Source organism: Pseudophryne corroboree, chromosome 4, assembly GCF_028390025.1.
Source record: "Pseudophryne corroboree isolate aPseCor3 chromosome 4, aPseCor3.hap2, whole genome shotgun sequence".
Classification (NCBI taxonomy): domain Eukaryota; kingdom Metazoa; phylum Chordata; class Amphibia; order Anura; family Myobatrachidae; genus Pseudophryne; species Pseudophryne corroboree.
The window spans coordinates 139267528-139411706 of NC_086447.1; the positions used below are offsets into that span (position 1 = coordinate 139267528).

The window sequence follows — 144179 nt, forward strand, 5'->3', positions numbered from 1 at the left end:
TCCTGTCACAACATAAAATGTTCTTCTCCAGGGAATGTAATAAGAATGCAGGAGTTGCAAAAATCCGTTTTCAAAATGTTGGTGTTGACGGTATAAGGGGCTAATTCAGACCTGAACGCTGCTGTGCGTTTTCGCACAGCGGGCGATCAGGTCTGAACTGCGCAGGTGCCGCAGTGCGCCGGCGCATGCCAGAGATGCGATCGGCATCTCAGCCCAGCGATCACCTCTGCCTGATTGACAGGCAGAGGCATTCGCTGGATGGGAGGGGGTGGACCGGCGGCGTCGTGCCTGGATTGTGCGGTGGGCGGGCCGCAGCAGCTGCGTGACGTCACATACAGCAGCTGCGACCCGGAGAGCACCTGGTAGCTCCCTGCCAGCGCGCAGGAGCTGCGCTGGTAGGGAGCTACTCTTCAGGTGCAAAAGCATTGCCGCCATGCAATGCTTTTGTACCTATGCGGGGGGGGGGGGGCAGAGCCAGACATACGGGCGGACTAGCCCTGTGCTGGGCATCCCCCCGCATATCTGTGAAAGTGATTGTAGACGTGCTAAACTTAGCACTTCAACGATCAAGTCTGAATTATCTCCAAAGACTGCTTTCTGCTACCATCGCGAGTAGCGACCGATGGGTCCGATGGTGATCCGATGCTGCGTACTGCCTTGTGATTTGTAAGGCATTGCACAGCCGTAGAGAAGCAGCTGTACAATTCCGTACAAATAAGCCCCTAGATGTTTTGTAGCACTAATCTTACTGAATGAAAATAAGGACCATGAAACGTGGAGTCTGACTCACAGCGGCCTCTGTGTTTGCATCTGTGACTTTGGGGTCTATTCACGAAGCTGTGAAAAGAGTGGATAAGTGAGCCAGTGGAGAAGTTGCCCATGGCAACCAATCAGCATTGAAGTAACATTTATAATTTGCATATTATAAAATTATACAGAGCAGCTGATGGGTTGCCATGGGCATCTTCTCCACTGGCTCATTCCTCCACACTTTTCACTGTTTCATGAATACCCCCCTTATTGTTAATACTAGTATGAGCCCTTCTCTGGTGTACATCAGTGCGTATGAATGTGCAAGGACTAGGGAACCCACTTTGTAAATCTTTAAACGCAGCAATCCAGCTTGGGATGTCTTTAGCAGCTGATTGTTTTGCCCCAGTCGCATCTTATGCTAAACTGGACGAATTTCTAAAAATTGAGACACTCACTTGCAGCAACTTGAGACGTTGCATTTTCATCTTGCAGCGTCATTAGATTCAGTCGCACCATCAAAACTTGCACTATGGCATGTTCAGTTTGTGTGTGTGTGTGTGTGTGTGTGTGTGTGTGTGTGTGTGTGTGTCCTTCCGTGGGAGCAGTTCAGCGTCTTTGGACACATCTGCTTTCAGTGACATGTCCGAGTCGGCTTAGCTACCACACTGTTACCTCCCAGGAACTCCCACTAAAATTCATAGACCCTGCGTCTCATTCTGTACTGCGTCTCTGAGCGCTGTGTGACTGGGATGCTTGCTCAGACTTAATACATTAGATAACTGTGTGCGGCATCGATGGCTCAGCACAGATGGTTAAATCAAATTGACTGCAGTACTAACTAAGGACCTAATTCTGACCTGATCGTAAAAAAACACATATCTACAATCAAAATCTTTGACATGCTGGGTCCTGCCCCCCCCCCCGCAGACTTGCAAAAGCATCACACGGCGTTGATTCTTTTGGTCCTGCCGAGTAGCTCTCTGCCTATTCCGCCTAGATGCGAAGTCAGGCGGTTACCCGCCATGTTTTTGTCCGCAGAGGCTACATGTGACATCACGCAGCCGCCGCAACCCGCCCCAGCAACGGCCCGGACACACCTCCGTTGTTCGGACTGCACCCCCCAACGTCGCCGCAACGCCGTCCCATCTCCCCTGACCGCCCCTCGACTGCCTCTGCCTGTCAATCAGGCAGAGGCGATAGCACAAGCAGGAACGTCGGAATGGGGGGACAAGGGGGCAGCTCGCTCCCCCCAAACATGAGAGAGGCGCAGATACTGGTGCACAGGAGCGGCAGGCAGCTAGGTGTTACGCACCTGTGTACTAGCGCCTCTTAATGGGCGCACCGTTTAATGTCAAATTGCAGGTTGGGCCTGCAGTCTCAGCAGATACGCAGCAGTAGCGTAGCAGCCCAGCATAGATGCAGTCATCATTCCCGGCCCCTCACAGTCTCCTCAGCGTACTGTGATAGTACTTCCTCCTCCTCCACTGTTGCCATGCAGCTTCCTCCCCTCCTCTGCTCCGCCCCCGATCCATCCCACACTTTGCCTCCATGCCTGAGTTTGTTTCTGCAGCAGGTTGCAGGGCGGCTGTCTGTCTCTCCCCATCTAACCTAGCCTTTTGTCCGTCCTGCGGCTCCTCCTCCCCTCCTGATCCATGCTGCCAGTGTCTTTAATTTACTATTACGGCAGGCTGATCTGGGGCCACACAGACTACAGCACAATGACAGTGATGAGGTGCCCGCCTACCCGCACCTCTAAACGTCGGCGACGCTGCAGCGCTGGCCAGATAACAGAGTTTAGGTGCTGGGAGGGCACACCTGGAGCAGAGAGGAGCAGAAAACTGAGGAGCCAAAGAGTACACAGGAGGTTAGTTACAGTTTAACAGGTGTTTATGCAGAAATGGTGAAGAGAGGGATGGGAGGCAACTGGGGAGATAGTGGTGAGATAGTGACAGTGACGTATGGGAAGATTATTAACAAGAGGGGTCAGTGTAGGTCAGTAGTGTAAGGTATAGAGGATGATGTAGTGTAAGGTTCCATGATGCAGTGTTGGGTATAGAGGGGTCAGTTATATAGTGACAGGTATAGAAGGGTCCATGAAGTATTGGCAGGTATAGAGGGGTCCGTAATGTAGTGTAGGTTATGGAGGGGTTTGTTATGTAGTGGCGGGTAAAGATGGGTCAGTAATTTAGTGTATGGTATAGAGGGGTCCGTAATGTAGTGTATAGCATAGTGTATAGTGTATGTAGGTATAGCAGAATCGGTGATGTAGTGTAGGTTATAGAGGGGTCAGTGATGCTGTGTCAGGTATAGAGAGGTCAGTAATGAAGTGTAGGGAATGGAGGGGTTAGTAAAATACTGATCCCATATACATAGTACACTATTATTGAATTAAGCTGCAAATTACAGGAAAAAGTACACAAAAAAAAGGGTAAAGGTCAGAGGTCTGATATGCCCAGAGCCATGTCTTACACCACGTATTAATTAATGTGCATAAATAGATATATGTTAATTTTTTTGTGTTGGGCTAGGGCACCAAATGAAATTTTCGCCATGGATCTGCTTGGTCTAGAACCGGCCCTGGATACACCTCCCGGATTTCTGCTAGGTGGGTGGATTTCTGCAAGACGCGTCTGCATTGTGTGTCATCATGTCACCTTATAGCCTCATACACATTGGCACAAGGAGTAGAGTATATGTGGCATGCAGGCGTTATTATAGCTCTCCCAGCATTTTCCAGGCTGAAGGAATAGTCGGGAGGAGTCTATGCCAGAACCCATATGCTGACGCCGAAGTGGGCCTGTGTGCTTTAAATGCTAGGGCCTATTTTTAGTCCCAGTCCGGTCATGTCAGCCATATTGGCTTTCTGAGCCCTCCCTGAGTTGCTCTGCCTTGTGCAAAGCTTGCTGCCCATGTTTGCAGGTACTTGTGCCCCCCCCCCCCCCTCCCTTCCCTACCCAGGCCATGCCACGCTGTTATTCTCAGTGCTCTTGTCAGCAGAGTGTCCTGGGAAAAACGACATGTGGCCCCGCCCCCAGCAGCGCATCACTCAACATTCTGACAGGCACTGACAGCCTACTGGTGCCTGTCAGGCCTGCGGCTTGGAGTCACCAGTTCCTGGAACCCACCCAGACAGAACAGCGCAGCACCTCACAGAGCGACACATGTATGGTGAGTCAGTGCCTTATTTCTGTGTGCTGGTGGCCCCTCTTCTTCCTTATACTCCTGCTTTCTTCCCTCCATACAACAGCTCCAAACTCTCCTCCACTGTCCTGACCGCTCCCTCCCCTATTCAGACAGGTACCCACTCCCATCCGTGGCTCCCGAGCCCTCAAACAGTTTTCCCTCACAGCTTCAAACCCCACATCCGTGGTACATGCTACCCTCCTTCCCCCATCCTCAAACAGGTTTCCCTCACAGCTCCAAACCCCCCCATCCGCAGCACCCCAACCTTCCTCCTCCGCCACACATGTTCTCCTCTCCTCTCTTCCCCCAGCTTCAAACCCCCCCCCCCCCTATATCCGCAAACCCCCTTCCGCCACTCAGGTTCCCCTCACAGTTACAAACCCCACTCCCATATCTGCGGCACCCCATCCCCCCACCCTCAGATACACACAAGTCCCCCTCTCTTCCTGTGTTTGTCTGGCACTACTGGGGGCATTATGTGTATCTAGCACTATATTGGGGGAGTAATTTATAATTGGCACTACTGCAGGCATTATGTGTAATTGACGCTACAGGGGCATTATGTGTATCTGGCACTATACTGCGGCAAAATGTGTAAGGCTGCTAATTGTGTGTGTGTGTGTCTGTGTAGAGGGGGGTGTTAATATATATTTGTATACTTCACGAAAAATATATTTGTGAGGCCACTCCCACTTTCCCAGGAGTGCATGCATGGGAGGTGTGTGTGTGGGGGGGGGGGGGGGCGCTTCAAAAATTCTCATTCAGGGTGTTAGAAGACCTGGAGCCAGCTCTGCCCTTGCGCACGTGTGGACATCTCCGTATCCTTCTCCTACCCCTTCTCTTCTCTGGCCCCGCCACACAGGATGCTCCCCCTTTTGGCCTGATTGACTTGAGACACCCGGGCCACGCAAGGAGGCAGCGGAGCAGAGGTGTGCTGCAGACCAATGGATGGCTGTATGGAGGGGTGAACGTGAACCTGGCCAGCAATGGGGGACCAGAGTTTGAGGGACCGGAGTGAGCTTCCTTCTTGCCCGCAGGGTGTCTCTGTGAAAAATTGCAAAGGAGAAGCCGGAGGACGGGGAACTGGCAGCAGATTCTGCCTGACCAGATATCATGCGCAAGAACCTGCTGCTGGTGGTGCTCTGCCTGATGTTTGGCGTGGAGGTCAGCTTTAAATTTTACACAAGAGATGTAATTTACCTGCTGAACCTCTGTCATCTAGTCACCATGTTGCTGGTAATACTAATAATAGTAATGCCCTCACACACCTTCTGTCATATACCTGTTGAACCCCTGTCCTATGTTTACGGGTTGGGGCTGATATGCCGGTAGTCAGAATACCGACCGTGGCATTCCGATGGTTAAAATCCTGACGGGAAGGTAAGTATGTTTACCCTAACCCCCAACCCTCCCTTTTAGCAGCCTAATACTAAACCTCCACCCCCCCCCCCACCCCCCCAACCCACTGCAGCCTAACTCTGACCCTCCCCGGTGGTGCCTAAACCTAACCTCAAAAACCCCCCCACACACACACAAACTTCCACCCTCTGTGGCTTACCTCTCTGGTGGCCCATCACACAGACATCCAGGATCCCGGCGGTCGGTATTCCGGCGCCGGGATTGTGATCCTATTCGGAATACCAACACCAGCATTCCGAGTAGTGTCGGGATTCTGGCGTAGGTATTTCGACCGCCGGGATCCTCACTGGATACCGTGCTTACCATGTTGCTGATAATGCTAATAATCATAATGATGCACCGACACGTATGCCTATTATGTCACCCACTGTCACAGTGTGCTGGGAAGCTAGGGGCGCCAAACTCAGATTATATAGGGGCGCCAAACTCAGATTATATCTTGCCCCCCCAAACTAAAAACGTTCTGACGCCCCTGAGCACAAGTGAGATGCCGTCTCATCTGACTGTGTGTACACGCACAGTGCGGCTTCTGCGCGTGCGCACACTGCACTGGCCTTCAGCCTGCGTACTCTGCCGCTGCAGTAACCAGGTCTGAATTAGGCCCTAAGTCACCTGTGGCCAAACATGGATCTACTTAAAACCTGGACCGTTAGGGTGTTTTGAGGGCAGCGTTTGGGAACCACTGCCTTAGACACAATCATCAGACGCACCATCAGAATTTACAGCAGAATCTCGACACGACTGCAACAGTTCCATAACACTCCCATAAGATGTTACCTCTCCATGCAGTACGTCTGAATAGCCACCTCCCGATCACCGCCCAAGAGGCCAGCACATTTCCATTACTCAGTGACTACGTGAGCCACTGTGATACTTTCAAATTATACAAACATACTAACTGTAATTCTAATGAGTAGGAAACTCGATTGAAAATAACACATATAATAAAAGCAATAGTGTTATAGCTCAATTAAAGTACACAATTTAAATTCCATTCATTTACTTTTAATATCTTATGACTATTGGGCCTCATGTTTGTGCACAAATGCAATTGCGATTTTCTAGGCTACAGAGCTGCTAATGTTAGCAAGTGAAGCAGTGGTAGGGGCCCATGTTTAGGGGTGTGGCCAGTCTGCAGAGGGTGTGTGGCCTGCCACCACATTGGTTTGAGTAACCAGGGCCGAAACTAGGGGGGGGGCTAGGGGGGCAGGTGACCTGGGCGCCGGATTGGAGGGGGCGCCGAGACCCCCAAACACCGCCGCGGCACTTTTAAACCCCCTTCTCCCGAGTGCCCAGCTCGGGGGGCGGGGTTTCGCGGAATGACGCGATTGCGTCGTGACGTCACGGCGCAAACGCGTCATTCAACGAAACCCCGCCGGAGGAGGGAGAACTGAAGGGGGAGCCCGGAGCCGCGCAAACGAGGAGGGAGAGGCGGCTGAAGAGCGGCGAGAACTTCAAATGTAAGTCAGCCCCTCTCCCTTCCTCTCTCTCTCTCTCTCTCTCCCTCCCTCTCCCCACCACCTGCCGTAATGTTTAAAATGGGGACCTGTGCCTGCGTACTGTGTAAAATGGGGACCTGTGCCAGCGTACTGTGTAAAATGGGGACCTGTGCCAGCGTACTGTGTAAAATGGGGACCTGTGCCAGCGTACTGTGTAAAATGGGGACCTGTGCCTGCGTACTGTGTAAAATGGGGACCTGTGCCAGCGTACTGTGTAAAATGGGGACCTGTGCCAGCGTACTGTGTAAAATGGGGACACTTGCCAGCGTACTGTGTAAAATGGGGACCTGTGCCAGCGTACTGTGTAAAATGGGGACCTGTGCCAGCGTACTGTGTAAAATGGGGACCTGTGCCTGCGTACTGTGTAAAATGGGGACCTGTGCCTGCGTACTGTGTAAAATGGGGACCTGTGCCAGCGTACTGTGTAAAATGGGGACCTGTGCCAGCGTACTGTGTAAAATGGGGACCTGTGCCTGCGTACTGTGTAAAATGGGGACCTGTGCCAGCGTAATGTGTAAAATGGGGACCTGTGCCAGCGTACTGTGTAAAATGGGGACCTGTGCCAGCGTACTGTGTAAAATGGGGACCTGTGCCAGCGTACTGTGTAAAATGGGGACACTTGCCAGCGTACTGTGTAAAATGGGGACCTGTGCCTGCGTACTGTGTAAAATGGGGACCTGTGCCTGCCGCAATGTGTAAAATGGGGACACTTGCCAGCGTACTGTGTAAAATGGGGACACTTGCCAGCTTACTGTGTAAAATGGGGACACGTGCCTGCCGCAATGTGTAAAATGGGGACACTTTTTCCTGCCGCAATGTGTAAAATGGGGACACTTTTTCCTGCCGCAATGTGTAAAATGGGGACACTTTTTCCTGGATATGAAATTTATGTTAGAAAAGGCAGTTTTTCAGGTTAAAAAGTTCTGAAAGAGATATATATATATATATATATATATATATATAATATTATTTTTATTCATTTATTTATTTATTTATTTTTTATTTTATTATTTTTATCCATTTATTGTTAAAATAATTTTTTTTTTTTTGCGGGGGGGAGGGTGTCAAATGACTACCTTGCCCCGGGTGACAGAAATCCTAGTTTCGGCCCTGGAGTAACCATTAGAGAGTGCAACATCTGGCTTTTCATTAAATTCACTAAATTCAGCTGCTGCGTGCATGATAATGTACCAGATTAATAACAGCAATGCACTGTAGAAAATAACCATAGTCCAGTATGAGGTAACATATGTATATAATGTATAATTCAAGTGCACAGTCTGGAACCTGATCCTTAGAGCAGGAGGTGGGCCCCCAGGCAGTGGGGCCCACCAGTGGTTTCTCCTGTACTCCTGTGGGCCAGTCCAAGCCTGATTGCGAGCTACATTGTAGTGGCCCCTTCATGCATGCACATTGCGATCGCATCACATGTGCAGTCTGCTGGTAATCGCTCCATTGCATGATTATCGCCTATTGCGCACAAACATGAATTAGACCCATTGCGTTTAAGTCTTTAACAGAACACTGTCTTGTTTCAAAAGTGCTTTTTATTTTATAGACACTTTTAAAATGACCTACTGGATGAGTTTTCATGAGTTAAAAAATATGTAAGTGGGACTGAAGCTATTCGCTGCTTTTTAAGCACTCAAGTAAGTGAGAAGGATGTGTCATGTCACACATCTACACTGCCAGACATCTGTACTTAAGTGGGGAAGTAAGTTACACATCTAAATATCACATTTTGATTTTTCTCCTTGGAAAGATACAAGCACTGCCAACTATCAAGTTCAGTATTTATAGGTATGTAGGAAAACAAATAATATTAATTGCACTACAATAAATAAGATAATGCACAAAATGCACATTAATACATAAATTATTATAACTGGGTTAATTACTAGATCACAGCACTTGGGATGCCGGCTGTCAAAATACCGACCGCGACATCCCGAACTATAAAAATCCCAACATGTAATAATTAGGTAAGCTAGCCCTAACCCAGATTTACTGCAGCCCCCACCCCTCCCGCAGCCTAACCCTCCCCGGTGATGCCTAACACTATCTTCCTCTTCCCACAGCCTAAACCTAACCCTCCGAGGGGTGCCTGACCCTATCCCACCCAATCAGCCTAACCCTAACCGTCTCCTAGCAGCCTATACCCTCCCTCCCACCACACACAACTTATCTCTCCTGAGTGGTGGCAGTTCCTCATTCAGGATACCGGCGTTGGCATTGTAATCGGGATCCCATTCCGAGTCGGTCGCTCGCTGCCGTTTTTCGCTGCGCAGCGATCAGCTCAAAACTGCGCATGCGTATGAACAGCAATGCACAAGCGCGTCGTACGGGTACAAAGCGGATCATTGCTGAGCGATAGATTTAACGAAGAATCCATTCACACAGCAGAACGCAAAGAGATGGACAGAAAGAGGGTGTTTATGGGTGTCAACTGACCGTTTTCTGGGAGTGTTTGGAAAAACACAGTTGTGTCCAAGCGTTTGCAGGGCGGGTGTCTGACGTCAATTTTCGGGAGCAAAAAGACTGAAGTGATCGCAAGTGCTGAGTAAGTCCAGACCTACTCAGAAACTGCACAAACTGTTTTTGCAGAGCTCGGCTGCAGAGCCGTGCACACGCTTGCAAAGCAAAAATACACTCCCCCGTGGGCGGCGACTATGCGTTTGCACGGCTGCTAAAAGTAGCTAGCGGGCGATTAACTCGGAATGAGGGCCACAAAATGATGCAACTATCAGAGAAAAGTACAAATATATGAAAAACCAACAGACATTTTCTCCATAATTATAATTATGGTTATTATAATTAATGATTGAATCTGGTATAATAATAATGAATAAGTTATTAGACATAAAAGTGCTACCTACGATGACTGCTTAAGGTTTCCATGGTATGATTGTGTGTTAGGGATCCACCCAGGGTCAGATTATTAATTTAAAGAGACCATGGGAAAGTTATGAAAGGGCTGCATGTAGATGGGACTAAATCAGCTGTAATTGAGACCAACACAAAAAAAGCAGTTAAAAATAAATGACATTTCCTCAACTTCCTTTCCCCAAAACTTAGAGCATCCTAGTACTGGTATGCAATACACAGAGCATATCATGTTCGAGAGGAGTGTAGTGAAGCCGGCCAGGCACCCTTTACCAATATGGCCACCGGGAGAGTTATTGCACATGTGCTGCACATATGTATGACACCTAGCTCCTCATACGTGTGAGTACCTGTTACATCTGTTCCCAGTATTACTCAATTTTACCTTCGCTGTATCTATTACCACTGTTACTACTGTTACTGATGTTGCTGCTTTCCCACAATAACCTGCAAGTCTAGTTAAGGATCACTATGTGGCCTAAACTCCATTTCACAATTCCGCTGGTTCCTATTGTTAACCTCCTAGATTTAACACCAATAGGATCAAAATATCAGAGTTGCAGGGATTAGAATAAGCTGTGGATTGGCCTTCCTCCCTAGCCCCAGCTACGCCCAACCACAACACAAACTCTGCTTCCACATGTTGTATTTGTGTATGTGCTCACACAACTTCTAAAAACATAGGCTTACCATACTATCCCTTTAAACTGGGACACTCATGAATTACACAGGTTCAATGGCTGGCTGACTTCAAGCCTGCATTTTACCTGGTTTTAATCAGCTAGAGAACCTGTGTTCGGCAACTATGTGCCTTCAGAAGACTTGTTATGGTGGAACAGCATGGCCGTACGTTGCTCATTTTGCCTCACATCCGATAGAGGTGCTCAGGAAAATATCCATCTTTAGTCACAGCTATGGTGGCCAATCCCGAGATCGGCGGGATCCCGGGAATTAGGGCCAAAAACGGCCGGGATTCAATCCCGGGATTGGAAGGTCCAATCCCGGGGATTGAGGGATCAGCGTTGAGCATCCACAGGACGCTCAGACGCTGCCCCGCTTCCGGCTTCCCCAGGCGCAGGATGAGGTCACACTGCGCCGTCAGCAGGAAGAGATCCCCTTCCGCCCACCCTCTGTATACGGTTAGTAATGTGTGTGGGGCGGGCACGGCGGAGTGGGGCGAGGGAGCGGCCACACACATAAAAGCCAATTACAGGAATCCCGGGATTGGCCATTTTTCAATCCCGTTACCCTGGATTGAAAAAATGGCCCGGGATTGGCTTCCCTAGTCACAGCCACTAACTAATTACTATTTCTCTATCGTCCTAGTGGATGCTGGGGTTCCTGAAAGGACCATGGGGAATAGCGGCTCCGCAGGAGACAGGGCACAAAAAGTAAAGCTTTAGGATCAGGTGGTGTGCACTGGCTCCTCCCCCTATGACCCTCCTCCAAGCCAGTTAGATTTTGTGCCCGGCCGAGAAGGGTGCAATCTAGGTGGCTCTCCTAAAGAGCTGCTTAGGAAAGTTTAGCTTAGGTTTTTTATTTTACAGTGAGTCCTGCTGGCAACAGGATCACTGCAACGAGGGACTTAGGGGAGAAGAAGTGAACTCACCTGCGTGCAGGATGGATTGGCTTCTTGGCTACTGGACATCAGCTCCAGAGGGACGATCACAGGTACAGCCTGGATGGTCACCGGAGCCTTGCCGCCGGCCCCCTTGCAGATGCTGAAGTAAGAAGAGGTCCAGAATCGGCGGCAGAAGACTCCTCAGTCTTCTAAAGGTAGCGCACAGCACTGCAGCTGTGCGCCATTTTCCTCTCAGCACACTTCACACGGCAGTCACTGAGGGTGCAGGGCGCTGGGAGGGGGGCGCCCTGGGAGGCAAATGAATACCTATTTTGGCTAAAAATACCTCACATATAGCCTCCGGAGGCTATATGGAGATATTTAACCCCTGCCAGAATCCGTTAAGAGCGGGAGACGAGGCCGCCGAAAAAGGGGCGGGGCCTATCTCCTCAGCACACAGCGCCATTTTCCCTCACAGAAAGGCTGGAGGGAAGGCTCCCAGGCTCTCCCCTGCACTGCACTACAGAAACAGGGTTAAAACAGAGAGGGGGGGCACTAATTTGGCGATATGCTTATATATATATTAAGATGCTATAAGGGAAAACACTTATATAAGGTTGTCCCTATATAATTATAGCGTTTTTGGTGTGTGCTGGCAAACTCTCCCTCTGTCTCTCCAAAGGGCTAGTGGGTCCTGTCCTCTATCAGAGCATTCCCTGTGTGTGTGCTGTGTGTCGGTACGTGTGTGTCGACAGGTAGGAGGACGATGTTGGTGAGGAGGCGGAGCAATTGCCTGTAATGGCGATGTCACTCTCTAGGGAGTCGACACCGGAATGGATGGCTTATTTAGGAAATTACGTGATAATGTCAACACGCTGCAAGGTCGGTTGACGACATGAGACGGCCGACAAACAATTAGTACGGTCCAGACGTCTCAAAAACACCGTCAAGGGTTTTAAAACGCCCGTTTACTTTAGTCGGTCGACACAGACACAGACAGGGACACTGAATCCAGTGTCGACGGTGAATAAACAAACGTATTCCTTATTAGGGCCACACGTTAAAGGCAATGAAGGAGGTGTTACGTATTTCTGATACTACAAGTACCACAAAAGAGGGTATTATGTGGGATGTGAAAAAACTACCATAGTTTTTCCTGAATCAGATAAATTAAATAAAGTGTGTGATGATGCGTGGGTTCCCCCCGATAGAAAATTATGGGCGGTATACCCTTTCCCGCCAGAAGTTAGGGCGCGTTGGGAAACACCCCTTAAGGTGGATAAGGCGCTCACACGCTTATCAAAACAAGTGGCGGTACCGTCTATAGATAGGGCCGTCCTCAAGGACCAGCTGACAAGGCTGGAAAATATAATAAAAAGTATATACACACATACTGGTGTTATACTGCGGCCAGCGATCGCCTCAGCCTGGATGTGCAGAGCTAGGGTGGCTTGGTCGGATTCCCTGACTAAAAATATTGATACCCTTGACAGGGACAGTATTTTATTGACTATAGAGCATTTCTATATATGCGAGATGCACAGAGGGATATTTGCACTCTGGCATCATGAATAAACGCGATGTCCATAACTGCCAGAAGATGTTATGGACACGACAGTGGTCAGGTGATGCAGATTCCAAACGGCACAGTATGGCCGTATAAAGGAAGAGGACTTGTTTGGGGTCGGTCCATCGGACCTGGTGGTCACGGCAACTGCTGGAAAATCCACCGTTTTTTACCCTAAGTCACATCTCTGCAGAAAAAGACACCGTCTTTTCAGCCTCAGTCCTCTCGTCCCTATAAGATCATATCTGCCCAGGGATAGAGGAAAGGGAAGAAGACTGCAACAGGCAGCCTATTCCCAGGAACAGAAGCGTTCCACCGCGTCTGACAAGTTCTCAGCATGGCGCTGAGACCGTACAGGACCCCTGGATCCTACAAGTAGTATCCCGGGGGTACAGATGGGAATGTCGAGACGTTTCCCCTTCGCAGGCTCCTGAAGTCTGCTTTACCAAGTCTCCCTCCGACAAGGAGGTAGTATGGGAAAAAATTCACAAGCTGTGTTCCCAGCAGGTGACAATTAAATTACCCCTCCTAATACAGAAAAGGGGTATTATTCCACACTATATTGTGGTACTGAAGCCAGAAGGCTAGGTGAGACTTATTCTAAAAAATTTTTTTTGAACACTTACAAAGGTTCAAATTAAGATGAAGTCACTCAGAGCAGTGATAACGAACCAGGAAGAAGGGGACTATATAGTGTCCCGGGACATCAGGGATGCTTACCTCTATGTCCCTAATTTGCCCTTCTCACTAAGGGTACCTCAGGTTCGTGGTGCAGAACTGTCACTATCAGTTTCAGACGCTGCCGTTTGTATTGTCCACGGCACCCCGGGGTCTTTACCAAGGTAATGGCCGAATTGATGATTCTTCTTCGAAGAAAAGGCGTCTTAATTATCCCTTACTTGGACGATCTCCTGATAGGGGCATAGTCCAGGGAACAGTTGGAGGTCGGAGTAGCACTATCTCGGATACTGCTACAATCAGCACGGGTGGATTCTAAATATTCCAAAATCGCAGCTGATCCCGACGACACGTCTGCTGTGCCTAGGGATGATTCTGGACACAGTCCAGAAAAAGGTGTTTCTCCCGGAAGAGAAAGCCAGGGAGTTATCCGAGCAAGTCAGGAACCTCCTAAAAACAGTGCATCATTGCACAAGGGTCCTGGTAAAAATGGTGGCTTCCTACGAAGCAATTCCATTCGGCAGATTTCACGTAAGAACTTTTCAGTGGGATCTGCTGGACAAATGGTCCGGATCGCATCTTCAGATGCATCAGCGGATAACCCAATATCCAAGGACAAGGGTGTCTCTCCTGTGGTGGTTATAGAGTGCTCATCTTCTAGAGGGCCGCAGATTCGGCATTCAGGATTGGATGCTGGTAACCTCGGAGCCCAGCCTGAGAGGCTGGGGAGCAGTCACACAAGGGAAAAATTTCCAGGGAGTGTGATCAAGTATGGAGACTTTTCTCCACATAAATATACTGGAGCTAAGGGTAAATTTATAATGCTCTAAGCTTAGCAAGACCTCTGCTTCAAGGTCAGCCGGTATTGATCCAGTGGGAAAAACATCACGGCAGTCGCCCACGTAAACAGACAGGGCGACACAAGAAGCAGGAGGGCAATGGCAGAAACTGCAAGGACTTTTCGCTGGGCGGAAAATCATGTGATAACACTGTCAGCAGTTTTTCATTCCGGTAATGGAAACTGGGAAGCAGACTTCCTCAGCACGACCTCCACCCGGGAGAGTGGAAACTTCATTGAGAAGTTTTTTCCACATGATTGTAAACCGTTGGGAAATACCAAAGGTGGACATGATGGCGTCCCGTCTGAACAAAAAACGGGACAGGTATTGCGCCAGGTCAAGGGACCCTCAGGCAATAGATGTGGACGTTCTGGTAACACCGTGGGTGTACCAGTCGGTGTATGTGTTCCCTCCTCTGCTTCTCATACCTAAGGTGCTGAGAATTATAAGACGTAGAGGAGTAAGAACTATACTCATGGCTCCGGATTGGCCAAGAAGGACTTGGTACCCGGAACTTCAAGAGATGCTTACAGAGGTCTTATGGCCTCTGCCGCTAAGAAGGGACTTGCTTCAGCAAGTACCATGTCTGTTCCAAGACTTACCGCAGCTGCGTTTGTCGGCATGGCGATGGAAAGCCGGATCCTAAGGGAAAAAAGGCATTCCGGAAGAGGTCATTCCTACCCTGGTCAAAGCCAGAAAGGAGGTGACCGCACAACATTATCACCACGTGTGGCGAAAATTTGTTGCGTGGTGTGAGGCCAGGAAGGCCCCACAAAGAAATTTCAACTCGGTCGTTTCCTGCATTTCCTGCAAACAGGAGTGTCTATGGGCCTCAAATTGGGGTCCATTAAGGTTCAAATTCGGCCCTGTAAATTTTCTTCCAGAAAGAATTGGCTTCAGTTCCTGAAGTCCAGAAGTTTGTCAAGGGAGTATTGCATATACAAACCCCTTTTTTGTGCCTCCAGTGGCACTGTGGGATCTCAACGTAGTTCTGGGATTTCTCAAATCACATTGGTTTAAAACCAGTCAAATATGTGGATTTGCAGCATCTCACATAAAAAGTGACCATGCTCTTGGCCCTGGCCTGGACCAGGCGAGTGTCAAATTGGTGGTTTTTTCTCAAAAAAGCCCATATCTGTTTGTCCATTCGGACAGGGCAGAGCTGCGGACTCGTCCCCAGTTCTCTCCCTAAGGTGGTGTCAGTGTTTCACCTGAACCAGCTTATTGTGGTGCCTTGCACCTACTAGGGACTTGGAGGACTCCAAGTTGCTAGAAGTTGTCAGGGCCCTGAAAATATATTCCAGGACAGCTGGAGTCAGAAAATCTGACTCGCTGTTTATACTGTATGCACCCAACAAGTTGGGTGCGCCTGCTTCTAAGCAGTCGATTGCTCGTTGGATTTGTAACACAATTCAACTTGCACATTCTGAGGCAGGCCTGCCACAGTCTAAATCGGTTAAGGCCCATTCCACAAGGACGGTGGGCTCATCTTGGGCGGCTGCCCGAGAGGTCTCGGCATTACAACTCTGCCGAGCAGCTACGTGGTCAGGGGAGAACACGTTTGTAAAATTCTACAAATTTGATATCCTGGCAAAAGAGGACCTGGAGTTCTCTCATTCGGTGCTGCAGAGTCATCCGCACTCTCCCGCCCGTTTGGGAGCTTTGGTATAATCCCCATGGTCCTTTCAGGAACCCCAGCATCCACTAGGACGATAGAGAAAATAAGAATTTACTTACCGATAATTCTATTTCTCGGAGTCCGTAGTGGATGCTGGGCGCCCATCCCAAGTGCGGATTATCTGCAATACTTGTACATAGTTACAAAAATCGGGTTATTATTGTTGTGAGCCATCTTTTCAGAGGCTCCGCTGTTATCATACTGTTAACTGGGTTTAGATCACAAGTTGTACGGTGTGATTGGTGTGGCTGGTATGAGTCTTACCCGGGATTCAAAATTCCTCCCTTATTGTGTACGCTCGTCCGGGCACAGTACCTAACTGGCTTGGAGGAGGGTCATAGGGGGAGGAGCCAGTGCACACCACCTGATCCTAAAGCTTTACTTTTTGTGCCCTGTCTCCTGCGGAGCCGCTATTCCCCATGGTCCTTTCAGGAACCCCAGCATCCACTACGGACTCCGAGAAATAGAATTATCGGTAAGTAAATTCTTATTTTTTCCTCATTTCATAGCCCAAAAAAATGTTTGCTGGAAACACACTAACTATTACAAAAAAAATAATAGTTAAGTATAACCAGTTCTAGTGCTTCTGTCTAATTTGGTATTGGAAAAATTGTGGGGACGAAGAGTATGGGGTCACCCCACACTTCCCAAGCTCTAGGCGTGAGCAACCAGGGCTATTGCAACCATACAGGGGAAGACCCACAATGTGGTGGTACCCTCCACTATGAGTCCACGAATAGCCAGCAGGTACCCAGGCTATGTTCTCCAGGGGATTTAGATAAGAAAGTAAAGTGTAATAGATAGTATAAATAATTAAAAAAAAAAAAAATTCAGGTAGACTACTGTTCCCAGCAAGGTGCACCTGGCTCCTTCTCTGCCGGGCACACCGCTACACAATACTAATATACATTGCAGGGGGCAGTGACTGTAACTCAGACTACCCTGGCTCCTGGGCTTCTACTATGTGGCATAATGTATATAAGGGGCACTACTGAGTGACATGTATACAAGGAGTACTACTGTGTGGTGTAATATATATAAGGGGTACAACTGTGTTGCATAATGTGCATAAAGGGCTCTACTGTGTGGCATAACACGATTAAGGGGCAATATTATGTGGTGTAATTTAAAATAGGATTTTGCTAACCTACCGGTAAATCCTTTTCTCCTAGTCCGTAGAGGATGCTGGGGCCGACATCAAGACCATGAGGTATAGACGGGATCCGCAGGAGACGTGGGCACTCTAAAGACTTTTCATTGGGTGTGAACTGGCTCCTCCCTCTATGCCCCTCCTCCAGACCTCAGTTGTAGGAACTGTGCCCAGGGAGACTGACATTTCGAGGAAAGGAATTACTTAACTAGTGGTGAGATATCTACCAACTCACACCCTCAACCATGCCGCACACATGGCATTCAACATAACACACGCCAACAGGCATGAACTAATTGCAGCAACATGCTGAAACCAAGAAAACACAACTTGTGTAACTCTAATAACTAAACTGCAGGTAAAGAACGCACTGGGACGGGCGCCCAGCATCCTCTACGGACTAGAAGAAAAGGATTTACCGGTATGTTATCAAAATCCTATTTTCTCTGACGTCCTAGTGGATGCTGGGGACTCCGTAAGGACCATGGGGGAATAGACGGGCTCCGCAGGAGACTGGGCACTCTAAAAGAAAGATTAGGTACTATCTGGTGTGCACTGGCTCCTCCCTCTATGCCCCCCCTCCAGACCCCAGTTAGAATCTGTGCCCGGCCAGAGCTGGATGCACCTAGTGGGCTCTCCTGAGCCTGCTAGTAAAGAAAGTAATGTTAGGTTTTTTATTTTCAGTGAGATCTGCTGGCAACAGACTCACTGCTACGTGGGACCGAGGGGAGAGAAGCAAACGTACCTGTTCACAGCTAGGTTGCGCTTCTTAGGCTACTGGACACCATTAGCTCCAGAGGGTTCGAACACAGGCAAAGGTCCTCGGTCGTCCGTTCCCGGAGCCGCGCCGCCGTCCCCCTCGCAGAGCCAGAAGATCAGAAGTTGGTGATGAAATCGGCGGCTGAAGACTCCTGTCTTCATTAAGGTAGCGCACAGCACCGCAGCTGTGCGCCATTGCTCCCACTGCACACCACACGCTCCGGACACTGTAGGGTGCAGGGCGCTGGGGGGGGGGGGCGCCCTGGGCAGCAATAAGAATACCTTTGGCATAAAAAAGACACATAATACAGTCTGTGACTGTATATGTGTAAAACCCCCGCCATTTTTTAGTCAGAAACAGCGGGACAGAAGCCCGCCGCTGAGGGGGCGGGGCCTTCTTCCTCAGCACACCAGCGCCATTTCTCTTCACAGCTCCGCTGGAAGGACGCTCCCCAGGCTCTCCCCTGCAGTCTCCTGGCACTAAGAGGGTAAAAAGAGAGGGGGGGCACATAAATTTAGGCAAAAGGTGTATTGATACAGCAGCTATTGGGAAAAATTCACTTCTGGTAGTGTGTATCCCTGTGTATATAGCGCTGTGGTGTGTGCTGGCATACTCTTTCTCTGTCTCCCCATAGACCTTGTGGGGTCCTGTCCTCAGTCAGAGCATTCCCTGTGTGTGTGCTGTGTGTCGGTACGGCTGTGTCGACATGTTTGATGAGGAGGGTTACGTGGAGGCGGAGCAAGTGCAGATAAATGTGGTGTCGCCCCCGTCGGTGCCGACACCTGATTGGATGGATATGTGGAAGGTCTTAAATGACAATGTAAACTCATTACATAAGAGATTTGATTATGTTGCTGCCGGGGGACAGCCGGGCTCTCAACCCGGGCCTGCCCAGGCGCCTCAGAGGCCGTCAGCATCTCAAAAACGCCCACTATCTCAGTTGGTTGACACAGATGTCGACACGGAGTCCGACTCCAGCGTCGACGAGGATGAGGCACTATTACAGCCCAAAATGACTAAGGCCATCCGATACATGATTATTGCAATGAAAAATGTATTACACATTTCAGAGGCTGACCCTGTCCCTGACAAGAGGGTAAATATGTTTGGGGAGAAAAAGCAGCCAGTGACTTTTCCCCCGTCACATGAATTAAATGAGTTATGTGAAGAAGCGTGGTCTTCCCCTGATAAGAAAGTGGTGATTCCCAAGAGAATACTAATGGCGTACCCTTTCCCGCCAACGGATAGGTTACGCTGGGAATCCCCCCCTAGGGTTGACAAGGCCCTGACGCGCTTATCTAATAGAGTGGCCCTGCCGTCTCAGGATACGGCCGCCCTAAAGGAACCTGCGGATAGGAAGCAGGAAGGTATCTTGAAGTCTGTGTATACACACTCTGGTACTCTACTGAGACCGGCTATTGCTTCAGCTTGGATGTGCAGTGCTGTTGCAGCATGGACAGATACTCTGTCAGAGGGGTTGGATACCCTGGACAGGGATACCGTATTGCTAACACTTAGCCATATTAAAGACGTCGTCTTATATATGCGGGATGCCCAGAGGGACATTTGCCTGCTGGGCTCTCGAATAAATGCAATGTCCATTTCTGCCAGGAGGGTCTTATGGACTCGGCAATGGACAGGGGATGCCGACTCTAAAAAACACATGGAGGTTTTGCCTTATAAGGGTGAGGAATTGTTTGGGGACGGTCTCTCGGACCTCGTATCCACAGCGACAGCTGGAAAGTCGACTTTCTTGCCACAGGTTTCCTCACAGCCTAAGAAAGCACCGTATTACCAAATGCAGTCCTTTCGTTCTCAAAAAAGCAAGAGAGTCAGAGGTGCATCCTTTCTTGCCAGAGGCAGGGGTAGAGGAAAGAAGCTGCACCATGCAGCCAGTTCTCAGGAACAAAAGTCCTCCCCTGCTTCCACTAAGTCCACCGCATGACGATGGGGCTCCACAGGCGGAGCCAGGAGCGGTGGGGGCGCGTCTCCGAAATTTCTGCAACCAGTGGGTTCGCTCACAAGTGGATCCTTGGGCTATACAAATTGTATCTCAGGGATACAAGCTGGAATCCGAAGTGACGCCCCCTCACCGTTACCTAAAATCCGCCTTGCCAGCTTCTCCCACGGGGAGGGAGATAATCCTGACGGCTATTCACAAGCTGTACCTCCAGCAAGTGATAATAATGGTACCCCCCCTTCAGCAGGGAAGGGGTTACTATTCCACACTGTTTGTGGTACCGAAACCGGACGGTTCGGTAAGACCCATTCTAAATTTAAAATCCTTGAACATTTACATGAAAAAGTTCAGGTTCAAAATGGAATCACTCAGAGCGGTCATTGCCAGCCTGGAAGAGGGGGATTTTATGGTATCTCTGGACATCAAGGATGCGTACTTGCATGTCCCCATTTATCCGCCTCACCAGAAGTACCTCAGGTTTGTGGTACAGGACTGTCATTACCAATTCCAGACGTTGCCGTTTGGTCTATCCACGGCACCGAGAGTCTTTACCAAGGTAATGGCGGAGATGATGGTACTTCTCCGGAAGCAAGGAGTTACAGTTATCCCGTACTTGGACGATCTCCTCATAAAGGCGAGGTCCAGAGAGCAGTTGTTGGTCAGCATAGCGCACTCTCAGGAAGTGTTGCTACGGCACGGCTGGATTCTGAATATTTCAAAGTCGCAGCTGATTCCTACGACGCGTCTGCCCTTCCTGGGCATGATTCTGGACACAGAACAGAAGAAGGTATTTCTCCCAGAGGAGAAGGCTCAGGAGTTAGTGACCATGGTCAGGGATCTCCTGAAACCAAAGCAGGTGTCGGTGCATCACTGCACGCGAGTCCAGGGAAAGATGGTAGCGTCATACGAAGCCATTCCTTTCGTCAGGTTCCATGCCAGGATCTTTCAGTGGGATCTGTTGGACAAGTGGTCCGGATCGCATCTTCAGATGCATCGGCTGATCGCCCTGTCCCCGAGGGCCAGGGTGTCTCTTCTGTGGTGGCTGCAGAGTGCTCATCTTCTCGAGGGCCGCAGGTTCGGCATACAGGACTGGGTCCTGGTGACCACGGATGCAAGCCTCCGCGGATGGGGGGCAGTCACTCAGGGAAGAAACTTCCAGGGGCTGTGGTCAAGTCAGGAGACTCGTCTGCACATAAACATACTGGAATTAAGGGCCATATACAATGCCCTGAGTCAAGCGGAGCCCCTGCTTCGAGACCAACCAGTGCTGATTCAGTCAGACAACATCACGGCAGTCGCCCATGTAAACCGACAGGGCGGCACAAGAAGCAGGGTGGCGATGGCGGAAGCCACAAGGATTCTTCGTTGGGCGGAGAATCACGTACAAGCACTGTCAGCAGTGTTCATTCCGGGAGTGGACAACTGGGAAGCAGACTTCCTCAGCAGGCACGACCTCCACCCGGGAGAGTGGGGACTTCATCAAGAAGTCTTCGAGCAGATTGCAAATCGGTGGGAACGGCCACAGGTGGACATGATGGCGTCCCGCCTAAACAAAAAGCTAAAAAAATATTGCGCCAGGTCAAGGGACCCTCATGCGATAGCTGTGGACGCACTGGTAACTCCGTGGGTGTTCCAGTCGGTATATGTGTTTCCTTCTCTTCCTCTCATACACAAGGTACTGAGAATATTAAGAAAAAGAGGAGTGAGAACAATACTCATTGTTCCGGATTGGCCAAGAAGGACTTGGTACCCAGAACTTCAAGAGATGGTCACAGAGGACCCATGGCCTCTGCCTCTCAGACAGGACCTATTGCAGCAGGGGCCCTGTCTGTTCCAATACTTACAGCGGCTGCGTTTGACGGCATGGCGGTTGAACGCCGGATCCTAGCGGAAAAGGGTATACCGGATGAAGTAATTCCTATGCTGATAAGAGCTAGGAAGGATGTGACAGCAAAGCATTATCACCGCATATGGCAGAAATATGTTGCTTGGTGTGAGGCCAGGAAGGCCCCTACAGAGGACTTCCAGTTGGGTCGTTTTCTGCATTTCCTACAGTCAGGTGTGACTATGGGCCTCAAATTAGGGTCCATAAAGGTTCAGATCTCGGCCCTATCCATTTTCTTTCAAAAAGAACTGGCTTCACTGCCTGAGGTTCAGACGTTTGTAAAGGGAATGCTGCATATTCAGCCTCCTTTTGTGCCACCAGTGGCACCTTGGGTCTTAACGTTGTGTTGGATTTCCTGAAATCCCACTGGTTTGAGCCACTTAAGACCGTGGAGCTAAAATATCTCACGTGGAAAGTGGTCATGCTATTGGCCTTAGCTTCGGCTAGGTGTGTGTCAGAATTGGCGGCTTTGTCATGTAAAAGCCCCTATCTGATTTTCCATATGGACAGGGCAGAATTGAGGACTTGTCCCCAATTTCTCCCTAAGGTGGTATCATCGTTTCATTTGAACCAACCTATTGTGGTGCCTGCGGCTACTAGGGACTTGGAGGATTCCAAGTTGCTGGACGTAGTCCGGGCTTTGAAAATTTATGTTTCCAGAACGGCGGGAGTCAGAAAGTCTGACTCGCTGTTTATTCTGTATGCAGCCAACAAGGTTGGCGCTCCTGCTTCGAAGCAGACTATTGCTCGCTGGATCTGTAGCACGATTCAGCTGGCTCACTCTGGGGCTGGATTGCCGCATCCAAAATCGGTAAAAGCCCATTCCACAAGGAAGGTGGTCTCTTCTTGGGCGGCTGCCCGAGGGGTCTCGGCTTTACAGCTTTGCCGAGCTGCTACTTGGTCGGGTTCAAACACATTTGCTAAGTTCTACAAGTTTGATACCCTGGCAGAGGAGGACCTTGAGTTTGCTCATTCGGTGCTGCAGAGTCGTCCGCACTCTCCCGCCCGTTTGGGAGCTTTGGTATAATTCCCATGGTCCTTACGGAGTCCCCAGCATCCACTAGGACGTCAGAGAAAATAAGAATTTACTCACCGGTAATTCTATTTCTCGTAGTCCGTAGTGGATGCTGGGTGCCCGTCCCAAGTGCGGACTTCTTCTGCAATACGTGTATATAGTTATTGCTTACTAAAGGGTTATGGTTATGAGCCATCCGTTGATTGAGGCTCAGTTGTTGTTCATACTGTTAACTGGGTATGGTTATCACAAGTTATACGGTGTGATTGGTGTGGCTGGTATGAGTCTTACCCTGGATTCCAAATCCTTTCCTTGTAGTGTCAGCTCTTCCGGGCACAGTTTCCCTAACTGAGGTCTGGAGGACGGGCATAGAGGGAGGAGCCAGTGCACACCAGATAGTACCTAATCTTTCTTTTAGAGTGCCCAGTCTCCTGCGGAGCCCGTCTATTCCCCCATGGTCCTTACGGACTCCCCAGCATCCACTACAGACTACGAGAAATAGAATTACCGGTGAGTAAATTCTTATTTTCTCATACGTCCTAGAGGATGCTGGGGGCAACATCAAGACCACTGGGTCTATACCAAAGCTCCAGTACGGGCGGGAAAGTGCGGATGACCCTGCAGCACCGATTGACCAAACTTTAGGTCCTCATCGGCCAGGGTGTCAAACTTGTAGAACTTAGCAAATGTGTTTGACCCTGACCAAGTAGCTGCTCGGCAAAGTTGTAATGCCGAGACCCCCTGGGCAGCCGCCCAGGATGTGCCCACCTTCCTAGTGGAGTGGGCCTTTACCGACGTCGGTAACGGCAATTCAGCCATAGTATGAGCTTGCTGAATCGTATTTCTAATCCAACGTGCAATAGTCTGCTTGGAAGCAGAAAAGCCAATCTTGTTGTGATCATACAGAACAAACAGAACCTCTGTTTTCCGTATACGAGCTGTTCTAGCAACATAGATTTTCAAAGCTGTAACCACATCTAGAGACTTTGAATCAGTAACTACTGGCACCACAATAGGTTGGTTTATGTGAAAAGCAGAAACCACCTTTGGAAGAAAATGTTGGCGAGTTCGCAACTCTGCCCTATCTTCATGGAAAATCAGGTAAGGGCTCTTGTGAGACAAGGCCCCCAATTCAGACACCTGCCTTGCAGATGCCAATGCCAAAAGCATCACCACTTTCCAAGTGAGAAACTTCAACTCTATCTTTTGTAGAGGCTAAAACCATTCCGATTGAAGGAACTGCAATACCATGTTAAGGTCCCATGGTGCCACTGGAGGCACGAATGGAGGCTGGATGTGCAGAACCCCTTTCACGAAGGTCTGAACCTCTGGAAGAGAGGCCAATTGTTTTTAGAAGAACACTGACATGGCTGAAATTTGGACCTTGATTTATCCCAATTGTAGGCCCATCTCCACACCATCCTGCAAAAAATGGAGAAACGTCCTAAGTGAAACTCTTCTGTAGGAGCTTTCTTGGATTCACACCAAGACACATATTTTCTCCAAATACGGTGGTAATGTTTTGACGTTACTCCCTTTCTGGCCTGAATAAGGGTGGGGATGACCTCCTTAGGAATACCCTTCCTGGCTAGGATACGGCACTCAACAGCCATGCCGTCAAACGTAGCCGCGGTAAGTCTTGGTACACACACGGCCCCTGCTGCAGCAGGTCCTCCCGAGGAGGAAGAGGCCGAGGATCTCCTATGAGTACCTGCTGAAGCTCTGGGTACCAAGCCCTTCTTGGCCAGTCTGGGACAATGAAGATTGCTCGAACCCTTGTCTTTCTTATGATCCTGAGTACTTTTGGGATCAGCGGAAGTGGAGGGAAAACATACACTGACGGAAACACCCACTGGGTCACCAGTGCATCCACTGCTACTGCTTGAGGGTCTCTCGACCTGGAACAGCATCTCTGAAGCTTCTTGTTGAGACGAGATGCCATCATGTCTATTTGAGGAACTCCCCAAAGACTTGTCACCTCTGCGAAGACTTCTTGGTGGCGGCCCCACTCTCCTGGATGGAGATCGTGTCTGCTGAGGAAGTCTGCTTCCCAGTTGTTTACTCCCGGAATGAATATTGCCGACAGAACTTGTAGATATTTTTCTGCCCAGCGGAGGATTTTTGTCGCCTCTGCCATTGCCGCTATGCTTTTCATTCCGCCCTGCCTGTTTATGTATGCGACTGCTGTTACATTGTCCGCCTGGATCTGCACGGGACGGTCTTGAAGAAGATGTACCACTTGTTGAAGGCCGTTGTAAATGGCTCTTAGCTCCAGCACGTTTATGTGAAGGCAGGCTTCCTGATGTGAACAACGTCCCTGGAAGTTTTCTCCCTGAGAGACTGCTCCCCAGCCTCGGAGACTTGCATCCGTGGTTACTAGGACCCAGTCCTGAATGCCCGACCTGCGTCCCTCTAGCAGGTGAGAGCTGTGCAACCACCACAGGAGCAAAATCCTGGTTTTTGATGACAGGATTATCTTTCTGTGCATGTGCATTTTCTGGATTTCCAGAGCCTTTTCAAGCGGAAGAAATACTCCATGAACTTCTGTGTCCAGAATCATCCCGAGGAAAGACAACCTTGTCGTCGGTTCCAACTGTGACTTTGGGTAATTTATGATCCACCCGTGTTGTTGGAGTATTGACAGGGAGAGGGATATGTTTTGTAATAACAGCTCCCTGGATCTCGCCTTTATCAGGAGGTCATCCATATAAGGGATTATATTGACTCATTTCTGACGAAGGAGGACCATCATCTCCGCCATCACCTTGGTGAATACCCTCGGCGCCGTGGAGAGACGAAAGGTAACGTCTGGAATTGGTAATGGCAATCCTGAATCGCGAATCTCAGATAAGCCTGGTGAGGAGGATAATTGGGAACATGCAGGTAAGCATCCTTTATGCCCACCGACACCAAGTAGTCACCCTCCTCCAGACTGGCAATCACCGCCCGAAGTGATTCCATCTTGAACTTGAACCTTTTCAGGAAGAAATTTAGATTTTTTAGATTTAGGATCGGTCTGACTGAGCCGTCCGGCTTCGGAACAACAAAAAGGCTTGAATAAAAACCCCGCCCTTGTTGTGACAACGATACCAGGACTATGACCTGGTCTTGACATAATTTTTTGGATTGCCGCTGTTACTGCTTCTCTCTCTGGCGGAGAAGCTGGCAAGGTCAATTTGAAACTCTAGTTTGTATCCCTGGGATACTATTTGCAACACCCAGGGGTCCAGGCCAGACAGAATCCAATCCTGGCTGAAGAGTTTGAGACGTGCCCCCACCCGAGCGGCCTCCCGCAAGGGAGTTCCAGCGTCATGCTGGGGATTTGGCAGAAATAGGGGTAGACTTTTGCTCTTGGGAACCTGGAGCCGGTGTGGGCTTCTTTCCCCTTCCCCTTCCTGCAAAGAAGGGGGAACCTCTTGTCTTTTTGTATTTATTGGGCCGAAAGGACTGCATTTGCGGATGATAGGTCTTTTTTGCCGGTGCAGGCACAAGGGCAAAAATGTTGACTTACCTGCGGTAGCCGCCGAGACTAAAGCATCCAGGCCATCGCCAAATAAGGCCTCACCTCTATATGGGAGAGCCTCCATGTTTCTTTTGGAATTTGCATCCGCGTTCCACTGGCGAATCCATAACGCCCACCTAGCCGATACTGCCATGGTAGCGGCTTGTGAACTCAAGAGTCCAATATCCTTCATTGCTTCCAGCATGTAGGCGGCAGCGTCCTTGATATTCCCTAACTTAAAGAATATCTCATCTTTATCATTCGTGTCAATTTCTGATGACATGCTTTCTGACCATTTTTCAATAGCGCGACTCACCCATGCTCAGGCAATAGTGGGCCTGAGCAGTGTACCATTGGTAACATAAATAGATTTCAATGTCGTTTCCATTTTGCGGTGTGCCATCTCTTTAAGAGAAGCCGTGCCAGGAGCAGGGAGAATTACCTTCTTTGTCAACCTGGAAAGTGCACTGTCTACACAGGGGGTGACTCCCATTTTTCCTGTCTTCAACCGGGAAAGGATAAGCTATGTGAATCCTTTTGGGAATACAATTTTTTTTATCAGGATTCACCCACATCCCTTCAAACAGAGCATTTAGTTCGGGTGAAGGAGGGAACGTGACTTTGGATTTCTTTTCCTTACATAAATAAGCTTTCTCCTGAGGTACAGGAGTGTTTTCTGTAACCTCCAACACGTCCCTTATAGCCACAATCATATATTGTATACTTTTTGGCAATTTATGATCTATCTCTCTGGATTTGGTCTCTTATGTGACCCAGAGGGGCCGCCCGCATAAGGAATAACAGCATCCTGAAAAATCACATCTTCCACAGATTTTCTCCAGCATGCAGCCTTAGATTCAGACTTATCCAATCTACTGTTAATCAGATGCATACTGTCACGTAGCTCTTTCACCCATGCAGGCTCTTGGTGTGCTGGTAGCGCCACCACATTACAACTCTGTGTCCCTAAAATGACTTCCTCCGGGGAGGAACTCCCTGCCTCAGACATGCCTCACATGTGTAAACCACACTCACAGACACACTGGGACTTATTATGGGGACAGACCCACAGTAAAATCTTTCAGAGGGACACAGGATAGGAGCAGCCAGTTCACAAACCCAGCGCCAGTATTGCCTGTGAACACAGTATGTCCACAGCCCAAAAGCGCTTTTAAATAGTAATATACACTATCAAATGCACCACAATCGCTTTGTGCCCCCCCTTTATAGCACCCTGTACTTGTCAGAAGTGGAGGAGAGGACCAGTGTGTTCTCTGCAGCCTGAGGAGAGAGAGAAAATGGCGCTGAGTAGTGTGCTGGCTGCCTGAGGAAAAAGCTCCGCCCTTTTTACCTCAGAAACTTTTCATAATATTTATATACTGGCAGGGGTAGGGCTGTGCCTGGGCATCTTGTGCCCCCTTTTAGCCAGTTTAAGGTATTTTTCTTGCTGCCAAGGGCGCCCCCCCCCCGCACCCTGCACCTTGCAGTGCCTGTGTGTGTGGGCAGCAATGGCGTGCTGCGCTCCCGCCATCCGTGCCACACCTCAGCCGTCACTTACTTGATTGAAAATCATTCTTCTCATACTCACCTGTCTACTGACTTCTGGCTCTGTGAGGGGAGTGACGGCGTGCTGTGGGAGTGAGCATCTAGACACGGCTAGCGTTCAGTTCCCTTCAGGAGCTAATGGTGTGCTGTCAGCCAGAAGCAGAGCCATGAAACTCTGAGGAAGTTGGTTCGGCTTCTGCCCCCTCAGTCCCACGAAGCAGGGAGTCTGATGCCAGCAGAGCTCCCTGAAAATAAAAAACCTAACATAAGTCTTTTCAGAGAAACTCAGTAGAGCTCCTCAGAGTGCATCCAGTCGACCTGGGCACATTTCTAAAACTGAGGTCTGGAGGAGGGGCATAGAGGGAGGAGCCAGTTCACACCCAATGAAAAGTCTTTAGAGTGCCCATGTCTCCTGCGGATCCCGTCTATACCCCATGGTCTTGATGTTGTCCCCAGCATCCTCTAGGACGTATGAGAAATAAAGGGTACTATATGTAGTGTAACTTGAATAAGGGTCACTATTGAGTGGTGTAACATGAATAATGACCATTACTGGGGTATATTTACTAAGGTCCCGATTTTGACCGAGATGCCGTTTTTTCTTCAAAGTGTCATCTCGGTAATTTACTAAGCATAAATCACGGCAGTGATGAGGGCATTCGTAATATTTTGGAAGTCCTAGGAAAAAATCACGAATCAATACACCATCGGTCAAATACGCATGCAATTTGGTAGAAATCGGGAATTTACTAAAAAGTGCAAAACACAAACACTGCCGACAATTGCCAAACACTGCCGTGATGAAATACAAATCGTGAAAAAGTGCTAAAAAAAACAGACCTGCTTTTTTATCCCGTGTTTGTATAGGCATGCACGGATCCATGAGATCCGTGCATGTTTTTCAGTGGGAAGGGGTGGGAAATGTTTTAATTTTTCAAAAAAAAAATGCGTGGGGTCCCCCCTCCTAAACCAAACCAGCCTCGGGCTCTTTGAGCCGGCCCTGGTTGCAAAAATATGGGAAAAAAATTGACAGGGGTTCCCCCATATTTAAACAACCAGCACCGGGCTCTGCGCCTGGTCCTGGTTCCAAAAATATGGGGGACAAAAAGCGTAGGGGTCCCCCGTATTTTTGAAACCAGCACCGGGCTCCACTAGCTGGACAGATAATGCCACAGCCGGGGGTCACTTTTATACAGTGCCTTGCGGCCGTGGCATCAAATATCCAACTAGTCACCCCTGGCCGGGGTACCCTGGGGGAGTGGGGACCCCTTCAATCAAGGGGTCCCCCCCCCAGCCACCCAAGGGCCAGGGGTGAAGCCCGAGGCTGTCCCCCCCATCCAATGGGCTGCGGATGGGGGGCTGATAGCCTTTGTTGAAAGTTATGAATATTGTTTTTAGTAGCAGTACTACAAGTCCCAGCAAGCCTCCCCCGCAAGCTGGTACTTGGAGAACCACAAGTACCAGCATGCGGCGGAAAACCGGGCCCGCTGGTACCTGTAGTACTACTACTAAAAAAATACCCCAATAAAGACATTACACACACACCATGAAAGTATAACTTTAATGCATACATACACACCACCATATACACATACTTACCTTATGTTCACACGAGGGTCGGTCCTCTTCTCCATGTAGAATCCAAGGTGTACCTGTTGAAAAAATCCTACTCACCAAATCAAGTGTAGAGGGCTCCTTGGGTAATCCATTTGTAATCCACGTACTTGTAAAAATAAAAAAACGGGACACCCGACCACGAACTGAAAGGGGCCCCATGTTTTCACATGGGACCCCTTTCCCCGAATGCCAGAAACCCCCTCTGACTGATGTCTAAGTGGGTTTCTTCAGCCAATCAGGGAGCGCCACGTTGTGGCACCCTCCTGATCGGCTGTGTGCTCCTGTACTGTATGACAGGCGGCACACGGCAGTGTTACAATGTAGCGCCTATGCGCTCCATTGTAACCAATGGTGGGAACTTTGTGGTCAGTGGTTGACCGAAAGTGACCTCACCCTGACCACAAAGTTCCCACCATTGGTTACAATGGAGCGCATAGGCGCTACATTGTAACACTGCCGTGTGCCGCCTGTCATACAGTACAGGAGCACACAGCCGATCAGGAGGGTGCCACAACGTGGCACTCCCTGATTGGCTGAAGAAACCCACTTAGACATCAGTCAGAGGGGGTTTCTGGCATTCGGGGAAAGGGGTCCCATGTGAAAACATGGGGCCCCTTTCAGTTCGTGGTCGGGTGTCCCGTTTTTTTATTTTTACAAGTACGTGGATTACAAATGGATTACCCGAGGAGCCCTCTACACTGGATTTGGTGAGTAGGATTTTTTCAACAGGTACACCTTGGATTCTACATGGAGAAGAGGACCGACCCTTGTGTGAACATAAGGTAAGTATGTGTATATGGTGGTGTGTATGTATGCATTAAAGTTATACTTTCAAGGTGTGTGTGTAATGTCTTTATTGGGGTATTTTACTTGTGGTTCTCCAAGTACCAGCTTGCGGGGGAGGCTTGCTGGGACTTGTAGTACTGCTACTAAAAACAATACTCATAACTTTCAACAAAGGCTATCAGCCCCCCCATCCGCAGCCCATTGGATGGGGGGGACAGCCTCGGGCTTCACCCCTGGCCCTTGGGTGGCTGGGGGGGGGACCCCTTGATTGAAGGGGTCCCCACTCCCCCAGGGTACCCCGGCCAGGGGTGACTAGTTGGATATTTGATGCCACGGCCGCAAGGCACTGTATAAAAGTGACCCCCGGCTGTGGCATTATCTGTCCAGCTAGTGGAGCCCGGTGCTGGTTTCAAAAATACGGGGGACCCCTACGCTTTTTGTCCCCCGTATTTTTGGAACCAGGACCAGGCGCAGAGCCCGGTGCTGGTTGTTTAAATATGGGGGAACCCCTGTCAATTTTTTCCCCATATTTTTGCAACCAGGACCGGCTCAAAGAGCCCGAGGCTGGTTTGGCTTAGGAGGGGGGACCCCACGCAATTTTTTTTTTAAGTTTAAACATTTTTATTTTTTTTAACAAGGTGCACAATGAAGCCCAGCACGGATCTCTCAGATCCGGCCGAGATTCATTGTATTAAAGTCGGCAGTGTTTTACAAGTCACTCACGTAAAACACTGCCTAAAAAAACGAATGACATCGACATCGGAAAAACCGAAAATGCAGAATACGGCAGCTTAGTAAATTAGTCGTAATCAATTCAAAAAGTTGCATATTTACACTTTCGATGTCATTCGTGATTGAACTTTGACCTCAAACAGGAAAATACGATTCTTAGTAAATTTACCCCACTGTGTGGTGTAATGTGAATAAGGGGTACTGCTGTCTGGCATTATGTGAATAAGAGACACTACTGTATTGCGTAATGTGAATAAGGGGCTCTACTGTGTTGCATAATATGAATAAGGTACACTATTGTGTGGTGTAATGTGAATAAGGATAACTACTGTGTGGCGTAACATGTATAAGGGGCACTATTGTGTGATGCAATGTTTATAAGGGACACTGCTGTCTGATGTAATGTGAATAAGGTTGCCTTACTGTGTAATTTGAATATTGGGTACTATTGTGAGACCACACCTATTCATTTCTGGGGCACACGCTGTCCCTATTCAGTATAAGAGGCTGGGGGGCCAGTACTCTTTCTAGCACAGGGCACTAAAATGTTAAGTTATGGCTCTGTAGAGGGCACATGGCATAAAAATAAACCCATGTGTCAGCACTACTTGGCCTTTTTGGGATCCCACCACTAATGAACGATCACTCTCCGTAGGAATCAACCACAATGCCCTGATTGGTCAAGGTGCGGCAGTTACTACCTGGAAGGGATAAAGGTGATAAACCTCGCAGTTAGGGTCATGTAACCTTTTTCTGAGTTCTTCACCAGACTCTCTTTCTCTCTTCAGGTTGCAGATTCTTGCATTGTCTACTAAGAAATGACTTCAGTAGCCACTACCTGACTCTATATAACTTGTAGGAACACACATACACTTACCAGTACCAGGGATAAGCCATTTGGCTTATTTATTGTAGGGCTTTGTAACCTTATGGCCTGAAACCTAATTAACTGTGAGCAGTGTATAACAAGTACTTTAATCACTGAAATTATGGAAATGGTGCAGAATAATTCAACCACAAGATGATAGATTATAACAATTATATACAAAATATCTAAGACTAATGTTAACTGAACACTGATATACAATAACAATGTTTAAAGGCATAGACCTTGTGGTGATGATGTAATATATGAATGCAATTACAATAGCACTTCAATACATTAGAAGACAAATAACAATAGTGAGACTCTTTAAATTTAGGTGAATAAATGTTTAATGTAGTGCTTTTAAGACACAGTATTTAACCCTTAAACAAGTAGCTACTCAGCTGATTAAAAGAAGGACGAGGCTATGCATTAGTAGCATATCACTGTAATACTCTTGAAGGATTACAGACTAATGTAGCATGGGAAAGCACACCCTAAAATCAGCAAATTGAAGTCAGGAGGCGTGGGCAAAATGGAGAAGCTTCATTTGGCATCATTATAAAGCAGCTATAACAATGTTATAGCCTAAATAACCTTAGGATTTAGTACTGCAGAAGGGCTTTGCAAATCAAGGAGATAATGCTAATGCATTTCATAAAGCTAACAGTTAGTATGAGGAAAGTAGTTTGGTAAGTAGTGCAGTCAACTGGGGTCAATTTGAACAACTGCAGATCCATCTCACACCAAAAAGTACTTTCACTTCAACAGGTGCAAATATATTCAGTAAAGAGAGGTACTATTAATACCCCTTTCACACCACACAAATAACCCGGTGCCGACCCAGTATATTGCTGGGTTGATGCGGGTCGCTGTGTGGTTTGAAAGGGGTCAGTGATGAATTCCCAAGTTGCCTTACCCGGTAATTCAACCCGGGAATAAAGAAGGGTTATTCCCAGGTTGAAAATTGGGTCAGGTGCGGTATGAACGGGTTGCCGGGTCGATGCGACCCAGGACCCATTCACAGCATAGGGAGATGCGGCGCGGAGATGATGTCACCTTCCAGCACCACCTCCGCCCCCACCCCCTTTGCCAGTTCCGCTCCCCACCCATGATGGCAAGCCGACCCAGCATATTGCCAGGTCAGGGAAGCATTGTGAAACGGTCCAATAGCAAGTTCCACCTGGTAAAGACCCATTTCCAATTCCCGGGTGGGACCCGGCATTGCGATGTAAAAGCGATATAAATGTGTAGACCATACCTCCCAACATGACCCTCTCCAGGAGGGACAGAATGCTCTGTTCCTGGACTTCCCTCTTAATGTATGATTGCCATCACCTGTGCTGAAACACCTTTCTTATCCATTAAACTGTTCAACACAGGTGCAGACAATCATACATTAAGAGAAAAGTCCAGAAGTAGAGCATTGTGTCCCTCCTGGAGAGGGTCATGTTGGGAGGTATGGTGTAGACCAGAGCTGGCCAAACCAGTCCTCGAGATCTACCAACAGTTCACATTTTCCAGACCACCTAGCTGGTGCACAGGTGTAGTCATTACTAATTAAGATGTGCTGCATTCATTCCTAACTGACAATTCTACAGATCTCGAGGAGGCCTGGAAAACATAAACTGTTGGTAGATCTCGAGGACCGGTTTGGCCAGCTCTGGTGTAGACTGTAGAATAAGGATGCAGGAAGCAATAGACATAGCAGTGTAAGGAAATGCAAGGTTGTGCTTCTGTCTAAAGCTGAGTACACAGTAGGCGATTTACCGAGCATCTGATCCAGGTAAGTATACGCTCTAACTGGTCGATGTGCAGGTCCTCTCATGCAACTGTGACATCAGCCCCCACAGCACGTGTATGGGCAGTCGGCATTTCACCAGCTGTCGGGATTCCGGCGTCGGTCTTCTGATCACCGGGATCCCAACAGCCAGTATTTTAACTGCATCCCCTTTGTAGCCCTCATCCACACATGGGGGTAAATGTAATTGGGTCTGAGTTGCCAGAGTGGCAATCTTTTAAAGGGTAAGACCAGGTTGATTTTGCCTTGTAAATGGTTGCTGCTTTAAAAATACAGCCATTCTCAGACGAAATCCTGGACCTCTGGCAACTCGGACCCTATTACAATTACCCCATGGTATTAATATCCAGCTGTTCTGACCAAATGCCAAGTGCAGACCTCCCAACATAACACTTTGCTATTGGAAGAGATAAACAGTAACGAGGGAGAAGAAATGTGGGTATAGACATTCGCTGTGTAGGAGAAAGCTGTAATTGAAGTGTGAGAGAAGAGGGTTGTGAGATCAGGAGGGATGAGGCCCCTGCTCCAAGGAGCTCACAATCTAAAAGTCAATGTCTTCCAACATCAATGGAGACTGCAAGTGTGCTTGGAAGGTGACCACACAAACACAAGACAATGTTATCAACCTGTCTGACATTGATCTAGAGACAATCTTAATTGGACTATATTTATGTTAGAGCACAGGTTCACAAACTTGGTCCTCAGGACCCCACACAGTGCATGTTTTGCAGGTCTCCTCACAGAATCACAAGTGAAATAATTAGCTCCACCTATTGACCTTTTAAAATGTGTCAGTGAGTAATTAATACACCTGTGCACCTGCTGGTTGACATGCAAAACATGCACTGTGTGGGGTCCTGGGGACCGAGTTTGAGAACCTGTGTGCTAGAGCATTGATCCCCAAACGCAGTCCTCAAGGCAGCCCAACAGTTAAGGTTTTAGAGGCTTCCATGATAAAACACATGTGGCTTAATTAGTACCTCAGTCAGTTTGATAATACAATCCATGCACAAGAATGGATATAGGGGGTAATTCCAAGTTGATCGCAGCAGGAAATTTTTTAGCAGTTGGGCAAAACCATGTGCACTGCAGGGGAGGCAGATTTAACATGTGCAGAGAGAGTTAGATTTGAGTGGGTTATTTTGTTTCTGTGCAGGGTAAATACTGGCTGCTTTATTTTTACACTGCAATTTAGATTGCAGATTGAACTCACCACACCCAAATCTAACTCTCTCTGCAAATGTTATATCTGCCTCCCCTGCAGTACACATGGTTTTGCCCAACTGCTAAAAAATGTCCTGCTGCGATCAACTTGGAATTACCCCCATAAATCCTGGACTGTTACGGTGCCTTGATGACTGCATTTGGGAACCACTGGTCTAGAGAGGTTAGGTCACTCGCAGTGGGCAAAATTAGACATTACACAGAAAATTACGTAATTTTGGATTTGTAATGTACATACATTAAGTACATGCTTAATCTGCATGTGTTTTCTTATATTACCGTATATGTTGTTCAAAGGAAAATTAAAACAAATGATCAGCCAGATTTAATTTACTAGGAAGTTACAACAAAAAAAAAATAAAAAATAAATAAAACTTGACTGTACAGTATGTTAATATATTATTTAAATTATTTATTAGTTTTTTTAAAATACTTTTTCTACCGAGTAATGGTTTAAATGACATGAATTAACAGCAGTGACAATTGCCAGTTAGCAATGACAACTGATTACAGCTATTTACCAGAAACTGTGAGCTGTGCATGTCTGTGTGTGTAACTAGCAGGGCTATGACATGCATTTCAGCTGCAGGGATGTTCTGACAGAGAAATTACTTAAGAGGGCGTTGCGAACGAACATATAATGCAGACAATTGAATCAGCAGTAAACTGCCAGTGATTCTCCCTCCCCCCCCCACCCTCAAACACATGGGAGGTTTTCCTAGACTAGACACAGACTTAACCATTTCATTGACAGTGTGCTTTTGATGTCCTGTGACAAATCCTTTGAAATGTTCCTTTAAATAAACATTCCATGGTTTTAAACTGTATTAGTGATTGCAGAACAAGTATAGAAACCGATGTGAGTGCCTGGTTATGTATGATACACAAGTATGATCATTTAAGTAGTGGCTTCAATTAACATCACAAGATGCAGTATGTATATATATATATATATATATATATATATATATATATATATAGAGAGAGAGAGAGAGAAATATGTATGTATCCAGCATTTTTTAAGTCTAATGCTGCTCCTCACCTCTATGGAGGGAATTCAAGTGTTTTCTGCTGACATTAATGTTATGCTGCTCTGTCATTTTGATGGGCCTGTAATTAGTGTGTGTATATATATATATTTCCCCCCCCCCCCATATATATATATATATATATATATAGAGGATGCGTTTAATTTGTCGGCTGTCAGGATACTGACGCCGGAATCCCAACAGCTGACAATGCCGCCAGCCAGAATCCCGGCGCAACAGGGCTATGGGTGTCCACCACACCCATAGAGTGGGAATAGATCCTGTGGCGAGAGTAGCGAGCCACCGAGCCTGCAGCATTGTGAGAGCAGTGAGCCATATAGGTCTCAGGGCCAATTTCATAGGTGCGGTAGACTCTGTCAGTGTGCCAGAGACTACTACGCATGTGCTGGTCTTCAGAAACATGGTGCCCGCCATTTTCCACTGACTAATCTTTACTGCGCATGCGCGGCTGCCATTTTCCAGTAGAATTCTTTTGCAATGCCAATAAAGAACTTAGGAGAGGTAAGTAATTAAACATGGGTGCGGTATGGGCCCCCGTAGACCCAGGGGCCCGTGTACACTGCAAACATTCCACGTATTATTGATACACCAATGTATACTCTGAGTAGTGAGTCTAGAATAGTGATTTAGGGGCCCATGTATTAATAATTGTGATTATTAACAGTTTGTGTGGCGGCAGACATTTTAAATTTGAATCAAAATATCCCTGCTATATATTATTAAAGTTAACTCGCTGGAACTGCGCAAGTTACTTCCCAGACATATGGGAGGAGTCTTTTACATTTGTAAAATGCAAAGGTACATGTGTGTAACCCTGCTCACAGTATAGCCGCCGTTAGCGCTATTACTCACAAACTCCGCCACCGAGCACCAAGGAATTGCTCGGGAGCCACATCCTCCATTTTCTGGCCAGCCGCGCCAGCCACGGGAGTGTGATTACGTCACCGTGTTGCTCCCGCAGCTGGTTCACAGAGGACCCTGGGGGCTGGGTGGCATTGGGGCATGGTGTGTGGCGCACTGGCGTCTGATCCTCAGTTTCCCGTGGCGTCTCTCCTCTCCTTACTGGCATGTAGAAACAGTGAGGTAAGTGACTTAAATTAATTAATTTATGCAACTTACTTTTCACCCACTCCCTGTCACCCTATACCAGTCACCCACTGTCTCTCAGTCAGTCTATTCCTGTCACCCACTGATTATGACTGTCACCCACTTCCTGTCACACTATCACAGCCTATTCCTGTCACCTGTTGCTTTTTACTGTCTCCCACTCCCTGTCACCCTATCCCAGCCTATTCCTGTCACCCCCTGATTATAACTGTCACCCACTCCCTGCCACCCTATCCCAGCCTATTCCTGTTATCCGCTGATTATAACTGTCACCCTATCCCAGCTTATTCCTGTCACCCCCTGATTATAACTGTCACCCGTCTCCAGCCTATTCTTGTCTCCCACTGATTATAACTGTCACCCTATCCCAGCCTATTCCTGTCTCCCTATCCCAGTCACCCACTGCCTCTCAGTCAGCCTATTCCTGTCATCTGCTGATTTGTCTGCCACCCACTCCCTGTCACCCTATCCCAGCATATTCCTGTCACCCCCTGATTATAACTGTCACCCACTCGCTGTCACCCTATCCCAGCCTATTCCTGTCACCCCGTGATTACAACTGTCACCCACTCCCTATCACCCTATCTCAGCTTTTTCCTGTCACCCCCTGATTATAACTGTCACCCACTCCCTGTCACCCTATCCCAGCCTATTCCTGTCATCCGCTGATTATTTCTGTCAGCCACTCCCTGTCACCCTCTCCCAGCCTATTCCTGTAACCTGCTGATTATAACTGTCACCTACTCCCTGTCACCCTATCTCAGACTATTCCTATCACCTACTTCCTGTCACCCTATCCCAGTCACCCACTGCCTCTCAGTCAGCCTATTCCTGTCAGCCGCTGATTATGACTGTCACCCACTCCCTGTCACCATTTGGAATCTAAAGTAATATTCGCAGAGTGATGAGAAATGAGCAGCGTATCATGTTGACACCACCCTGTTTTCATTGGCCATGCCCCTTGTGGCACATGGCCATGCTTCGTCGCGCGTACACAGTACTGCTAAGAATTTTTTTCTCCTTTCACCACTGAATAGTGATGTGATCTCAGCCATGATTTGTGTATGATGCACTGTAAGACTGTCATCTAGGTTTAGTCATCAAAGTGCAAAATCACAGCAGGAATAATGTTTTCAGTTATAACTTGTATATTTTTTGCTGATTGTAGGTTAGATGTATCAATACACCCACCTGCAACAGATTTAGTTTTATAGGTTAAGATTATATAAATGAATTTGATGGGTTTCAAATGGGATTGTAGTGTTACATAGCTTTTTTTACAGAATTATCTGCACTGCAAGTGGTCTTATGGGTTAAATAGAAACATAGAATTTGACAGCAGATAAAAACCCCTTGGCCCATCTAGTCTGCCCCTTCTTTTACCATATTTTTTATCTTAAACCTTATTTGATCCTTATTTCTTTGTAAGGACATCCTTATGTCTATCCCATGCATGTTTAAATTGCTCTACTGTATTAGCCTCTACCACCTCTGATGGGAGGCTATTCCACTTGTCCACTACCCTTTCTGTGAAGTAATTTTTACTCAAATTTCCCCTGAACCTCCCCCCCTCCAGTCTCAGTGCATGTCCTCGTGTCCTATTACTTCTCTTCATTTGGAGAATGTTTCCCTCCTGGACTTTGTTAAGACCCTTGATATATTTGAAAGGTTCTATCATGTCCCCCCTTTCCCTTCTCTGCTCCAAACTATACGTATTGAGATTTTTTAGTCTTTCTGGGTAAGTTTTGTGATGTAGGCCATGCACCATTTTAGTTGCCCTTCTTTGTACAGTCTCTAATGTATTAATATCCTTCTGAAGATATGGTCTCCAGAACTGGACACAGTATTCCAGATGAGGCCCGTACCAATGACCTATACAGTGGCATTATTACTTCTTTCTTTCTGCTGCTGATTCCTCTCCCAATGCAGTCAATCATCAGGAGGGCAGTAGAGAGCTATACTGGGCCCCGGTACTGGCATGGCCTAAAGGTGGCATGCCCAAGTCCTCTAAAAAAATAAACATTAAAATAATATAGAATGCGGCAAATCATGGTGGGTGGGTGCAGGGAAGGGCAACCGCTTCCTACTTTTCTTGTTCAGGAAAGTGGATCCCCCCTAGTTAGCCTTCCTCATTGCTTTGTTACATTGCTTACCTGCCTTTAAGTCACCTGAAATAATGACTCCTAGATCCCTTTCCTCCTCAGTAGTTTCCAGTGTAGTGCCATTAATACTATATTTAGCCTTTGGATTTTTGAGACCCAAGTGCATGATTTTGCATTTTTTGGCATTAAACCGTAATTGCCACACTCTTGATCATGTAATCTCTTATGCTTCTTTTATTGGTAAACCTTTCTTCTGCAACACCATGAGTTGTACCAGAGCCATAACTAGGAGTGTGTGAGTGCAGAGTCCTGTGGGTGGTACCGCTCCTGCCCCACTGTCTAAGCATCTGCTTAGCAGGGTGTCTGGACTGACACCCTGCAGCCACTGTCGCCAAGAGGGGGGTGTTGAGACGGGTACTAATTACCCAGGACGGTGCTTGGAGGAGGGGCCCTGCGGAGGCCCAGGTCCGCTGCTCTCCTAGAGTTTATTTACTGTCATCCGGGAAGCAGGTCCCTCCACTATGGCTGGCATCATCTTCCCAGTGACATCTTCATGAAGATGGCGCCGCACATTGGGAGCAAAGACTCTGAAGAGTCTTTGCTCTCTAGTGCACATGCACCATCTTTCCATATATCACTGGGAAGATGGTGCCAGCCGAGGAGAGGGGTCCTGCTTCCCTGAGCAAGCAAAGCAGGAAGCAGTTGCCCTCAGCTATGTCCCCGCCCCCTCCCCACCAGGATTTGCCACAATTAATATTTTTTAATGTTGTTTATTTTAGAGATTGTGGGCATGCCCCCTTTAGGCCATGCTAGTACCGGTGCCCAGTATGATTCTCTACTGGGGACCATGCCAGTACCTGGGTCCAGTATGGCTCTCTACTGCCCTGCTTGCAGCCAGAATCTCTGTTGCAGTGCCATCTGGAGCATCCTTAGGATGCTTCAGACGTGCACACTGCAGCCCTTATCCCTAATGGTGCATACACACGGTGAGATATTGACTATCTTTACTTGCCATTTTGATTAAGTGCCAATTTTGACTATACTATGTACTAGATTGTACACAATATTGTCAAAATTTATTTTTTCTTACGATACCGACCCCACTGGAGCGCGTATCGGTATCGCAAGCTGTATACACATGTGCGATTTGCACTAACTTTCCTTACGATTTTGACTATATAGTCAAAATCGTATGGTTACATCGCACCGTCTGTATGCATCCCCTGGATGTTCCATGCATTGCTGTGATTCTGGACAATTGTGGCCCCACCTCCCCAGATGATATAATTTGCTATGGGGGCGTGGCTGACATTGCATCAGGGCACCCAGTTTTGGAGCTGATTAGTGCCAATAAGGGGACGGAGGTAGGTCTACAATGACACAATTTGCCTTAAATTATGCCATATAGCTCCTGCCTCATCACTTTATTCGAGAAGTGGGTGGGATCTGGGAGGGGCACTGCCCTCCCAGGAGTGGAGAAGAACTTCCTAAATATTTCGGAAGCTCATGGGCATTCTAGGAGATAAGACATCAGAAGTATTATGTAGACCCAAAAAGAGACACATGATAATGATAGCCCCAATATCCTTTCATTCTCTTGATTAGTTTTAGGGATAAATGTGACTAAACTGAACAGTTTAAGACAAAAAAGGTTGAAATCAATGTTAATTAGAGGTATATTTACTAATGGTCATTTCTCATAGATTTCAATTGATTTTAAATCAATGAAAATAAATCTAAATCGATGTTGTGTTTCAGGGGCTAAAACACATATTTACTAACAAACTTTTTTTATATTAATGTTTAAATATTAGTAAATTTGTGTTGTAGCCCCTGAAACACAACATTGATTAATACCCACTAGGATGTAATGTGTCTGTGCTAATGCCCAGAAACATGTGAAATATTATAATACCAAGCAAGGTAAAGTATAACCTACCAGTTGCAATGCCTTACGTGCAATATGCCAGAGTCAATGATCATTTTGATAAAAATCACCAGGAAAATGGCTGCTACACCATTTTCCCGGAGACCTGCACACCAACTAGTGCTCACAGTCATTTGCACTGCCGCTGCCTGCTAGGGGGGCGGGAGGGGGCAGACGGAGACTGCACATGGGCCCCCTCCAGTCTTAATATGCCCCTTCCCTCATGACCTTGCACCCTGGGCAATGGCACTGCTTGCATAGCAATAGCAATGGTGCCAAGATGTCCACTAGATGTGACGCAATTGTTTACAACTGTTCAGTATTCTGAATCTGACTGGCAAATTTTAAATATTATGCCACTAGATTTGGATAAGAATTCCAAGCCCCTCAAGTATGATAAAAAAAAGTAGCTACTGTTAATGATACATTCCAGCGACCCTTACGGGGGAGAGAGAGAGAGAGAGAGAGAGAGAGAGAGAGAGAGAGGGATTTCTTTGTCTGGCTGCTGCACTATAAACACACATCCTATTGAATTGTATAAAATGAAGGCACCGAGACTGATCAGCAGCTAATGTATGTACCAGCAATATCAATATGCCCAATTTCATAAATCAACTTTGGAATTTCAGCTTCAGTTTTAGTTACGTTTACATAGTCTTGATTATTTGAAAAATGACCCCCTAGGGCAAATAATCAATATAAACCCTGTGAGTGTACTGAGACATGGATTCTGATTAATTGCCAATCGTGACAGATAAAAATATCTATATCACATAAAAAGAATTTCAGAAGTTTAATTCTTAGCATTTTTAGCGTACTCTGTGTTGCTTCATTCCTAGAAATATACCCAGTTGTATAAGTAGCAGACTGTTTTTCTCAATAGAGAGAGAAATAAATAAACCAACACAAATAACCATGAGTTCTTACACTAGGTTTAATAACTATATAAAATACATTGCCAGTCTAGTTGATTTATCTTTTCTTATAGTACTGTATATTTCTGCAGTAAAAGATATGGCAATATTGCCCGATCTTATGTAATATTGGCCCTCATTCCGAGTTGTTCGCTCGGTATTTTTCATCGCATCGCAGTGAAAATCCGCCTAGTACGCATGCGCAATGTTCGCACTGCGACTGCGCCAAGTAACTTTACTATGAAGAAAGTATTTTTACTCACGGCTTTTTCTTCGCTCCGGCGATCGTAATGTGATTGACAGGAAATGGGTGTTACTGGGCGGAAACACGGCGTTTCAGGGGCGTGTGGCTGAAAACGCTACCGTTTCCGGAAAAAACGCAGGAGTGGCCGGAGAAACGGTGGGAGTGCCTGGGCGAACGCTGGGTGTGTTTGTGACGTCAACCAGGAACGACAAGCACTGAAATGATCGCACAGGCAGAGTAAGTCTGGAGCTACTCTGAAACTGCTAAGTAGTTAGTAATCGCAATATTGCGAATACATCGGTCGCAATTTTAAGAAGCTAAGATTCACTCCCAGTAGGCGTAGGCTTAGCGTGTGTAACTCTGCTAAATTCGCCTTGCGACCGATCAACTCGGAATGAGGGCCATAGTTTTGAAGACAGTTCTCTATATTGTTATTATGGTTTATTTCTATAGCGCAAGCATACTCCAGAATGCTTTACAATTGGGGATATACACAGCAATACAACCAAACTCACTATATTAACTAACAATAAAAAACAGTGGAGTTTTAGATCATGTATTGATCAATCATTTTATTATTTATTTATTAACAGTTTCTTATATAGCACAGCAAATTCCGTTGTGCTTTACAATTGGAAACAATGCTAAAATGATTAAAAAAAGGGCCCGATTCAGACCTGATCGCTGCTGTGCGATTTCGCAAAACTGCCGATTATCGATCGACTGTGCATGTGTATGGATTGTAATGCGCACGCGTGAGGCCAAACTGCAAAAAAATCCAGCATCTTTTTTGATCGCTAGGCATACGCAAGTTGATTGACAAAAAGCGGGCGTTTGGGGGTGGTTACTGCCCGTTTTCTGAGAGTGTCAGGAAAAACGCAGGCATGCCCAAGTGTTTTCAGGGAGGGTTTGTGACGTCAGAGCCGAACAGCCTGACTCTATCGTAGTGTATTAGTAGGTCCTGGGCTACGCACAGACTGCACAGACTGGAAAAATCATTCGATGGTGAGTGAGTTGCGAACTGATTTGCAGCTGACCGGCGTTCACAGAGATTTTCGCAAGGCATATGCAGACTTGCACAGGGGCGGATTTTCACTTTGTCTCGGCGGCTACTATTTGCAGAGGTGCGATCAGGTCTGAATTACCCCCAAAGCCCAACACCCTTTCAGCCCAGGGCTACACCTTGCACGCCTGGTGTCTGGTTCTGGGTTTAAATAAGATTTTACTTACCGATAAATCTATTTCTCGGAGTCCGTAGTGGATGCTGGGGTTCCTGAAAGGACCATGGGGAATAGCGGCTCCGCAGGAGACAGGGCACAAAAAGTAAAGCTTTTCCGATCAGGTGGTGTGCACTGGCTCCTCCCCCTATGACCCTCCTCCAGACTCCAGTTAGGTACTGTGCCCGGACGAGCGTACACAATAAGGGAGGATTTTGAATCCCGGGTAAGACTCATACCAGCCACACCAATCACACCGTACAACTTGTGATCTAAACCCAGTTAACAGTATGATAACAGCGGAGCCTCTGAAAGATGGCTTCCTTTAACAATAACCCGAATTAGTTAACAATAACTATGTACAACTTATGCAGATAATCCGCACTTGGGATGGGCGCCCAGCATCCACTACGGACTCCGAGAAATAGATTTATCGGTAAGTAAAATCTTATTTTCTCTATCGTCCTAGTGGATGCTGGGGTTCCTGAAAGGACCATGGGGATTATACCAAAGCTCCCAAACGGGCGGGAGAGTGCGGATGACTCTGCAGCACCGAATGAGAGAACTCCAGGTCCTCCTTAGCCAGAGTATCAAATTAGTAAAATTTTACAAACGTGTTCTCCCCTGACCACGTAGCTGCTCGGCAAAGTTGTAATGCCGAGACCCCTCGGGCAGCCGCCCAAGATGAGCCCACCTTCCTTGTGGAGTGGGCCTTTACAGATTTAGGCTGTGGCAAGCCTGCCACAGAATGTGCAAGTTGGATTGTGCTACAGATCCAACGAGCAATCGTCTGCTTAGACGCAGGAGCACCCATCTTGTTGGGTGCATACAATATAAACAACGAGTCAGATTTTCTGACTCCAGCTGTCCTTGCAATATATATTTTTAATGCTCTGACAACGTCCAGTAACTTGGAGTCCTCCAAGTCACTTGTAGCCGCAGGCACTACAATAGGCTGGTTCAGATGAAATGCTGACACCACCTTAGGGAGAAAATGCGGACGAGTTCGCAGTTCTGCCCTGTCCGAATGGAAAATCAGATATGGGCTTTTGTAAGATAAAGCTGCCAATTCTGACACTCTCCTGGCAGAAGCCAGGGCTAGAAGCATGGTCACTTTCCATGTGAGATATTTCAAATCCACCTTTTTTAGTGGTTCAAACCAATGAGATTTTAGGAAGTCCAAAACCACATTTAGATCCCACGGTGCCACTGGAGGCACCACAGGAGGCTGTATATGCAGCACTCCCTTAACAAAGGTCTGGACTTCAGGGACTGAAGCCAATTCTTTTTGAAAGAAAATCGACAGGGCCGAAATTTGAACCTTAATAGATCCCAATTTGAGACCCATTGACAATCCTGATTGCAGGAAATGTAGGAATCGACCCAGTTGAAATTCCTCCGTCGGAGCACTCCGATCTTCGCACCACGCAACATATTTTCGCCAAATTCGGTGATAATGTTGCACGGTTACTTCCTTCCTTGCTTTAATCAAAGTAGGAATGACTTCTTCCGGCATGCCTCTTTCCTTCAGGATCCGGCGTTCAACCGCCATGCCGTCAAACGCAGCCGCGGTAAGTCTTGAAACAGACAGGGACCCTGCTGAAGCAAGTCCCTCCTTAGAGGTAGAGGCCACGGATCTTCCGTGATCATCTCTTGAAGTTCCGGGTACCAAGTCCTCCTTGGCCAATCCGGAACCACTAGTATCGTTCTTACGCCTCTTTGCCGTATAATTCTCAATACTTTTGGTATGAGAGGCAGAGGAGGAAACACATACACCGACTGGTACACCCAAGGCGTTACCAGCGCGTCCACAGCTATTGCCTGCGGATCTCTTGACCTGGCGCAATACCTGTCCAGTTTTTTGTTGAGGCGAGACGCCATCATGTCCACCATTGGTCTTTCCCAACGGGTTACCAGCATGTGGAAGACTTCTGGATGAAGTCCCCACTCTCCCGGGTGAAGATCGTGTCTGCTGAGGAAGTCTGCTTCCCAGTTGTCCACTCCCGGGAAGAACACTGCTGACAGTGCTATCACATGATTCTCTGCCCAGCGAAGAATCCTTGCAGCTTCTGCCATTGCCCTCCTGCTTCTTGTGCCGCCCTGTCTGTTCACATGGGCGACTGCCGTGATGTTGTCCGACTGGATCAATACCGGTTTTCCCTGAAGCAGAGGTTCTGCCTGGTTTAGAGCATTGTATATTGCTCTTAGTTCCAGAATGTTTATGTGAAGAGACGTTTCCAGGCTCGTCCATACTCCCTGGAAGTTTCTTCCTTGTGTGACTGCTCCCCAGCCTCTCAGGCTGGCGTCCGTGGTCACCAGGATCCAATCCTGTATGCCGAATCTGCGGCCCTCCAATAGATGAGCACTCTGCAACCACCACAGAAGAGACACCCTTGTCCTTGGAGACAGGGTTATCCGTAGGTGCATCTGAAGATGCGACCCTGACCATTTGTCCAACAGATCCCTTTGGAAAATTCTTGCGTGGAATCTGCCGAATGGAATCGCTTCGTAAGAAGCCACCATTTTTCCCAGGACTCTTGTGCATTGATGTACAGACACCTTTCCTGGTTTTAGGAGGTTCCTGACAAGCTCGGATAACTCCTTGGCTTTTTCCTCCGGGAGAAAAACCTTTTTCTGAACCGTGTCCAGAATCATCCCTAGGAACAGCAGACGAGTTGTCGGCATTAACTGGGATTTTGGAATATTCAGAATCCACCCGTGCTGTTTTAGCACTTCTTGAGACAGTGCTAATCCCATCTCTAGCTGTTCTCTGGACCTCGCCCTTATTAGGAGATCGTCCAAGTATGGGATAATTAATACGCCTTTTCTTCGAAGAAGAATCATCATCTCGGCCATTACCTTTGTAAAGATCCGAGGTGCCGTGGACAATCCGAACGGCAGCGTCTGAAACTGATAGTGACAGTTTTGTACAACGAACCTGAGGTACCCCTGGTGTGAGGGGTAAATTGGAACGTGGAGATACGCATCCTTGATGTCCAAGGATACCATAAAGTTCCCCTCTTCCAGGTTCGCTATCACTGCTCTGAGTGACTCCATTTTGAACTTGAACTTCTTTATGTACAGGTTCAAGGACTTCAGATTTAGAATAGGCCTTACCGAGCCATCCGGCTTCGGTACCACAAAAAGAGTGGAATAATACCCCTTCCCTTGTTGCAGAAGAGGTACCTTGACTATCACCTGCTGAGAGTACAGCTTGTGAATGGCTTCCAACACCGTCTCCCTTTCGGAGGGGGACGTTGGTAAAGCAGACCTCAGGAAACGGCGAGGTGGATCTGTCTCTAATTCCAACCTGTATCCCTGAGATATTATCTGCAGGATCCAGGGATCTACTTGCGAGTGAGCCCACTGCGCGCTGTAATTTTTGAGACGACCGCCCACCGTCCCCGAGTCCGCTTGAGAAGCCCCAGCGTCATGCTGAGGCTTTTGTAGAAGCCGGGGAGGGCTTCTGATCCTGGGAAGGAGCTGCGTGTTGCTGTCTCTTCCCTCGACCTTTGCCTCGTGGCAAATATGAATAGCCCTTTGCTCTCTTATTTTTAAAGGAACGAAAGGGCTGCGGTTGAAAAGTCGGTGCCTTTTTCTGTTGGGGAGTGACTTGAGGTAGAAAGGTGGATTTCCCGGCTGTAGCCGTGGCCACCAAATCTGATAGACCGACTCCAAATAACTCCTCCCCCTTATACGGCAAAACTTCCATATGCCGTTTTGAATCCGCATCGCCTGTCCACTGTCGCGTCCATAAAGCTCTTCTGGCCGAAATGGACATAGCACTTACCCGTGATGCCAGTGTGCATATATCCCTCTGTGCATCACGCATATAAAGAAATGCATCCTTTATTTGTTCTAACGACAGTAGAATATTGTCCCTGTCCAGGGTATCAATATTTTCAATCAGGGATTCTGACCAAACTACCCCCGCACTGCCCATCCAGGCAGTTGCTACAGCTGGTCGTAGTATAACACCTGCATGTGTGTATATACTTTTTTGGATATTTTCCATCCTCCTATCTGATGGATCTTTAAGTGCGGCCGTCTCAGGAGAGGGTAACGCCACTTGTTTAGATAAGCGTGTTAGCGCCTTGTCCACCCTAGGAGGTGTTTCCCAGCGCTCCCTAACCTCTGGCGGGAAAGGGTATAATGCCAATAATTTCTTTGAAATTATCAGCTTTTTATCAGGGGCAACCCACGCTTCATTACACACGTCATTTAGTTCTTCTGATTCAGGAAAAACTATAGGTAGTTTTTTCATACCCCACATAATACCCTGTTTAGTGGTACCTGTAGTATCAGCTAAATGTAACGCCTCCTTCATTGCCAAAATCATATAACGTGTGGCCCTACTGGAAAATACGGTTGATTCGTCACCGTCACCACTGGAGTCATCGCCTGTGTCTGGGTCTGTGTCGACCGACTGAGGCAAAGGGCGTTTCACAGCCCCTGACGGTGTTTGAGTCGCCTGGACAGGCACTAATTGATTGTCCGGCCGTCTCATGTCGTCAAACGACTGCTTTAGCGTGTTGACACTATCCCGTAGTTCCATAAATAAAGGCATCCATTCTGGTGTCGACCCCCTAGGAGGTGACATCCCCATATTTGGCAATTGCTCCGCCTCCACACCAATATCGTCCTCATACATGTCGACACACACGTACCGACACACAGCAGACACACAGGGAATGCTCCTAATGAAGACAGGACCCACTAGCCCTTTGGGGAGACAGAGGGAGAGTTTGCCAGCACACACCAAAAGCGCTATATATATATCAGGGATAGCCTTATAATAAGTGCTCCCCTATAGCTGCTTTGTTATATAAAAATATCGCCATAAATTTGCCCCCCCTCTCTGTTTTACCCTGTTTCTGTAGTGCAGTGCAGGGGAGAGACCTGGGAGCCGTCCTGACCAGCGGAGCTGTGAGAGGAAATGGCGCCGTGTGCTGAGGAGATAGGCCCCGCCCCTTTTCCGGCGGGCTCGTCTCCCGCTATTTTGAGAAATCAGGCAGGGGTTAAATATCTCCATATAGCCTCTAGGGCTATATGTGAGGTATTTTTAGCCTTTATAGGTACTCATTTTGCCTCCCAGGGCGCCCCCCTCCCAGCGCCCTGCACCCTCAGTGACTGCCGTGTGAAGTGTGCTGAGAGGAAAATGGCGCACAGCTGCAGTGCTGTGCGCTACCTTTAGAAGACTGCAGGAGTCTTCAGCCGCCGATTCTGGACCTCTTCTGTCTTCAGCATCTGCAAGGGGGCCGGCGGCGCGGCTCCGGTGACCATCCAGGCTGTACCTGTGATCGTCCCTCTGGAGCTTGATGTCCAGTAGCCAAGAAGCCAATCCATCCTGCACGCAGGTGAGTTGACTCCTTCTCCCCTCAGTCCCTCGCTGCAGTGATCCTGTTGCCAGCAGGAATCACTGTAACATAAAAAACCTAGCTAAACTTTCTCTAAGCAGCTCTTTAGGAGAGCCACCTAGATTGCACCCTTCTCGGCCGGGCACAAAAATCTAACTGGAGTCTGGAGGAGGGTCATAGGGGGAGGAGCCAGTGCACACCACCTGATCGGAAAAGCTTTACTTTTTGTGCCCTGTCTCCTGCGGAGCCGCTATTCCCCATGGTCCTTTCAGGAACCCCAGCATCCACTAGGACGATAGAGAAAAGTATTTAAAGAATTAATATTGTTCTTCACAGGCAGACTACAGGAACCAGTAAGCCTGCCCCGAAATGCCGACACTTGTGGAACAACAAGTGCCAGCATGGCCGGGCATTAAGGGTCCGTAAATGTAAATTGTAAATGTTGACCTTATGGCTAGGTCCCCTTTTATATAAGCCAACTTATAACCCTTTAAGGAAGTTGGACTGTGAGAAAGGTTTTGAGAAAATTTCTTTTATAAGAATTTACAAGTACTATAAAAAAATGAAAGTGCGTTTATGTGTTTGTACTGTTAGTATATGATATGTTCCTAGTCCAGTATTGAATATTTTAATTTGTTATAAAACATTTCAGAAAACATTTCTATTCATGCATAATGTATTTTAATATACTTTTTTCATACTTGAAGGAAAGGCTATATGATATTACAAAGCAATAAAGTCATGTATTGCTATCTTTACTTGATATGTAGGAGTACTTCCTTGGTAATGAATATTTCCCTCATTATAATTTATTAACTATGATTCTTGAAGTACACATGCAGGTAATTGAGTATTGAAATCGACTTGGACTTCTCATGTGATTTATAATTTTGATTTGCTCCAAAAGAACCATATTACCATGACCCATTATTTTTTATTTGCATATAATGTAAAAGGGACAAACATGGAAACTATGGCCCATATCAATGGTTTATGTGGCTTACTAGGAATCATTATTGTTTTCCAGTAGGAAGACAATAGATTACTGATTCAAATTCGCATCATAAATGTCAATGGACAGCAATATCAGACACTAGTAACTAGAAGCTGTTTCCTGAGGACTGCTGCTAATGACAAAGTGACATTCAGGATAGCCTGTTTATATACATTATATAGACTTTAGAGATGAGCTGGTTCGGATCCGAACCCCACCAAACTTCACGATCCAAGCGGGGATCCGAGCCTGGTTCTGGACTTCTCGTAAGACTCTGATCCCAGAACGAGGCAAAATGTAATTATCCCACTGTCGGTTCTCAAGGGTTTTGGATTCCATATAAGGAGCCGCATGTTGCCGCCATTTTCACTCTTGAATTGGAGAGTGAGGGAGACAGACCTCTGTTCTATCTGTGGGTCGTGGCGTTGGGTGGGGTCAGTGTGTGCTCTTTAGGGGTGCTGTCCTGTGTGCTGTTAGGGGTGGTGTCATGTGCTGTTAGGGATGCTGTACAGGGTTTCTGTCCTGGGGTGTCCTGTGCTGTTTGGGGTGTTGTACAGGAGTGTTACTGTCTTGTGCTGTACAGAGGTGCTGTACTGGGGTGTCCTGTGCAGTTTGGGGTGCTGTACGGGGGGTGCCCTGTGCTGTTACGGGTGCTGTAGATGAGTGTTGCTGACTTGTGCTGTACAGGGGCACTGTCCTGTATGCTGTAAAAATACAGGGGCGTTGTACAAATATAGGTACACTGGCCCTGTCTTGTTTGCTGTAAAATTATAGGGGTGTTGTTAAAATGCAGGGGTACTGGCCCTGTCCTGTTTGCTGTAAAATTACAGGGGTGCTATTGTTAAAATAAAGGTACACTGGCCCTGTCTTGTATGCTGCAAAATTACAGGGGTGTTGTTAAAATACAGGGGTGATAGCCCTGTCCTTTATGCTGTAAAAATAGAGGGGTGCTGGGAAAATAAATGTACACTGGCCCTGTCTTGTATGCTGTAAAAATACAGGGGTGCTGTTGTTAAAATAAAGGTACACTGGCCCTGTCCTGTATGCTGTAAAAATACAGGGTTACTGTTGTTAAAATAAAGGTACACTGGTCCTTTCATGTATGCTGTAAAATTACATGGTTGTTGTTTTAATACAGGGGTGCTGGCCCTGTCCTGTATGCTGTAAAAATACAGGGATGCTGTTGTTAAAATAAAGGTACACTAGCCCTGTCTTGTATGCTGTAAAATTACAGGGGTGTTGTATAATACAGGAGTGTTGGCCCTGCCCTGTATGCTGTAAAAATACAGGGGTGCTGTTGTTAACATAAAGATAAACCTGCCTTGTCTTGTATGCTGTAAAATTACAGGGGTGTTTTAAAAATACAGGTGTGCTTGCCGTGTCCTGTATGCTGTAATAATTACAGGGGTGATAGCCCTGTCCTTTATGCTGTAAAAATAGAGGGGTGCTGGGAAAATAAATGTACACTGGCCCTGCCTTGTATGCTGTAAAAAATCCTGGGGTGCTGTTGTCAAAATAAAGGTACACTGGCCCTGTCCTGTATGCTGTAAAAATACAGGGTTACTGTTGTTAAACTAAAAGTACACTGGTCCTTTCATGTATGCTGTAAAATTACAGGGTTGTTGTTAAAATACAGGGGTGCTGGCCCTGTCCTGTATGCTGTAAAAATACAGGGGTGCTGTTGTTAAAATAAAGGTACTCTAGCCCTGTCTTGTATGCTGTAATATTACAGGGGTGTTGTATAATACAGGAGTGCTGGCCCTGTCCTGTATGCTGTAAAAATATATGGGTGGTGTTGTTAATATAAAGGTACACTGGCACTGTCTTGTATGCTGTAAAATGACAGGTGTGCTGTGAAAATAAAGGGGCACTGTTCTGTGTGCTGTAATAATAAAGGGTGCTGTCCTGTGAAATGGAGAACAAAAATTTGAAGGAAAAAGATCAGGAACCACTTCCAGTTCCTAGTACTAGTGCTGAAGCTGCTGCTGCCACCAGTCATGACATTGACGATGCAATTCCATCAACGTCATCTGGTAAGGTCGATGCCCAATGTCATAGAGGGCATATAAAATGCAAGAAGCAAAAATTAATGACCAGAAAAAATTATAATTATCTGACGAGAAACTTAAAATTGGCAATATGCCATTCACAACACATAGTGGCAAGGAAAGGGTAAGGCCTTGGTCTATGTTCATGACTGGTGGTTCAGCTTCTCATGAAGATGGAAGCCCTCCTTCCTCCCGAAAATTTTAAAAAATGAAGCTTGTTAAAGTACTGGGGAAAAACAACTGTGTTCAGAGATATCACACATCCCCAAGAAGAGTCCAAGTGTGTCCACTGTCTGCAGTTGCGATGTCTAGACCTGACCTTCCCAAGACTGTATGGAAAGAGTAGACTCCGACCCCAGTTTGCACGCCCCCTGCAAGTGCTGGGAGCAGCACTGCCAGTCCAGTTGCTGATATTGAGGATGTCACTGTAGAAGTATGCCAGGATGAGGAGGATATTGGTGTAGCTGGAGCTGAGGAGGAAGTTGATGATGTGGATTCTGATGGTGATGTGGTTTGAATGAATAAGGCACCAGTGGAGACAGTTGTTGGTCAAGGGATGTAAAAGCCCATTGTCATACCTGGGCAAAATACCAAAAAGCCACCTCTTTGGTGTTGAATTATTTCACCACAAATCCGGACAACAGGTGTCAAGCCATGTGTTGCCTTTGTCAATCCAAAATAAATAGGGGTAAGGACAATAACCACCTAGGAACATCCTCCCTTATATATCACCTGAAGCACATTCATCATAAGTCTTTGTCAAGTTCAGAAACTTTGAGTAAGAGCGCAAGCAGTCCACTGACACCTAAATCCCTTCTTCCTGTTGTACCCAAGCTCCTGCAAGCCACACCACCAACTCCCTCAATGTCAATTTCCTCAGTCAGGAACCTAAGTAGTCCTGCAGGCCACCCTGTTGCTAAGTGGATTACTGAGGCCATAACAACTGTGCTGGTGTTAGACGTGCGTCCAGTATCCGCCATTAGTACAGTATGATTTAGACAGTTGATGGACGTGCTGTGTCCCCGGTACCAAATCCCATCTAGATTCCACTTCACTAGGCAAGCTATTCCCGGACTGTACAGGGACATTAAGAAAAGTGTCCTCAGTGTCCTGAAAAATGCGGTTGTACCCACTGTCTACTTAACCACGGACATGTGAACAAGTGGAGCAGGGCAAACTAAGGACTACATGACTGTGGCAGACCACTGGGTAGATGTATTGCCTCCCGCTGCAACAACAGCAGCGGCACCAGTAGCAGCATCTCACAAACACCAACTCGTTCCTAGGCAGGCTACACTGTGTATCACTGGTTTCTGTAAGAGGCACACTGCTGACAACCTCTTACGGAAACTGAGGGACATCATCGCACAATGGCTTACCCCACTTAGACTCTCCTGGGGATTTGTGATCCGCCACCAATATTGTGCCATTCAAGCCTATATATCCACCTATGATATAGGCAAAGGAGGGGGAATGCACCTGACTCAAGCGCAGTGGAGAATGATTTCCGTGTTGTTCAAGGTTCTCCAACCCTACGAACTTGCCACACGTGAAGTGAGTTCAGATACTGCCAGCTTGAGTCAGGTCATTCCCATCATCAGGATTTTGCAGAAGCAGGTGGAAAAATTAAAGGAGGAGTTAAGACGGAGCGATTCCGCTAAGTATGTGGGACTTGTGGATGGAGCCCTTTACTCGCTTTGCCAGGATTCAAGGGTGGTCAATCTATTGAAATCAGAGCACTACATTTTGGCCACCGTGCTCGATCCTAGGTTTAAAGCCTACGTTGTATCTCTCTTTCTGGCAGACACAAGTCTGCAGAGGTGCAAAGACCTGCTGGTGAGAAAATTGTCAACTCAAGCAGAACATGACCCGTCAACAGCTGCTCCTTCATTTTCTCCGGCAACTGGGGCTGCGAGGAAAAGAATAAAATTTCCTAGCCCACCCGCTAGTGGTGATGTAGGGCAGCCAGGAGCAAGTGTTCACATCTAGTTCGGACTGAAGGAACTGCCAACAATTACTGACATGTCTACTGTAACTGCATATGATTCTGTCACCATTGACAGAATGGTGGAGGATTATATTGGTGACAGCATCCAGTTAGGCATGTCAGACAGTCCGTATGTATGCTGGCAGGAAAAAGAGGCAATTTGGAGGCCCTTGCACAAACTGGCTTTATTTTATCTACGTTGCCCTCCCTCCAGTGTGTACTCCGAAAGAGTGTTTAGTGCAGCCGGTAATCTTGTCAGCGATCGGCGTAGGAGGTTACTTCCACAAAATATGGAGAAGATGATGTTCATCACAATGAATTATAAATACCTCCAGGGAGACCTTTACCAGCAATTGCCTCCAGAAAGTACACAGGAACATGTGATGTTGGATTCCAGTGGGGACGAATTAATACTCTGTGAGGTTGAGGATGTACACACTGAAAGGGGTGAGGAATCGGAGGATGAGGACGACATCTTGCCTCTGTAGAGCCAGTTTGTGCAAGGAGGGATTAATTGCTTCTTTTTTGGTGAGGGGATTTATTGTTTCTTTTTTGGTGGGGCCCTAACAAACTAATAATTTCAGCCACAGTCGCGTGACAGACCCTGTCGCTGAAATGATTGGTTTGTTAAAGTGTGCATGTCCTGTTTATACAACATAAGGGTGGTAGGGCCCAAGGACAATTCCATCTTACACCTCTTTTTTTTCTTTGCAATATGTGCTCTTTGGTGCTTAGTTTTTAAATCTGCCATCCTGTCTGCCACTGCAGTGCCACTCCTAGATGGGCCAGGTGTTTGTGCCACCCACTTTTGTCGCTTAGTTTAGTCATCCAGCGACCTCGGTGCAACCTTTTGGCCTAAAAACAATATTGTGAGGTGTGAGGTGTTCAGAATAGACTGGAAATGAGTGGAAATTAATGTTATTGAGGTAAATAATACCGTAGGAACAAAATAATAATAATAATAATAATAATAATAATAATAATAATTCTGTGATTTTAGCTGTTTTTATATTTAAAAAAAAAAAAATTCAGATCCAAAACCAGAAAGGGTGGTTTTGGCAAAACCAATCCACATCCTAAACTCAAACAGAGATCCAGATCCAAAACCAAAACACAAAAACTGAAAGTGTCCGCCTCAAATCTCTAGCTTACATGCATGTAACTGGGACACACAGGTATGCTCACATGCGTGTAACTGGGAGCTATGAAAAATGAAAATAAGGCATCTGCCACAAAATCTGTAAATAAAAATGCAATTAAAAAATTGAAAAAAAGAATCTCACGAGATTTTCACAAAATAAGTCTCCAGACTCTGTGTAGGGAAAAATATACAATCTTGATCCTGTGGTATGCACTAGTTTATTTGCATTCCAGCATTAAATCTGAGATTATCGTAATCCCTGAAAATGTTGAAGGGGGTACAAATTCGGAGGCTTTGGCCCCTATTTTTCAGTTTGTCCAGTAATGTGGAAATTATATATTTGCATCAAATATGGAGGTGGTATGTTTGTAGCTAGCTATGATTCTGAGAACTTTTCCAGGAAGCTTTTTCCAGGAGGACCACCTGTTGCTAAAATGATGGGTTTATTAAGATGTGCATGCCCTTTTAAATGACAAATGGGTGGGTGGGAGGGCCAAAGGACAATTCCATCTTGTGCCTCTTTTTTTCTTTGCATGATGTATGTGCTCTTTGGGGCCTAGTTTTTAAAACTGCCATCCTGTCTGCCACTGTATTGCCACTCCTAGATGGGCCAGGTGTTTGTGCCTCCCACTTGTGTCGCTTAGCTTAGTCATCCAGCGACCTCGGTGCAACCTTTTGGCCTAAAAACAATATTGTGAGGTGTTCAGAATAGATTGGAAATGAATGTTATTGAGGTTAATAATACTGTAGGAATAAAAAGCAACAACAAATTCTGTGATTTTAGCTGGTTTTATGTTCTGTTTTATGATCCAAAACCAAAAACCGAAAAGGGTGGTTTTGGCAAAACGAATCCAGATCAAAAACAGAACGGAGATCCAAAACCAAAACACAAAACCTGAAAAGTGTCCATCTCTAATAGACTTCTTGTGTGTATTGGTCATTAATATAGTTATCCATGATAGTCAGCACTTAGACTCTCCAGTGTCACAGTTACAAAATGAACAAATTCACAATTACACAGAACTGAATAACTACATTACTTTGACTAGTTGACTAGTCCCACTAGCAGATGCTTTATTTATATTATCACTATTTGTAAGTTTCTTTTATTTTTAATATATTAATGTATGATTTATACAGGAAAATTGTATTCTATTTAGAGATGAGCGGGTTCGGTTCCTCGCAATCCGAACCCCCCCAAACTTCACCCATTTTACACGGGTCCGAGGCAGACTCGGATCTTCCCGCCTTGCTCGGTTAACCCGAACGCGCCCGAACGTCATCATCCCGCTGTCGGATTCTCGCGAGATTCGGATTCTATATAAGGAGCCGCGCGTCGCCGCCATTTTTCACTCGTGCATTGGAAATGATAGTGAGAGGACGTGGCTGGCGTCCTCTCACTTTGCTTCAGGGGGCTGCATATCTTTATTCTGGGGACCAGCAGTATTATAGGAGGAGTACAGTGCAGAGTTTTGCTGACCAGTGACCACCAGTATTATACTTTGCCTGAAAAACGCTCCATATCTGTGCTCAGTGTGCTGCATATATCTGTGCTCACACTGCTTTATTGTGGGGACTGGGGACCAGCAGTATTATATAGGAGGAGTACAGTGCAGAGTTTTGCTGACCAGTGACCACCAGTATACGTTGTCTGCCTGAAAAATGCTCCATATCTGTGCTCAGTGTGCTGCATATATCTGTGCTCACACTGCTTTATTGTGGAGACTGGGGACCAGCAGTATTATATAGGAGGAGTACAGTGCAGAGTTTTGCTGACCAGTGACCACCAGTATTATACGTTCTCTGCCTGAAAAACGCTCCATATCTGTGCTGCATTGTAGTATATAGTAGGAGTACAGTGCATAATTTTGCTGACCACCAGTATATAATATATAGGAGTACGGTACAGAAGGCCACTGCTCTACCTACCTCTGTGTCGTCAAGTATACTAACCATCCATACCTGTGGTGCATTTCAGTTTTGCACAGTTTGCTGACCACCAGTATATAATATATAGCAGTACGGTAAAGTAGGCCACTGCTCTACCTACCTCTGTGTCGTCAAGTATACTATCCATCCATACCTGTGGTGCATTTAAGTTTTGCAGTTTGCTGACCACCAGTATATAATATATAGCATTACGGTACAGTAGGCCACTGCTCTACCTACCTCTGTGTCGTCAAGTATACTATCCATCCATACCTGTGGTGCATTTCAGTTCTGCGCAGTTTATATAGTAGTAGGCCATTGCTATTGATACTGGCATATAATTCCACACGTTAAAAAATGGAGAACAAAAATGTGGAGGGTAAAATAGGGAAAGATCAAGATACACTTCCACCTCGTGCTGAAGCTGCTGCCACTAGTCATGGCCGAGACGATGAAATGCCATCAACGTCGTCTGCCAAGGCCAATGCCCAATGTCATAGTAGAGAGCATGTAAAATCCAAAAAACAAAAGTTCAGTAAAATTACCCAAAAATCAAAATTAAAAGTGTCTGAGGAGAAGCGTAAACTTGCCAATGTGCCATTTACGACACGGAGTGGCAAGGAACGACTGAGGCCATGGACTATGTTCATGGCTAGTGGTTCAGCTTCACATGAGGATGGAAGCACTCATCCTCTCGCTAGAAAACTGCAGTGCCACTCCTAGATGGGCCAGGTGTTTGTGTCGGCCACTTGGGTCGCTTAGCTTAGTCACACAGCTACCTCATTGCGCCTCTATTTTTCTTTGCTTCATGTGCTGTTTGGGGACTATTTTTTTGAAGTGCCATCCTGCCTGACACTGCAGTGCCACTCCTAGATGGACCAGGTGTTTGTGTCGGCCACTTGTGTCGCTTAGCTTAGCCATCCAGCGACCTTGGTGCACCTCTTTTTTTCTTTGCATCATGTGCTTTTTGGGGACTATTTTTTTAATCTGCCATCCTGTCTGACACTGCGTGCCACTCCTAGATGGGCCAGGTGTTTGTGTCGGCCACTTGGGTCACTTAGCTTAGTCACACAGCTACCTCATTGCGCCTCTTTTTTTCTTTGCATCATGTGCTGTTTGGGGACTATTTTTTTTAAGTGCCATCCTGTCTGACACTGCAGTGCCACTCCTAGATGGGCCAGTTGTTTGTGTCGGCCACTTGGGTAGCTTAGCTTAGTCACACAGCTACCTCATTGCGCCTCTTTTTTTCTTTGCTTCATGTGCTGTTTGCGGACTATTTTTTTGAAGTGCCATCCTGCCTGACACTGCAGTGCCACTCCTAGATGGGCCAGGTGTTTGTGTCGGCCACTTGTGTCGCTTAGCTTAGCCATCCAGCGACCTTGGTGCACCTCTCTTTTTTCTTTGCATCATGTGCTGTTTGGGGACTATTTTTAAATCTGCCATCCTGTCTGACACTGCAGTGCCACTCCTAGATGGGCCAGGTGTTTGTGTCGGCCACTTGGGTCGCTTAGCTTAGTCACACAGCTACCTCATTGCGCCTCTTTTTTTCTTTGCATCATGTGCTGTTTGGGGAATTTTTTTTTGAAGTGCCATCCTGCCTGACACTGCAGTGCCACTCCTAGATGGGCCAGGTGTTTGTGTCGGCCACTTGTGTCGCTTAGCTTAGCCATGCAGTGACCTTGGTGCACCTCTTTTTTTCTTTGCATAATGTGCTGTTTGGGGACTATTTTTAAATCTGCCATCCTGTCTGACACTGCAGTGCCACTCCTAGATGGTCCAGGTGTTTGTGTCGGCCACTTGGGTCGCTTAGCTTAGTCACACAGCTACCTCATTGCGCCTCTTTTTTTCTTTGCATCATGTGCTGTTTGGGTACTATTTTTTTGAAATGCCATCCTGTCTGACACTGCAGTGCCACTCCTAGATGGGCCAGTTGTTTGTGTCGGCCACTTGGGTAGCTTAGCTTAGTCACACAGCTACCTCATTGCGCCTCTTTTTTTCTTTGCTTCATGTGCTGTTTGCGGACTATTTTTTTGAAGTGCCATCCTGCCTGACACTGCAGTGCCACTCCTAGATGGGCCAGGTGTTTGTGTCGGCCACTTGTGTCGCTTAGCTTAGCCATCCAGCGACCTTGGTGCACCTCTCTTTTTTCTTTGCATCATGTGCTGTTTGGGGACTATTTTTAAATCTGCCATCCTGTCTGACACTGCAGTGCCACTCCTAAATGGGCCAGGTGTTTGTGTCGGCCACTTGGGTCGCTTAGCTTAGTCACACAGCTACCTCATTGCGCCTCTTTTTTTCTTTGCTTCATGTGCTGTTTGGGGACTATTTTTTTGAAGTGCCATCCTGCCTGACACTGCAGTGCCACTCCTAGATGGGCCAGGTGTTTGTGTCGGCCACTTGTGTCGCTTAGCTTAGCCATGCAGCGACCTTGGTGCACCTCTTTTTTTCTTTGCATAATGTGCTGTTTGGGGACTATTTTTAAATCTGCCATCCTGTCTGACATTGCAGTGCCACTCCTAGATGGTCCAGGTGTTTGTGTCGGCCACTTGGGTCGCTTAGCTTAGTCACACAGCTACCTCATTGCGCCTCTTTTTTTCTTTGCATCATGTGCTGTTTGGGTACTATTTTTTTGAAATGCCATCCTGTCTGACACTGCAGTGCCACTCCTAGATGGGCCAGGTGTTTGTGTCGGCCACTTGGGTCGCTTAGCTTAGCCATCCAGCGACCTTGGTGCACCTCTATTTTTCTTTGCATCATGTGCTGTTTGGGGACTATTTTTTAAATCTGCCATCCTGTCTGACACTGCAGTGCCACTCCTAGATGGTCCAGGTGTTTGTGTCGGCCACTTGGGTCGCTTAGCTTAGTCACACAGCTACCTCATTGCGCCTCTTTTTTTCTTTGCATCATGTGCTGTTTGGGTACTATTTTTTTGAAATGCCATCCTGTCTGACACTGCAGTGCCACTCCTAGATGGGCCAGGTGTTTGTGTCGGCCACTTGGGTCGCTTAGCTTAGCCATCCAGCGACCTTGGTGCACCTCTATTTTTCTTTGCATCATGTGCTGTTTGGGGACTATTTTTTAAATCTGCCATCCCGTCTGATACTGCAGTGCCACTCCTAGATGGGCCAGGTGTATGTGTCGGCCACTTGGGTCGCTTAGCTTAGTCACACAGCTACCTCATTGCGCCTCTTTTTTTCTTTGCATCATGTGCTGTTTGGGGACTATTTTTTTTGAAGTGCCATCCTGTCTGACACTGCAGTGCCACTCCTAGATGGGCCAGGTGTTTGTGTCGGCCACTTGTGTCGCTTAGCTTAGCCATCCAGCGACCTTGGTGCACCTCTCTTTTTTCTTTGCATCATGTGCTGTTTGGGGACTATTTTTAAATCTGCCATCCTGTCTGACACTGCAGTGCCACTCCTAGATGGGCCAGGTGTTTGTGTCGGCCACTTGGGTCGCTTAGCTTAGTCACACAGCTACCTCATTGCGCCTCTTTTTTTCTTTGCATCATGTGCTGTTTGGGGACTATTTTTTTGAAGTGCCATCCTGCCTGACACTGCAGTGCCACTCCTAGATGGGCCAGGTGTTTGTGTCGGCCACTTGTGTCACTTAGCTTAGCCATGCAGCGACCTTGGTGCACCTCTTTTTTTCTTTGCATAATGTGCTGTTTGGGGACTATTTTTAAATCTGCCATCCTGTCTGACACTGCAGTGCCACTCCTAGATGGTCCAGGTGTTTGTGTCGGCCACTTGGGTCGCTTAGCTTAGTCACACAGCTACCTCATTGCGCCTCTTTTTTCTTTGCATCATGTGCTGTTTGGGTACTATTTTTTTGAAATTCCATCCTGTCTGACACTGCAGTGCCACTCCTAGATGGGCCAGGTGTTTGTGTCGGCCACTTGGGTCGCTTAGCTTAGCCATCCAGCAACCTTGGTGCACCTCTATTTTTCTTTGCATCATGTGCTGTTTGGGGACTATTTTTTAAATCTGCCATCCTGTCTGACACTGCAGTGCCACTCCTAGATGGGCCAGGTGTATGTGTCGGCCACTTGGGTCGCTTAGCTTAGTCACACAGCTACCTCATTGCGCCTCTTTTTTTCTTTGCATCATGTGCTGTTTGGGGACTATTTTTTTGAAGTGCCATCCTGTCTGACATAGCAGGGCCACTCCTAGATGGGCCAGTTGTTTGTGTCGGCCACTTGGGTCGCTTAGCTTAGTCACACAGCTACCTCATTGCGCCTCTTTTTTTCTTTGCATCATGTGCTGTTTGGGGACTATTTTTTTGAAGTGCCATCCTGCCTGACACTGCAGTGCCACTCCTAGATGGGCCAGGTGTTTGTGTCGGCCACTTGTGTCGCTTAGCTTAGCCATCCAGCGACCTTGGTGCACCTCTTTTTTTCTTTGCATCATGTGCTGTTTGGGGACTATTTTTAAATCTGCCATCCTGTCTGACACTGCAGTGCCACTCCTAGATGGGCCAGGTGTTTGTGTCGGCCACTTGGGTCGCTTAGCTTAGTCACACAGCTACCTCATTGCGCCTCTTTTTTTCTTTGCATCATGTGCTGTTTGGGTAATATTTTTTTGAAATGCCATCCTGTCTGACACTGCAGTGCCACTCCTAGATGGGCCAGGTGTTTGTGTCGGCCACTTGGGTCGCTTAGCTTAGACATCCAGCGACCTTGGTGCACCTCTATTTTTCTTTGCATCATGTGCTGTTTGGGGACTATTTTTTAAATCTGCCATCCCGTCTGACACTGCAGTGCCACTCCTAGATGGGCCAGGTGTATGTGTCGGCCACTTGGGTCGCTTAGCTTAGTGTTATGATTCCCGTACTCCAGACCAGAGGAGATCTTATGGCAGAGGTCTGAGTACTGGAAAGATATACTGGTTGTGGGAGCAGGAGAGCCTAGTAACCCCTGGCGCCCTAACTCCGTTGTCTCGCCCGTGTTATCAGAAATCCCCTGCGAGACTATGGTTGCTTGAGCCCATGGCAGCCGCGTTCGAAGGGCGGATTATGTCTGCCCAACCCCGATGCCCCCTCAGGTCTTAATGGGAGACAAAGGGAAATCCGAGACAGGGTGATAACAAGGGGCCCTCTGACTAAGCAACCAGGCCAGGGGTTACAAGCTAACTAACTAAACCAAAAAGTATGTGCGGACTAGCCGCCAGGGAAAAGGACAACCAAAGATCCACTGATCCGTAACTCCTATCCAGCACCGCTGGATACCAGAGTGGATCAGGGGGAGCGGAATCCTCCGCAAAAGCTCCAGAACACAAAGATACAAAATAATAAACAGTAAGCGGTCAAGCCGCAACACACGGCTACGCCGCGACTCACGAACACCACAGGATGTTAAAGGTGCTCGGTCAGACTCCAGGAACAGATGACAATTTCCGAGTACAGGATCACTGAGGACAGGAACAACCGGATTGAGCAGGACTGGAAACTCTCTGTAACCAACACAGGCAAACAGGAAGCTATCACCGGCGTCTGTGAGAAGTCCAAAGGGTGCTTATAACTGTGAGCTCCCCAATCAGGAGCCAGACTGGGTAATCACAAGTAATGCCGTGCAGCTTGCATGCTGCACGGCCAGCACACCATTATACAATTAGAAAAGACCCAGCAACGGGGAACGCGGCCCGAACGTGGCGTCCCCGTTGCTAGGGTCTGAGCGGCTCCGTGCGCCCGGCGTCTAGCGTTGCCAGGGAGCCGGCGGCTGTACGCGCACGGCGTCCCTGGTTGCTAGGCGCCGGGCCGCACCGACGAGCGGACCCCGGCGCCTAACACTTAGTCACACAGCTACCTCATTGCGCCTCTTTTTTTCTTTGCATCATGTGCTGTTTGGGGACTATTTTTTTGAAGTGCCATCCTGTCTGACACTGCAGTGCCACTCCTAGATGGGCCAGGTGTTTGTGTCGGCCACTTGGGTCGCTTAGCTTAGTCATCCAGCGACCTTGGTGCAAATTTTAGGACTAAAAATAATATTGTGAGGTGTGAGGTGTTCAGAATAGACTGAAAATTAGTGGAAATTATGGTTATTGAGGTTAATAATACTATGGGATCAAAATGACCCCCAAATTCTATGATTTAAGCTATTTCTGAGGGTTTTTTGTAAAAAACACCCGAATCCAACACACACCCGAATCCGACAAAAAATTTTCAGGGAGGTTTTGCCAAAACGCGTCCGAATCCAAAACACGGCCGTGGAACCGAATTCAAAACCAAAACACAAAACCCGAAAAATTTCCGGTGCATATCACTAATTCTATTATAAGGCATACTAGATTTTGTTACTCTTGAAACAATGTCATACATACATATAAGGATATAGTGCATTATTGATATATCCAAAATTGCAGTCAGACGATAACTACAGATGGGTGTAGTATATTATGCCGGCGGTCGGGCTCCCGGTGGCCAGCATACCAGAGCTGGAATCCTGACTGCTGGCATACCGACAGCTGGGCGAGCGCAAATGAGCCCCTTGAGTGCTCGCTGCGCTCGCCACGCTGCAGGCTCGGTGGCACACTATCTATTCTCCCTCCAGGGGGGTCGTGGACCCCCAAGAGGGAGAAAAGCTGTCGGTATGCCGGCGGTCGGGATTCCGGCGCAGGTATGCTGGTCGTCGGGAGCCCGGCAGCCGGTAAACTGAAGACCACCCCTACAGATGGCTTCTATTCTGTGCAGTGATCTCGCACAGGCCGCATATAATATCCTATTTGTCCAATCAATTGTGCTACAACAACATAAACTTACTGGTAAGCAATTATGCAGGATATTTGTGAAATGGAACAGAAATGTGTATATATATATATATATATACATACACACTAGCAGAGCCGGCCTTAGGCATAGGCAAACTAGGCAAATGCCTAGGGCATTTGGTATGCTTAGGGGCACCAGCAGCTTCTGCTGATTAAAATGATATGCGGCATGCCTATATTCTGTGTGTGACTGCGGCTGTATCTGCATACGAAATGCTACGTTGCAGTGTATTCCTGGAATTCACTGTAATGTAGCATTTCGTATGCAGATACAGCCACAGTCGCACACAGAATATAGGCATGCCGCATATTATTTTAATCAGCAGAAGCTGCTTGTGCATCCTAGCCACATAGTAATGCAAATAATATGATGCATTTTCATAAACAAAAGGCACCCGACATTTGCAGAGCTGCCAGCTGACTCATGCCAGGCATCTCCTGCAGAACTAGCGGTGGTGCTAGGGGGCACCAGCCAAAATCTTGCCTAGGGCATCATATTGGTTAGGGCCGGCTCTGTATACTAGCTGGAGTACACGGCATTGCCCGGGATTTTAAGAATCTCTGTGTACAAAAATAAATGTCAATATTAAACACACAGTATAAATAACATTCTATATAGCTGAATACCCGTGCTTCGCTACGGGATGAGGATGGTAAATTAGAATGTTAGTTGCTCGTTAATTTACGTTGGTTGGAGATCTAGTATATAGGCATATCTTGCTTCCCTGATGCACTTTGTGTAGTGGCCGGACCCCTTTTTGTTCCCCCAAGGGACCCTGCTCTTCACACTATACAACTCTCAGTCTGTAGCTTCCTGCTGCCTACATTCCCCTCCTCACATCATGTCAGTGCCCCTGTGAAATTATTGATTTATTTACAGTTTCTTATATAGCGTTGCACATTATGTTTCTCCTGATATACTCTGTGCTGCTGGGGGACCGTGCTACTTCCACTCTATAACTGTCAGTGTGTGGGTTTGTGCTACCTCCATTCCCCTCCTCACATCATGTCACTGGCCCTGTCATCACAGACAGGGCCGGTTTTTGCCCTTGTGGCGCCCCAGGCAAAAATAGGGGTGTGGCTTCATATGGGGGCATGGTCAGTTACGCACCCATTTGTGCCCCTGTAGCGCAGCTGGAAGAAAAATAAAAATAAAATAAAAGTATACTCACAATCCCCGCTCCTGATTCCAGACCTCCTCCTCCGCCGGCGCCGCTCTTCTCCAGTCCTCGGATCTATGGGAGAGACGTCATTACATCTCTCCCATAGCACAGCATAGACACTAGAGGTCAATTATGACCCCTAGTGTCTGTGCCACTATGCTGTGCGGTGCGCGATGACGTCATCGCGCACCGCACAGCACAGGTCCTCTCCATGAAGGGAAACTAGACGCGTAGCGTCTGGTTCTCTTCAAAGCGGGGGACCAGCGGCGGGCACAGCGGGGGGCACAGTGGCGGATCTTGCCAAGGTGCGACGCCCTCTGGATGGCGCCGGCGCCCTCCGGAAGCCGGCGCCCCGGGCAAAAGTAATGCTTGCCCGTGGAAAGATCTGCCACTGATCACAGACATATCATGCATGTCCTGATATAGTGTGTGCTGCTGGCCCACCCCTAGGGGTGTCTTACCCCCACAGTGTTTGTTTCCAGAGTCTAAGTCATATGTGTAGTACGTTTAGTGTAAATTATTCCAGGCATTCCAGAGTTATGCTGTCTGCGGAAAAACTCTGTGCTGCTGTCTCACCCCTAGGGGTGCTAGGGGTGTCTTACCTGCACAGTGTTTGTTCACAGCTTAATAAGTCATATGTGTAGCAAGTTTGTTGTAAATTGGTCCAGGCATGCGGTAGTTATGCTGTCTTCTGAAATTGTATGTGCTGCTGTCCCACCCCTAGGGGTGCTAGGGTTGTCTAACCCCACAGAGTTTGTTCCCAGATTGTAAGTCAGATGTGTGCCAAGTTTGGGGTAAATTGCTCCAGGCCTTCCACAGTTATGCTGTCTGCTGACATACTCTGTGCTGCTGTCCCACCCCCAGGGGTGCTAGGGCTGTCTGACCCCCACAGTGTTTGTTTCCAGAGTGTAAGTCATATGTGTACCAAGTCTGTTGTAAATTGCTGCAGGCATTCCAGAGTTATGCTGTCTGCTGAAATACTCAGTGCTGCTGCCTCACCGCTAGGGGTGTTTTCCCCCCACAGTGTTTGTTCCCAGATTGTAAGGCATATGTGTACCAATTTTTGAGTACATTGCTCCAGCAATTCCGGAGTTATGCTGTTTCCCAGTGCCGTTTCTTGCGGCGGGCGAGCCGTGCAACCGCACGGGGCGCCCGCCGCGGCACTTCCTGAGCACTTTCAAACCCCCCTCCCCTCTCCTCCCGAGTGCCCAGCTCGGGGGGCGGGATTTCGCGTAATGACGCGTTTGCGTCGTGACATCACGACGCAATCGCGTCATTCCGCGAAACCCCGCCCCCGAGCTGGGCACTCGGGAGGAGGGAGAAGGGGGAGCCAAGACGGCCAGCGCTGCGCAGACGAGGGAGAGGCGGCTGAAGAGCGGGAAGAACCGCTTCAAATGTAAGTCAGCCCCTCTCCCTCTCTCTCCCTCCCCCCCACCACCACCTGCCGTACTGTGTAAAATGGGGACACTTGTCTGCCGGAATGTGTAAAATAGGGACACTTGTCTTCCGGAATGTGTAAAATGGGGACACCTGTCTGCCGGAATGTGTAAAATGGGGACACTTGCCTGCCGGAATGTGTAAAATGGGGACACTTGCCTGCCGGAATGTGTAAAATGGGGGCACGCGCCTGCCGCAATGTGTAAAATGGGGACACTTGCCTGCCATGCTGTGTAAAATGGGGGCACGTGCCTGCCGCAATGTGTAAAATGGGGACACTTTCCTGCCGCAATGTGTAAAATGTGAACACTTGCCTGCCGTACTGTGTAAAATGGGGGCACGTGCCTGCCGCAATGTGTAAAATGGGGACACTTTCCTGCCGCAATGTGTAAAATGGGGACACTTGCCTGCCGTACTGTGTAAAATGGAGACACTTGCCTACCGTGCTGTGTAAAATGGGGACACTTGCCTGCCGTGCTGTGTAAAATGGGGTTGCGTGCCTGCTGTAATGTGTAAAATGAGGACTTTTTTTTTAATCGTGTGGTGGCCGTGATGATGAGATCAGATGAGGCCACACCCATCTTAACAAAGCCACGCCCATTTTAACGAAGCCACGCCCCCTCTTTATATCTTTGGGGGGGGGCACATTTTTTCTTATGTGAATGGGGGGGAGGGGCGCATTTTTAAATCTCGCACTGGGAGCCAAATTAGCTAGAAACGGCCCTGCTGTTTTTTGATATACTATGTGCTGCTGTCTTTCTCCCTTGGGGTGCTAGGGATTTCTAATTGTTTTAGTTGCCTCGGCCGTGTTTTAGTACGCTCGTATGTAAAATTTCACGATCATAGTTTTTAAACTGTGGATTTGTATAGAAAGACAGAAGGACAGAAGGAAACATTTTCGCTTTTATATAGTAGATATACTGTATATACAGTATATATATATATATATATATATATATATAGTCCGGGAAAGCTGTGGCACTCGCAGGCTTTGCAAAGAAATCAATGATTTCTTTGCAAAGCCTGCGAGTGCCACAGCTTTCCCGGACTGTATTTGGTCGCAAGACCTATTCTGGAGGCACCGAGGTATCATACTATTGTTTGGAGAGAGTGCCAGCCTGCACACGACTATATATATATATATATATATATATATATATATATATATATACTAGTGATGAGCGGTTTCGGTTTCTCGGAAACCGAACCCCCCCGAACTTCACCCTTTTTACACGGGTCCGAGCCATACTCGGATTCTCCCGTATGGCTCGGCTAACCCGAGCGTGCCCGAACGTCATCATCCCGCTGTCGGATTCTCGCGAGATTCGGATTCTATATAAGCAGCCATGCGTCGCCGCCATTTTCACTCGTGCATTGGAAATGTTAGGGAGAGGACGTGGCTGGCGTCCTCTCCGTTTATTCATTGTTGAGTTCATGCAAATATTTGTGCTTGCTTATATCATTGTGGAGACTGGGGAGCAGCTTTATATTAATATAGGAGGAGTACAGTGCAGAGTTTTGCTGATCAGTGACCACCAGTTTTATCCGTTCTCTGCCTGAAAAAAACGCTCCTTATCTGTGCTCAGTGTGCTGCATATATCTGTGCTCACACTGCTTAATTGTGGGGACTGGGGAGCAGCTGTATTATATAGCAGGAGTACAGTGCAGAGTTTTGCTTACAGTGACCACCAGTATAAGTTGTCTGCCTGAAAAACACTCCATATCTGTGCTCAGTGTGCTGCTTTATTGTGGGGACTGGGGAGTCGGGACCACCAGTATAATATTATATAGGAGGAGTACAGTGCAGAGTTTTGCTGACCAGTGACCACCAGTATATAATATATAGCATTACGGTACAGTAGGCCACTGCTGTACCTACCTCTGTGTCGTCAAGTATACTATCCATCTAGATTCTATACCTGTGGTGCATTTTAGTTTTGCAGTTTGCTGACACAGTGACCACCAGTATATATAGCAGTACGGTACGGAAGGCCACTGCTGTACCTACCTCTGTGTCGTCATTAAGTATACTATCCATCTACATTCTATACCCGTGGTGCATTTTAGTTTTGCAGTTTGCTGACACAGTGACCACCAGTATATATAGCAGTACGGTACGGAAGGCCACTGCTCTGCCTACCTCTGTGTCGTCAAGTATACTTTCCATCTAGATTCTATACCTGTGGTGCATTTCAGTTGTGCAGTTTGCTGACAAAGTGACCACCAGTATATATAGCAGTACGGTACGGAAGGCCACTGCTGTACCTACCTCTGTGTCGTCATTAAGTATACTATCCATCTACATTCTATACCTGTGGTGCATTTTAGTTTTGCAGTTTGCTGACACAGTGACCACCAGTATATATAGCAGTACGGTACGGAAGGCCACTACTGTACCTACCTCTGTGTCATCATTAAGTATACTATCCATCTACATTCTATACCTGTGGTGCATTTTAGTTTTGCAGTTTGCTGACACAGTGACCACCAGTATATATAGCAGTACGGTACGGAAGGCCACTGCTGTACCTACCTCTGTGTCATCATTAAGTATACTATCCATCTACATTCTATACCTGTGGTGCATTTTAGTTTTGCAGTTTGCTGACACAGTGACCACCAGTATATATAGCAGTACAGTACGGAAGGCCACTGCTGTACCTACCTCTGTGTCGTCATTAAGTATACTATCCATCTACATTCTATACCTGTGGTGCATTTTAGTTTTGTAGTTTGCTGACACAGTGACCACCAGTATATATAGCAGTACGGTACGGAAGGCCACTGCTGTACCTACCTCTGTGTCATCATTAAGTATACTATCCATCTACATTCTATACCTGTGGTGCATTTTAGTTTTGCAGTTTGCTGACACAGTGACCACCAGTATATATAGCAGTACGGTACGGAAAGCCACTGCTGTACCTACCTCTGTGTCGTCAAGTATACTATCCATCTATATTCTATACCTGTGGTGCATTTTAGTTGTGCGCAGTATATATAGTAGTAGGCCATTGCTATTGATACTGGCATATAATTCCACACATTAAAAAATGGAGAACAAAAATGTGGAGGTTAAAATAGGGAAAGATCAAGATCCACTTCCACCTCGTGCTGAAGCTGCTGCCACTAGTCATGGCCGAGACGATGAAATGCCATCAGCGTCATCTGCCAAGGCCGATGCCAAATGTCATAGTAGAGAGCATGTAAAACCCAAAAAACAAAAGTTCAGTAAAATGACCCAAAAATCAAAATTGAAAGCGTCTGATGAGAAGCGTAAACTTGCCAATATTCCATTTACGACACGGAGTGGCAAGAAACGGCTGAGGCCCTGGCCTATGTTCATGGCTTGTGGTTCAGATTCACATGATGATGGAAGCACTCATCCTCTCGCTAGAAAAATGAAAAGACTTAAGCTGGCATAAGCACAGCAAAGAACTGTGCGTTCTTCTAAATCACAAATCCCCAAGGAGAGTCCAATTGTGTCGGTTGCGATGCCTGACCTTCCCAACACTGGACGGGAAGAGCTTGCGCCTTCCACCATTTGCACGCCCCCTGCAAGTGCTGGAAGGAGCACCCACAGTCCAGTTCCTGATAGTCAAATTGAAGATGTCACTGTTGAAGTACACCAGGATGAGGATATGGGTGTTGCTGGCGCTGGGGAGGAAATTGACAAGGAGGATTCTGATGGTGAGGTGGTTTGTTTAAGTCAGGCACCTGGGGAGACACCTGTTGTCCGTGGGATGAATATGGCCATTGACATGCCTGGTCAAAATACAAAAAAAATCAGCTCTTCGGTGTGGAATTATTTCAACACAAATGCGGACAACAGGTGTCAAGCCGTGTGTTGCCTTTGTCAAGCTGTAATAAGTAGGGGTAAGGACGTTAACCACCTCGGAACATCCTCCCTTATACGTCACCTGCAGCGCATTCATCATAAGTCAGTGACAAGTTCAAAAACTTTGGATGACAGCGGAAGCAGTCCACTGACCACTAAATCCCTTCCTCTTGTAACCAAGCTCCTGCAAACCACACCACCAACTCCCTCAGTGTCAATTTCCTCCTTACCCAGGAAAGCCAATAGTCCTGCAGGCCATGTCACTGGCAAGTCTGACGAGTCCTCTCCTGTCTGGGATTCCTCCGATGCATCCTTGAGTGTAACGCCTACTGCTGCTGGCGCTGCTGTTGTTGCTGCTGGGAGTCGATCGTCATCCCAGAAGGGAAGTCGGAAGACCACTTGTACTACTTCCAGTAAGCAATTGACTGTCCAACAGTCCTTTGCGAGGAAGATGAAATATCACAGCAGTCATCCTGCTGCAAAGCAGATAACTCAGGCCTTGGCAGCCTGGGCGGTGAGAAACGTGGTTCCGGTCTCCACCGTTAATTCAGAGGCAACTAGAGACTCGATTGAGGTACTGTGTCCCCGGTACCAAATACCATCGAGGTTCCATTTCTCTAGGCAGGCGATACCGAAAATGTACACAGACGTCAGAAAAAGAGTCACCAGTGTCCTAAAAAATGCAGTTGTACCCAATGTCCACTTAACCATGGACATGTGGACAAGTGGAACAGGGCAGACTCAGGACTATATGACTGTGACAGCCCACTGGGTAGATGTATTGCCTCCCGCAGCAAGAACAGCAGCGGCGGCACCAGTAGCAGCATCTCGCAAACGCCAACTCGTTCCTAGACAGGCTACGCTTTGTATCACCGCTTTCCAGAAGAGGCACACAGCTGACAACCTCTTACGGAAACTGAGGAAGATCATCGCAGAATGGCTTACCCCAATTGGACTCTCCTGGGGATTTGTGACATCGGCCAACGCCAGCAATATTGTGCGTGCATTACATCTGGGCAAATTCCAGCACGTCCCATGTTTTGCACATACATTGAATTTGGTGGTGCAGAATTATTTAAAAAACGACAGGGGCGTGCAAGAGATGCTGTCGGTGGCCCGAAGAATTGCGGGTCACTTTCGGCATTCAGCCACCGCGGACAGAAGACTGGAGCACCACCAAACAATCCTGAACCTGCCCTGCCATCATCTGAAGCAAGAGGTGGTAACGAGGTGGAATTCAACCCTCTATATGCTTCAGAGGATGGTGGAGCTGCAAAAGGCCATTCAAGCCTATACATCTGCCCACGATATAGGCAAAGGAGGGGGAATGCACCTGACTCAAGCGCAGTGGAGAATGATTTCAACGTTGTGCAAGGTTCTGCAACCCTTTGAACTTGCCACACGTGAAGTCAGTTCAGACACTGCCATGCCTGAGTCAGGTCATTCCCCTCATCAGGCTTTTGCAGAAGAAGCAGGAGAGATTGAAGGAGGAGCTAAAACAGAGCGATTCCGCTAGGCATGTGGGACTTGTGGATGGAGCCCTTAATTCGCTTAACCAGGATTCACGGGTGGTCAATCTGTTGAAATCAGAGCACTACATTTTGGCCACCGTGCTCGATCCTAGATTTAAAACCTACGTTGTATTTCTCTTTCCGGCAGACACAAGTCTGCAGAGGTTCAAAGACCTGCTGGTGAGAAAATTGTCAAGTCAAGCGGAACGTGACCCGTCAACATCTCCTCCTTCACATTCTCCCGCAACTGGGGGTGCAAGGAAAAGGCTAAGAATTCCGAGCCCACCCGCTGGCGGTGATGCAGGGCAGTCTGGAGCGAGTGCTGACATCTGGTCTGGACTGAAGGACCTGCCAACAATTACTGACATGTCGTCTACTGTCACTGCATATGATTCTCTCACCATTGAAAGAATGGTGGAGGATTATATGAGTGACCGCATCCAAGTAGGCATGTTAGACAGTCTGTACGTGTACTGGCAGGAAAAATTGGCAATTTGGAGGCCCTTGCACAAACTGGCTTTATTCTACCTAACTTGCCCTCCATCCAGTGTGTACTCCGAAAGAGTGTTTAGTGCAGCCGCTCATCTTGTCAGCAATCGGCGTACGAGGTTACTTTCAGAAAATATGGAGAAGATGATGTTCATCAAAATGAATTATAATCAATTCCTCCGTGGAGACATTCACCAGCAATTGCCTCCAGAAAGTACACAGGGATCTGAGATGGTGGATTCCAGTGAGGACGAATTAATAATCTGTGAGGAGGGGGATGTACACAGTGAAAGGGGTGAGGAATCGGAGGATGATGATGAGGTGGACATCTTGCCTCTGTAGAGCCAGTTTGTGCAAGGAGAGATTGATTGCTTCTTTTTTTGGTGGGGGCCCAAACCAACCAGTCATTTCAGTCACAGTCGTGTGGCAGACCCTGTCGCTGAAATGATGGGTTCGTTAAAGTGTGCATGTCCTGTTTATACAACATAAGGGTGGGTGGGAGGGCCCAAGGACAATTCCATCTTGCACCTCTTTTTTCTTTCATTTTTCTTTGCATCATGTGCTGTTTGGGGACAATTTTTTTTAAGTGCCATCCTGTCTGACACTGCAGTGCCACTCCTAGATGGGCCAGTTGTTTGTGTCGGCCACTTGTGTCGCTTAGCTTAGTCACACAGCGACCTTGGTGCGCCTCTTTTTTTCTTTGCATCATGTGCTGTTTGGGGACTATTTTTTTGAAGTGCCATCCTGCCTGACACTACAGTGCCACTCCTAGATGGGCCAGGTGATTGTGTCGGCCACTTGTGCTTAGCCATCCAGCGACCTCGGTGCAAGTTTTTGGACTAAAAATAATATTGTGAGGTGTTCAGAATAGACTGGAAATGAGTGGAAATTATGGTTATTGAGGTTAATAATACTATGGGATCAAAATGACCCCCAAATTCTATGATTTAAGCTGTTTTTTAGGGTTTTTTGAAAAACACACTCGAATCCAAAACACACCCGAATCCGACAAAAAAATATCGGTGAGGTTTTGCCAAAACGCGTCCGAATCCAAAACACGGCCGCGGAACCGAATCCAAAACCCGAAAAATGTCCGGTGCACATCACTAATATATACACAATATATATATTAATACAAACAGAGTAATAATGTAATAATCCTCTGCGCAACAACAGTTGAATGCAGCCTATGGAAATAATGGGAGGCTTTACTTTCTCCCCATAAGATAGCATAAAGTTCAAAACAATTCCACACTTTGCGCAATTATCAGTTTCTCAAAAATATTTCAAAATAGTCCATCCAGAACTTACTTTCTTTTTAAGTGGATATTCACTTTAAAAAGCTCCTGGCTTATGTGTCTTTCTTAAAATGCAACTCTTTTCTTTTGAGATGCTTTAAAGCCAGTCCCCCTGATGTGGGTAAATCTCCATTCAAATGGAGAGAATAGAACCATAGTGCAGCATTGTTAAGATTAAAAGACAATTTAGTAGTGCATCACACTCACATAAAGACATAAAACAAAAGCATATCACCACACAGGAGTGGTTAAGGGGTCCTTCTTTCTTTCAGCCTCCAAAAACTGTCCTGGATTGTCCTTAGTTTAGGTTCAACCAGCGTTCCCACGGGCAAATTTGAAGAGTGGACACCGCACAAATGTCACGGCCACCAAATGCCTAACAGGTTTAAGATGAATAAATCCTTCATCAGTACTGTATATAAAAAAGAAAGACAACTGTTGATGCTATCACCACCACCACAAATCTGTATGTTTCTATGTTTAATAAAACAATCTTGTAACATTTATAGGAATATTTACCAAAGTTTCTAAAAAAGGAACAGTGGCAGTGTTGCTCATGGCATCCACTCAGGTTCTTCCTAGCATTTATCAACTACAGTCTACAAAATTACAGCTAGAATATAATTGGTTGCAATGGGCATTTAACACTCCTCTTTTTAGATATTTTTGTAAATCTATCCCTTAAAGTTATACCATGAAGAGCCTAATTTGGCTGAGAAAATGTAAAAATATAAAAAATCTGTCCTCTTCCTAGATGGGTTGTTCTACTTTGTTTTGGGTTACGGTCGTTAGGTCGACACAACTTAGGTCAATACTCATTAGGTCGACCACTGAAGGCCGACAATGCCATTAGGTCAACATGTATTAGGTCGACATGGCCGTTTGGTCGACATGTACTAGGTCGACCGGTTCAAAAGGTCAACATAAGTTTTTCACATTTTTTTTCTTCATTGTTTGGATTTTTTCATACTTATCGATCCACGTGGACTACGATTGGAATGGTAATCTGTGCCGAGCGAAGCGGTAGTGGAGCAAGGCACCTTACCCGAAGCATGGCGAGCAAAGCGAGCCATGCGAGGAGACACGGTGCACTAATTTGGGTTCATCGTCACTTTACGGAGAAAACGATACCAAAAACAGTCAAAAACCTTATGTCGACCTTTTGACCTGTCGACCTAATGCATGTCGACCTTCCATGGTCGACCTAAGTTGTGTCTATCCAACGACCCATTCACTTTGTTTTGGTTCCTGACTTCTAGGAATAATGTGAACAGTTAAAGAATGTTCCTGATTGGCTGCCAGTCTATAATGTAGACGGTAATGTCAATCTTAACTCAATAGCTCAAATGTAGCTTCAGGATTTTTTCCTGTATTCTACTAAACTATATTGGATCAAGAAAGAAGACCAAGAAAGATAAATATAATTCCCACGCAGTGCCGGTTCTTGCCCTAGTGGCTCCCTGGGCAAAATAGGGGTGTGGCTTAATACAGGGGCGTGGTCAGTTACGCCCCCATTTGTGCCCCCTGTAGAGTAGCGCAGCTGAAAGATAAAAAAAAAAAAAATAACTATCCCCGCTCCTGATTCCCGACCGCTGCAGACCTCCGCCGGCGCCGCTCCTCTCCTCGGATCTATGCCCATAGCACAGCATTGACACTAGAGGTCAATTATGCCCCCTAGCGTCTGTGCCAGTCCCACAATGCTGTGCGGTGCGTGATGACGTCATCGCGAACCGCACAGCAAAGGTCCTCTCCTTGAAGGGAAACTAGACTGTAGCGTCTAGTTCCCTTCACAGCGGGGGGCACAATAGCGGATCTTGCCATGGCGCCGCGCCCTCCGGATGGCACTGGCGCCCTCCTGGAAGGCGGAGCCCCGTGCAAAAGTCCAGTTTGCCCGTGGCAAGATCCGCTATTGTTTCCACGGTTCCAATATTTAGAATTTCAGGTCACCAGCAGTGTTCTATGTAAACTTAAAATAACACAGAAAAGGGGTGTTTGTATGTAAGCACATATTGGTACCAGTTACAGAATAATAATAATAATAATAATAATAATAATATTGTTCATTATAAATTACATACCATTTCTTATCTTCTATGAAGTACACATATTAGGTATCCCTGTAAAGGGAAATTCAAATTGGTCTAGTCCCTATTACCTGAAACATACAGTATGTGCTGTGTGGTTCTGATAGGGTTAAACTTCCCTTAAATTACTTCAATATTTTGCTAGAAAATTATTCACTTGTTTAGCATTTGTTTACAGGTGTTTCAAATTACTGCAATTTTGTGTTCCCAATACTTCAGATTGTTTTACATTTTCCGCATTACTTAAAGCTTCAAAGTTTCAAAGTTAAAATATGCTTTGCATAAGTAAGGGTTATTGTTACTTAAATAGGCAGCAACTCATATGGGTGTAGTTTAATAGTAATTTTGTATGTATTCATAAATGCGTTTGTACTTACTTTCAGAATGTGCTTTTTAATGTGCTGTGAAAATAAAAGCTCTCTGCAGATAGCAATAACCACTCCCACGTCATTTAACATTCCAAGATAATTGAATTTTTCTTTTTTATTATAAAGTAGTTCGAAGCTGAAGACGCCAAAAATCTGAATCAGAATTGGCCGAAAATGTGGAGTGAAACATTTTGGCTCGTGGCAAGTGTCATTAATAGCACGGGGAGAGTCCCTCTGCATGATATTTTGAATGGGTGGGCAAAATGCTTTATTGGTAACCTCCACTGCTATTTTGGAAGGTGCAGCTTTCAGTTTCATGTCTCCATGTGTACAGTTTCTCCCCGTTCCAAACTTACTACAGCACTGGTAGCTGCACAGAAATGTCAGTTACCACTGGCTGCTTTAGTGTTGGTGGCTGACAATACTTCTGCCTTATAGTAGCCAGTGGCATAACCAGAAATTTTTCTCCCCGAAGCCAAAAAATTCTCTGGCGCCCCCCCCCCCCCCCCTATAATTGGCACTAGTAAAGCAATGAATCTGCGCGCACCGCAAAAAAGGGTGTAGCTTTGTTGAAATGGGCGTGACTTTGCATAAAGGGGCGTGGCATTGCAGGAAAAGTCTACCTTATACCCCAGTTTTGCAACCTGCACGCCCAGACATTGGCCACCACAGGAAAGAAAAAATAAGAATTTACTCACCGGTAATTCTATTTCTCGTAGTCCGTAGTGGATGCTGGGAACTCCGTAAGGACCATGGGGAATAGCGGGCTCCGAAGGAGGCTGGGCACTCTAGAAAGATCTTAGACTACCTGGTGTGCACTGGCTCCTCCCACCATGACCCTCCTCCAAGCCTCAGTTAGGTACTGTGCCCGGACGAGCGTACACAATAAGGAAGGATTTTGAATCCCGGGTAAGACTCATACCAGCCACACCAATCACACCGTACAACTCGTGATATGAAACACAGTTAACAGTATGAAACAATAGAGCCTCTCAACAGATGGCTCAACAATAACCCGATTTAGTTAACAATAACTATGTACAAGTAATGCAGATAAACCGCACTTGGGATGGGCGCCCAGCATCCACTACGGACTACGAGAAATAGAATTACCGGTGAGTAAATTCTTATTTTCTCTAACGTCCTAGTGGATGCTGGGAACTCCGTAAGGACCATGGGGATTATACCAAAGCTCCCAAATGGGTGGGAGAGTGCGGATGACTCTGCAGCACCGAATGAGAGAACTCCAGGTCCTCCTCAGCCAGGGTATCAAATTTTTAGAATTTTGCAAACGTGTTTGCCCCTGACCAAGTAGCTGCTCGGCAAAGTTGTAAAGCCGAGACCCCTCGGGCAGCCGCCCAAGATGAGCCCACCTTCCTTGTGGAATGGGCATTGACAGATTTTGGCTGTGGCAGGCCTGCCACAGTATGTGCAAGTTGAATTGTACCACAAATCCAACGAGCAATAGTCTGCTTAGAAGCAGGAGCACCCAGCTTGTTGGGTGCATATAGGATAAACAGCGAGTCAGATTTTCTGACTCCAGCCGTCCTGGAAACATATATTTTCAGGGCCCTGACAACGTCTAGCAACTTGGAGTCCTCCAAATCCTTAGTAGCCGCAGGCACCACAATAGGCTGGTTCAGGTGAAACGCTGACACCACCTTAGGGAGAAACTGGGGACGAGTCCTCAATTCTGCCCTATCCATATGGAAAATCAAATAAGGGCTTTTACAAGACAAAGCCGCCAATTCTGATACTCGCCTGGCAGAAGCCAAGGCCAATAACATAACCACCTTCCATGTGAGATATTTCAGATCCACGGTTTTTAGTGGTTCAAACCAAAGTGATTTTAAGAAAACTCAACACCACGTTGAGATCCCAAGGTGCCACAGGAGGCACAAACGGGGGCTGACTATGCAGCACTCCTTTTATAAATGTCTGAACTTCAGGTACTGAAGCTAGTTCTTTTTTTGAAAGAAAATCGACAGAGCCGAGATCTGTACCTTAATGGAACCCAATTTAAGGCCCATAGTCACTCCTGCTTGCAGGAAATGCAGAAATCGACCTAGTTGAAATTCCTCTGTTGGGGCCCTTTCGGCCTCACACCATGCAACATATTTTCGCCATATGCGGTGATAATGAGTTGCTGTAACCTCTTTCCTGGCTTTAGTAAGCGTAGGAATTACTTCCTCCGGAATACCCTTTTCCTTCAGGATCCGGCGTTCAACTGCCATGCCGTCAAACGCAGCCGCGGCAAGTCTTGGAACAGACAGGGCCCCTGCTGCCGCAGGTCCTGACTGAGTGGCAGAGGCCATTGGTCCTCTGATATAAATTCTTGAAGTTCTGGGTACCAAGCTCTTCTTGGCCATCCACGAGTATCGTTCTTACTCCTCGCCTTCTTATTATTCTCAGTACCTTTGGTATGAGAGGCAGAGGGGAGAACACCTAAACCAACTGGTACACCCACGGTGTTACCAGAGCGTCCATAGCTATCGCCTGAGGGTCCCTTGACCTGGAGCAATATCTTTTATAGCTTTTTGTTAAGGCGGGACGCCATCATGTCCACCTGTGGCCTTTCCCAATGGTGTACAATCCTATTGGAAGACTTCTGGAGGAAGTCCCCATTCTCCCGGGTGGAGGTCGTGTCTGTTGAGAAGATCTGCTTCCCAGTTGTCCACTCCGGGAATGAACACTGCTGACAGTGCTAACACATGATTTTCCGCCTATCGGAGAATCCTTGTGGCTTCTGCCATCGCCATCCTGCTTTTTGTGCCGCCCTGTTGATTACATGGGCGACTGCCGTGATGTTGTCTGATTGGACCAGTACCGGCTGGTTTTGAAGCAGAGGCCTTGCTGGCCTCAGGGCATTGTAAATGGCCCTCAGATCCAGAATATTTATGTGCAGGGAAATAACCTGACTTGACCAAAGTCCCTGTAAGTTTCTTCCCTATGCGACTGCCCCCCAGCCTCAAAGGCTGTAATCCATGGTCACTAGGACCTAGTCCTGTATGCCGAACCTGCGGCCCTCTTGAAGATGGGCACTCTGCAGCCACCACAGTAGAGATACCCTGGTCCTTGGAGACAGGGTTATCAGCCTATGCATCGGAAGATGCGATCCGGACCACTTGTCCAACAGGTCCCTCTGAAAAGTTCTTGTATGGAACCTGCCTAATGGGATTGCTTCGTAAGAAGCTACCATTTTTCCCAGGACTCGCGTGCAATGATGCACCGCTACCTATTTTGGTTTCAGGAGGTCTCTGACTAGAGATGACAACTCCTTGGCTTTCTCCTCCGGGAGAAACACTATTTCTGGTTTATGTCCAGAACCATCCCCAGGAACAGTAGACGTGTCATAGGAACCAGCTGTGACTTTGGACTGTTTAGAATCCACCTATGCTGTTGTAGCACTTTCCAAAATAGTGCTACCCCGACTACCAACTGCTCCTTGGACCTCGCCCTTATAACGAGATTGTCCAATTACGGGATAATTACAACTCCCTTTTTTTGAAGGAGTATCATCATTTCGGCCATTACCTTGATAAAACACCCTCGGTGCCATGTACAGTCCAAACGGCAGTGTCTGGACTTGGTAATGGTAATCCTGTACCACAAATCTGAGGTACTCCTGGCGAGGATGGTAAATGGGGACATGCAGGTAAGCATCCTTGATGTCCCGGGATACCATGTAATCCCCCTCGTCCAGGCTTGCAATAACCGCCCTGAGCGATTCCATCTTGAACTTGAATTTTTTTATGTTCAAGGATTTTAAATATAAAATGGGTCACACCGAACCATGCGGTTTCGGTACCCCAACCCGTGTGGAATAGTAACCCCGTCCTTGTTGAAGTAGGGGCACCTTGAGTATTACCTGCTGGGAATACCGCTTATTAATTGCCTCTAGCACAGCCTCCCTGCTTGAGGGAGTTGTCAGCAAGGCATATTTTAGGAAACGGCTGGGGGAAGACATCTCTAATTCCAGCTTGTACCCCTGAAATACTACTTGGAAGAAACAGGGATCCACCTGTGAGCGAGCCCACTAATTGCTGAAATTTTTGAGGCGGCCCCCCACCGTACCTGGCTACACCTGTGGAGCACCCGCGTCATGGTGTGTACTCACAGGAGGCGGGGGAAGAATCTTGATTCTGGGAACAGGCTGACTGGTGCAGCTTTTTCCCTCTACCCTTGTCTCTGTACAGAAAGGAAGCGCCATTTGACCCGCTTGCTTTTCTGAAGCCGAATGGACTGTACCTTTTTCTGTGAGGAAACCTGAGGTAAAATTATTTCTTCCCAGCAGTTGCTGTGGATACGAGGTCCCAGAGACCATCCCCAAATAATTCCTCACTCTTATAAGGCTCTCTATGCGCTTTTTAAGTCAGCATCACCTGTCCAGTGACAGGTCTCTAATACCCTCCTGACAGAATGGACATTACATTTATTTTGGATGCCAGCCGGCAAAATATCCCTCTGTGCATCCCCCATATATAAGACAACGTCTTTAATATGTTTTTATGTTTGCCAACTATTATCCCTGTTTGACAGGGTCACCAACCACGCTGCAGCAGCACTATCTGCAGGTCTCAGTCTAGTACCTGAGTGTGTAAATACAGACTTCAGGATAGCCTCCTGTTTTTTTTTTATCAACAGGTACCTATTAAAGTGGCCGTATCCTAAGACGGCAGTGCCACCTTTTTTGACAAACGTGTGAGCGCCTTATCCACCCTAGGGGATATCTCCCAGCGTAACTTATCCTCCTGGCGGGAAAGGGTACGCCATCAGTAACTTTTTATAAATTACCAGTTTCTTAACGGGGGAACCCACGCTTTTCACACACTTCATTTATTCATCTGATGGGGGAACAAAACACTGCCTGTTTTTTCTCCCCAAACCTAAAACCCATTTATAGAGGTTAAAGTCAGAAATGTATAACACATTTTTTATTGCCGGGATCAAGTCACGGATTGGATTGTGTATATGTCTCCACCTTGTCGACACTGGAGTCAGACTCCGTGTCGACATCTGTGTCTGCCATCTGAGAGAGCGGGCGTTTTTGAGCCCCTGATGGCCTTTGAGACGCCTGGGCAGGTGCGGGCTGCGAAGCCGGCTGTCCCACAGCTGTTACGTCATCCACCCTTTTATGTAAGGAGTTGACACTGTCGGTTAATACCTTTTACCTCTCTATCCACTCTGGTGTCGGCCCCACAGGGGGCGACATCACATATATCGGCCTCTGTTCCGTCACCATATAAGCCTCCTCATTCAACATGTCGACACAGCCGTACCGACACACCGCAGACACACAGGGAATGCTCTAAACGAGGACAGGACCCACAAAAGCCCTTTGGGGGGACAGAGTGAGAGTATGCCAGCACACACCAGAGCGCTATATACTGCAGGGACTAACTGAGTTATGTCCCCTATAGCTTTATATCTATATATATAATGTATACTGCGCCTAAATTTAGTGCCCCCTCTCTCTTTTTTTAACCCTTGTAGACTGCAGGGGAGAGCCAGGGAGCTTCCCTCCAACGGAGCTGTGAGGGAAAATGGCGCCAGTGTGCTGAGGAGATAGGCTCCGCCCCTTTTTCGCGGCCTATTCTCCCGTTTTTTATGGACTTCTGGCAGGGGTATTTACCTCATATATAGCCCCTGGGGCTATATATTGAGGTATTTTTGCCAGCCAAGGTGTTTTTATTGCTGCCTCAGGGCGCCCCCCCCCAGCGCCCTGCACCCTCAGTGACCGGAGTATGAAGTGTGTGAGAGGAGCAATGGCGCACAGCTGCAGTGCTGTGCGCTACCTTGGTGAAGACTGAGTCTTCATGCCGCCGATTTTCCGGACCATCTTCTTGCTTCTGGCTCTGTAAGGGGGACGGCGGCGCGGCTCCGGGACCGAACATCAAGGCTGGGCATGCGGTCGATCCCTCTGGAGCTAATGGTGTCCAGTAGCCTAAGAAGCCCAATCCGGCTGCAAGCAGGCGAGTTCGCTTCTTCTCCCCTTAGTCCCTCGCTGCAGTGAGCCTGTTGCCAGCAGGTCTCACTGAAAAGAACAAATTCTAAGACTATAACTTTCTAAGAGCTCAGGAGAGCCCCTAGTGTGCATCCAACCTCGGCCGGGCACGAAATCTAACTGAGGCTTGGAGGAGGGTCATGGTGGGAGGAGCCAGTGCACACCAGGTAGTCTAAGATCTTTCTAGAGTGCCCAGCCTCCTTCGGAGCCCGCTATTCCCCATGGTCCTTACGGAGTTCCCAGCATCCACTAGGACGTTAGAGAAATAATCCTGATTCATGCCCCTTACATTATTGGTAATTTTTCCTCCTTATAGTAATGCCCAGTATACATTATGCCACATACTGCAATGGCCCTTAGACATTATGCCACACACAATAATGCACATGACACAATATGAACACACCATAATGCCCCCAACACATTATGCCACACACCGTAATGCTTGTGACACATTATGACAGGAATCGCAATGCCCGTTATACATTTTGCTACACACTGCAATGCCCCTGATACATTATAGCACATACAATGCCTGTGACACATTATGACACACACCGCAATGTCCGTGATACATTATGCCACACACTGCAATGTCCGTGATACATTATGCCACACACTGCAATGCCCCTGAAACATTATATCACATACAATGCCTGTGACACATTATGACACACACCGCAATGATGCTGAGACATTATATCACATACCACAATGCCCGTGATATAGTATACCACACACACCATAATGCCTGTGACACATACCGAAATGCCCATTATACCCTATGCCACACACTGCAATGCCCGTTTATACATTATGCCACACTGCAATGTCCCTGAGACATTATACCACATACCACAATGCCCGTGATATAGTATGCCACACACCGTAATGCCTGTGACACATTATGACACACACCGCAATGTCCGTGATACATTATGCCACACACCGGTATGCCCATTACACATTAAGTCCTACAGTAAGGCTTCTAATTACTTTTAAATTACCTGCTCGTTGCCAGGGGTTTCATGCTCTTGGTGCCATGCATGGTGCCAGCGGTTTTCATGCTCGGTGTCATGCTCGTTGCCAGGGGTTTCAAGCACTGGGTGTCATGCTCGTTGCCAGGGGTTTCATGCACTGGGTGTCATGCTCGTTGCTAGGGGGTAATGCTTGTTGCTAGGGCTGTGCTCCCAGTGCCACATATGCTCCCAGTGCCAGATATTCCCGCACAGTGCCAGGTACACACATGCCCCCAATGCCAAATATGCCCCCCCCCCGGTGCTAGGTACACATATACCCCCCCAGTGCCAAATATGCTCCCCCAGCTTCACATATGCCCCCTCAGTGCCACATATGCCCCACCAAGTGCCAAATATGCTCCCCCTCCCCCAGAGCCAAATATGCTCACCCAGTGCCAGGTATAACTCACCCCCGCTCCCACGCTGTTTTGTGAAGGAGGGACACGGAGGGCACAGCGCGCGCCTCTCCTGTGTCCCTCCTGCGTCTCCGGCGTGTCTGTTAAATGAAGTGCTGGTTCGTGAGCCAATCTGAGCTCACGAACAGGAACTTTATTTAATAGACACGCCGGAGATGCAGGAGGGACACAGGAGAGGCGCGCGCTGTGCCCTCCGTGTCCCTCCTTCACAGCAGAGATCAGTGGCGGCTAGGGCGCTCCGCAGCCCTGCGCTCCCCCAAGCAAGCGCAGTGGCTGCGGACCCCTAGTTACGCCACTGATAGTAGCCACAATATCCACACACACTGTCCCCACCAACAGCTGCAATTATTCTTACAGCACTTCAGTGCTGTAACAAGGCAGCACTGTGCCCAGGGGATATGGTCATTAGGTCGACCACACTTAGGTCGACAGTCATTAGGTCAACCACTATTGGTCAACATACATTAGGTCGACATGGTTACTAGGTCGAAATGTACTAGGTCGGCATAGAAAAAGGTTGACATGCATTTAAAATAATAATAATTTTTTAAAACTTTTTCATACTTTGGGGTTCCCCGTCACTTTACGAAGAAAATTACACCAAAAAAAAAAGTTAAAAACACCTTCATGTCGACCTTTTCCCATGTTGACCTTGTTTATGTAGTCCTAATGACTGTGTCGACCTATTTCAGGTGTCGACCTAGCCACTGTCGACCATTAGTGGTCAACCTAATACCTGTCGACCTAAGTGTGGTCGACCTAATGACCCATACCTGTGCCCTGTACCAGCCCCGCTCCCTATACACGTGATGTCATTACGTCAGGTCTAAGCGGAAGGGCTGCTGACACTGTGGCCAGCTAGAAGGCAGGCCCCTGACACCACCACCATCTCCAGTGAGTAGAGCACTACCCGCAGTGTCCTAAGAATTCTGCAGGTGTCTCTACAGTAGCACTAGTGGCTGCACCCTGCAAACCACATGCAGGTGCCATGGGTGTGCAACAGTGTTACCCACAGGGCCCTGCACTCTATGCAGTGGCACTGCTCGCACACCCCTAGTTACGGCCCTGCAGTTCCTTATGGTTCACTTGTTCCCTGCATTGCTAAGACTGAAAGCTTTTTTGGACAAGCGCCATCTGTACTGTTTCATGTTAGTATATGTTATTTACATTATATGGATCATGTTAATAGTGATGAGCGGGTTCGGATCCTCGGGATCCGAACCCCCCCCCGAACTTCACCCATTTTACACGGGTCCGAGGCAGACTCGGATCCTCCCGCCTTGCTCGGTTAACCCGAGCGCGCCCGAAAGTCATCATCCCGCGGTCGGATTCTCACGAGATTCGTTTTCTATATAAGGAGCCGCGCGTCGCCGCCATTTTTCACTCGTGCATTGGAGATGATCGTGAGAGGACGTGGCTGGCGTCCTCTCAGTTTCTATGTTCAGTGGGCTGCAAATTGTGCTGCAAATATCTGTGCTCAGTGTGCTGCAAATATCTGTGCTCAGTGTGCTGCAAGTGCAAATATCTACGTTCTCTGCCTGAAAAATGCTCCATACCTGACTGTGCTCAGTGTGCTGCAAATATCTGTGCTCAGTGTGCTAATTGCTTTATTGTGGGGACTGGGGACCAGCAGTATTATATAGTGGGAGGACAGTGCAGAGTTTTGCTGACCAGTGACCACCAGTATTATACGTTCTCTGCCTGAAAAACGCTCCATATCTGTGCTGCATTGTAGTATATAGTAGGAGGACAGTGCAGAATTTTGCTGACCACCAGTATAACTATATATATAGCAGTACGGTACAGTAGTCCACTGCTCTACCTACCTCTGTGTCGTCAAGTATACTATCCATCCATACCTGTGGTGCATTTCAGTTTTGCACAGTTTGCTGAACACCAGTATATTATAATATATATAGCAGTATGGTACAGTAGGCCACTGCTCTACCTACCTCTGTGTCATCAAGTATACTATCCATCCACACCTGTGGTGCATTTCAGTTTTGCACAGTTTGCTGACCCCCAGTATATACTATATAGCAGTACGGTACAGAAGGCCACTGCTCTACCTACCTCTGTGTCGTCAAGTATACTATCCATCCATACCTGTGGTGCATTTCAGTTTTGCACAGTTTGCTGACCACCAGTATATAATATATAGCAGTACGGTACAGTAGGCCACTGCTCTACCTACCTCTGTGTCGTCAAGTATACTATCCATCCATACCTGTGGTGCATTTCAGTTTTGCACAGTTTGCTGACCACCAGTATATAATATATAGCAGTACGGTACAGTAGGCCACTACTCTACCTACCTCTGTGTCGTCAAGTATACTATCCATCCATACCTGTGGTGCATTTCAGTTTTGCACAGTTTACTGACCACCAGTATATACTATATAGCAGTACGGTACAGTAGACCACTGCTCTACCTACCTCTGTGTCGTCAAGTATACTATCCATCCATACCTGTGGTGCATTTCAGTTTTGCACAGTTTGCTGACCACCAGTATATAATATACAGCAGTACGGTACAGTAGGCCACTGCTCTACCTACCTCTGTGTCGTCAAGTATACTATCCATCCATACCTGTGGTGCATTTCAGTTTTGCACAGTTTGCTGACCACCAGTATATAATATATAGCAGTACGGTACAGTAGGCCACTACTCTACCTACCTCTGTGTCATCAAGTATACTATCCATCCATACCTGTGGTGCTATGCAAGTTTTGCACAGTTTACTGTCCACCAGTATATACTATATAGCAGTACGGTACAGTAGGCCACTGCTCTACCTACCTCTGTGTCGTCAAGTATACTATCCATCCATACCTGTGGTGCATTTCAGTTTTGCACAGTTTGCTGACCACCAGTTTATAATATATAGTAGTACGGTACAGTAGGCCACTGCTCTACCTACCTCTGTGTCGTCAAGTATACTATCCATCCATACCTGTGGTGCATTTCAGTTTTGCACAGTTTGCTGACCACCAGTATATACTATATAGCAGTACGGTACAGTAGGCCACTGCTCTACCTACCTCTGTGTCGTCAAGTAAACTATCCATCCATACCTGTGGTGCATTTCAGTTTTGCACAGTTTGCTGACCACCAGTATATACTATATAGCAGTAAGGTAAAGTAGGCCACTGCTCTACCTACCTCTATGTCGTCAAGTATACTATCCATCCATACCTGTGGTGCATTTCAGTTTTGCACAGTTTGCTGACCACCAGTATATAATATATAGCAGTACGGTACAGTAGGCCACTACTCTACCTACCTCTGTGTCGTCAAGTATACTATCCATCCATACCTGTGGTGCATTTCAGTTTTGCACAGTTTGCTGACCACCAGTATATACTATATAGCAGTAAGGTAAAGTAGGCCACTGCTCTACCTACCTCTATGTCGTCAAGTATACTATCCATCCATACCTGTGGTGCATTTCAGTTTTGCACAGTTTGCTGACCACCAGTATATAATATATAGCAGTACGGTACAGTAGGCCACTACTCTACCTACCTCTGTGTCGTCAAGTATACTATCCATCCATACCTGTGGTGCATTTCAGTTTTGCACAGTTTACTGACCACCAGTATATACTATATAGCAGTACGGTACAGTAGGCCACTGCTCTACCTACCTCTGTGTCGTCAAGTATACTATCCATCCATACCTGTGGTGCATTTCAGTTTTGCACAGTTTACTGACCACCAGTATATACTATATAGCAGTACGGTACAGAAGGCCACTACTCTACCTACCTCTGTGTCGTCAAGTATACTATCCATCCATACCTGTGGTGCATTTCAGTTTTGCACAGTTTGCTGACCACCAGTTAATAATTTATAGTAGTACGGTACAGTAGGCCACTGCTCTACCTACCTCTGTGTCGTCAAGTATACTATCCATCCATACCTGTGGTACATTTCAGTTTTGCACAGTTTGCTGACCACCAGTATATACTATATAGCAGTATGGAACAGTAGGCCACTGCTCTACCTACCTCTGTGTCGTCAAGTATACTATCCATCCATACCTGTACTGCACTTCAATTTTGCACAGTTTGCTTACCACCAGTATATAATATACAGCAGTACGGTACAGTAGGCCACTGCTCTACCTACCTCTGTGTCGTCAAGTATACTATCCATCCATACCTGTGGTGCATTTCAGTTTTGCACAGTTTACTGACCACCAGTATATACTATATAGCAGTACGGTACAGTAGGCCACTGCTCTACCTACCTCTGTGTCGTCAAGTATACTATCCATCCATACCTGTGGTGCATTTCAGTTTTGCACAGTTTACTGACCACCAGTATATACTATATAGCAGTACGGTACAGAAGGCCACTGCTCTACCTACCTCTGTGTCGTCAAGTATACTATCCATCCATACCTGTGGTGCATTTCAGTTTTGCACAGTTTGCTGACCACCAGTTTATAATATATAGTAGTACGGTACAGTAGGCCACTGCTCTACCTACCTCTGTGTCGTCAAGTATACTATCCATCCATACCTGTGGTACATTTCAGTTTTGCACAGTTTGCTGACCACCAGTATATACTATATAGCAGTACGGTACAGTAGGCCACTGCTCTACCTACCTCTGTGTCGTCAAGTATACTATCCATCCATACCTGTGGTGCATTTCAGTTTTGCACAGTTTGCTGACCACCAGTATATACTATATAGCAGTAAGGTAAAGTAGGCTACTGCTCTACCTACCTCTGTGTCGTCAAGTATACTATCCATCCATACCTGTGGTGCATTTCAGTTTTGCACAGTTTGCTGACCACCAGTATATAATATATAGCAGTACGGTACAGTAGGCCACTACTCTACCTACCTCTGTGTCGTCAAGTATACTATCCATCCATACCTGTGGTGCATTTCAGTTTTGCACAGTTTACTGACCACCAGTATATACTATATAGCAGTACGGTACAGTAGGCCACTGCTCTACCTACCTCTGTGTTGTCAAGTATACTATCCATCCATACCTGTGGTGCATTTCAGTTTTGCACAGTTTGCTGACCACCAGTATATAATATATAGCAGTACGGTACAGTAGGCCACTGCTCTACCTACCTCTGTGTCGTCAAATATACTATCCATCCATACCTGTGGTGCATTTCAGTTGTGCGCAGTATATATAGTAGTAGGCCATTGCTATTGATATATTACTGGCATATAATTCCCCACATTAAAAAATGGAGAACAAAAATGTGGAGGGTAAAATAGGGAAAGATCAAGATCCACTTCCACCTCGTGCTGAAGCTGCTGCCACTAGTCATCGCCGAGACTATGAAATGCCATCAACGTCGTCTGCCAAGGCCGATGCCCAATATCATAGTAGAGAGCATGTGAAATCCCAAAAAATAAAGCTCAGTAAAATGACCCAAACATCTAAATCAAAATCGTCTGAGGAGAAGCGTAAACTTGCCAATGTGCCATTTACGACACGGAGTGGCAAGGAACGGCTGAGGGCCTGGCCTATGTCCAAGGCTAGTGGTTCAGCTTCACATGAGGATGGAAGCACTCATCCTCCTGCTAGAAAACTTAAAAGAGTTAAGATGGCAAAAGCACAGCAAAGAACTGTGCGTTCTTCTAAATCACAAATCCCCAAGGAGAGTCCAATTGTGTCGGTTGCGATGCATGCACCTCTTTTTTCTTTCATTTTTCTTTGCATCATGTGCTGTTTGGGGACTATTTTTGGAAGTGCCATCCTGTCTGACACTGCAGTGCCACTCCTAGATGGGCCAGGTGTTTGTGTCGGCCACTTGTGTCGCTTAGCTTAGTCACACAGCTACCTCATTGCGCCTCTTTTTTTCTTTGCATCATGTGCTGTTTGGGGACTATTTTTTTGAAGTGCCATCCTGTCTGACACTGCAGTGCCACTCCTAGATGGGTCAGGTGTTTGTGTCAGCCACTTGGGTCGCTTAGCTTAGTCACACAGCTACCTCATTGCGCCTCTTTTTTTCTTTGCATCATGTGCTGTTTGGGGACTATTTTTTTGAAGTGCCATCCTGTCTGACACTGCAGTGCCACACCTAGATGGGCCAGGTGTTTGTGTCGGCCACTTGTGTCGCTTAGCTTAGTCACACAGCTTCCATCTTGCACCTCTTTTTTTCTTTGCATCATGTGCTGTTTGGGGACTATTTTTTAAATCTGCCATCCTGTCTGACACTGCAGTGCCACTCCTAGATGGGCCAGGTGTTTGTGTCGGCCACTTGGGTCGCTAAGCTTAGCCATCCAGCGACCTTGGTGCACCTCTTTTTTTCTGTGCATCATGTGCTGTTTGGGGACTATTTTTTAAATCTGCCATCCCGTCTGACACTGCAGTGCCACTCCTAGATGGGACAGGTTTTTGTGTCGGCCACTTGGGTCGCTTAGCTTAGTCACACAGCTACCTCATTGTGCCTCTATTTTTCTTCGCATCATGTGCTGTTTGGGGACTATTTTTTTGAAGTGCCATCCTGTCTGACACTGCAGTGCCACTCCTAGATGGGCCAGGTGTTTGTGTCGGCCACTTGGGTCGCTTAGCTTAGTCATCCAGCGACCTCGGTGCAAATTTTAGGACTAAAAATAATATTGTGAGGTGTTAGTTGTTCAGAATAGACTGAAAATTAGTGGAAATTATGGTTATTGAGGTTAATAATACTATGGCATCAAAATGACCCCCAAATTCTATGATTTAAGCTGTTTTTGAGGGTTTTTTTGTAAAAAAACACCCGAATCCAAAACACACCCGAATCCGACAAAAAATTTTCAGGGAGGTTTTGCCAAAACGCGTCCGAATCCAAAACACGGCCGCGGAACCGAATCCAAAACCAAAACACAAAATCCGAAAAATTTCCGGTGCACATCACTACATGTTAGTATATGTTATCTACACTATATGGATCATGTTAGTATATGTTATCTACACTATACGGATCATGTTAGTATATGTAATTTACACTATATGGATCATGTTATTATATGTAATTTATAGTATTGGTATAATAATTTACACTATATGGATCATGTTAGTATATGTAATTTATTATATTAGTATATGTTATCTACACTATATGGATCATGTTAGTATATGTTATTTACACTATATGGCAAATGACACAAGGGGTGGGGGCTACGGCTAACTCCCCTTCTAGTGCATAACCCTATGCCCCCCTCCCAGGCTCTAACCCTCACCCCAATACTTACATTCCTGATGCCGTCGGTTGGGGTTCTGGCGTCGGGATTCCGAATGGTCAGTAACCTGACCACCGGCATCCAATGGGCCGGAATGCTGACCGCATCCCGTAGATACATTAAGCCCGTTTTGTTTTACTTGTAGTGTGCTAATTACAGGTTGATTTTGGTCTGCCATTTTGTTCAACCACAATGAAAGGATTTGTCTGAAAATGAACAAATAGCTTTGGTGCTTTCGAGAAAGGTCACATAGTTCCACTTTTTTTCAGTTCTTAACTCACAAATGTTCAAACAACATTTTTGAGGCCCAGAGCAACCCTAACATTCTAACTTTTAAGTAGAGATGAGCGGGTTCAGTTCTCAGAGAACCGAACCCTACCGGAATTCATTACCCAAGCCCGGATTCCAGTCAGGCTCGGGTTTTCCCGCCTGACTCGGAAACCAGAATGAGGCAAAACGTCATCATCCCGCTGTCGGATTCTCACGGGGTTTGGATTCCATATAAGTCGCCGCACATCGCCACCATTTTCACTCCGGCATTGGAGAGTGTAGAGAGAGGACGTGTCTCCGTCCTCAGTGTCCTGCATAAGTTCAGTGTTAGTGTCTTGTGCTGCATCAGTCCAGTCACAGTTGTGGTATTCCTCTGCTGCCATATGTCCAGTGCTTTTGTATAAGTCCAGTCCAGTGGTGCTGTGTTGTGCTGCATCAGTCCAGTGGTGGTGTCTTGTGCTGCATCAGTCCAGTCACAGTTGTGGTATTCCTCTGCTGCCATATGTCCAGTGCTTTTGTATAAGTCCAGTCCAGTGGTGCTGTGTTGTGCTGCATCAGTCCAGTGGTGGTGTCTTGTGTTGCATCAGTCCAGTTACAGTGGTGGGGTCCTCTGCTGCCATATGTCCAGTGCTGCTGTATAAGTCAAGTCCATTGCAGTGGTGCTATGTTGTCCTGCATCAGTCCAGTGGTGCTGTCCCTGTGCTGCTGTATATGTCCAGCGGTACTGCCGTATAAAACCAGTGATTCTGCCGTATAATTCCAGTGATCCTGCCGTATAAATCCAGTGGTACTGCCGGATATGTCCAGTGATCCTGCTGTATAATTCCAGTGATCCTGCCATATAATTCCAGTGATCCTGCCATATAATTCCAGTGGTACTGGTATATAAGTGCAGTGCAGTGATACTGCCGTATATGTCCAGTGATACTGCCATATATGTCTAGCTGTACTGCCGTATAATTCCAGTGATCCTGTCGTATAATTCCAGTGATACTGCTGTATAATTTCAGTAATACTGCTGTATATGTACAGTGGTACTGCCATATAATTCCAGTGATACTGCCATATATATATATATATATATATATATATATATATACACCCTGCTGCAAAGCAGATTACTGAGACCATAACAACTATGCTGGTGCTAGACGTGCGTCCGCTATCCGCCATTAGTGCAGTGGGACTGCAGTGCCAACCCTAGATGGGCCAGGTGTTTGTCCTGCAGACCTGTGTCGCTTAGCTTAGTCATACAGCTACATCATTGCCCTCTTTTACTTCTTGGCACGATGTGCTGTTTGAGTACTATTTTTTTTAAGTGCCATCCTGTCTGACACTGCAATGCCACTCCTAGATGGGCCAATTGTTTGTGTCGCTTAGCTTAGTCATACAGCTACCTCATTGCACCTCTTTTACATCTTTGAATGATGTGCTGTTTGGGGCCTTTTTTATATCTGCCCTCCTGTCTGACACTGCACTGCCACTCCTAGATGGTCCAGGTGTTTGTGCCGCACACGTTTGTTGCTTAGCTTAGTCATACAGCAACCTTGGTGCACCTCTTTTTCATCTTTGCATCATGTGCTGTTTGGGGCATGGTTTTTAAAGTGCCGTCCTGTCTGACACTGCCTTATAAGTCCAGGGGTACTGCTGTATTGGTCATGGGGTACTGCCGCATAAGTCCACTAATTGCAGAATTTTTTAAAAATGACAGGGTCGTGCAGGAGATGCTGTCAGTGGACTGAAAATTTGCGGGCCACTTTCTACATTCAGCCACTGCATGCCACTACTAGATGGGCCAGGTAGTTGTGTCGCATAGCTTAGCCATACAGCAACCTCGGTGCACTTCTTTTTCTTCTTTGCATCATGTGCTGTTTTGGGCCTATTTTTTAAATCTGCCATCCTGTCTGCCACTGCAGTGCCACTCCTAGATGGGCCCGGTGTTTGTGCCGCACACTTGTGTCGCTTAGATTAGTCATACAGCCACCTTGGTGCAACCTTTTGGCCTAAAAACAATATTGTGAGGTGTGAGGTGTTCAGAATAGACTGGAAATGAGTGGAAATTAATGTTATTGAGGTTATTAATACCGTAGGATCAAAATTACCCCAAAATTATGTGATTTTACCGATTTTTATGTTTTTTCAAAAATCATCCAGATCCAAAACCAAAACATGAAAGGGTGGTTTTGGCAAAACCAAAACACAAGCGTGGAATTAGAACCAAAACACGAAAAGTGCCCACCGCACATCTCTACTTTTAAGCATTATATTTAAAGATGAATGGGTTCAAACTTTGCGATCCGAACCGGTATCCGAGTTCGGCTCAGGACTTCCCGCATTACTCGGATCCCAAAACAAGGCAAAATATCATCATCCCGCTGTCGGAGTCTTGCAGGTTTTGGATTCTATATAAGTCCCCGGTGATCGGTGCCATCTACACTCCGGCATTGGAGAGTGTACTGAATGGACATATCTGTCTCAGTATTGTGTCTGGCGTGGGTGCTCTGACTGCTGTATTTAAAAGGGGTGCTTCTGTATCTGAAAGGGGTGCTCTGTCTGCGGTAAATGAAAGGGTTGCTCTCTCTGTCTGCTGTATCTGAAAAGGAGTGCTCTCTCTGTCTGCTGTATCGAAAAAGGGTTGCTCTCTCTGCTGTATCTAAAAAGGGGTGCTCTGCTGTAAATTAAAGGGGTGCTCTCTGTCTGCTATATCTGAAAAAGGGTTGCTCTCTCTTCTGTATCTGAAAAGGGCGTGCTCTCTGTCTGCTGCATCTGAAAAAGGGTTGCTCTCTCTGTCTGCTGTATCTGAAAAAAGGGTGCTCTCTGTCTGCTTTATCTGAAAAAGGGGTCCTCTCTGACTGCTATATCTGAAAAAGGGGTGCTCTATCTGCCTGCTGTATCTGAAAAAGGGGTGCGTCTCTGTCTGCTGTACATGAAAAATGGGTGCTCTCTCTGTCTGCTGTATCTGAAAAAGGAGTGCTCTCTCTGTTTGCTGTATGTGAAAAAGGGGATCTGTCTTTGTCTGCTATACCTGAAAAAGGGGTGCTCTTTCTGTCTGCTGTGTCTGAAAAAGGGGTGCTCTCTCTGTCTACTGTATCTGAAATAGGGGTGTTCTCTGTCTGCTTTATCTGAAATAGGGGTGCTCTCTCTGCTTTATATGAAAAAGGGGTGCTCTCACTGTCTGCTGTATTTGAAAAAGGGGATCTCTCTCTGCTGTATCTGAAATAGGGGTGCTCTCTGTCTGCTTTATCTGAAATAGGGGTGCTCTCTGTCTGCTTTATATGAAAAAGGGGTGCTCTCTCTGCCTGCTGTATTTGAAAAAGGGGATCTCTCTCTGCTGTATCTGAAAAAGGGGTGCTCTCTCTGTCTGCTGTATCTGAAAAAGGGGTGCTCTCTCTGCTGTATCTGAAAAAGGAGTGCTCTCTCTGTCTGCTGTATCTGAAAAAGGGGTGCTCTCTCTGTCTGCTGTATCTGAAAAAGGGGTGCTCTCTCTGTCTGCTGTACATGAAATAGGGGTGATCTCTCTGTCTGTTGTATCTGACAAAGTGTGCTCCCTGTCTGTTGTATCTGAAAAAGGAGTGCTCTCTCTTTTTGCTGTATCTGAAAAAGGAGATCTCTCTTTGCTGTACGTGCAAAAGGTGTGCTCTCTCTGTCTGCTGTATATGACAAAGGGGTGCTCTTTCTGCCCATTGTATCTGAAAAAGGGGTGCTCTCTCTGTCTGCTGTACCTGAAAAAGGGTGCTCTTTCTGTCGGCTGTGTCTGAAAATGGGGTGCTCTCTCTGTCTGCTGTATTTGAAATAGGGGTGCTCTCTGTCTGCTTTATCTGAAATAGTTGTGCTGTTTCTGTCTGCTTTATCTGAAAAAGGGGTTCTCTCTCCATCTGCTGTATCTGAAAAAGGTGTGCTCTCTCTGCTGTATCTGAAATAGGGATGTTCTCTGTCTGCTTTATCTGAAATAGGGGTGCTCTCTCTGTCTGCTTTATATGAAAAAGGGGTGCTCTCTCTGCTGTATTTGAAAAAGGGGATCTCTGTCTGCTGTATCTGAAAAAGGGGTGCTCTCTCTGTCTGCTGTATCTGAAAAAGGGGTGCTCTCTCTGTCTGCTGTATCTGAAAAACGGGTGCTCTCTCTGTCTGCTGTATCTGGAAAAGGGGTGCTCTCTCTGTCTGCTGTATTTGAAAAAGGGTTCTCTCTCTGCTGTATCTGAAAAATGGGTGCTCTCTGTCTGCTGTATCTGAAATAGGGGTGCTCTCTGTCTGCTGTATCTGAAAAAAGGGTCCTCTCTCTGCTATATCTGAAAAAGGGGTGCTTTCTGCTGTATCTGAAAAAGAGGTGCTTTCTCTGTTGTATCTGAAAAAGGGGTCCTCTCTCTGCTTGCTGTATCTGAAAGGGGTGATGCCTTAAATTATAATTATATTAAAAAAAAATTGTTTGTGCTGTACGTTAGTGTACTTTACAATTTTTATTTTATTTTCATAAGCACTGTGATACTGCTGGTCAGATCGCAGTATATTATTTTCTACTCACAAATGTATTGTGTGATGCTGTCACTGAAGTCAACCGCAGTGTTTAATTATTATATATATTTCTGACTCATTTGTGCGACTCTGTCGGTGAAGTCAACCGCAGTGTGTAATTATTATATATATTTCTGACTCATTTGTGCAATGCTGTCAGTGAAGTCAACTGTAGTGTGCAATTATTATATATATTTCTGACTCATTTGTGCGATGCTGTCGGTGAAGTCATCCGCAGTGTGTAATTATTATACATATTTCTGACTCATTCGTGCGACACTGTCAATGAAGTCAACTGCAGTGTGTAATTATTATATATATTTCTGACTCATTTGTGCGACTCTGTCGTTGAAGGTCATCCCCACTTTGTGTTGATAGAAATGGAGGCTACTACTACTGCTGAAGCTGCTTCCACTAGTTATGACATTGACAACGCAAGTCCATCAACGTCATCTGCTAAGGCAGATGCTCAAGGGCATAGAGGGCTTAAGTCAGGGTTTGTAAAACTATTTAATTTTAGAGCGGTAAAGAAAAAAAATCAAAAGGAAAGTTAGCTGCAGAGACAGTAAGACAAATGGTGCATTCAGAATCAGAACCATCAGACATTCCTGAGGAACATCTATGGTTGTTTACGTCAGCTATGTGTGAGTCTGACATTTCTCACACTGTCCTCATAGAGAAGCATATTTCACCTCCGTCCACCATTTCTGAACCATATGTATATGTGGGGAGCAGTAAAGATGGTGATGAATTTGATGAGCAGGACATAATAAAAATTGAAGATTTGTGTGTGGAAGTGGGACAGGATGAGGGGGATATGTGTGTACTATCGGACAGAGAGGATGTTGATGATGATATTGTTTGTGTATGTCAGCCACCGGTGGCTGCAGTTGTTGACCATGATAAAAAGAAAGGCATTGCGATGCCTGAACATATTATTTTTACCCCAGTCATATTACATATTATTTTTACCCCAATCCTGACAATGTTTATGAAAACATCTGCTCCATTTGTGAGGCCAAATTTAGTAGAGGTAAGAACATTAGCCATATTGGCACCTCCTCCATGGTACGTCATTTGCGACGAAAACATGACATTTATTGTACAAGATTATAATGTAACTAACACCTCATCATCAACATCCTCAGAATAATTTCTTAACAGAGGTAGTCCTTCTAAAAAATTGTTTTGTAAGGGCCCAAACAAACCAATCATTTCAGCCACAAGTGACGGTCTCTGTTGCTGAAATGATTGGTTTGTTAAATTGTACATGTCCTGTTTAATATATACAACATAAGTGTGCGTGGGAGGGCCCAAGGACAATTCCATCTTGCACCTCTTTTTTTTGCATTATGTGCTCTTTGGAGCATTTTTTTGGCATAGTTTATAAAACTTATATCCTGTCTGCCACTGCAGTGCCACTCCTAGATGTGCCACATGTTTGTACCGCCCACTTCTGTTGCTTAGCTTAGTCATCCAGCTGTTCAAAATAGACTGGAAATTAATGTTATTGAGGTTAATAATACTGCAGGAACAAAAACACCTCCAACTTCTGTTATTTTAGCTGTTTTTATGATTTCTTAAAAAAAATACAGATCCAAAATCAAAACCAAAACCCGCAAGGGTCGTTTTGGCAAAACCAATCCAGAACCAAAACACAAAGGAGATACAGATCCAAAACCAAAACACAAAACCCGAAAAATGGCCCGGTGCACACCCCTAATTATATTGACTCAGCCTACAAAATTTGCTGCTTCAATTGTCTGTTGGCACCTGGTACAATTTACTGATCTTTATTATTATCATTTTGTGACATACTCTGAACTGCTTTATATTCTCCAGTCTTCTAGTTAGTCATAGAATCTTGAAAACTCACAAATTGCAAAAGGCTACAGTATGTAATGAGTCAATGTCTTGCATTTTATTTCTTTTAAATGAATCCTTATATTATGTTTCCCAGTAAAATATTCCACACTGCAGAGAACTATCAGCTACTTCCTTGTAATAAACTGTTTTCTCCTATTTATAAGTAGATATGTAGGAGAAAGATGCTGTTGTAATTAAAGTTGTAATTTTTGCAAACAACAAGCACATAAGTCTATGCAAGCTTAGTGCGGCAGACTCTCAGCTCCAGTGGTGTTGTTGTCTTGTCTACTCTTGCTTACTGTGTTACAAATTGACCATTATTTGTGCTGTGAAGAATTTATAATCTAACTTTTAACAGGAGAGATAAGCCCTAGTGTACTAAACAGTGGTAAATCGTAGCATCTATGATAGGCTGCTCCTTTCAGTGGCTACAGTATGATGGACTTTTCACTGCTTAATGAAGCTAGACCTTAAATCTTTTTGAAGAAGGCTTACAGTATATTACTTAAAGACTTAGGGCTATTAAGTAAATCTGGATAAAGATACTAACTCCGGGCCTGTTAGGGATATACCAAGTCGCCAAGTGGGTCAACGAAAGCTCTAATTTGTCTACATCAGTGCTCGGGAACTGTTTTACACCTAAATATCTCAGCGATTTATGGTGGAATATAGAAATGCCTATGAGATAACGATGCTACGTTCATACATACTGCAGGTATTTAACATTTATAGTTTAAGTAGGATACAGATTCAAACAAAATGTTCCTTATTTCAGTATTGGATTTCATGCAAAATATTATTTTTGTTTGATTTTTAATATTATTATTAATATTATTATTATTAATAATGTTATTTTTTTTATTTGTTAAATACTCCATGGTGTATGCAGTGGCACACACAAGTTAATAGAAACTAGTAAAGCACATGCTGTAGTACAATCTACAACAATGAAAAGTCCAAAGTAAAAATACAATCATTGTAATATCTACAGATTTGGGGTGTTGGTCTGTAAAAGGGGTGTGCATTGAGGGCGTAAGGGCAAAGGAGTGGCACCATTGCTGCCAAATGGAACCTGTGTTTAGCTTGCAGGGAAACTGAAGTACAGTAGCACTGTACAGCCTTCAGATCTGTCAGAGAGCCCATAAGATGCACTGGCTCTGCTATGGCTCTGATGGAGTGATGAGTAGATAAGAAAGGGTAGAGCAACTTATTCTAGCTAGAGGCAGCAAGCAGTTATGAGTTGCAGGGGAAGGCAGAACAGCTCACAATGAAACTGTACCCATTGTATGGGCCAGCTGTCAGTGTCAGAGTCATGGAGAAGGACATAAAATACAAGGAGCACTGGTGATAAGATTAGTGCAAGATAAGCAACAAGAGGAAAGAGTCCTGTCCAAGAGTTTACATTCTAAGGGGGAGGGGCAGTCAGAGGGGGATCTGGTAAGTAGACAAGGTGGGCAAGAGGTGGGAGTGAGAGTGGAGTTAAGAGGAGGCAATGGTAGGCTTTAGAGAAGAGGTGTTTAAGGAAAATCAGACATGTCAAGGGAGTGCATTCTAGAGGAGAGGGACACTGCAGGTGAATTCTTGGAGGATGGCACAGTAAAAAGTGACCAGAGTAGAGGTGAGTTGGCAGTCATAGGAAGAGTGAAGAGGGTGAGCGGGTGTATGGACAGAGATGAGCTTAAAGATTTAGGTAGGAAAGACTGATTAATGGCTTTATATGTGAAGACTTTGAATTGGATTCTATAGGTGATTGGTAGTCAGTGAAGAAAGCTGTTGTGGGCGGAGGCATATGCCATTCAGTGAGAGAGAAAAATGAGGATGACATGAGCAGCAGCAGTATTAAGGATATATTGAAGATGGGAAAGGGGGCATAGAGGAGGTCAAAGACGAAAGTTCCAGGAATCAAAACAGAAGATGATGAATGCATGAATAAGGGTTTTAGTAGCACCTGAAAGGAGACAAGGTTGAATACCAGAGATGTTATTGAGATGGAAGCTACTGGACTAAGGGATGACTTGCATCTGAACAGAAAAAGAGAGAGCAAAATCAAGGATGACACTGAGGCAGTGGACATAGGGGACATAAGGAAGGATTATTTTATCAACAAAGAGAAGGCGGGGAGGTGGAGAGATCTTGGAAGGGTGGAAAACAATCAGTTCAGTCTTTGCCATGTTATGTGTTAGGAAGGAATTAGGACGAGATGGCAGAAAGGCAGTTAGCAATGCAAGCTAGGGCATAGGGAGGAGGATATTTTAGTGTCATCAGCATAGAGGTGGTATTGGAGCTGATACAGATTTCCAATTGAGGTGATATAGACAGAGAAGTGAAAGGACCATGGACACACCCTTGTATGAAATTACTTCTTGTATATTGAAATTAAGTTTTGTGATCAACAATTATTGTTATCACCGTTTTCTCAATATTGTCTCTTACCATTAAAACAGGGAATTCCATGTAAATAAAAAAAAATAGAAATTAGAATAAAATAATGAGTAATGTATTGAAAATATAAGTATAGCTTAACATTGTAACAATGTACTTATGAGCTTTGAGCTAATATCAGTGTCAATACAGTTTGAGGAGATCGTCTGTGATCTCATATTTCCCTTTACTGTTCATTACAAACAAATGTTATGGCAACCACAACTAATTTTATCTTAACAATCTTTCAGTTGTTTGTTAATCAGGTATCTCTTAGAGTGGTGTTTGTCACATGGAAGTGCTCAAGTACTTATTGTCATTATTTCTATTATTGTTATTATCATAGGCTTTATAAGGCACTAACATGCCCTCCAGCACCAAATAGTGTGGAAAAAGGGCATACATACAGTAAAACTGTAACATACGTGATAGATAAAACAATATACAGGCATAAAAACAAATGGTAGTGGTGGTGGTTCAGTATGCTGGCAGTGGGGATGCCAGTGGTCAGAATACCAACCACAACATCCTGACACTCACAATACTGACAGGGATTCCCCCAATGGCCCCCTAACCCTCCCCTCTAGCAGCCTAAACCTTGCCCCCCCCGCAGCTTAACCATAAGCCTCCCCGAGGGCGCCTAAACCTAATCCACCCTCCCTGCAGCCTAAACCTAACCCCCTCCCCCCGCAGACTAACAATAACCCTCCCCAGGGGTGCCTAAACTTTACCCTCCACACAGCCAAAAACTAACCCCCCGCCCTGCAGCTTAACTTTAACCCTCCTCCCCTAGCCTAAACCTAATCTCCTCCTTCCATGGCTAACCTCTCCTGTGGGGCGGCACACCTTCCCTATTCAGTATGCCGGTGTCGGCGGTTCCTAGTAGTGTCGGGATTCCGTAGTCAGTATTTTGACTGCCGGGATCCCGACCGCCAGGTATGGAGGGCCCTTCTCACTATAGAATTTTAATTCTGATTGGAAGATAGCACAGCTGAGAGTAGCAAGCACGTCATAGAGTGGATATTGGGAGAGTTGTTGTAAGAAGAACCAGTAGTAGTAGATTAATATAAAACAAATATCACTGGTACTTCCTTTGCTGGCTAACAATGGAGTTTTTTCTCAACGCAAACCTTTCACCCATACATTATACTCAACTCTCCTGAATACCGATCCAGGACTGCAGAAATCACTGGGAAAATACCACGGGTGCGCATGCACAGTAGACTCTAGGGGGTAAATTTACTAAGATGGGAGTTCTATTAAAGATGGGATGTTGCCCATAGCAACCAATCAGATTCCAGGTATTATCTTCTAGAAGGTGCTAGATAAATGAGAAGTAGAATCTGATCAACATCCCATCTTAAATAAAACTCCCATCTCAGTAAATTTGCACCTAGGACAGTGCTAGAGTCTATCAGCAACTGTGCCGCGCGAGAGATGGAACCCACATGGAGACTGCACTCTTTTAAACCACCACAGATTGTGTGACATGGGTGTGTTTCCTTTCACTTAAGTCTGTCACCAAAGCTATAGGAAAAGTTTGGAAATTTCAAAGTTGATCTCACAGTGCTTTACTTATTTTTTGTATTTTTATATTTCCTTGAAATATTTTGAAACCCTACAGAGAATACCTAATAAAAAATTTTTCCTGACCTCCCGGGTACACAAACGGCTATATATTACTGAAAGTATCCAATACATACAGTGTGCACTTGAGCAGTGCCAGATTAAGGTCCACATAGGCCTGGAGCTGAAATTTATAAAGGGCCTATTGTGTGCCGCCACCGGGCGTGTGATCGCCGCACAGAAGTTCTCCCTGTGTGTCCAAGGTGGTGTGGTGGCATACTACATCACTGCACTACAGTACCTCCCCACATTACATATCTTCACTATACTACATCTCTGCACTATATCAGTCCTACATCTCTGCACAACATGCCTGCACTATATCACTTCGCTACCCCCCCACCCTACATCCCAGCACTATACATACCCAAACTACCTCCCAACACTACACCCCTATACTATATCCCTGAACCACCTTCCTATACTACATCTCATCACTATACCACTACGCTACCTCCCCACACTACATCTCTGCACCATATCACTGCACTACCACCCCACACTACATCACTCTGCTACATCCTCACACTACATCTCTGCACCATATCACTGCACTACCAACCCACACTACATCACTACGCTACCTCCTCACACTACATCTCCGCACTACAGTATATCACTGCACTACTTACCCATACTACACCTCCGCACTATATCACTGCACTTACCACCCCACACTACACCTCAACACTATACTACACTACCTCCCCGCACTACATCACTATGCTACCTTCCCACACTACATCTCAGCACTATGGGGTCTATTTACTAAGCCTGGGATGGAGATAAAGTCAACGGAGATAACGTCTCAGCTAATCGGCTCCTAACTGTCATTTCACAGGCTGGGTTTGAAAAATGACAGTTAGTAGCTGATTGGCTGGTACTTTATCTCCATCCAAGGCTTAGTAAATAGACACCTATATCTCAGCACTAACTCTCCACACTACATCACTACACTCTCTCCCTCACACTGCATAATTGCACTACTTCACCACAATACATCACTATACACAACACTCCACTGCCTCCCCACAAAATTTTTATTTTTATCTTTGCTCTGGTCTTTGCGTGCAGAGCAGCTCTGGAGGAGAAGTTTACAGTGACGCAGTCCAGGTAGCATAAGGGGTAAAAAGGGGTGGGCCCCTGAGGATGGGGATGGGAGGGACTACTTTGGGTGTCTGCTTTCTCACTACAGTGCATCAGCCCATGGGTGGCTGACTTTTAAGCCCCATACACACTAAACAATATGACCAATGAACGATATTGGTGAATGATTTCCCTTCAGCTTCCAAACATACTTGATAAAAGACATTGTGCATACACACTGAATGATTTTTCAAACGACATGAACGATGAACGATATTGCTAGCATCGTCTGGGACACCAATGGTGGCTAATTTAAATAATGGGCTGGCATTACAGAGTGGCTATTATGATGAATATCGTTCATATCGTCCATCGCTCATCGTTCACCGCGTACACACTGAACGATATACACTTTTACGTGAAAGATATAGGCAAAGTTGAGCTGCAAGTTCAGAAGACTGAAACCCTAGCTGATGAAGGGCGGGGGCGCGCATCGTTCATTGGATACACACTGGACTATATTGTGAACGATATCGCTCATAAAGCTCACAAGGACTGATCTAGTTCACAATATCTTCTAGTGTGTATGGGCCTTTAGGCATGTGCACATGCCTATTCTCAATTCCCAATCTATACCAGCCTCCTGGGGCCCCCGGGCCACTGATGACTGTCACTCTGTGCCCATGTAAAGTGACTGATCAATCAGCCTTTTTGTTGAGCAGCTCCCAAAATTTCCCCAACAATAAAAACAGTGCTCTGTACCTGCTGGATACTGTGTTGGGTACAGTGCGGTATATATTGGGACACACAGTTAAATATTGAGTCAGTTACAGTGTGGGTCACACAGTGTGAGTCAGGTACAGTGCAGGACGGATACAGTGCAGGTTAAAGAGCGGGTCGGATACTTTGCAGTAAGCAGAGCCGGCGCTTCCATTAGGCAGCTGCCTATTGGCGTCAGCACATGAAGGACGGCTCTGCGTGCACCAAAAAAAAAAAAAGTAGTGAGGCACCCGCTCTCTAGTCACTTGCAGGAGCTGTTCCCTTCTCCCCCTGCTGCGTCGCTCACCCCCCTTCCCCATGAACAGGGGTGGCACCTTCACTCAGGGCAGAAGGGGCTTCCCCCAACACTGGCGACCCATCCCCAGCACATCCTGACTGGCTGCGGCGATGTGGGCTGATTATCCTGTGGATCTGCACGCTGCTGTCTCCCTGCACGGTGCTTGTAGCAGAGGCACTGCGGACATGTTGCCCGAACAAGAGCACCTCTACCTGCTCTACCAAGCCCTGACACTGGCACCAGGAAACAGACCAAGGTGAGTGAGCGGGAGACGGGAGAGCAGAGTGCAGAAGGGGAGAGAGGAGGAGGCAGGCTGTTCCACTAGGAGGCTTCCCCTGTGTCCGGCTCCTACCTCTCTCTGTCCTGACAGAGGCCCACGTTTTAGAGATCCCGTTTGCTATCACCGCTGATACGCCTGACACTTGCTCCTAACCCTGTGCGTTAAAACTGTGGAGTGCGGATTGCACCCAGTGACTTTGTGCTGCCCTGTGCAAGGTGTCCATCGACGTCCCAAGTCACTGTGTGTCCCATAATTATAGGTACCGCCAGCCTAACCCTCTCCTCCACTTCTACAGCCTTTCTCCAACCTCCCCCCATTGCCTACCCTAACCTCCCCTCCCGCAGCCTAACCCTAACCCTTCCCTCCCCGCAGCCTAACCCTAACCTCCCCTCCCCGCAGCCTAACCCTAACCCTTCCCTCCCCGCAGCCTAACCCTAACCTCCCCTCCCTGCAGCCTAACCCTAACCTCCCCTCCCGCAGCCTATCCCTAACCCTTCCCTCCCCGCAGCCTAAACCTAACCTCCCCTCCCCGCAGCCAAACCCTAACCTCCCCGCAGCCTAACCCTAACCTCCCCTCCCTGCAGCCTAACCTCCCCTCCCCGCAGCCTAACCCTAACCTCCCCTCCCTGCAGCCTAACCCTAATCTCCCCTCCCATAGCCTAACCCTAATCTCCCCTCCCTGCAGCCTAACCTCTCATCCCATAGCCTAACCCTACCTCCCCTCCCTGCAGCCTAACCTCCCCTCCCCGCAGCCTAACCCTAATCTCCCCTCCCTGTAGCCTAACCATAACCTCCCCTTCCTGCAGCCTAACCCTAACCTCACCGCAGCCTAACCCTAACCCCCCCCCCGCATTCTAACCCTAACCACCCCTCACCGCAGCCTAACCCTAACCTCCCCTCCCCGCAACCTAACCCTAATGTCCCCTCCCTGCAGCCTAACTCTAACCTCCCCAAGTGCTTGTCCCTAACCTCTTTCCCTGCAGCCTAACTCTAACCTCCCCTCCCATAGCCTAAATGGCCCAGTCCAGCATTAGGTAGAGGAAGAAGATCGCCACGCAGAAAGCACTGCCGAGCACCGTGATCTGTCAGCTCAGCTTCACGAACCTTGTCAGCACCAGCACAGCTCTGCTGACACCGCAGCCCGGGTCACACTGACAAGCTCTCCCCGAACGTGCACATAGTAACACCTGATATAAATTGTAAAGCGGCGCAGTGTGCGATGGTGAGCAGGTAGGGGAGGCTGTAAGTCTCAGGCGGCGATTGGATGAGATCTCTGCTAGCGGTGACAGACACCGAGAAATGTTACTGGCTGCACAGCATATTCTGCAGCACCTGCACATTTTTAAAAACAGGGTCACAAAATCCCTGTAGTGCATGTTTTGTGATTACTGAATCTCTCACATCACATGCTTGCCTTCCTTTCTAATCTCTTACATAGAGTATTTATCTTTATTTACTTACTTCTTTTCTAACATACCTTAATCACTTACTTTACTGTCTGCCTGTCTGTCTGTACATTACTCTTCTTTACCTGTACTCATGTCTTACCTACATTCCTTCTTTATTCTCCCTCCCTTGCTACTTCTCTCTCCTTACCTTTTCCTGCCTCAGTATTGCATGTGACAACAAGACTGCAGCAGTGCTGGCCCCACCCCTTTCACGATGTCATGAAGTGGGCGGGGGCTTGCAGTACGAGGAGGAAGTGCTGCATAGCCCTAAACCCAGCCACTGGGAGAACGGAGAACCACCACGGGCTGCAGCATCAGTGGTACAGGCTGTGCTGGGTGCTGTTACCAAACGCTGCCTGATCGTAGCTAAGCTCCGATCGCGGCAGCAATCCAGTGAAGAGGTGAGTGCAGGCCACTGTGGAGACAAAGCAATGCAGACAGTGTTTCTTTCCTGTAAACACTGGCTGCTTTGCAGGGAAGCCTGTGGGCCTATTTTCAATGGGGGGCCTGGAGCTGCAGCTCCATCCACCCCATTGTTAATCCGGCCCTGCACTTGAGAACAGTGTGTTAAACATTTAGCTCATACTTACCTACTGTGCTGCCTCCTCCTCCGGGAGGAGGCAGCGTTGTAGGTGCATGGGGGCGTGGCCGGTAGCAGGATGGGTGGTTCAGCGGTGTGGCCGGCAGCAGGATGGGTGGTCTGGGGGCGTTGCATCAGGGTCGTGTCATCGTGACTCCACCCCCCGCTGTGCTGTGCCGAGAAACGAGGCGCTGCATAACAGGAGGCAGAGCTATGATGACGCGATTCAGCGCGAATCGCATCATCGGACCCCTCGGGCCGCCCACTTGTTCTCTGCTGTGGGCGGCCGAGGGAGAAAGCGAGAGGCTTGCCCACCTTTCCGGGGGGGCGGGAGGGTCACCCGATTTTCGGGAGCCTCCCGGCCATTCCGGCAGGGTAGGCAAGTATGATTTAGCTATGGATTTCCTATGCAAGGACAGTTACCACTGGGCACATCACCACTCTCTACATCTACAGTATGCAAAGGAACAGCTTATTTGGAATGAAATATCATGTTTCTCATTCTTTCTTCAATAAATGTTATTCTTGTTCAGAATGTATGTATTTTTCCTGCTCCTGACCAGCCGCAGTAGTAGTATATTGACTTTGGGCTGACAACTCTGTTTCTCTAGCTTGACTCTAATTTGCAGTGGCCAGTGATGGTGAGGAAGAAAATGAACATAACTTCATAATGTATAGCAAACGTTTAATAATGAAGTACACATCTACATATATATATACTGTAAATGCAAAAGCCCTGACTGACTGACTGACTGACTCATCACTAATTCTCCTACTCCCCGATATGTTAGGAAGTTGAAATTTAACATAGGTTTTCTTCAGGTAGGAAATAAGAAAACTATGTAATTAGAATTTTAAAAACCTCCTCTAAGGGGATGAAAAGGGGGTTGACATAATAACATCATTACCGATGTGTGAACGATAACGCCCAAACGGGCAGTAGGATGAAATTTGGATTGCACCTCTAGTGTGTAGAATTTAATAAACTACAAAAATGGTCCAGTCACTTTTTACCATATCTGCTACGGGTGCTCCTCGGGTAACACAAAGAACCATGGATTAATATTTTCTTACATTAAGATGTCTCAAATCTAAATCGCTATATATTTACCAAATTTGTAACACTCGTTTATATTTACAACCGTGAAAATCAGAAATTCCCATGCGAAGAACGGGTAGAACAGCTAGTGGACATATAAATGACTGGCCTTATATATGCTACAGGCTAAGGATTATTGACTAACATTCTTAAAAAGTAAAATCTACTGTAAAACATACAGTAGTAACAGTAATTGTAGCTGGTCCGTCTGTTTCTGTCATGTGCAGAGAAGAACACGCAGTGCAATACCATCAGGGAGGCATCTGTTTGGCTCCAAATTTATTCTGCAGAAGAACAAGACCCCAAACATACAGTCAATGTCATTAAGAACTATCTTCAGCATAAACAAGAACAAGGAGTCCTGGAAGTGATGATATGGCCCCCACAGACCCCTGATCTCAACATCATCAAGTTTGTCTGGAATTAAATTAAGAGATGGAAGGATTAAGCAAGCCTACATCCATAAAAGCTCTGTAGTTAGTTTTCCAAGATGTTTGGAACAACTTCCCTGCTGAGTTCCTTCAAAAACTGTCTGCAAGTGTACCTAGAAGAATTGATGCTGTTTTGAAGGCAAAGGGTGGTCACACTAAATATTGATTTTCTATAGATTTCTCTTCTGTTCATTCACCTTGCATTTTGCTAATTGATAAATAGAAACTATTAACACTTCTATTTTTTTAAGTATTCTTACTTTGCAGCATATTTTCAACACCTGCCTAAAATTTTGCATGGTACATCATATACAGCAGTTGGCAGTGTGTTTTGATGCTACAGTGACGCGTACATTCTCCTTCTGCTTAAGCTTGCGCATCTGCTTCTAATAATTATCTGACACTTCCAGAAGTTTGAATCCATGTCCTGCTGCTATCTAATGCTGAAATCTTTAAAATTGTTTGTTTGATCATAGAACTCCTCCTAAACACAAGCTTCTCTTCACCTTGCATGTGGGTTTTTTCCCCTAACTCAAGTACTTCGTATCACCAGTTTGTGATGAAATCTGTCTGTAAAGTCATGACATATTACCTGAGCTACCTTCCCTCATCTTGACCTATATCTGTTCCAATTTTTGAGGTGTCCCAGGGGTATTGCCTCTCTGATGATAGCCACGGTCTAGTAAGTTGAACCTGAAGGATGTTACATGAGAGTGTTATGCCAAAAAGTCCCTCATCTGCTTTTTTGATTGATATTGAAGATGAGATGTTCAGTTGTTGCTTCAGTTAGTTGGGACAGTTCCAAATGCCAGGATTCACTTCCAACCTTTTGTGATCTCTGGTGGCTTATGAAGAGGTATAGGGGGAGAGTTATTAAATCATCTAAAGAGGACCAGTGAAGGTGTTGCCCATAGCAACCAATCACATGCTAGCCATAATTTTATGTACTAGATAAATCACAGCTAAAATCTGAGAGGTTGCTATGGGCAAAACCTCCACTTATTCTCCTTAGAAGGTTTGATAGCTCTCCACCTTAGAAGTTATAGGTTTACATGATCTTGAAATTTCCTAATGAAATGGATGAAATGTTTAAGTTCCATTAAAGTAGTTTAGGAGAACAATCGTGCTCTGCAAGTGGATTCACAAGTCTTTCTTCAGTGATGTTTTTGATCATGGAACACTCAGGAAAGAAGACTACTCTAGACACAATGCTTAATAATGAAATGGAAAATAATGCAAGTGTAATATATGAAAGTAACATTTCAAAGTAAACTCTTTAACACAATCACTATTGATTCTATTATTTTTTCACATCCAACGAGTAGAGAAGGGTCACTGTGTATTGGGTAAATTCTGAATACCTTTAACCCGGAGATTAGATGGCTTTTATAATTTAGGATAGATGGAGTCAGGCCTTGTGCACAAATATATATTATAATAAATCACAGGATTGAATTGGATCTGTGCACAATCTCACCTCTACCATATTGAACGTGATCCCCTCAGGATTTAATGCAACCTTCCCGGGTTATTGTAGTCATCTAACAATTTTCCATAATTACATTTAAAAAAAAAATAGGCCTTCCCATCTGGCTCTAAGGAGAAAAGTAACATATATTGTATTGTACAATGCGGGAAGCATGCAATATATAATTGTATTCTCTGGGGCTATATGCCTTAAATCCACGTTAACAGAACATTGTAAAAATAAAAACAAGTACACTTTATTCTATTTATTTTTCTACTGCGATGGATGATGCAATTTTACAACATTGTATGTTCACATTTGTTTTTGAATCAAGAGGGAAAAATACAAAAAGTAGAAGACCTTTAAAGCAACAGAAAAATAAGTGGTTGGTCTGTCAAAACATTCATTATCAAAAGAAGAAAGAGGCCTGGAGACGGAAGATTATGGTGAAGGATAAAGAGCAAGCGTGAATAGAGATAGAGAAATTAATAGGGCCCAGTTAATGATTTCCCTGGTGCGTCCCAGCTGTACCAAGAGGATCCATCTTATTTATCTCTATACAGGTTAAATTCTTGGTTCTACAAGGCTTCATCAGAAGCGCACTGACATACTAAACACTGGAGGAACAGAAATGTCACAGAACTTCAATAATCATATCTATTTATCACTTGAAACATACTGTACTAACCTCCAAAGCATGATGTAATCTGATGTATTTTGTTTTGCTCTGGTTTGGTGAGTCACTCAATTATATTTTTCCTGGCAAGATACTACATTCTGATTAGAACATCTTATCATGACTAACTTTATCACATCACGTTTTCTCTACAGTATGAAGTTATAAAGCATTATGCCAGCATGTTAAAAAAAATATATGTATGTGAGCTGTTGACACACATTCAAAAAGAAGTGTTCTGTAGACTTTGTGCACGTTCACTAATTATTTATGCAATTCTACTGAGACCCAGCCTTATTTGAAATTTCTGAAGCATTGAATAGAGAACATTAAGTCAGTCCACGCAATGGATGGCAGGTGTTCATTAAAGCAGACATGATATTTTCATTTGAGTAAATTGTCAGATAGCTAGCACATCACAAAATTGAAGTCTGCTCTACTTACCATAACCAAGAATAGAATTTTTGGCTATAACATTTGTGTTGAGGCTGCTGCATTAGAACATGATATACATAAATTCCATACATTTTATATACTTCTCCGATTTTAGTTAGTTTAAAAGCCATAATTAATGGAGAGGGGAATATATATATATATATATATATATGGACCGAAACGTCGATGAAAAACGGCATCAACAGTGAACCTGATTAAAATAAATTGAACCTACAAGTGATTTCAGAGACTGATTTCTGGGCGTGAGTGCACCTTCCACCCAGGTGGTAGTTGCGGTATATATATATATATATATATATATATATATTTTATTTTTTTTCTTCAGATTCACATTGTACACATTGTACAGTAAAATAAACCGTGTATCAGTAATTTAGGCAACATAACAGTAGAATAGACCATATAATAGAATAGATGGACCAGTTGGTTCTGTGGTCAACTATGTAATTCTACCTACTACTTTTGTTTTGGAACCTAAATTTTGATACAGTATATGTACAATTGTCCTATTTCTAGTAATATATACAGTACTCATTTGCGCTTATATGTCACACTTCAATATAATATGTATTTTATGCATTGGTTAATGATTTAATACAGAATCAACGGAATAATGTACCTCCTAATGTCAATTCTTATGATATTCTAGGTCATTGAGGATTTCCATGACCATATTATGGAACAAGTCTGAGAGACAAGTGCTTTTATACAGTCCACAGATCTATGTGACAATTTCTGATACAGTAGGGTGCATTATTCTTTACAATTTGCTAATTTTCTAACAGCCACTGAAGTGATAACATTTATTAATGTGTATTATTTATAATATAATTCTCAGTAACATTATATATATTTTTAAAACTTGATTTTTCCTTTATAGAATTCATTGTTACATAATAAATAGTAATAATAAGAGTTGCGTGTTTTTAGATTGTTTTATGTGTTTATGTTGCGCTATACCAAATGTTCTATCACTATGGAACATCCTTGCTTGTTTGCTAAAAAATAACTTGAAATCCTCAATAGGAATCATTTGGGCAAAAATATGGTTTCAAAAAGTGCTTAACAAAAACATTTTGTAAAATTATATATTTTTTTTAATTAAATATGTTTTTGGTACAAAATCTTAACAACCTCTTTGATAGTATGTAATGTTTGTAGTACGTGTAGTGGTCATTCTTTGGCATTTAGGTTAGATGTGTTCTCAAACAGGAGACTTACACTTGCTTTCCTTGATTCTTTTTTTGCAACAGAAACATTAAATGCCCTGCTGTGTGTCATGTTTCTTATGCAATTTAATGATATTCTGGTCTGAGAGAAGAAGAGCAGCTGTCCTCCAGGTTGTGTAGCAAAACTGCTCCCAGGCACTCAGCAGGGCCTCGCATAAGTTCAATTCAGTGAAGCAAATGCAATCATTCGGCCTTGTTTAAAAGAGACATACATGAAAAAAAAAACTATAATAAAAAACAAGGTAAAAACATTTTTAAGAATTATAAATGCCTATGTTTAAATAAAATATATTTTGCACCAAGGAGTTTTACAGCATATGTATAAATAAGTGTCTCTAAGCGGAAACAATAAAAAAAAAAAAAAAAACCATTAATTTACAACAATTTTTATTTTTGTTTTTCTCTGTAAATGTGAGTGCTAGACACAACGGAAAAACAATTTGTTAAACATGTTCTGTAAAAATAAGAAGGGCAGGGGAAAAGAGAACCCTTTCCTTCTTGGAAGGTTGTGTAATCTTTAACCTAATTATAAGCAGTTCCATTTCATTACATATGAATACAGTTATGGATTTTCAATTTATGTTGGGCTCTTTTTCTACAGACAATCACCTACAAATGAAAGCAGCAGCAAACCTGCCAAGCCAGAAACCTCTTTAATACCCATTATTGTGTTAGTGCATAAGATTCATGGTTATCTTTCAAAATCACCATCAAAATTTACAACCTATTTTATGAGCACAGTCTTTCATAAATCACATGAGCGCACAGTCATTCTTATTAATATATGGTCTTTGAGTTTATAAAATAGACTGGATATAATAAGGTGGACATTTTTCCCTGCTAAGAAAAAAATTAAAAACATTGAACTGTTTTTATTTTATATTTTTACTTTTCCATTAGTCAAAGCATAATTTAATTTGTTTCTAGCTGACTTGTGTCACAATTTTTTTTGTATGATGAAAAGCTAACAAAGTGAGAAGATTTATATTAAGTTTAAATCAATGCTACAAATCTTTTTCCTAATATGCTATTTTCCTCTTATACTCTGTGGGTATTTTCCCATACATGGTTATACTATAAAGTATTGGATATATGCATTTGTGGAAACTGATATAAAATGCTTATGAATGCACATGCCTTTTTATTCATGGTTTATTAGTAATATTTATTTATTATGTAATACAGTAACACTTTTATGTGCCTATATAAAAAAAAAAAACAGTTTTGTCGAAAACCGAACACCCCTGAACTTTGGGGTTTTGAGCTGAACTGAGACCAAACTTGGATTCACTTTGGGGTCAGATCCCGGTTCGAAAAACCTTATGTGTTTTTGATGGCAAGTAAGTCCCTCCTTCATGATTTTAGTGCCATTTCACACTGGAAATTAATGGAAATTTATTGATGTAAATTACACTGTAGGAACTACAACAGGTCCAAAAATCACTTTGTTTTAGTTGTGTTTATCAGTTTTAAAGGAATCCAAATACAAAAGCGAACTAAAACCACTTGAGTGTGCTTTTGCCAAAACTAAACCAAAACACGGGGTGTGCGCACATCTCTAACTTATATTGTGGGTACAAAATAATATACTGTACTTTTATAATACTACATCATAGAAACATAGAATTTTTCTGCAGATAAGAACCAGTTGGCCCATCTAGTTGTCCATGTACACATACACTTACACACTAGGGTTCATTTTTATTGGGCGCCAGTTAACCTACCAGTGTATTTTTGTAGTGTGGGAGGAAACCGGAGTAGGTGGAGGAAACCCACGCAAGTAAGGGGAGAATATACAAACTCCACACAGTTAGGGCTGTGGTGGGAATTGAACTCATGACCTCAGTGCTTAGAGGCAGTAATGCTGCCTCACATTGTGATGTCAATTTATCACATGTTAAAATAAAGGATGACTGGAAGACAATATAATTTCCCCTTTACAAAAAGCTTGTACTGTAGCATATTATCTTTGTATTCCTGACTTAGCAGTTGCTCATATCCGATTTCAAACAGACTCCAGCAACTGACTAATCACCACAGGCATAACTATAGTTGGTGCAAGGTGTACCATTGCTATAGGGCCCAGAAGCTTAGGGTGGCCTGGGCCCAGGTATAAATTTGGATACCATTGTTACAGATTTGCCTGCCAAACAATTGGGTCTGATCCATTGCTTAGCCTGAATTGTGTGACATTGCATTTTCAGTTAGAGGCGTGTGTAGTGGATGTTATAATATTAAGGAGGTCTGTAATGTGGCACAATATACACTGTAATGTGCCATAATCTGATCTGCTCATTGTAATGTGGAGGGCACTATAATGTTACACAATAAGATTTGGGGTACTTTAATGTTTGACAATATGAAATGGAGGCAATATAGTGTGCCATATTATGAACTGTAGCACTGTAACGTGGCATAATTTGAACTGGAGGGCACTCTAATGTGGCACAGTATGAGCAGGGGGCACTGTAATGTGGCACAATCTGAACTGGGAACACTATGTCATAATGTGAAATGAGTATACTGTGTGGCATAATGTGTACTGGCAGCCTTACAATGTGACATCAAGTAAACTAGTTAACTACAGTACGATGGTTCTTAAAATGAACTAGGGCACTATTATGGGGCATAAAATGAATAATTGCTGCATAGAGGTGTCTCTCAAGCAGCATTGGGACAGGGGCCCCTTCAATATGTTTCTATGGGGTTCACAAAGTTCTTGTTACATCCTCGCTAATCAGTTATATAAATGTCTTTACAATGGCTTGGGTATGCCAGCGGCCAGCATACCGATGCTGTGATCCTGGGCACCAGAATGGGGGGGGGGGGGGGGGCTCGCACAGGTTCTTTTCCCACTCTATCACTCTATGGGTGTCGTGGACACACACAAGTTGGAATAGTAGCTGTATGTCAGCATCCCGGCTGTCGGCATTTGAAGCATTCGGGATTCTAGCGTCGGTATCCTGACTGTCGGGATCCCGACCACTGGCAACGTAACTTCATCCCTATAGTACTAGAGGTACATTAATGTCTTTGAAATTGATTCAAAACTGAACTGTATTTAAAATGATTGCAAGTTGGGTAATGCCCAAAAATCATTTTTTCTCATACATCCTAGAGGATGCTGGGGTGACATTAGAACCATGGGGTATAGGCGGGATCCGCAGGAGACATGGGCACTTTAAGACTTTGAAAGGGTGTGAACTGGCTCCTCCCTCTATGCCCCTCCTCCAGACTCCAGTTTTAGAATTGTGCCCAGGCAGACTGGATGCACTCTAGGGGAGCTCTACTGAGTTTCTCTGAAAAGACTTACCGTATGTTAGGTTTTTTATTTTCAGGGAGGACTGCTGGCAACAGTCTTCCTGCATCGTGGGACTTAGGGGAGAGAAGTATGACCAACTTCTGGTGAGTTCAATGGCTCTGCTTCTGGCTGACAGGACACCATTAGCTCCTGAGGGTGATGATCGCTGGGCGCTCCCGGATGCTCACTCCCGCAGCCTGCCGTCGCCCCCATACAGAGTCAGAAGTCAGAAGACAGGTGAGTAGCACAAGATCAGAAGACTTCTCCAGTGACGGCATTCTGAGGTACCGCGCAGCGAGCGGAACGCTGCGTGCCATGCTCCCACACATACACAGGCACTGCAGGGTGCAGGGCATGGGGGGGGGGGGGCACCCTGGGCAGCATAGATTCTCATTAAAAGTTAACTGGCAAGAGGGGACATAAGTGCCTGGGCACTGTCCTAACCCCCGCCAGTATAAATATTTGTTTAATTTGAGCGGGACAGAAGCGCGCCATTACGGGTCGGAGCTTCGGAGCTTCTTCCTCACTCTCACAGCTCACTGCTCGGCGCCATTTCCTTTCCACAAGGCTGCAGAGACACTGGTCCTTCCTTACACTGCTGACAGGTTGACAAGTATTAGGGTGCAAAACGGTGGGGGGCAGTACATATTGGTGCAATATATTGGCATTTAAAAGCGCTACAGGTCTGAGGCATTTTGTAGTGTTTTCAGAGTTGTTAGTTTGGCGCTGGGTTGTGAGCTGGCAAATCCTCTCTGTGTCCCTCTGACAGACTTTACTGTGGGTCTGTCCCCTATAAGCCCTGTGTGTCTGTGGGTGTTTGGCACACGTGTGTCGACATGTCTGAGGCTGAGTGCTCTTCCCAGGAGGAGGCTGTATTAGGGACACAGACGACTGTGGGGGTGACACTGTCGGCACCGCCGACTCCTAACTGGGTGAATGTCTTGAATACGAATATGGCTCTTATCAGTAAGAGATTAGATAAGTCTGAGTCTCAGACCCACGCGTGGAAAAAATCTGTGGAGTATTTGTTATTGCAAGTCCAGGACCCCTCGGGGTCGCAAAAATGTTCTTTTGTCCAGTTGATGCACACTGATACCGACACGGACACTGATTCCAGTGTCGACTATAGTGATTCCAGATTAGATCCAAAACTGGCAAAGAGCATTCAGTACATGATTGTGGCTATTAAAGATGTATTAAATATCACTGAGGACCCTGATGTTCCTGATAAATGGGTCTGTATGTATAAAGAAAAGAAACCGGAGGTAACGTTTCCTCCCTCTCATGAACTGAACGCTTTATTTGAAAAAGTCTGGGAAAACCCTGACAGAAAGTTTCAAATCCCTAAAAGGATACCGGTTGCTTATCCTTTTCCCACTGAGGACAGGAAAAAGTGTGAGTAACCCCCCATTTTTGACAAGGCCCTGTCACGTTTGTCTAAAAAGGTGGCTCTCCCAGCACCGGGCACGGCGGCCCTTAAGGACCCAGCAGATCGTAAGCAAGAAACTACGTTAATATCCATTTATGCGACCACAGGTACGCTGCTCAGACCTGCCATTGCATCTGCGTGGGTGAGTAGCGCTATTGAAAAGTGGGCAGATAACTTGTCATCTGACATAGATACACTGGATAGGGATAGCATCCTCTTGACGCTGGGTTATATCAAGGATGCTGCAGCATACCTAAAAGGAAACTGCAAGAGATATTGGCCTTTTGGGATCAAAAGCCAATGCCACGGCGGTCTCGGCTAGGCGAGCATTGTGGATTCACCAATGGAATGCTGATGCAGACTCCAAGAAAAATATGGAGTCTCTCCCATATAAAGGTGGTGTCTTGTTTGGGGATGGCCTCGATGATTTGGTATCTACGGCTACCGCGGGTAAGTCATCTTTTTTGCCTTATGTACCTCAGCAACAAAAGAAAACACACCACTATCAAATGCAGTCATTTCGGCCCAATAAATACAGAAGAGGGTGAGGCTCTTCCTTCCTTGCTAGTAGAGGGAGGGGAAGAGGTAAAAGATCAACAACCTTGTTGAGTTCGCAGGAGCAGAAGTCTTCCCCTGCTTCTACCAAATCCACCGCATGACTCTGGGGCTCTCTTGCGGGAGTCCGCACCGGTGGGGGCATGTCTAAAACTCTTCAGTCAGTTCTGGATTTGTTCGGGCCTAGACCCGTGGGTTTTACAAATAGTGTCCCAAGGGTACAAACTGGAGTTTCAAGACGTTCCCCCTCGCCGATTTTTCAAATCGGCCTTACCAGTTTCTCCTCCGGACAGGGAGGTAGTAAGCAAGGCTATACAAAAGTTGTATCAGAATCAAGTCATTATCCTGGTTCCCCCGTCACAACAGGGAGAAGGCTTTTATTCAAGCCTTTTCGTGGTCCCGAAGCCGGACGGCTCGGTCAGGCCAATCCTAAATCTGAAATCCCTAAATTTCTACCTGAAGAAGTTCAAATTCAGAATGGAATCTCTTAGGGCAGTGATCTCCAGTCTGGAGGAAGGAGATTTCATGGTTTCGGTGGATGAAAAGGATGCCTACTTACATGTTCCCATTTATCCTCTGCATCAGGCTTACCTGAGATTTGTGATTCAGGATTGTCATTATCAATTTCATACGTTGCCGTTTGGTCTATCCATGGCTCCGAGGATTTTCACCAAGGTGATGGTGGAAATGATGGTTCTCCTTCGCAAACAAGGAGTCACTATTATCCCGTACTTGGACGATCTCCTGATAAAGGCGAGATCCAGGGACCAGTTGATACGAAACATTGCACTCTCCCTGACAGTTCTTCAATAACATGGTTGGCTCCTAAACTTGCCAAAGTCGCAGTTGCTTTCAACAACGCGATTGTCATTTTTGGGAATGAGACTGGACACAGAACTTCAGAGAGTTTTTCTTCCAGTGGAAAAGGCTCTGGAGATCCAGAGTCTGGTCAAACAAGTTCTGACACAAGAGTGTCAATCCATCAATGCATTCGGTTGCTGGGGAAGATGGTTGCGGCCTACAAGGCCATTCAGTTTGGCAGGTTCCATGCCAGAGTGTTCTAGTGGGACCTGTTGGACAAGTGATCCGGGTCTCACCTACACAAGCACCGGAGGATAATTCTGTCTTCCAAGACCAGGGTCTCACTCCTGTGGTGGCTGCACAGTTCTCACCTCCTAGAGGGGCGCAAGTTCGGGATCCAGGACTGGATCCTAGTAACCACGGATGCAAGCCTCCGAGGCTGGGGGGCAGTCACGCTGGGAGAAAACTTCCAAGGAAGATGGTCAAGTCAGGAAACTTGTCTCCACATAAACGTTCTGGAGTTAAGGGCCATTTACAACGGCCTTCTGCAAACATCTTCTTCGAGATCTACCCATACTGATCCAGTCATACAATGTATGCGTACATAATCCGTCAGGGCGGAACGAAAAGCAGAGCGGCGATGGCAGAAGCCACAAGGATTTTCCGCTGGGCGGAAAAGCATACAAGCGCTCTGTCAGTGATCTTCATTCCAGGAGTGGACAACTGGGAAGCAGACTTCCTCAGCAGACACGATCTCCATCCAGGAGAGTGGGGCCTTCACCAAGAAGTCTTCGCAGAGGCGACAAGTCGTCGGGGAGTTCTTCAAGTAGACATGATGGCATCTCGTCTCAACAAGAAACTTCAGAGATATTGTTCCAGGTCGAGAGACCCTCAAACAATAGCAGTGGATGCACTGGTGACACCGTGGGTGTTTCAGTCGGTGTATGTATTCCCTCCACTTCCTCTCATTCCAAAAGTTCTAAAGATCATAAGAAGAACAAAGATTCGGGCGATCCTCATTGTCCCAGACTGGCCAAGGAGGGCTTGGTATCCAGATCTTCAGGAATTTGTCATAGGTGATCCCTGGCCTCTTCCTCTGTGCGAGGACCTGTTACAACAGGGGCCGTGCGTGTATCAGGACTTACCGTGGCTACGTTTGACGGCATGGCGGTTGAGCGCAAAATCCTAACCCATAAGGGTATTCCCAGTGAAGTCATTCCCACAGTTATTCAGGCCAGAAAAGGGGTAACGTCTAAACATTACCACCGTATTTGGAGAAAATATGTTTCTTGGTGTGAATCCAAGAAGGCTCCTACGGAAGAGTTTCAGCTAGGACGTTTTCTCCATTTTCTACAAGCAGGCGTGGATGCGGGCCTAAAATTGGGCTCAATTAAGGTACAGATTTCAGCCTTATCGGTTTTCTTTCAGAAACAATTGGCCTCCCTTCCAGAAGTTCAGACTTTCGTGAAAGGCGTGTTGCACATCCAACCTCCATTTGTGCCAGTGGCACCATGGGATCTTAATGTGGTGTTGCAGTTCCTTCAATCACATTGGTTTGGACCTTTACAGAAGGTGGAGTTGAAGTTCCTCACTTGGAAAGTGGTCATCCTGTTGGCCTTGGCATCTGCAAGGCGGGTGTCTGAGTTAGTGGCCTTGTCTCACAGGGGCCCTTATTTGATCTTCCATAAAGATAGAGCTGAATTGAGGACACGTCAGCAATTTCTACCGAAGGTGGTTTCCTCTTTCCACATAAACCAAGCTATTGTGGTGCCTGTGGCTACTGACGCTTTCGCTGAGTCAAAGTCTCTGGATGTGGTCAGAGCTTTGAAGATTTATGTCGCCAGAACGGCTCAGATTAGGAAAACAGAGGCTCTGTTTGTCCTGTATACTCCCAACAAGATTGGGTGTCCTGCTTCCAAGCAGACCATTGCGCGCTGGATCTGTGGTACGATTCAGCATGCTCATTCCACGTCAGGATTGCCATTACCAAAATCGGTGAAGGCCCATTCTACTAGAAAGGTGGGCTCGTCCTGGGCGGCTGCCCGGGGGGTCTCGGCGTTACAGCTTTGCCGAGCAGCAACTTGGTCGGGATCAAACACTTTTGCTAAGTTTTACCAGTTTGATACCTTGGCCGATGATGACCTCAAGTTTGGTCAATCGGTGCTGCAGAGTCATCCGCACTCTCCCGCCTGTTCTAGAGCTTTGGTATAACCCCATGGTTCTAATGTGACCCCAGCATCCTCTAGGACATATGAGAAAATAGGATTTTAATACCTACCGGTAAATCCTTTTCTCTTAGTCTGTAGAGGATGCTGGGCGCCCGTCCCGGTACTTACTGTATCTGCAGTTATTAGTTGTGGTTACACACATGTTGTGTTATGTTTATTGTCAGCATGTTTCTGCAATTGTTCATGCAGTTGGCTTATGTTCTGTTGAATGCCACGTTCTGCGGCATGCTTGAGGTGTGAGCTGGTATGAATCTCACCTTAGTTTAACAATAAATCCTTTCCTCAAAATGTCCGTCTCCCTGGGCACAGTTCCTATAACTGGAGTCTGGAGGAGGGGCATAGAGGGAGGAGCCAGTTCACACCCTTTCAAAGTCTTAAAGTGCCCATGTCTCCTGCGGATCCTGTCTATACCCCATGGTTCTAATGTAACCCCAGCATCCTCTACGGACTAAGAGAAAAGGATTTAACGGTAGGTATTAAAATCCTATTTTTTTTTTTTTAGAAATTATTTGTTGCAATTATTTTGTATTTCTTCCTAATTTGGAAGTCACCGTAAACTTCCCCAAAGCGTTCACCCATAGTAAATGAATATAGATAGGGTAGAAGGTATTCTGAAAGCTAGAATGCAAATGCAAATCTAGTAAAAACATAAGTGAGTATAATAACATAAAAAAATCTTAAATCTCTCACATATAAAACAAAAAGACTTTGCGGAAACTTTTGGTAAATTACACAGTAATGCTGAGGATTGTTATCACACCAAAAACAAAAAGTCTGTTTCAACTCAAGGGCATACTTGACTACCACCTCTGTTCAGCTGTCAGACTCATGGGTCTCAACTTTCATTGCTGTCGCCATATTTGTTCATCTGGAGGCGTGAGCTCAACTATCAGAGTACTAAGACTAGCGGCTATGTAATAGCCTCTGAATTCCGGAGATGCAGGAATTTTGTGCGAGTCTGCCCATTTTTTATAAGTAGAAATAATTGACATGGCTAAAGCAGATTCTGACACTGCCTAGAACTACCTTTCCTCTCCATTCCTCTTCCTTCCTTTTTATTCTCTCTTGTGTAACCTACTGTCTCTCTACTATCTTTACATGGATTTTCCAATAATACCTAAACGTCAACATGTACAAAACATAGCTTATTATCTTCCCTCATTCCAGAGTCACCAGCTCTGTGCAAATCTCTCTTTCCTTAGTTTCTCAAGTCTATTAGTTTGGTACCATACTTTATTTTGCACTCTGCTTTGTTCTTTATATCCAATATCTGTCTTAATACTGTCACCTCTGCCTTCAAAATATTCATAAAATGTGCTTTCTGATCTAAGATGAAAAACAAAACAATTTTGCATCTTTTGCTTATCTACTGCCTCAACTGTTGAAACCTCCACCAATGCAGGCTCACTTTAGTGCTTTTTAGACCTTCTTCAGTGCAACTTCAAGAATGGTCCTCATCTCTTACAGCTACACATCTACTGTGCAACTCTGCAAATCGCAACAGTGTTTTCCCAGTCTTTAATAAATCTCCCCCATATTAAAATCTCATTCACCTTTGGTCTTTAGAAATTACTTGGTGAACAGAATTATTTTATTAAAATACTCAAAATATTTTATTAAATTTAAGCACTGGTGAATTAAGGAAAAAAGTAATTGCTGCTTGGTATTTCTGTTGTAACTGTCGTCCACGACTATCTTGACAATTGTCAGTCAATGCTTGTTTTAGTATCACAAGTCTTTATCTATTGGCTTCACTTATAGTAAAATAAAGTTCCTCTAGTTTTATACAGAGTGAAATGGTAATTGGTAAGATAATGTTTACAATTACTTTATTTTCTGGGTTTCTCTAAAGAAATATAAAAATATGCACAAATGTAGGGTAATCCTGATTTATTGGGACTCCGGTATATACAGATCAGTTACGTAACCCTTTGTATGTCTCAGACCAAGACTCAATTGTACAGTATACTTATAAACCAGAGCAGAATGAGAGATGATTGAGTGTATGGGAATGAAATAAAGCATCTGAAGCAGACTTGGGGATCTATTTCTAAGCCTTGGAGAGAGAAAAAATGGAAGGAGATAAAGTGTAATCTCTCTGATTGGGTGGTACTTTATCTCTCTCCACTTCATTTCTCTCTAATTTTTGATATACACACCCCGTAGTGTTCAAAATTTCCAATTTCTGATTCATCGCGCAGAGTTATTGTATATTGTAAAGTAGGTAACAGGATGGCTCCTCAGTGTTTGGGGTTTATTTGAGAAAGAGTAATGCCTTTAGTAGTATAACACCCCATGTTTTTCTATTAAAGCATAGTCCTTTTAAATTTTAACCTCTAACACACAGGGGAGCAGCAGCTTCTTACAAGCCACCACTTACTAAATAAACACCTATGAAACCAAAAATCAAACATGGATCGAAGAGCATGATGGTCTAATGTTCCTCTGTCGGATCCTGAGTCTGTGATTTGAACAGAAGGGACTGCTACCCTGATCCAAAAGGGCTACCACACCTTTTTGGAAGCCACATTTACTACCTTATGCTAATGTGAGATTCCATTCATCTTCCTGTAATTTGCTGCCAATTGATTTTATGCTAGTTGCCGTGATGGTCATCAGTAATGTCTACACTTACACCAGCCTCACGCTAAGTGCAAAAGATATGTTGGAAACAGGCTTCCCTTCCATAATGTGCATGATGCTCCCATGACACTGCTACAAATCAGGATCTCACCTTCGCTCCATTTTGCTCCCTCCTCACTCCATTTTGCTGAATATATACCCCATTCCCAGCACCTGATGAGTGTTTCTCTTCTGTCTTCTAAGGTTTGTTCTGTCGCTTTTGAGGCATGCACAATATATATATATATATATATATATATATATATATATATATATAATTTATATATATATATATATATATATATATATATAGCTGCTGCAACACCAGAGGAATATATGTCTGGTGCCTACACCTCTGCATTGTATATCTGGCAGAACCTCCAGCATGCTTATCTTCTTGGGAGCTACTGCTTGATGCTGAAACAAAAATAGATTAGCCCCAAAGAACATTGTTTTTATATAAGTATACCTTGAAAAATGTTTTAATAAACTATATGTCAGTGTATTGTGCTGCAACAGTGGTAGAGTTTATTTCTGGTGCTAACAATTTATGTTTACATCAGGTTTATACTGTATATACTGTATCGTCATTCCAGTTTCTGTTCCCCCACAAACATGTGAGTAGAAATCAGTATTTAAAGGGCAGTAGAGACTCTTGTAAAGTTGAGTCTTAATGGTCACTCACATTTCACTGCTTGGCACCTTTTCCCTGCAATAAACTGTCACATACAGATAACAGTGCATTCCCCAGATGTCATGTATTAAACCTAGTATTTGGAGTCAACATTTGGCCTGCTAATCTGTTAGCCTGCAGTCTGGTCCTATGCAAACCGTCAGGAGGAACTTGATTTGGTCACCCGCAAAGAGGTGCTGCAACAGCTACATAATACACAAAGAAAGTGAGTTCAGGTGCTGATAATGGAGCCTGGTGATTGTGGTGGCAACAACTACTCTCTGACAACTAGTACACAGTTACCACTCACAGCTGCAGTTGCACAGTTGAAGTTTCACAGTTGCACAGTTACAGTTGCACATGCAGTGCCCCAACTTGAGAGCCTCATCTTGGGGTACCACGTGTAGCAATGGTCAATAATGGACATAAGAGATCCCTAAAGCCACGCTTTATAAATGGGTTAGCAGATAGGGTAGCACAGTAAGCCCATCCTGTTATATTATGACTGGTGGCATCAAAGAAGAGTTGGTGATGATGTAAATCCTTTTTAATGCTTACGTTATGTAAAGAGAATTACTCCAGTCTTCAAGGTGGAGACATATTATTATTATTATTAGTACAGGTTGAGTATCCCATATCCAAATATTCCGAAATACGGAATATTCCGAAATACGGACTTTTTTGAGTGAGAGTGAGATAATGAAACCTTTGTTTTTTGATGGCTCAATGTACACAAACTTTGTTTAATACACAAAGTTATTAAAAATATTGTATTAAATGACCTTCAGGCTGTGTGTATAAGGTGTATATGAAACATAAATGAATTGTGTGAATGTAGACATACTTTGTTTAATGCACAAAGTTACAAAAAATATTGGCTAAAATTACCTTCAGGCTGTGTGTATAAGGTGTATATGTAACATAAATGCATTCTGTGCTTAGATTTAGGTCCCATCACCATGATATCTCATTATGGTATGCAATTATTCCAAAATACGGAAAAATCCCATATCCAAAATACCTCTGGTCCCAAGCATTTTGGATAAGGGAGACTCAACCTGTAGTAGTATTATTATTAATAATATTGTTATTATTATTCTGTTTTTATTATTATTATTATTATTAGTAGTAGTAGTATTGTTGTTATTATTATTATTATTATTATTACTATTATTATTCTGTTGTTGTTGTTGTTGTTGTTGTTGTTGTTGTTGTTATTATTATTATATTTATTATTATTATTATTATTATTATTATTATTATATATTTTTGCTGTTGCAAAAAAACAAAAGCCAGTGTCATTCTACCTCCCACATGCTTCTTGGCATGTGAGGTTCAGCATGGTGCGCACTTAAGCTGAAACAAAAATAGATTAGCCCCAGAGAAAATTGGTCCATAATACAAGTGCTCCACAGCACTTAGAATGTATTAAAGTGTAACATACTTAAAATAAAATCTGCTCTATTTCTGGTGTTGGTACTTACTTCAGTGTGGACTACATAAAGAACAACATGTTTCTGCTTCATTGTATGCCAGTTACCATTGCTGATGGTGAGTGCTCTCTGGGTACATGCACATATGTGAATCTCACCTAACAGTTTCTTCAGTGAATATGTCATCATGCTGATTGTATACCTGTTCCTGCCACTCTGTATTTTTACCTACTGTTTGCGAAGAGCCAAATTCTGTGTCTGAGGACGCAGCGTCAGATCACCATCTCGACCATCGTGACCATCAATCACAATTCACAATGGTTACAGGTACTGGTCAGCCTGTATAAGTTGAAGCTTACTCTTGATGGCCAAAGGATCCAGACACGAGCTCCAGGAAGTCTGCATCTGATGACGCAGACCTAGGACCCATTACGGCTCAAAACAGGGGTGACATGATTCCCCCCAAACTAGAGATGAGCGGGTTCGGTTCCTCGGAAACCGAACTCCCCCGAACTTCACCCATTTTACACGGGTCCGAGGCATACTCGGATTCTCCCGTATGGCTCGGTTAACCCGAGTGCGCCCGAACGTCATCATCCCGCTGTCGGATTCTCGCGAGATTCGGATTCTATATAAGGAGCCGCACGTCGCCGCCATTTTTCACTCGTGCATTGGAAATGATAGTGAGAGGACGTGATAGTGAGAGGATAGTGACCACCAGTATTATACGTTGTCTGCCTGAAAAACGCTCCATATCTGTGCTCAGTGTGCTGCATATATCTGTGCTCACACTGCTTTATTGTGGGGACTGGGGACCAGCAGTATTATATAGGAGGAGTACAGTGCAGAGTTTTGCTGACAGTGACCACCAGTATACGTTGTCTGCCTGAAAAACACTCCATATCTGTGCTCAGTGTGCTGCATATATCTGTGCTCACACTGCTTTATTGTGGGTACTGGGGACCACCAGTATATTATATAGGAGGAGTACAGTGCAGAGTTTTGCTGACCAGTGACCACCAGTGTACGTTGTCTGCCTGAAAAACGCTCCATATCTGTGCTCAGTGTGCTGCATATATCTGTGCTCACACTGCTTTATTGTGGGGACTGGGGACCAGCAGTATTATATAGGAGGAGTACAGTGCAGAGTTTTGATGACCAGTGACCACCAGTATTATACGTTCTCTGCCTGAAAAACGCTCCATATCTGTGCTCAGTGTGCTGCATATATCTGTGCTCACACTGCTTTATTGTGGGGACCAGCAATATTATATAGGAGGAGTACAGTGCAGAGTTTTGCTGACCAGTGACCACCAGTATTATACGTTCTCTGCCTGAAAAACGCTCCATATCTGTGCTGCATTGTAGTATATAGTAGGAGTACAGTGCATAATTTTGCTGACCACCAGTATATAATATATAGGAGTACGGTACAGAAGGCCACTGCTCTACCTACCTCTGTGTCGTCAAGTATACTATCCATCCATACCTGTGGTGCATTTAAGTTTTGCACAGTTTGCTGACCACCAGTATATAATATATAGCAGTACGGTACAGTAGGCCACTGCTCTACCTACCTCTGTGTCGTCAAGTATACTATCCATCCATACCTGTGGTGCATTTAAGTTTTGCACAGTTTGCTGACCACCAGTATATAATATATAGCAGTACGGTACAGTAGGCCACTGCTCTACCTACCTCTGTGTCGTCAAGTATACTATCCATCCATACCTGTGGTGCATTTAAGTTTTGCACAGTTTACTGACCACCAGTATATAATATATAGCATTACGGTACAGTAGGCCACTGCTCTACCTACCTCTGTGTCGTCAAGTATACTATCCATCCATACTTGTGGTGCATTTCAGTTGTGCGCAGTATATATCGTAGTAGGCCATTGCTATTGATACTGGCATATAATTCCACACATTAAAAAATGCAGAAAAAAAATGTGGAGGGTAAAATAGGGAAAGATCAAGATGCACTTCCACCTCGTGCTGAAGCTGCTACCACTAGTCATGGCCGAGATGATGAAATGCCATCAACGTCGTCTGCCAAGGCCGATGCCCAATGTCATAGTAGAGAGCATGCAAAATCCAAAGCACAAAAGTTCAGTAAAATGACCCAAAAATCTAAATTAAAAGCGTCTGAGGAGAAGCGTAAACTTGCCAATATGCCATTTACGACACGGAGTGGCAAGGAACGGCTGAGGCCCTGGCCTATGTTCATGGCTAGTGGTTCAGCTTCACATGAGGATGGAAGCACTCATCCTCTCGCTAGAAAAATGAAAAGACTTAAGCTGGCAAAAGCACAGCAAAGAACTGTGCGTTCTTCTAAATCACAAATCCCCAAGGAGAGTCCAATTATGTCAGCTGCGATGCCTGACCTTCCCAACACTGGACGGGAAGAGGTGGCGCCTTCCACCATTTGCACGCCCCCTGCAATTGCTGGAAGGAGCACCCGCAGTCAAGTTCCTAATAGTCAAATTGAAGATGTCACTGTTGAAGTACACCAGGATGAGGATATGGGTGTTGCTGGCGCTGAGGAGGAAATTGACAAGGAGGATTCTGATGGTGAGGTGGTTTGTTTAAGTCAGGCACCCGGGGAGACACCTGTTGTCCGTGGGACGAATATGGCCATTGACATGCCTGGTCAAATTACAAAAAAAATCACCTCTTCGGTGTGGAATTATTTTAACACAAATGCGGACAACAGGTGTCAAGCCGTGTGTTGCCTTTGTCAAGCTGTAATAAGTAGGGGTAATGACGTTAACCACCTCGGAACATCCTCCCTTATACGTCACCTGCAGCGCATTCATCATAAGTCAGTGACAAGTTCAAAAACTTTGGATGACAGAGGAAGCAGTCCACTGACCACTAAATCCCTTCCTCTTGTAACCAAGCTCCTGCAAACCACACCACCAACTCCCTCAGTGTCAATTTCCTCCTTCACAGGAAAGCCAATAGTCCTGCAGGCCATGTCACTGGCAAGTCTGACGAGTCCTCTCCTGCCTGGGATTCCTCCGATGCATCCTCGAGTGTAACGCCTCCTGCTGCTGGCGCTGCTGTTGCTGCTGGGAGTCGATCGTCATCCCAGAGGGGAAGTCGGAAGACCACTTGTATTACTTTCAGTAAGCAATTGACTGTCCAACAGTCCTTTGCGAGGAAGATGAAATATCACAGCAGTCATCCTGCTGCAAAGAGGATAACTCAGGCCTTGGCAGCCTGGGCGGTGAGAAATGTGTTTCCGTTATCCACCGTTAATTCACAGGCAACTACAGACTTAATTGAGATACTGTGTCCCCGGTACCAAATACCATCTAGGTTCCATTTCTCTAGGCAGGCGATACCGAAAATGTACACAGACCTCAGAAAAAGAGTCACCAGTGTCCTAAAAAATGCAGTTGTACCCAATGTCCACTTAACCACGGACATGTGGACAAGTGGAGCAGGGCAGACTCAGGACTATATGACTGTGACAGCCCACTGGGTAGATGTATTGCCTCCCGCAGCAAGAACAGCAGCGGCGGCACCAGTAGCAGCATCTCGCAAACGCCAACTCGTTCCTAGGCAGGCTTCGCTTTGTATCACCGCTTTCCAGAAGAGGCACACAGCTGACAACCTCTTACGGAAACTGAGGAACATCATCGCAGAATGGCTTACCCCAAATGGACTCTCCTGGGGATTTGTGACATCAGCCAACGCCAGCAATATTGTGCATGCATCACATCTGGGCAAATTCCAGCATGACCCATGTTTTGCACATACATTGAATTTGGTGGTGCAGAATTATTTAAAAAACAACAGGGGCGTGCAAGAGATGCTGTCGGTGGCCCGAAGAATTGCGGGCCACTTTCGGCATTCAGCCACCGCGTGCCGAAGACTGGAGCACCAGCAAACACTCCTGAACCTGCCCTGCCATCATCTGAAGCAAGAGGTGGTAACGAGGTGGAATTCAACCCTCTATATGCTTCAGAGGATGGAGGAGCAGCAAAAAGCCATTCAAGCCTATACATCTGCCTACGATATAGGCAAAGGAGGGGGAATGCACCTGACTCAAGCGCAGTGGAGAATGATTTCAACGTTGTGCAAGGTTCTGCAACCCTTTGAACTTGCCACACGTGAAGTCAGTTCAGACACTGCCAGCCTGAGTCAGGTCATTCCCCTCATCAGGCTTTTGCAGAAGATGCTGGAGACATTGAAGGAGGAGCTAAAACAGAGCGATTCCGCTAGGCATGTGGGACTTGTGGATGGAGCCCTTAATTTGCTTAACCAGGATTCACGGGTGGTCAATCTGTTGAAATCAGAGCACTACATTTTGGCCACCGTGCTTGATCCTAGATTTAAAACCTACATTGTATCTCTCTTTCCAGCAGACACAAGTCTGCAGAGGTTCAAAGACCTGCTGGTGAGAAAATTGTCAAGTCAAGCAGAACGTGATCCGTCAACAGCTCCTCCTTCACATTCTCCCGCAACTGGGAGTGCGAGGAAAAGGCTAAGAATTCCAAGCCCACCCGCTGGCAGTGATGCAGGGCAGTCTGGAGCGAGTGCTGACATCTGGTCCGGACTGAAGGACCTGCCAACGATTACTGACATGTCGTCTACTGTCACTGCATATGATTCTCTCACCATTGAAAGAATGGTGGAGGATTATATGAGTGACCGCATCCAAGTAGGCACGTCAGATGTACGTATACTGGCTGGAAAAAGAGGCAATTTGGAGGCCCTTGCAGAAACTGGCTTTATTTTACCTAAGTTGCCCACCCTCCAGTGTGTACTCCGAAAGAGTGTTTAGTGCAGCCGCTCACCTTGTCAGCAATCGGCGTACGAGGTTACTTCCAGAAAATGTGGAGAAGATGATGTTCATCAAAATGAATTATAATCAATTCCTCCGTGGAGACATTCACCAGCAATTGCCTCCAGAAAGTACACAGGGACCTGAGATGGTGGATTCCAGTGGGGACGAATTTATAATCTGTGAGGAGGGGGATGTACACAGTGAAAGGGGTGAGGAATCGGACGATGAGGATGAGGTGGACATCTTGCCTCTGCAGAGCCAGTTTGTGCAAGGAGAGATTGATTGCTTCTTTTTTGGTGGGGGCCCAAACCAACCAGTCATTTCAGTCACAATCATGTGGCAGACCCTGTTGCTGAAATGATGGGTTCGTTAAAGTGTGCATGTCCTGTTTATACAACATAAGGGTGGGTGGGAGGGCCCAAGTACAATTCCATCTTGCACCTCTTTTTTCTTTCAGTTTTCTTTGCATCATGTGCTGTTTGGGGAGTATTTTTTTGAAGTGCCATCCTGTCTGACACTGCAGTGCCACTCCTAGATGGGCCAGGTGTTTGTGTCGGCCACTTGGGTCGCTTAGCTTAGTCACACAGCTACCTCATTGCGCCTCTTTTTTTCTTTGCATCATGTGCTGTTTGGGGACTATTTTTTTGAAGTGCCATCCTGTCTGACACTGCAGTGCCACTCCTAGATGGGCCAGGTGTTTGTGTCGGCCACTTGTGTCGCTTAGCTTAGCCATCCAGCGACCTTGGTGCACCTCTTTATTTCTTTGCATCATGTGCTGTTTTGAGGACTATTTTTTTGAAGTGCCATCCTGTCTGACACTGCAGTGCCACTCCTAGATGGGCCAGGTGTTTGTGTCGGCCACTTGGGTCGCTTAGCTTAGTCATCCAGCGACCTCGGTGCAAATTTTAGGACTAAAAATAATATTGTGAGGTGTGAGGTGTTCAGAATAGACTGAAAATTAGTGGAAATTATGGTTATTGAGGTTAATAATACTATGGGATCAAAACGACCCCCAAATTCTATGATTTAAGCTGTTTTTGAGGGGGTTTTGTAAAAAAACACCCGAATCCAAAACACACCCGAATCCGACAAAAAGTTTTCAGGGAGGTTTGCCAAAACGCGTCCGCATCCAAAACACGGCCGCGGAACCGAATCCAAAGCACAAAACCCGAAAAATTTCCGGTGCACATCACTATCCCAAACACCACAGTATGTCAATCATGCTGCGGCTAACAGGGGGCTGCGATTGGCATCGCACATATACAAAATGAGTCTTGTGTCTGCACAGACCCCCCAAAATTTGGTTTACATACAAATATGAATAAGGCCCTATTTCGGGCCTTTGCACTTGCAAGTTTAATAAAGATTTGTTCAGTCAAAAGGGTGCTACAAACGGTATTTACACACACACATGACAACAGGACCAGACTGCCTATCTGGCACTTCTGGCAAATGCCAGGAAGGCCGATTGGCCGGTCTGGTCACAGAGAGAGTCAGGAAGGCTGCGTGCAGCGCAGCTCCTGGCTCTGTTTGCCACCCGAAGTACCTGTTTCAAACAAAAATGGGGGCTTGTCGCGAGTCCACACCCCCTGTCTTGCGGCTCGCCTTCTTGCACCATGTCCACGTGCCCCCGCCCGTAGTGTGCATTTCAAGAAAATAGGGGCGTGCCACGAGTGCATGCCCCCCTGACTCGCGGCATGTGCCCCGCATTTCGTGCCTGTGCACCTTCTCCACCGTGCGTGCGCCCCTGTGCCTTGCACACACGCCGCACTCGAGAATGCCATGGCCGGATTCTGGCACCAACCGGCCCTACAGGATAATCAGAGTAGGATTAAGAATTCAGGTGGCCCGGGGTACTTAAAACAGGGGGGCCCTGAGGTCTAACATTAAAATGGTAATACAAATACATACATATACAGTGTTTGTGTATGTATATATACAGTATATATATATATATATATATATGTATCTAAAAGACTCTTAGCCACCCCCAACATTTCAGGACTTTTTACTTATGTTCTTTTACTTATGTTCTTTCATCAAGATGCTGACGAAAGAACATAAGTAAAAAGTTCTGAAATGTTAACATCAGCGGGACTAAGTCTTTTATTACAAGTTTTCCGGAGTGCCGCCCCAGTGGATCTATTTGTCTGCCGTAGGTTGGCATTGGGAGGGCACCCATACAAGTTGATTACAGTACAAGGCAGTTGGGAGTGCCGGCTTACAGCTGTGTATATATATATATATATATATATAGTGGCAGGAGAGGTACTTTGCCACCTGTAAGCTTCACACAGGGTCCTGGGGGTGGATGGGAAGTGTGGATGAACCTGGTTCCCATCCATTTGGCCAAGACCGGGTCTTATAGGCTTCTTAGCCTAAGAAGCTGCTTCATCAGCCAGCACCTGGGTGCTGGGTTTAAAGCAGAGTCTCTCCCATGAGTCAGGGCTCCTGAAGGCAGTTAGTGTCCAGATGATAGGCCTGCTAGGGACAGTGGGATCCGTAGGGCTGGGCCACTAGTGTCAGGATGCCAGGACCTGAAGGGCTCCTTATTAAGTAAGAGGGAGTGAGGCAGGGCCTAACCTCCCTGGTAGTTTATACTAAAGACAGTGATCTTTGTTTTATGTATATCTTTGTTTTTGAGCTACCTAAATAAAAGGTATTTGTTGTTTTTGCACAAGCTTGGAGTCGGTCGTTGGTGGAATTTTTGTAGCAGAGCACAGTCTAGCAAGACTGCTGTCACAATATATATATATATATATATATACACACACACACACACACGTATCATATGCATATATACAGTGTATATATATATATATATATATATATATTTGTATATATATAACCTAGAGCCACCACTTCTAATTTAATTCATGACATTGCTCGGCCGCTGGCAAAAACTCACTCAGACAAGGAGAAGAACGAGAGCATGAACTTCCTATCTCCTCTGGCGAGCACAACCTCCTCCACCTGCTGCGGCTGTGTCCACGTCAGGGATCCTGCCTCCTTCTTCACTGCAGCCTGCGCTCCAGCCAGTCACGGAGCTGCAGGCTGCAGCTGCACATACACTGAACAGAGGACCAAGGAGCTTGACAGCCCAGCATAGCTCTGCGGCGCCCGCGACCGCCGTGGTTGTGATGTACTGATGGCAGTCAGCAGTGTCAGTGGGGAGCTATGCACTGCGGATCGGATGAATAACAGATCCAATCTGTGGCTGGTGGTGGGGGGCCCCCTCGGACTGTGGGGCCTGGGGTTACTTACCACCAGAGACCCCCCTTTAATCCGGCTCTAATGACAATGTAAAATACTGTATTTACATTTCTACAGTAGATTTTATTCTGCTGGTGTAACAGAACATGTCGACCTAGAAAAAATGTCGACCTACTTACTGTCGACCAATAGTGGTCGACCTAGACACTGTTGACCTAGAGGGAGTCATTCCGACCCTTTCGCACGCAGCGGTTCTTCGCTGAGGTGCGAACGGTTTGGAAATGCGCATGCGCGGCATACGCATTGCGCTTGCGTGTCGTTGCCTGCTGACGATCATCACTGGGCAACGCCGCCGCCAGTGACGCCGCCAGCGACAAATGTGATCGCAGAGGTGATCGCCAGAAGATGGACAGGCAGGAGGTGTTCCAGGTAGGATACTCACCATTTCCAGACATTTTCGGGGAGTGGTAAGAAAAACGCAGGTGTGTCCTGGCGAACGGAGGGCGGATGTCTGACGTCAAAACCTGGGCCTGCACCGCTGGATCCGTCGCACAGGGTAAGTAGGTCTAGGGCTAGTCTTGCTTTGTGTGAAACTTTTTTTTGCACAAACGTTTGCAGCCCTGTTATGCTAAAATACACTCCCCCATAGGCGGAGATTAGTTGATCGCACCAGCAGCAAAAAGTTGCTTGGTGCAATCAACTCGGAATAAGGGCCAGAGACCGGATACCCTGAGTTAAGGATGAATAGTACAGGTAGTTAAAATGCAAAAATGTACATCATATTGGGAGTGGATGTGCTTTAAACACTGCTAGCACTGAATTAAACGAGCCATGCACCAGACTGTCCATAAGGCGCTCATAACTTTATTGTGATTACATAAACCTTTTCTTATGCTAGCTTATCACTAAAATAAAATGACACAACACACTGAAATAAAGACACGGACACGGTAGCTGGAGTTAAAGGTCAGACGATTTTATTGATCGCTGACCAACTCTTTAAACTATAATTGTGATCGAATTGGAATTAATTTAGATTGTAGAGTTAACTTTAGATTGGAGGATGGCAAAAAGAAAGTCGCTACCAGACACCAGCTCCAGTCACCTAGATGAAAACCAACAAACCAAGGAGGGGAGTACCCAAACCCCGCCTCCTTCCTGCATAACCCGCATTGTGCTGGCCTCACCACTCTTTTCTCTGGCAAACGTTCGGTTCCCGCAGGGGAACGTCTGAATGTCCAACCGCAAGAGAAGGACACACCTGCCGTCCTTCTAAAGAGGGTGCCCCACAATGACCACTTATGCCTGTTTGACCGCTGGTTGGTAGCGACTTCCCACCACCAAAGGTTTACAAAACCGCCACCGCCATCCGAACCAGCAAACAATAACCAACTAAGAACAAACTAAATAGCCCTAACGAAAAGGACCAAAAACATCCTCCAGGAAAATCTGCACTCCGTCCGGAGAAAGATGAACCCCATCCTCCTTGTAGAACTGCCGATTACGCAGCACAAGTAAAGGATGCCAGACAGCTACTCCACCTATGGCCCTGACAAAGAGAGACACTGCCGAATTCACCTTCTTGCGAGCCTTCTCCAGAGCTGAGAAATGCACCGCACCACGCCAATGAAAACACGGAACTATCTCCGACCACACAATGCGTACTCCTGCCCAGTGACAACGAATCACCACCAAATCCGCCTTAATGGACAAAATTAAATCTATGCCCTTAACTCGTCCCAAATCATTCCCACCTAAATGCAGGATAATAAAACTGGGGCGACCCCAGCGGCGCTCACGGTGAAAAAGGAGCCGCAACAAATCACCCCACAGCATGCCCATGACACCTAACCAACGCAACTCCCTGGACCCAAAAACATCAGCTGCCCTAAGTACCATGGGATGCCTCGCCGCCCAAAAAATATAAGAATGGCCAACCAGCCATACATGCTCCCCAAAATCAACGACAGCTGAAAAAGAAAAACACCCTAACATCAGAAATGTGAACACAAAAAACATATATAATGCAATAAACAGAATAACCCAAGTGAAGGAGAAAACTCAAAAAACCTCCCGTGGACCTTAAGAGAACAGCCAGTTGAAACTAGGCCCCTTCGGAGGAAAATTTAAAAATTCACTTCACACCCTCGATTCCTGAATGGTAAGCGTTCAAAAACCGACGAGTAAACACGTTTTTGGGTTAGCGCAACAGGCGCACCTACATCTTATCAAAACAGACATAAGACTTATAGGAGGCAGACTTCCAACGGCCCAGCTCCCGAATAGCCGCCGGGGATGAACCCGTAGCCGCTGCGTGGGTAGCCGCCCCAATCCGAAAGAAATGGGTACCGAAGTCCACCCCCCGCAAGCCCAATGCCGCCAAACATTTCTTAAACACAGCAGCAAATTGAAACTTCGTCAGCGGGCCAGCGTGCGTGTGCACCAGCAACTGGTCACCCCCCGAAGTCCTCAACCGGATATACTCCTGCGTCAACCGCAGCGGGCAAACACTCGTTTCCTCCTGGGCCTCCAAGGACACCCAGCGACCCCGACCTGTTTGATCTGCCTTGGACCGCACAATCCTACAGAGCAACAGGCCATCCTGCAGGCGCACATTCTCGTAAAGCAGACCCGACTCCCGAGATGACTTGCTGCACGCCACTAACTTGCTCACTCGGAAAGCTCCAAAAAAGGCTAGGGCATACGCACAACTAAACAGGGCCACCTCGAACTCCGAGGTCGCAATTCGAGGCAGCACACCCAGCAACTCCGTTAGAAGCTGCAAAGTCACGGATCTACGGGAGTCCGCGGGCGCCGGTCGCATCCTAGCCCAACCTTTAAGCGCTCAGGAAAGGACAAAAGACCCGGTGGGGTCCGTCATCCCGTGGAGCCGAGAGTGAAAAGAAATGCCCGCAAGGGCAGAAGACATGGCCGCTTTTGACCTACCCGTTTGATAATGTTCACAAACAAAGGCCATCAAAACATCAGCCGGGGACTCATCTGCCACGCTGTACCTACTTTGAAAGGCCGACCAATCCCGCCAGGCCGCATCATACGCCCTGAGCGTGGAAGGAGCCAACGCACACCTGGCCAGAGCAGCTAACCCGATTCGACAATCTGCCAGACAGAAGGCGGGCACGGTAAACCCTCCGCCGCCGCTCCCGGAACCAACGCCCGGAACTTATCAAATTGGAACCGAGACAATGCATCCGCAATTCCGTTGTCGATTCCGGGAACGTGACGGGCCCTGAAATTAATATTGCGCCACAAGCAAACTAACACTAGATGCCGTAGAAGCCGCAAAGCCTGCGGAGAGGAGGAACGCTGATTATTGATCGCGTGTACCACCCCCAAGTTGTCGCAATGGAACGAGATGTCCCGATTTGCGAACTGGCAGACCCACAATTCAAGAGCAACTATGATCGGGAACAACTCCAGCAAAAGGAGGTACTTGGTGAAACCCCGCGCTACCCAAGAGGCCGGCCAGGCAGCAGCGCACCATGCCCCGGCAAAAAATGCCCCAAAACTCTGACTGCCCGAGGCATCCGTGAACAACTGGAGCCAACTGCTGGAACTGTCAAAGTCAGAAAAATATCACGCCGCACACTGCCATATATGCACCTCATGCGTGTGCCCGCTGCACGTGCATGAGCCCTCCCGTGCGTGTGTATACTCGCGGTCGCGTGCACTCGCGGACGAGCGGTATGCGCATTTACGGTAGAGTTTGTGTTCGTCTAGCGGGCGACTCAATCGTAACATATTTTATTCATATAATGTATTTTGTAGATTATGGTCCCTTTGATAGAATCTGAAAGTTTAGTTAATGTAGTATGTTCGGGGACAAAGAGATCCCTCTTTGTTTGATACGAAGGGTCAGACAGGGGTTACACAGTGGTGTTTAGTATCCATCGGAAGAGAATATAATTAGCAATATTCCGGTGTTGGTTCGAAGCGGATTAATCGTTCGTGCGTATAGTTATGGACATAAGAAGTTTATGGACATTTACTATATTTGCACTTTATTACCCATGCGGCGGGAAACCCAGTTTCCCACCCACCAGAGCAGTTAGGAATAGTCACAGCCCACCTGTATGAACCAACCTATGACCTTTTGTTATAATGCGAAGACGAATTCCTTTGTCCAACGAACAATAAGAATGTAGGGACCATTGTACTGTATTGTGTGTAGTGTATAAAAGGACAAGCCGATCTGGGCCAGCTCTCTACTCTCTTCAACGGTTCTCATTGCTGATAATCGGGAGCTGGATATCCAGAAAGGCGCTTGCGATTGTTTCCCCTGGTGCGTAAGTTATCTGCAACCATATTGTCTCTTATTTAATGTTATAAGCCATTCTCTCTCTCCTTCCCCCTTAAATGTAATTGTATCTTTATTGTATTTTATGTGTAGTGATTCGGTTAGGTATTTTATGTTATCTTGGTAGTGTATAATTTGTATTGTATTATTCTTTTGCAATTGAACGTTTATTCATTTCCTTAAAAGGCGTTAGACCCTTAGACCGGTATTTGAGTGTTTATTATATTGCTAAGGGGTTCTCAGAGCGTCACATATGCTCATACAGCTTTTAAACTAACAAGGTTACACTGTGTTGCATTTACACCTTATCACTGCACAAGGGTTTACAGTATAAGTACATTGTTTATGGTATAGTTATAAAGGTTTAACACTGTGAGCGTCAGCGCCGCTTGTGATCTCCTCGTGGTCCCGAGCGTCCGCTACGCTGATAGCGTATCATTACGTTAGTCGGCAGCCTATAGCGTGCTTGCCTTTACGCTCTAAGCCGTGAGTGAACGTGCCGCTCGTGCGTCTCGTCCACGGCTAAGCGTTCGTTACGCTACGTGCGTACTCTTACGGTATTCCATACGCCAATTGCGTACTGTGTTCTTTCACCTTTTAGAGTGTTTTATACAAGGTATAGAATAGGCATTGTCAATTGGGGGCTCGCCCGCTCTTCACATATCTGCACTAGGTAATTTCAGCAGACATTATCGGTCAGCACAAGGCGGGAAGTAATATTCCTCGTAGTGCTGACCAGATAAGCGTCTGCTTCGCTTAGTAAGGAGTACTGAAGGAATCCGGAACCAAAAGGTAGGAACAGTACGTTATTGTCTTTTAAAAACCTGTTTAGTTTCTGTTTTGCGAACGTAAGCAATAAGCATACACATCTGTATTTCTTGTTTAGTATTGTTTTCGTGCCTCATTCTCCTGATTGCCACATACTAGTGATAAACGTGTTGAGACATTTGTTGTTATTAATAGTTAAAAGTAATATTTAAGGGAATAATTGTAAAAGGCACGCACACAATCTCGCCTAGAATACAAGGGAGATTTGAGTGGTGGTCAGTGAAGGATTACTGTTAAATATCATTCACATTGATAAACGTGTAGTGTGTAACTGTGGACGTACTTGGTCTGTGTACATGTGTCCTTACAAGGGCAGGGTGTACGCAGCAAGGGTCGACGCACGGAGCGTGTATTACGCAACGGAGCGTACGGATACGCCCACATGATACAAACCGCACGATAGTATTGTTTAGTAAGCGATAAGGAAATAACGCGAAAAATAACACAAATTTATCTCAAATCCAAAAGTTTAAAAGTTAAAAGAAAAAGACTTTCTCTGTTGCAATTCTTCTTGGTTAGGCTAATACCGAATGAAAGGATTTCTGCGCAGAAATAAAAATTAAAGTGTACATGTGGTAAGAGTGTGTGTATATATAAGATTTCTCTTTTATTACGGAAGTGGGAACCATAGGCCAGTAGAAAGAGATACACCAGCGAGAGTGATATCGTGGGGTGGCTTGGGAGGCGTCCCTTGTTAGACTCGACACATTAATGAGCAGTAGAGTCTGCTGTACATAACAGACCAGGAGGTCACAGAACAAGAGGTTCAGGTACAGCAGACTAGAAGTAGAGAGCACAACCGAAGAGGGTTGGTGCGAGACCCATATAGGCCAACAAAGCTCATCGCTGAAGGAATTCGCAGCAGAAATTTTCGATTCCACTGATCGTTCCGCACATAAGATTAGTTGCTTGTGTGCAGATACGATTGTACCGCATGTGATTGTGTGCATTAGCGTGTCTTAAATTCAAAAGAACGCTACTTGCACATTGTTAACGTGATTTGTGTAATTTTTTTTATTTTAAGGGAAGTAGCCTGATCACTCGGGGACATTCCAGCGACTGACACTTGCTGGGGAGGGTAAGACACTCCCACACGCCCGAGCAAGTTAAATGTGTAGAAGTTAAGGATAATGAAACCAAAGTAATTAATGCTAACACTAATCCGTGCAAGTTGTACCCTGTTTTGAACTTTCCCCAGGATTGTGACCAAGAGGATGAGCCCACAACAATATCAGCACTCTCCCTAGCAGCCACCATATCGGAAACAGAGTAGGCACGACTCAACCCGTAAGATTAGTATCAAAGGCCCCTAGCGGAGGGACAGGTGAGGTCGTATCGACTGGTAAGTACGGCACCATACACTATGCTGAAACCATTTCACCACATGTTGTAGAATCTACTCAGAATGATGTTATTGGACTTAATCCCGTTAGGGTAATAGCAGTGCCAAATGGGAAAACTGAAGCTTCAGGAGCAACTCCTGTCAGGAACATCGCCATGCACTGTCCCTTTTCCCGAGCAGAATTAAGATCAATGATGTCTGAATTCCCTGATCCTAGGAAAGACTTAGTTGCATGTCAAAAGTATATTAGGGAACTAGGAAATTCTGCAGAGCCAAATAACAAAGATTGGAGGACAGTTTTGAGGGCATGTTTACCCCCCAGTGTTGATCCGTTAAAGTTTATCGCTGATTGCAAGTTAGATGAGGAAGTACCACTAACAGACGAATATAATCAGGATAATGTAAAGAGAATCAACTTACAGTTAGGGGTATATTTTCCTGCAGTAGTAAAGTGGAATAAAATCTTTACAATAAAACAAAAAGAAGGTGAATCCACACCAGAGTATTTTCACCGGGCTCTGCAGGATATGGCTAGGTACACTGGTATAGATGACATTAAAACAAATGTACACCACAGGGAAGTAGCTGTTTCAGTATTAATGGACGGTCTAAAAGAGGTTTTAAGGAATAGAATACAAACCACTAGGTCTGATTGGAGAGGTATGTCGGTGGATGCATTGGGAGAGGCTGCTGCTGGGCATGATCGGAATATCATCAGACACAGGGAGTCACAGAGTGATAAGTTAATGGCTGCAAGCATACAGGCCCTCACTACCCGGCCACCTCAGCCCCGAACTGTGACCCCTGTGGGTAAGTCAACAGGTATAAAATGTTATTGTTGCCACAGAGAGGGACACATAGCACGTGATTGTAAAACAAAACAAAGGCAAAATTCATATCAATCCCCTAGACAACGACCTGACACGAGACATTGGGATCAAGGACCGAAAGGGTGGAGCTATGAGCCACATGCAGGGGAAACAAAAAGGTATCCCCCAAGAAGAGACTGGCAAATCTCTGATAGTTCCCATCTACCCCCACCACAAGTAATTGCTGCCAGCGCGATTCAGGGAGGTCACCATACCCAATAGGGGTGTGGCCACACCTGTAATCTGCAGCCAGTGAAATTGATTGCAAGTCTTGGAAGTGAACCCGAGATCACAATTGATGTAGCTGGTAAATCATTAAATTTCCTTGTAGATACGGGGGCGGCCAAATCAGTGATAAATTCGACAGTGGGCATGAGAACCACTGGTAAAACAATTCCAGCCATGGGAATAACGGGAGTAGTACAACACTACCCTGTTAGCAAACCAGCAGAGATTACAATAGGGCCTTTGCATACCAAGCATTCCTTTTTGCTGGCTGCATCGGCACCGACTAATCTCCTGGGAAGAGATTTATTGTGTAAAATGGGGTGTGTCATTTATTGTACTCCTGAAGGTGTATTCTTAGACATACCTGAGAATCACGCTCAGGAAGTGCGAAACATGCTAGACTCCCCATCAAAATTAATGTCACAGACCGTTATGATAAATAGGAGTTCATCCCAGGTAGAAGAAATGACATCCCAAATACCAGAGTCACTTTGGACTAAAGATGGACAAGACACTGGATTAATGGCAAACGTAGCTCCAGTAGTTGTGCAAGTAAAAGATGGTAGGATAGCTCCAAAAATCCCACAATACCCTCTGAAGCCAGAGGTGGAGTTAGGAGTATACCCCGCAATAGAGCGCTTGCTACAACAGGGCATTCTGGTAAGAACATCCAGCACTGCCAATAGTCCCATCTTCCCTGTGAAAAAGAGTGGGGGGAGGGGTTACAGGCTAGTGCAGGATCTAAGGGGGATTAATGAAATAGTTTAGAGTCAGTTCCCCGTAGTGCCAAATCCAGCTGTCATCCTTATGCAAATCCCTCCCACTGCGAAATTTTTCACTGTTATTGACCTCTGCTCCGCCTTCTTCTCGGTACCTCTGCACCCTGACAGCCAATATTTGTTTGCATTCACATACAGAGGAGTCCAATACACATGGACTCGATTACCACAAGGTTTCATAGACAGCCCAAGTATATTTTCACAGGCTTTGCATGATTGTTTACAGTCTTTCGAACCAGAGAGTGGATCAGTATTGATCCAATATGTGGATGATTTACTACTATGTTCAGATTCACTGGAAGCGTCCCTGAAAGATACGAAACAGCTCCTGTTTCATCTTTCAGACACAGGACACAAGGTTTCCAAAGACAAGTTGCAATTATGCCAGACTAAAGTAAAATATCTGGGACACTGTCTGACACAAGGACTGAGACACCTGACCGCTGATAGATTTCAAGCAATTCGAGACATGACTCTGCCACAAACCCAGCAACAGATCAGAACATTTCTAGGAATGTGTGGGTATTGCCGTAACTGGATCCCAGGTTTTTCCATTCTAGCATTACCTTTGCAGGAGATGGTCTCATCAAACAAACCTGATCGGATTTCGCATACAGACGAATCCGAGATGGCATTTGAGAGACTTAAACAGTGCCTAACGCAGGCACCAGCATTAGGTATGCCAGACTATGGGAAACCCTTTGAGCTGTACGGAACAGAAAGTGCTGGTTGCGCGGCAGGCATCCTAACCCAAAAGCACGGTGATGCCAGCAGGCCGGTAGCATACTACAGCGCTCAGCTAGATACGGTAGCACGATCCCTCCCCACATGCTTGCGAAGTGTTGCAGCGATAGCATTGCTAGTTACAAAAAGCGAAGATGTAGTGCTAGGACACAACCTCACAATCCATACACCGCATGCAGTGTCAGCCTTGCTGAATTCTGCCCAAACCAGGCACGTCTCATCAGCGCGGTTTACAAGATGGGAATTGGCATTAAAGGCCCCCGTAAACTTCACCATAAAGAGATGCAGTGCATTAAATCCTGCAACGTATCTCCCAGGTGTGCCTGGACAGGCACAAAGGGTGGAGGATGAGAGTGATGGGGAAGGAGGATTTAATACAGGAGATGACATGCATGATTGTATGGAGTATTTGACCCAAAATTTCACGGCAAGGCCTGACATCAGTGACAACCCACTGGAAGATGTAGATCTTACTTTCTACACTGATGGTAGTTGTCACAGACAGATGGACTCGGGAGACTTGTGTACTGGATACGCAGTCGTAGATGACCAAGGCACCATAGAAGCAGAACCGCTAGGCCCACCTCACTCAGCCCTGGTTGCTGAACTGGTTGCCCTGACCAGAGCATGTGAATTGGCTAAGGGCAAGTCAGCCAATATCTACACCGATTCTAGATACGCCTTCGGGGTAGTCCATGATTTCGGAGCCCTATGGCGCCTCAGAAATTTCATGACGGCAGCTGGTACACCGGTAGCGCATGCAGCTCACATCAAAAGGCTTCTAACAGCGATACAGGAACCCGACAGAGTGGCTGTTATCAAGTGTAAAGCACATACATATAGTCAAGACCCAGTATCACTTGGTAACAGCCGAGCAGACGAAGCTGCTAAGTTAGCAGCTGGTACCCCCAGACAGACAGACACCACACAACTGATGGTATTTAATACCGTCAACACACAGAAATTGTGTGAAATGCAAAATTTGTGTTCCACACAGGAAAAGGCAGTTTGGAGGGCAAAGGGATATGGCCAGGAGTCCTCTGGACAGATGGACAGGGTAAACCAGTGGCACCCAGAGCATACCTTCCAAGTTTGGCTGAAGCAGCACATGGGCTGACTCATCTAGGCAAGGAAGGGATGTGCAAGTTGGTAAGACCATATTGGTGCGCCCCAGGATTTTCTTCCCATGCGGGAAAGAGAGCAATGTCATGCCTCACCTGCTTGAGGAAGAATATCGGAAAGGCAATACCAACAGAACCATCTCATATCCCACCTACAGGCGGTCCTTTCCAGGTAATACAGATTGATTTCATACAATTACCCCCTTGTCGAAATTTGAATTTCGTACTAGTTTGTATAGATGTGTTTTCAAATTGGGTCGAAGCATTTCCTGCGGCCACAAATACCGCAATGTTTACTGCTAAGAAAATTGTACAGGAATTTGTGTGTAGATACGGTATCCCTAGAATAATTGAAAGTGATAGGGGTACCCATTTTACAGGTGATGTCTTTCAAGGAATGTGTAAGTTGATGGGAATTGATAGTAAGCTGCACACTCCGTACCGCCCCCAGGCGAGTGCGAAAGTAGAAAGAGTGAACAGCACTATTAAAAACAAATTGAGCAAAGTTATGGCGGAAACAGGATTGACATGGCCAGAAGCTTTGCCCCTTGTATTATACAGCATCAGAACCACTCCCAGGTCCCCTCTTAATCTGTCCCCTTTTGAAATTCTGTTTGGTCGACAACCGCATGTCATGATTAACCCTCAGGATGATTTGAAGTGTAACAATGAAGTGAATGTAAAGTATTTGGTTAAGATGAGTAAACAGCTAAAGAATCAGAATGATAATTTGAAGTTAGTGATTCCTGATCTGCCAGATAGTAATTGTCATGACATTGAACCTGGGGATTATGTAATGATACGGAATTTTCTACGCTCAGGTTGCCTTATTGACAGATGGGAAGGACCACACCAAGTCTTATTGATTAGCACGACAGCATTGAAGGTTGCCGAGAGAGAGACTTGGGTTCATTCGTCTCATTGTAAGAAGGTTGCTGATCCAGAGAGGTCCCGTGATAAGGAACAGACGGTAGAGGAAGTTGTATCACTGGAGTGTCTGTTTCAGGAGGACTGAGATGGCACCTGAGCATTGAGAATAATAAGATCGGAGGCAGTTGTCGATTCCCTGTTCCCTTTTATTGTTTTTCTCCACTTCCCATCCCATCTCCCTCAATTGTTTCTTTCCCCCTTCTCATTCTTCTCCATTTCCTCCTACAAGATGGACTTGCCCCAAGAGACTGTGATCCGGATTTTCCTGTTGACCATGATGTTGACCAGAGCAGTCTGTTCCGGCGAGAGTACCATGGAGGTCGAGAGAGGTTCTGGAATGGGTTCTGATGACAGAGATGGAGGCGTAGATTTCCAAGAACAACATAATCACCGAGTAAAGGCGAGTATCAGAAAACGATCTGGTAGCATTGACAATAGAAGAAATTGTGAAGGATTGTTAGCTGAAGAGAACTGTATCTGTAGACTCTGTGACAGTGTAGTTGAGGATGGGTGTATCAAGAAATGCCAATCCAGTTTTAATATCCACATGGACCGGCATCCATTGAGTGACTATCATTCCTTAGTGGGTAAAGTGTTAAATCAGACAGATTGTTGGGTATGCTCTCAAGTACCTCAAGGCCATAGCAAATCAGGATTAGTGCCCTTCCCTTTAACTATAGGGGAGGTACTTGAGCTAAGTGGTGGGAGGCCGGTGGACAGGAGGTTTAATATCTCCAGTCCTCCTAGTTTGAAGCTCCACCAATATCATGTGGATAGATCCCTAGTATGTTTTAACATTTCCAATCCCCGAAAGCCGGGAAATTGGGAAGTGTCATGGAATAACCAAACCATGACCTTTTCATACAGAGCCGATAGAATGCCTACAGATACAGAACTTATACGCCACATAGCCGGTAGTGGGAAATATTTCCGATATAGGTATACCCTAGGAAGTAGG

The 144179-nt window shown here is 45.9% G+C and overlaps 1 long non-coding RNA gene across 1 annotated transcript; it reads left to right on the top strand.

The window, feature by feature from the left end:
* The first annotated feature begins 1778 nt into the window (after positions 1-1778).
* On the top strand, positions 1779-110620 carry LOC134911178 (uncharacterized). Its single transcript, XR_010176386.1, has 3 exons — positions 1779-2617; positions 3282-3358; positions 110434-110620. It is a non-coding gene; the product is annotated as an uncharacterized LOC134911178 (long non-coding RNA).
* The last annotated feature ends 33559 nt before the right edge of the window (positions 110621-144179 follow it).